The sequence below is a fragment of the Lithobates pipiens genome, unplaced genomic scaffold (assembly GCF_037356315.1).
Source record: "Lithobates pipiens isolate NorthernLeopardFrog02 unplaced genomic scaffold, aLitPip1_a1.2 Scaffold_59, whole genome shotgun sequence".
NCBI classification, from domain to species: Eukaryota; Metazoa; Chordata; class Amphibia; order Anura; family Ranidae; genus Lithobates; species Lithobates pipiens.
Genome location: NW_027507880.1, coordinates 3567593 through 3672353, shown reverse-complemented (window position 1 = coordinate 3672353; position 104761 = coordinate 3567593). Strand labels below are relative to the sequence as shown.

General features: G+C 45.6%; 1 protein-coding gene and 1 long non-coding RNA gene across 2 annotated transcripts; both read left to right on the top strand.

The window, feature by feature from the left end:
• Nucleotides 1-15037: 15037 nt before the first annotated feature.
• LOC143958190 (uncharacterized) lies at nt 15038-22345 on the top strand. Its single transcript, XR_013270100.1, has 3 exons — nt 15038-15094; nt 21413-21465; nt 22081-22345. It is a non-coding gene; the product is annotated as an uncharacterized LOC143958190 (long non-coding RNA).
• Nucleotides 22346-54843: 32498 nt separating this feature from the next.
• On the top strand, nt 54844-104437 carry LOC143958182 (cobalamin binding intrinsic factor-like). Its single transcript, XM_077467654.1, has 9 exons — nt 54844-55064; nt 55168-55356; nt 75086-75235; nt 78132-78284; nt 79827-79999; nt 87762-87945; nt 92971-93115; nt 93392-93510; nt 103828-104437. Exons 1-9 carry the CDS (start codon nt 54992-54994, stop codon nt 103887-103889), a joined length of 1248 nt encoding a protein of 415 aa, XP_077323780.1. The 5' UTR covers nt 54844-54991; the 3' UTR covers nt 103890-104437.
• Nucleotides 104438-104761: the final 324 nt, after the last annotated feature.

Sequence of the window (104761 nt, the reverse complement as noted above, 5' to 3'; positions counted from 1 at the left end):
TATTGCACCCCCGGCCCTTTTACCCCAAAATGGGTCCAAAATGACCAAAATCGCACCCCGACACTTTTATCCCAAAATGGATGCAAAATAACTAAAATCGCACCGACGGCCCTTTTATCCTGAAATGGGTCCAAAATGACAAAAAATAGCAACCCTGGCCCTTTAATGCTGAAATGGGTCAAAAATCACACAAAATTGCACCCCCGGCCCTTTTATCCATAAATGGGTCCAAAATGACACAAAATTGCATCCCCGGCCTTTTATCCTAAAATGGGTCCAAAATTACGAAAATTGCACCCCGCCCATTTTACCCCAAAATGGGTCCAAAATGACCAAAATTGCACCCCGACTGTTTTATCCTGAAATGGGTCCAAAATGACACAAAATCGCAACCCCGGCCCTTTAATGCTGAAATGGGTCCAAAATGACCAAAATTGCACCCCCGCCCATTTTACCCCAAAATGGGTCCAAAATGGCCAAAATTGCACCCCTGCCCATTTTACCCCAAAATGGGTCCAAAATGACCAAAATTGCACCCCCGGCCCTTTTATCCTGAAATGGGTCAAAAATCACACAAAATTGCACCCCCGGCCCTATTATCCTTAAATGGGTCCAAAATGACACAAAATTGCATCCCCGGCCCTATTATCCTTAAATGGGTCCAAAATGACACAAAATTGCACCCCCGGCCCTATTATCCTTAAATGGGTCCAAAATGACACAAAATTGCACCCCCGGCCCTATTATCCTTAAATAGGTCCAAAATGACACAAAATTGCATCCCCGGCCTTTTATCCTGAAATGGGTGCAAAATGACCCAAAATCGCAACCCCGGTCCTTTTATCCTGAAATGGGTGCAAAATGACCCAAAATCGCACCCCCCGCCCTTTTACCCCAAAATGGGTCCAAAATGACCAAAATCGCACCCCGACACTTTTATCCCAAAATGACCAAAATTGCACCCGGCCCTTTTATCCTGCAATGGGTCCACAATGAACAAAATTACACCCCCGGCACTTTTGTCCCAAAATGGGTCCAAAATGACCAAAATTGCACCCCCAGCCCTTTTATCCTGAAATAGGTCAAAAATGACCAAAATTGTTGCCCCGGCCCTTTTACCCCAAAATGGGTCCAAAATAACCAAATTTGCACCCCCGACCGTTTTATCCTGAAATGGGTCCAAAATGACAAAAAATCGCAACTCCGGCCCTTTAATGCTGAAATGGGTCCAAAATGACCAAAATTACACCCTCGCCCATTTTACCCCAAAATGGGTCCAAAATGACCAAAATTGCACCCCCGACCGTTTTATCCTGAAATGGGTCCAAAATGACAAAAAATCGCAACCCCAGCCCTTTAATACTGAAATGGGTCCAAAATGACCAAAATTGCACCCCCGGCCCTTTTACCCCAAAATGGGTCCAAAATGACACAAAATTGCATCCCCGGCCTTTTATCCTAAAATGGGTCCAAAATTACGAAAATTGCACCCCCCGCCCATTTTACCCCAAAATGGGTCCAAAATGACCAAAATTGCACCCCCGACTGTTTTATCCTGAAATGGGTCCAAAATGACACAAAATCGCAACCCCGGCCCTTTAATGCTGAAATGGGTCCAAAATGACCAAAATTGCACCCCCGCCCATTTTACCCCAAAATGGGTCCAAAATGACCAAAATTGCACCCCTGCCCATTTTACCCCAAAATGGGTCCAAAATGACCAAAATTGCACCCCTGCCCATTTTACCCCAAAATGGGTCCAAAATGACCAAAATTGCACCCCCGGCCCTTTTATCCTGAAATGGGTCAAAAATCACACAAAATTGCACCCCGGCCCTATTATCCTTAAATGGGTCCAAAATGACACAAAATTGCATCCCCGGCCTTTTATCCTGAAATGGGTGCAAAATGACCCAAAATCGCAACCCCGGTCCTTTTATCCTGAAATGGGTGCAAAATGACCCAAAACCGCACCCCCCGCCCTTTTACCCCAAAATGGGTCCAAAATGAACAAAATCGCACCCCGACACTTTTATCGCAAAATGACCAAAATTGCACCCCGGCCCTTTTATCCTGCAATGGGTCCACAATGAACAAAATTACACCCCCGTCACTTTTGTCCCAAAATGGGTCCAAAATGACCAAAATTGCACCCCCAGCCCTTTTATCCTGAAATAGGTCAAAAATGACCAAAATTGTTGCCCCGGCCCTTTTACCCCAAAATGGGTCCAAAATAACCAAAATTGCACCCCCGACCGTTTTATCCTGAAATGGGTCCAAAATGACAAAAAATCGCAACCCCGGCCCTTTAATGCTGAAATGGGTCCAAAATGACCAAAATTGCACCCTCGCCCATTTTACCCGAAAATGGGTCCAAAATGACCAAAATCGCACCCTGACACTTTTATCCCAAAATGGATGCAAAATAACTAAAATCGCACCGACTGCCCTTTTATCCTGAAATGGGTCCAAAATGACAAAAAATAGCAACCCTGGCCCTTTAATGCTGAAATGGGTCAAAAATCACACAAAATTGCACCCCCAGCCCTTTTATCCATAAATGGGTCCAAAATGACACAAAATTGCATCCCCGGCCTTTTATCCTAAAATGGGTCCAAAATTACGAAAATTGCACCCCCGCCCATTTTACCCCAAAATGGGTCCAAAATGACCAAAATTGCACCCCCGACTGTTTTATCCTGAAATGGGTCCAAAATGACACAAAATCGCAACCCCGGCCCTTTAATGCTGAAATGGGTCCAAAATGACCAAAATTGCACCCCCGCCCATTTTACCCCAAAATGGGTCCAAAATGACCAAAATTGCACCCCTGCCCATTTTACCCCAAAATGGGTCCAAAATGACCAAAATTGCACCCCCGGCCCTTTTATCCTGAAATGGGTCAAAAATCACACAAAATTGCACCCCCGGCCCTATTATCCTTAAATGGGTCCAAAATGACCAAAATTGTTCCCCCGGCCTTTTTACCCCAATATGTGTCCGAAATGACCAAAATTGCAACCCCGGTCCTTTTATCCTGAAATGGGTGCAAAATGACCCAAAATCGCACCCCCGCCCTTTTACCCCAAAATGGGTCCAAAATGACCAAAATCGCACCCCGACACTTTTATCCCAAAATGGATGCAAAATAACTAAAATCGCACCGACGGCCCCTTTATCCTGAAATGGGTCCAAAATTACCAAAATTGCACCCCGGCCCTTTTATCCCAAATTGGGTCCAAAAAAAGGCCAAAATTGCACCCCCGGCTCTTTTACCCCAAAATAGGTCCTAAATGACCAAAATTGCAACCCCGGTCCTTTTATCCTGAAATGGGTGCAAAATTACCCAAAATCGCACCCCCGGCACTTTTACCCCAAAATGGGTCCAAAATGACCAAAATCGCACCCCGACACTTTTATCCCAAAATGGATGAAAAATAACTAAAATCGCATTGACGGCCCTTTTATCCTGAAATGGGTCCAAAATGACAAAAAAACGCAACCCTGGCCATTTAATGCTGAAATGGGTGCAAAATGAACAAAATTGCACCCCCGCCCATTTTACCCCAAAATGGGTCCAAAATGACCAAAATTGCACCCCCGGCACTTTTATCCCAAAATGGGTCAAAAATTACCAAAATTGTTCCCCCGGCCCTTTAACCCCAAAATGGGTCCAAAATGACCAAAACTGCACTCCTGGCCCTTTTATCCTGAAATGGGTCCAAAATGACACAAAATCACAACCTCGGCCCTTTTACCCCAAAATGGGTCCAAAATGACCAAAATTGCACCCCCGCCCAATTTTACCCCAAAATGGGTCCAAAATGACCAAAATTGCACCTCTGGCCCTTTTATCCCGAAATGGGTCAAAAATCACACAAAATTGCACCCCGGCCCTTTTATCCTTAAATGGGTCCAAAATGACACAAAATTGCATTCTCGGCCTTTTTATCCTGAAATGGGTCCAAAATGACGAAAATTGCACCCCCGCTCATTTTACCCAAAATGGGTCCAAAATGACACAAAATCGCACCCCCCGCCCTTTTACGCCAAAATGGGTCCAAAATGACACAAAATCGAACCCCCGGCCCTTTTATGCTGAAATTGGTCCAAAATTACCAAAATTGCACCCCCACCCCTTTTATCCTGAAATGGGTTCAAAATGACCAAAATCACACCCCCGCCCCTTTTACCCCAAAATGGGTCCAAAATGAACAAAATTGCACCCCCGCCCCTTTTACCCCAAAATGGGTCCAAAATGAACAAAATTGCACCCCTGGCCCTTTTACCCTGAAATGGGTCCAAAATGACACAAAATCACAACCCCAGCCCTTTTATGCTGAAATGGGTCCAAAATGACCAAAATTGCACCCCCCGGCCCTTTTATCCCAAAATGGGTCCAAAATGACCAAAATTGCACCCCCGGCCCTTTTATCCCAAAATGGGTCCAAAATGACAAAAAATCGCAACCCTGCCCATTTCATGTTGAAATGGGTGCAAAATGAACAAAATTGCACCCCCGGCCCTTTTATCCTGCAATGGGTCCACAATGAACAAAATTGCACCCGGCACTTTTATCCCAAAATGGGTCCAAAATGACCAAAATTGCACCCCCAGCCCTTTTATCCCAAAATGGGTCCAAAATGACCAAAATTTCACCCCTGGCCCTTTTATCCTGAAATGGGTCCAAAATGACACAAAATCACAACCTCGGCCCTTTTACCCCAAATTGGGTCCAAAATGACCAAATTGCACCCCCAACCATTTTATCCTGAAATGGGTCCAAAATGACAAAAAATCGCAAACCCGGCCCTTTTATGCTGAAATGGGTCCAAAATGACCAAAATTGTTCCCCCGGCCCTTTTACTCCAAAATGAGTCCAAAATGACCAAAATTGCACCCCCGCCCATTTTACCCCAAAATGGGTCCAAAATGACCAAAATTGCACTCCTGCCCATTTTACCCCAAAATGGGTCCAAAATGACCAAAATTGCACCCCCGGCCCTTTTATCCTGCAATGGGTCCACAATGAACAAAATTGCACCCCGGCACTTTTATCCCAAAATGGGTCCAAAATGACCAAAATTGCACCCCCAGCCCTTTTATCCTGAAATGGGTCAAAAATGACCAAAATTGTTCCCCCGGCCCTTTTACCCCAAAATGGGTCCAAAATGACCAAAATTGCACCCCTGGCCCTTTTATCCTGAAATGGGTCCAAAATGACACAAAATCACAACCTAGGCATTTTACCCCAAAATGGGTCCAAAATGACCAAAATTGCACCCCCGACCATTTTATCCTTAAATGGGTCCAAAATGACAAAAAATCGCAAACCCGGCCCTTTTATGCTGAAATGGGTCCAAAATGACCAAAATTGTTCCCCCGGCCCTTTTACTCCAAAATGGGTCCAAAATGACCAAAATTGCACCCCCGCCCATTTTACCCCAAAATGGGTCCAAAATGACCAAAATTGCACTCCTGCCCATTTTACCCCAAAATGGGTCCAAAATGACCAAAATTGCACCCCCGGCCCTTTTATCCTGAAATGGGTCAAAAATCACACAAAATTGCACCCCGGCCCTTTTATCCATAAATGGGTCCAAAATGACACAAAATTGCATCCCCGGCCTTTTATCCTAAAATGGGTCCAAAATTACGAAAATTGCACCCCCGCCCATTTTACCCCAAAATGGGTCCAAAATGACCAAAATTGCACCCCCGGCCCTTTGACCCCAATATGTGTCCAAAATGACCAAAATCGCACCCCCCGGCTCTTTTACCCCAAAATGGGTCCAAAATGACCAAAATCGTACCCCGACACTTTTATCCCAAAATGGATGAAAATAACTAAAATCAGACCGACGGCCCTTTTATCCTGAAATAGGTCCAAAATGACCAAAATTGCACCCCCGGCCCTTCTACCCCAAAACTGGTCCAAAATGACCAAAATTGCACCCCCGGCCCTTTTATCCCAAAATGGCTCCAAAATGACCAAAATTGCACCCCCGGCCCTTTTACCCCAAAACTGGTCCAAAATGACCAAAATTGCACCCCGGGCACTTTTATCCCAAAATGGGTCCAAAATGACCAAAATTGTACCCCCAGCCCTTTTATCCTGAAATGGGTCAAAAATGACCAAAATTGTTCCCCTGGCCCTTTTACCCCAAAATGGGTCCAAAATGACCAAAATTGTACCCCCAGCCCTTTTATCCTGAAATGGGTCAAAAATGACCAAAATTGTTCCCCCGGCCCTTTTACCCCAAAATGGGTCCAAATGACCAAAATTGCACCCCTGGCCCTTTTATCCTGAAATGGGTCCAAAATGACACAAAATCACAACCTCGGCCCTTTTACCCCAAAATGGGTCCAAAATGACCAAAATTGCACCCCCGACCATTTTATCCTGAAATGGGTCCAAAATGACAAAAAAATCGCAAACCCGGCCCCTTTTATGCTGAAATGGGTCCATAATGACCAAAATTGTTCCCCCGGCCCTTTTACTCCAAAATGGGTCCAAAATGACCAAAATTGCACCCCCGCCCATTTTACCCCAAAATGGTTCCAAAATGACCAAAATTGCACTCCTGCCCATTTTACCCCAAAATGGGTCCAAAATGACCAAAATTGCACCCCAGGCCCTTTTATCCTGAAATGGGTCAAAAATCACACAAATTGCACCCCCGGCCCTTTTATCCATAAATGGGTCCAAAATGACACAAAATTCCATCCCCGGCCTTTTATCCTAAAATGGGTCCAAAATTACGAAAATTGCAGTCCAAAATGACCAAAATTGCACCCCCGGCCCTTTTACCCCAATATGTGTCCAAAATGACCAAAATCGCACCCCCCGGCTCTTTTACCCCAAAATGGGTCCAAAATGACCAAAATCGTACCCCGACACTTTTATCCCAAAATGGATGAAAATAACTAAAATCAGACCGACGGCCCTTTTATCCTGAAATGGGTCCAAAATGACCAAAATTGCACCCCCGGCCCTTTTACCTCAAAATGGGTCCAAAATGACCAAAATTGCACCCCCGACCCTTTTATCCTGAAATGGGTCCAAAATGACAAAAAATCACAACCCCGGCCCTTTAATGCTGAAATGGGTCCAAAATGACCAAAATTGCACCCCCGGCCGTTTTTACCCCAAAACTGGTCCAAAATGACCAAAATTGCACCCCTGCCCATTTTACCCCAAAATGGGTCCAAAATGACCAAAATTGCACCCCCGGCCCTTTTATCCTGAAATGGGTCAAAAATCACACAAAATTGCACCCCCGGCCCTATTATCCTTAAATGGGTCCAAAATGACACAAAATTGCACCCCCGGCACTTTTATCCCAAAATGGGTCCAAAATGACCAAAATTGCACCCCCAGCCCTTTTATCCTGAAATGGGTCAAAAATGACCAAAATTGTTCCCCCGGCCCTTTTATCCTTCAATGGGTCCACAATGAACAAAATTGCACCCCCGGCACTTTTATCCCAAAATGGGTCCAAAATGACCAAAATTGCACCCCCAGCCCTTTTATCCTGAAATGGGTCAAAAATGACCAAAATTGTTCCCCCAGGCCTTTTACCCCAATATGTGTCCAAAATGACCAAAATTGCAACCCCGGTCCTTTTATCCTGAAATGGGTGCAAAATGACCCAAAATCGCACCCCCGCCCCTTTTACCCCAAAATGGGTCCAAAATTACCAAAATCGCACCCCGACACTTTTATCCCAAAATCGATGCAAAATAACTAAAATCGCACCGACGGCCCCTTTATCCTGAAATGGGTCCAAAATGACCAAAATTGCACCCCGGCCCTTTTATCCCAAATTGGGTCCAAAAAAAGGCCAAAATTGCACCCCCGGCTCTTTTACCCCAAAATAGGTCCTAAATGACCAAAATTGCAACCCCGGTCCTTTTATCCTGAAATGGGTGCAAAATTACCCAAAATCGCACCCCCGGCACTTTTACCCCAAAATGGGTCCAAAATGACCAAAATCGCACCCCGACACTTTTATCCCAAAATGGATGCATAATAACTAAAATCGCATCGACGGCCCTTTTATCCTGAAATGGGTCCAAAATGACAAAAAAACGCAACCCTGGCCATTTAATGCTGAAATGGGTGCAAAATGAACAAAATTGCACCCCCGGCCCTTTTATCCTGCAATGGGTCCACAATGAACAAAATTGCACCCCCGGCACTTTTATCCCAAAATGGGTCAAAAATGACCAAAATTGTTCCCCCGGCCCTTTAACCCCAAAATGGGTCCAAAATGAACAAAACTGCACTCCTGGCCCTTTTATCCTGAAATGGGTCCAAAATGACACAAAATCACAACCTCGGCCCTTTTACCCCAAAATGGGTCCAAAATTGCACCCCCGACCGTTTTATCCTGAAATGGGTCCAAAATGACAAAAAGTCGCAACCCCGGCCCTTTTATGCTGAAATGGGTCCAAAATGACCAAAATTGTTCCCCCGGCCCTTTTACCCCAAATTGGGTCCATAATGACCAAAATTGAATTCCCGGCCCTTTTACCCCAAAATAGGTCCAAAATGACCAAAATTGCACCCCAGCCAATTTTACCCCAAATGGGTCCAAAATGACCAAAATTGCACCCCCGACCGTTTTATCCTGAAATGGGTCCAAAATGACACAAAATCGCAACCCCGCCCTTTAATGCTGAAATGGGTCCAAAATGACCAAAATTGCACCCCTGCCCATTTTACCCCAAAATAGGTCCAAAATGACCAAAATTGCACCCCCGACCGTTTTATCCTGAAATGGGTCCAAAATGACACAAAATCGCAACCCCGGCCCTTTAATGCTGAAATGGGTCCAAAATGACCAAAATTGCACCCCTGCCCATTTTACCCCAAAATGGGTCCAAAATGACCAAAATTGCACCCCCGGCCCTTTTATCCTGAAATGGGTCAAAAATCACACAAAATTGGCACCCCCGGCCCTTTAATCCTGAAATGGGTGCAAAATGACCCAAAATCGCAACCCCGGTCCTTTTATCCTGAAATGGGTGCAAAATTGACCCAAAATCGCACCCCCCGCCCTTTTACCCCAAAATGGGTCCAAAATGACCAAAATCGCACCCCGACACTTTTATCCCAAAATGGCTCCAAAATGACCAAAATTGCACCCCGGCCCTTTTATCCTGCAATGGGTCCACAATGAACAAAATTGCACCCCCGGCACTTTTATCCCAAAATGGGTCCAAAATGACCAAAATTGCACCCCCAGCCCTTTTATCCTGAAATAGGTCAAAAATGACCAAAATTGTTGCCCCGGCCCTTTTACCCCAAAATGGGTCCAAAATAACCAAAATTGCACCCCCGACCGTTTTATCCTGAAATGGGTCCAAAATGACAAAAAATCGCAACCCGGCCCTTTAATGCTGAAATGGGTCCAAAATGACCAAAATTGCACCCCCGCCCATTTTACCCCAAAATGGGTCCAAAATGACCAAAATTGCACCCCCGACCGTTTTATCCTGAAATGGGTCCAAAATGACAAAAAATCGCAACCCCAGCCCTTTAATGCTGAAATGGGTCCAAAATGACCAATATTGCACCCCCGGCCCTTTTACCCCAAAATGGGTCCAAAATGACCAAAATCGCACCCCGACACTTTTATCCCAAAATGGATGCAAAATAACTAAAATCGCACCGACGGCCCTTTTATCCTGAAATGGGTCCAAAATGACCAAAATTGCACCCCCAGCCCTTTAATGCTGAAATGGGTCCAAAATGACCAATATTGCACCCCCGGCCCTTTTACCCCAAAATGGGTCCAAAATGACCAAAATCGCACCCCGACACTTTTATCCCAAAATGGATGCAAAATAACTAAAATTGCACCGACGGCCCTTTTATCCTGAAATGGGTCCAAAATGACCAAAATTGCACCCCCGGCCCTTTTACCCAAATTGGATCCAAAATGACCAAAATTGCACCCCCGGCTCTTTTACACCAAAATAGGTCCTAAATGACCAAAATTGCAACCCCGGCCCTTTTACCCCAAAATGGGTCCAAAATGACCAAAATCGCACCCCGACACTTTTATCCCAAAATGGATGCAAAATAACTAAAATCGCACCGACGGCCCTTTTATCCTGAAATGGGTCTAAAATGACCAAAATTGCACCCCCGGCCCTTTACCCCAAAATGGATCCAAAATGACCAAAATTGCACCCCCGGCCCTTTTACCTCAAAATGGGTCCAAAATGACCAAAATTGCACCCCCGACCCTTTTATCCTGAAATGGGTCCAAAATGACAAAAAATCGCAACCCCGGCCCTTTCATGCTGAAATGGGTGCAACTGACCAAAATTGCACCCCCGGCCCTTTTACCCCAAAACTGGTCCAAAATGACCAAAATTGCACCCCCGGCCCTTTTACCCCCAAAACTGGTCCAAAATGACCAAAATTGCACCCCCGGCCCTTTTACCCCAAAACTGGTCCAAAATGACCAAAATTGCACCCCCCGGCCCTTTTATCCCAAAATGGGTCCAAAATGACCAAAATTGCACCCCCGGCCCTTTTATCTCAAAATGGGTCCAAAATGACAAAAAATCGCAACCCTGGCCATTTCATGCTGAAATGGGTGCAAAATGAACAAAATTGCACCCCCGGCCCTTTTATCCTTCAATGGGTCCACAATGAACAAAATTGCACCCCCGGCACTTTTATCCCAAAATGCGTCCAAAATGACCAAAATTGCACCCCCAGCCCTTTTATCCTGAAATGGGTCAAAAATGACCAAAATTGTTCCCCCGGCCCTTTTATCCTTCAATGGGTCCACAATGAACAAAATTGCACCCCCGGCACTTTTATCCCAAAATGGGTCCAAATGACCAAAATTGCACCCCCAGCCCTTTTATCCTGAAATGGGTCAAAATGACCAAAATTGTTCCCCCAGCCCTTTTACCCCAATATGTGTCCAAAATGACCAAAATTGCAACCCCGGTCCTTTTATCCTGAAATGGGTGCAAAATGACCCAAAATCGCACCCCCGCCCTTTTACCCCAAAATGGGTCCAAAATGACCAAAAATCGCACCCCGACACTTTTTTCCCAAAATGGATGCAAAATAACTAAAATCGCACCGACGGCCCCTTTATCCTGAAATGGGTCCAAAATGACAAAATTGCACCCCGGCCCTTTTATCCCAAATTGGGTCCAAAAAAAGGCCAAAATTGCACCCCCGGCTCTTTTACCCCAAAATAGGTCCTAAATGACCAAAATTGCAACCCGGTCCTTTTATCCTGAAATGGGTGCAAAATTACCCAAAATCGCACCCCCGGCACTTTTACCCCAAAATGGGTCCAAAATGACCAAAATCGCACCCCGACACTTTTATCCCAAAATGGATGCAAAATAACTAAAATCGCATCGACGCCCTTTTATCCTGAAATGGGTCCAAAATGACAAAAAAACGCAACCCTGGCCATTTAATGCTGAAATGGGTGCAAAATGAACAAAATTGCACCCCCGGCCCTTTTATCCTGCAATGGGTCCACAATGAACAAAATTGCACCCCCGGCACTTTTTATCCCAAAATGGGTCAAAAATGACCAAAATTGTTCCCCCGGCCCTTTAACCCCAAATGGGTCCAAAATGAACAAAACTGCACTCCTGGCCCTTTTATCCTGAAATGGGTCCAAAATGACACAAAATCACAACCTCGGCCCTTTTACCCCAAAATGGGTCAAAATGACCAAAATTGCACCCCCGACCGTTTTATCCTGAAATGGGTCCAAAATGACAAAAAGTCGCAACCCCGGCCCTTTATGCTGAAATGGGTCCAAAATGACCAAAATTGTTCCCCGGCCCTTTTACCCCAAATTGGGTCCATAATGACCAAAATGAATCCCGGCCCTTTTACCCCAAAATAGGTCCAAAATGACAAAAATTGCACCCCAGCCCATTTTACCCAAAATGGGTCCAAAATGACCAAATTGCACCCCCGGCCCTTTTATCCCGAAATGGGTCCAAAATCACACAAAATTCACCCCCCCGGTCCTTTTTATCCTTAAATGGGTCCAAAATGACAAAAATCGCAACCCCGGCCCTTTTATGCTGAAATGGGTCCAAAATGACCAAAATTGTTCCCCCGGCCCTTTTACCCCAAAATGGGTCCAAAATGACCAAAATTGCACCCCGCCCATTTTACCCCAAAATGAGTCCAAAATGACAAAAATTGCACCACGCCCATTTTACCCCAAAATGGGTCCAAAATGACCAAAATCGCATCCCCGTCACTTTTATCCCAAAATGGGTCCAAAATGACCAAAATCGCACCCCGGCCCCTTTACCCCAAAATGGGTCCAAAATGACACAAAATCGCACCCCCGGCCCTATTACGCCAAAATGGGTCCAAAATGACACAAAATCAAACCCCTGCCCTTTTATGCTGAAATTGGTCCAAAATGACCAAAATTGCACCCCCACCCCTTTTATCCTGAATGGGTTCAAAATGACCAAAATCACACCCCTGGCCCTTTTATCCCAAAATGGATCCAAAATGACACAAAATAGCACCCCCGGCCCTTTTATCCCAAAATGGATCCAAAATGACACAAAAATCGCACCCCCGGGCCTTTTAGCCCAAAAAGGGTCCATAATGACACAAAATTGCACCCGGCCCTTTTACCCCCAAAAAGGGTCTAAATTGACCAAAATAGCACCCCCGGCCCTTTTATCCCAAAAAGGGTCCAAAATGCTACAAAATCTCACCCCCGGCCCTTTTACCCCAAAAAGGGTCTAAAATGACCAAAATTGCACCCCCGGCCCTTTTACCCCAAAAAGGGTCCATAATGACCAAAATTGAACCCCCGGCCCTTTTACCCCAAAAAGGGTCCATAATGACCAAAATTGAACCCCCGGCCCTTTTATCCCAAAATGGGTCCAAAATGTTACAAAATCGCACCCCCGGCCCTTTTGCCCCACAAAGGGTCTAAATTGACCAAAATTGCACCCCAGGCCCCTTTATCCCGAAAAGGGTCCAAAATGCTACAAAATCGCACCCCCTGCCTTTTTACCCCAAAAGGGGTCTAAAATGACCAAAATTGCACCCCACGGGCCTTTTATTCTAAAATGTGCTGAGCTGAGTTCCCAAGTCTGTACACCTACTGTGTGCCCATTATGAGGGGTTTCCACCATCCCTGTGCTGAGTTCCCAGGTCTGTACACCTGTTGTGTGTCCATTATGAGGGGTTCTCACCATCCCTGTGCTGAGTTCCCGGGTCAGTGTACACCCGCTGCGCACATTATGAGAGGTTCCTACCATCCCTGTGCTGTGATGACTTCCTGGGTTTTTAACCTTTAGTTTTGTTAACTTTTCGTAATAATAATGAAAGTTTGTTATGCTGAATTTATCATTATGAGGGGTTCCCACCATCCCTGTGCTGAGTTCCCGGGTCTGTATACCTACTGTGTGCCCATTATGAGGGATTCCCACCATCCCTGTGCTGAGTTCCTGGGTCTGTACAACCGATGTGCCCATTATGAGGGGTTCCCACCATCCCTGTGCTTAGTACCCATTTCTGAGTGTACACCCGCTGTGCCCATTATGAGGGGTCCCACCATCCCTGTGCTGTGCTGACTTACTTTGATTGGTGAACAAAACACCAGTCATGTTTTTCTTCATTTGGATCCGAAATTCCGAAAAATTGGTTAACAAAATTTCGTATGAATTTCGTAAGCATAGAAATTCCCGATAGGGTTCCCACCATCCCTGTGCTGCCTTCCTGGGGTTTTAACTTTTTGGTTCATTAACTTTTCGTAACAATTATGAATTTTTTTATGATGAATTTATCATTATGAGGGGTTCCTGCCATCCCTGTATTGTGCTGACTTCCTGGGTTTTTAACTTTTAGGTTTGTTAACTTTTCGTTAATTACGAATTTTCGTTATGAATTTGGATCCGAAATTCGTAAATGAAATTTCATATTTCATATGAAATTCGTGAGCATAGAAATTCCCATAGGTTTCCCACCATCCCTGTGCGGAGTTCCCAGGTCTGTACACCTGTTGTGTGTCCATTATGAGGGGTTCCCACCATCCCTGTGCTGAGTTCCCGGGTCTGAGTGTACACCCGCTGTACCCATTATACGGGGTTCCCTCCATCCCTGTGCTGAGTTCCCGGGTCTGAGTGTACACCCACTGTACCCATTAGAAGGGGTTCCCACCATCCCTGTGCTGAGTTACCGGGTCTGAGTTTAAACCCGCTGTACCCATTATACGGGGTTCCCACCATCCCCGTGCTGAGTTCCCGGGTCTGAGTGTATACCCGCTGTACCCCTTAGAAGGGGTTCCCACCATCCCTGTGCTGAGTTCCAAGTTGCAAGTTCCTGTGCAAGTTTAATCCGAACGTCATGTGAATTCAGCATACTATCTGTATGGCTGAAATCGCATCGCATTTGACTTGTGCTGCAATCTCGCAGAGCACACTAATCTAAACCGCCACTTACTGCACCTGTGACAACCCCCCCCTTTTTTTCCCAATTCTGTAAACCACGAGCTTCGGTTCACACTGATGTGATGCGGGGAAAAGCACAAGATTTGCCATGTTTTCCAGCATCACATCGCACTGCATAGCAATGGCATGGTGTCCATGCGATCTGCTGTGGGTGTCAATGCTAGATTAACAACACCTGAAACAGATTGCAAAACATAGTGCTATTGCCATAATCGCATCGCACGGGTGTGTGTGAGCACCTATGCAATGCCATTCAAATTCGGAAACCAAAAGGGTTCTGCACCATTTTGTTGCGGATTCGATTTGAGCCATACATCGTATGGCTCAAATCACATCGGACAGACATCGCATGTGATGTACACAGGCCCGCTGTGCGAATCGCATGCAGTGTTTAGCATGCACCAGTGTGAACCCAGGCTCAAACAAACACCCTTTGACCTGTTTCATTGGGGTAATGCAAAAACATAAACTGGGAAATAAGGGGTTAAAGTTTGGGCTGTGTCAGCTGACCTTTTAAGGCTGATTACCCATAAATACCCTCACCTGTGCACAAGCCTGGCTTTTCACCTCCAGATGGAAAGCAACATGGCTGGCTGCCACATGCCTGGTAAGTAGAGCTTGGATGTCATTATGGTTGCAATGTTCATTTTGGAGCTGCAGTCTAAACTTTTTTTTTTTTCACTCCACTTTGTTTAAATGTCACAAACATGTTACAATCTTATTATGTAATCGCTTTTTGTTTATATTGTGGCATAACTAAATGTTTGTATTCAAACAGACAAGCCATTGCACTGCATAGATCAAACTTTCTCTGCCTTTTTAACTTCAGGGGATTGGCAGAACCCCCCCATTGTGAATTTGTGGGATGCATGCTCTCTGTGCCCTCCCACCACCATTGTGAATGTGGAATGCATGCTCTCTGTGCCCCACCACCCTCATTGTTAATGTGGCATGCATGCTCTCTGCCCACCACCACCCTAATTGTGTATTTGTGGGATGCATGCTCTCTGCGCCCCCTATTGTTTGTGGGATGCATGCTCTCTGCATGCCCCTCCACCACCCTCATTGTGAATGTGGGATGCATGCTCTCTGCATGCCCCTCCACCACCCTCATTGTGAATGTGGGATGCATGCTCTCTGCATGCCCCTCCACCACCCTCATTGTGAATGTGGGATGCATGCTCTCTGCATGCCCCTCCACCACCCTCATTGTGAATGTGGGATGCATGCTCTCTGTGCCCCCCCCCCCACCACCCTCATTGTGAATGTGGGATGCATGCTCTCTGCATGCCCCTCCACCACCCTCATTGTGAATGTGGGATGCATGCTCTCTGCATGCCCCTCCACCACCCTCATTGTGAATGTGGGATGCATGCTCTCTGCATGCCCCTCCACCACCCTCATTGTGAATGTGGGATGCATGCTCTCTGCATGCCTCTCCACCACCCTCATTGTGAATGTGGGATGCATGCTCTCTGCATGCCTCTCCACCACCCTCATTGTGAATGTGGGATGCATGCTCTCTGCATGCCCCTCCACCACCCTCATTGTGAATGTGGGATGCATGCTCTCTGCATGCCCCTCCACCACCCTCATTGTGAATGTGGGATGCATGCTCTCTGCATGCCCCTCCACCACCCTCATTGTGAATGTGGGATGCATGCTCTCTGCATGCCCCTCCACCACCCTCATTGTGAATGTGGGATGCATGCTCTCTGCATGCCCCTCCACCACCCTCATTGTGAATGTGGGATGCATGCTCTCTGCATGCCCCTCCACCACCCTCATTGTGAATGTGGGATGCATGCTCTCTGCATGCCCCTCCACCACCCTCATTGTGAATGTGGGATGCATGCTCTCTGCATGCCCCTCCACCACCCTCATTGTGAATGTGGGATGCATGCTCTCTGCATGCCCCTCCACCACCCTCATTGTGAATGTGGGATGCATGCTCTCTGCATGCCCCTCCACCACCCTCATTGTGAATGTGGGATGCATGCTCTCTGCATGCCCCTCCACCACCCTCATTGTGAATGTGGGATGCATGCTCTCTGCATGCCCCTCCACCACCCTCATTGTGAATGTGGGATGCATGCTCTCTGCATGCCCCTCCACCACCCTCATTGTGAATGTGGGATGCATGCTCTCTGCATGCCCCTCCACCACCCTCATTGTGAATGTGGGATGCATGCTCTCTGCATGCCCCTCCACCACCCTCATCGTGAATGTGGGATGCATGCTCTCTGCACCCCCCCAACACCACCCTCATTGTGAATGTGGGATGCATGCTCTGTGCCCCCCCCACTCTCATTGTGAATGTGGGATGCATGCTCTCTGCGCCCCCCCATTGTGAATTTGTGGGATGCATGCTCTCTGTGCCCCCCCACCACCACCCTCATTGTGAATTTGTGGGATGCATGGTCTCTGCGCCCCCCCACCCTCATTGTTAATGTGGGATGCATGCTCTCTGCGCCCCCCATTGTGAATTTGTGGGATGCATGCTCTCTGTGCCCCCCCACCACCACCCTCATTGTGAATTTGTGGGATGCATGCTCTCTACGCCCACCACCCTCATTGTGAAAATGTGTGATGCATGCTCTCTGTGCCCCACCACCCTCATTGTTAATGTGGCATGCATGCTCTCTGTGCCCACCATCACCCTAATTGTGTATTTGTGGGATGCATGCTCTCTGCGCCCCCCATTGTTTGTGGGATGCATGCTCTCTGCGCCCTCCACCACCCTCATTGTGAATGTGGGATGCATGCTCTCTGCATGCCCCTCCACCACCCTCATTGTGAATGTGGGATGCATGCTCTCTGCATGCCCCTCCACCACCCTCATTGTGAAAGTGGGATGCATGCTCTCTGCGCCCTCCCCCTCCACCACCCTCATTGTGAATTTGGGATGCATGCTCTCTGCGCCCCACCACCACCCTCATTGGGAATGTGGGATGCATGCTCTGTGCCCACCCTCATTGTGAATGTGGGATGCATGCTCTCTGCGCTCCCCATTGTGAATTTGTGGGATGCATGCTCTCTGCGCCCCTCCACCACCACCCTCATTGTGAATTTGTGGGATGCATGGTCTCTGCGCCCCCCACCCTCATTGTTAATGTGGGATGCATGCTCTTTGTGCCCCCCATTGTGAATTTGTGGGATGCATGCTCTGTGTCCCACCACCCTCATTGTTAATGTGGCATGCATGCTCTCTGCGCCCACCACCACCCTAATTGTGAATTTATGGGATGCATGCTCTCTGCGCCCACCACCACCCTAATTGTGAATTTGTGGGATGCATGCTCTCTGCACCCCCCATTGTGAATTTGTGGGATGCATGCTCTCTGCGTGCCCCCCACCACCCTCATTGTGAATGTGGGATGCATGCTCTCTGCGTGCCCCCCCACCACCCTCATTGTGAATGTGGGATGCATGCTCTGTGTGCCCCCCCCACCACCACCCTCATTGTGAATGTGGGATGCATGCTCTCTGTGCCTCACCACCCTCATTGTGAATGTGGGATGCATGCTCTGCGCCCCACCACCACCCTCATTGTGAATGTGGGATGCATGCTCTGCGCCCCACCACCACCCTCATTGTGAATGTGGGATGCATGCTCTGCGCCCCACCACCACCCTCATTGTTAATGTGGGATGCATGCTCTCTGCGCCCCCACCACCACCCTCATTGTGAATGTGGGATGCATGCTCTCTGCGCCCCCACCACCACCCTCATTGTGAATGTGGGATGCATGCTCTCTGCGCCCCCACCACCACCCTCATTGTGAATGTGGGATGCATGCTCTCTGCGCCCCCACCACCACCCTCATTGTGAATGTGGGATGCATGCTCTGCGCCCCCACCACCACCCTCATTGTGAATGTGGGATGCATGCTCTCTGCGCCCCACCACCACCCTCATTGTGAATGTGGGATGCATGCTCTCTGCGCCCTCACCACCACCCTCATTGTGAATGTGGGATGCATGCTCTCTGCGCCCTCACCACCACCCTCATTGTGAATGTGGGATGCATGCTCTCTGCGCCCTCACCACCACCCTCATTGTGAATGTGGGATGCATGCTCTCTGCGCCCCCACCACCACCCTCATTGTGAATGTGGGATGCATGCTCTCTGCGCCCCCACCACCACCCTCATTGTGAATGTGGGATGCATGCTCTCTGCGCCCCCACCACCACCCTCATTGTGAATGTGGGATGCATGCTCTCTGCGCCCCCACCACCACCCTCATTGTGAATGTGGGATGCATGCTCTCTGCGCCCCCACCACCACCCTCATTGTGAATGTGGGATGCATGCTCTCTGCGCCCCCACCACCACCCTCATTGTGAATGTGGGATGCATGCTCTCTGCGCCCCCACCACCACCCTCATTGTGAATGTGGGATGCATGCTCTCTGCGCCCCCACCACCACCCTCATTGTGAATGTGGGATGCATGCTCTCTGCGCCCCCACCACCACCCTCATTGTGAATGTGGGATGCATGCTCTCTGCGCCCCCACCACCACCCTCATTGTGAATGTGGGATGCATGCTCTCTGCGCCCCCCCACCATTGTGAATGTGGGATGCATGCTCTCTGCGCCCCCCCACCATTGTGAATGTGGGATGCATGCTCTCTGCGCCCACCACCACCACCCTCATTGTGAATGTGGGATGCATGCTCTCTGCGCCCACCACCACCATCATTGTGAATTTGTGGAATGCATGCTCGCCCCCCAGTTTTTTTTTTGTTTTTTGTTTTTATAGTCCTATGTTACACAGCAGGGCACATAGTGGGTCTGGATGGGGTGCAGAAACTGGCCAACCTTTCATGTTGCTAGTGGCTCATTTCTAGGACTATCTCTCATCCTAGCAACGAATTGGCCACTTAACATGAAAATATGACCATACTGCCGCCCTCCTGAGCCTCCTGGTGTAATGTTGAGTAAGCCATAGCAGAGTGAAGCAAAACATCTTCACTATGCTCCCAGTATGGAATTATCTAGGGTGGTTTTATTTGTGTGTTTTTGGGACTAGGCATAGGAAGCCATAGAGACTTCTATTGTGGTTTTCTCCTGAAAATTTCAGTTGCTTGGCTGTCCTACTAATATTCTTAACAAGTATGCAGAGACTTCTAGCCTTTCATGATCTGCCCACTTGAGGGTGACCTGAAACACATGAAGCCAGGCGTTGAGCAGAACAGCAGGTCAATTTTGGGTCGTCAGTGAGCCCCTTTCATTACTTTTTATAAACTTTATTAACCTTTTTTATATTTAACCTCAAACTTCTATCTTTTGTAGACATGTTGACATTAACAACTTGGTTTCTATTTGAAGCCTTGACCACTTCAAGTTGATGGCTGAACACTTCAAGCATGATGGAATCCCTTCTCTTGTCCTGCAGCATTTGTGGATGGCGGGTACTAAAACTCATTAAGGATGAAGGCCTAGCTCTGTTTGCTAGGTTTCACCAGAGTTCTGAGCTTTTGTTCTAACTCTTGGCTTGGGTTAGCCACACTGTGGACCCACAAATGAATTTAGGATACTAGTCTAGCTTGGTTTGCTAGGTTTCAGCAGGGTTCTGAGCTTTTGTTCTAACTCTTGGCTTGGGTTAGCCACACTGTGGACCCACAAATGAATTTAGGATACTAGTCTAGCTGGGTTTGCTAGGTTTCAGCAGGGTTATGAGCTTTTAATCATAACCCTTAGATGTTGGGGTCTAAGAGCAAAGTACTTGTTCAGTTGGAAGTCCCTGGGTAGAAATTTGCTCCTAGGTTGTGGGTTGAGCTTTGTTGGAGCAGGGCGGGGCACTGCAACACTGCTCCTTCAGACTCTGTTGGCCTCTTTAATCCACCTTTTGTGCTTACCTTGCAGGTTATCGGTTTCTAGGAGCTTCTTTCTGCCATAGACGGGGATAGATGGCTGAGCATTTATTTTACTCTAAAACCTTTTGGGGAAAGTCTCCAGAGAGCCCCTGCTCTCTGCAAGTAAAAGGGTCTGCTGTTCTGAGACTGTCTTGCCTTTCCTATTGTGAGCTATGATTGGGAAACTGGGCTGGTCGATGGGCTTCTCTGTAGCAGAGGGCTTGGAGACTGGGCCAGTCTCAGTCCTTGCTTGATTGAGGGCGATTGCCCAGCTCTTCATGAGGGTCAGTTCTAGGGCTGATTCAGTCTTCTTGCCCTCTGCTGCAGTGCGGCTTGGAAGTTGGTCTAGGGACTCAATCATAGCTCATGATGCGACTGGGGGAATTCTTTGACTGCACATTCTTTCTTCCTGGGAATACAGAGTGTTGATTTGGAATGCTCCATGGTGTTTCTTGGTTAAAGTGTGAGGGCACCATACTAGAGTCAACAAATACTTTGGACCAAGCCAACATCAATACTCTTATTCTTGGGTCAGACTTTTTGGTATTGTGTTAGACCTTTTCCCTTAAGGGCATAAGTGTTCTAACATGTGCCATTCCCATTTAACAAATAGGTTTAAATGGTTTGTCTTACTGTGAAGCACCACGAAGGCAGTTCAACAGATTGCACACTTTGTTCTCTGCGCACTTTGACCCCATGTGGAGTATTTTCTAGTAGATCCCTGAAGCTCATTCTAGTGGTGGTTGTATACAATGCCAGTGATTCCCCTTTGCTGGTCATTTTATGCCCACCCTGATGCAGTGAAGAATGCAAATTTTCTGTTGGTTGCAGGCTTTGGTCCCATTAGCGCAGCTATTTATTTAATCTGAGACACTGGAGCAGTTGAAGGGATTTTACAAATATTGGTTGATTCATTGCTGGTTCTTCAAGAGCCCAGCCAGGAATGGTTATTGTGGTTTTACAATGTCTGTCACATCCATGTGAGCCGGGCCTTGCTGTGGAGTTTGTTTACTTGTTTTAGAGGCCTTTTATCCTTTGTGTTTTTAACGGTATCTCCATTTCATTCAGATGGCTGACTGGGCAACACTGCTAGGTTGTGGCAAGACTGGTGTGGGAGATTGGTAAGCATCCATACATAATATTTCCAGGAAATCTTTGTAAAGGGTACAATGGTAAATTAAGGGTTTATCTTTTGATCTGTCCTTTAGACAATGCGCATAAGCTTAACAAAAGCATGGGGGGGGGGGCAGAGGGTTGGGTTTTTTGGCAAGTGTCTGGTCCATATGCTCTCTTCCATTCAGAATCTTTATAAATGGTCAATACTGGCTTTCTGCAAGTCATTTATGGAAACCCCATGGCTGGAAACGGATTGCATACAGACTATAGAAGGGCTAAGCCAACATTGGCACTATTCGATTTCCATCAGCATCTGGTAGAATTAACCTTTTTTACACTTTGCCTATCCTTGATAAGTTGATGGAGATGTCCAGGAACTGTTATGTTTAGGAGGGGTCTGAATATACACTGTACCAAAGTGGGGAGAGCATGTAGGAATTAAGAAAGTTGGGTGGCTTTTAAATATTACTGGTTCTCCTTCCTAAGCTATGCGATATTAATGGCAACATTTAACTAATTTAAAAGTAGGTGTAATGCAAATATGGCTGGAAATGTACTTTAAAGACAATGCTTGGAAATCTTTTGTCTCTAACACTATATCTTTCCTCTTTGTTTTTTAGCTGTTGTCTACAACTTTTGCTACTATACTTGGAGTGTTCGTTTGCAAGCAAGGCCGAGGTGAACTTCAATCATCCCAGAGACCTCATTTTATCACTTAATCTGATGTAGTTCCAAAACATCTGAAATGCAAAGGTTCCCAATCACTATTGGGCAGTAGCCTTTCTGATTGCTTAAAGGGCCAGCCTCTTCTGATTGCAATGTGAAATAAAAACAATTGTACATGGCTAAAGAATAAATGTTTACATGATTATTAAACATGAGAAATGTCGTCCATCCTTTACTATGTTTTAACTAGATGGGTAGTGTGCTTGTACTTCGATTAAATGGTTATTAAATCCTATAAAGACAATTGAGGGGGGAAAGGAACCACCTTTGCTTAACTTTTTAAAATGTACAACTTTAACATCAAGTTTTTTTCTTCTTACACTTTCATCAGACTTAACTGGTACAGAATGAGAGCATGCACATATTAAAACATCATTTTATTCCAGTTTGGTTAAAATTCACATTTGCAAGACCTTAAATTTTATATCAACTACCCTGCAGGATAACCTAACATACAATACATAGGCCAAGTATTCTCATGGCCTTGTGATGGTGGATCCCTTAAAGTCAATGTGTTTTGTCAATTAGCAAGACTGGTTAAAGCGGGATTCCACCCTAAAGTGGAACCTCCGCTGATCGGATCCCTCCCCCCCTCCGGTGTCACAATTGACACCTTTCAGGGGGGAGGGGGGTGGAGATAGCTGTCAAAGACAGGTATTTACACCCACTTCCGGGCATAGACTCCCGTGGGAGTCTACGCCATTTCCTGCCCTGCCGCGCTGTCTGCTGGGACACACACAGGTCCCAGTGACAGCGCAGAGATTTCCTATTGCGCTGCGCGACTCGCGCATGCGCAGTAGGGAACCGGGAAATGAAGCCGATTCGCTTCACTTCCTGATTCCCTCACCTAGAATGGTGGCGGCAGCAGCCGAGAGCCGATCGATCGGCCTCGGCTGCCGACATCGCTGGAACCCGGGACAGGTGAATGTCCATTTATTAAAAGTCAGCAGCTGTAGTATTTATAGCTGCTGGCTTTTAATATTTTATTTTATTTTTTTTTTTTTGGTGGAATCCCTCTTTAAGGATCATACAGGCAGGTAGCAAATCCTAATAAACCTCATAGGATCAATGTACAACCAGATGACATACAAATTCATGAATGTTCATTGACTACCTCATGTGCATCATTCTAAAAGGACTCACCAGTGCAGCCTGTTTCTGGTGTTGATGTGCAGTGAGATCACCGCTGTGGACAGATTACTGATCCATTGTACTGGGCCACTGATTGACCTTCGAATTGTGTGATTGCCGTCTACTCCGATGTCAGTGCTGCCAACCATTGTCTGATCACCACCATAGCAATACAATACCAGAGCTGCCACATCAGTCTCTAAACCCACCAGTGTGAGAAAGCAACAGTGTCCGATTTCTGCCACTTTACTCTCCCAATAGGGATGAGCTTGGCGTTCGACTCGAACACCGGCTGTTCGGCAAAGCTAGAACTCTGTGGGCTGTTCACACCAAATTCGTGTGGCACTCACGGCCCACAATGCACTGTGACCCTGCATGCTTGGCCAATCACAGCACTGGCAGCGAGGAGAGCCATGATCGGCCACAGGCAGGATGCCTATGGCCAATCGTATTTCAGGCTGTGTAGTACACGCCACACACTATAAGGCCGCCAGCGCGGCGGCATTGTGTAGTGTGTTGGCGTCTGCAGGAGTTAGTGGGTGTTCTCTGTATCTTCAACTCAGTATACACGTCCGTTATCCACCGATTTTTAGCGTTCTTGCTCTTCTGTAATTGAGCTTTCAGCCATCTACAGGAGTTTCTGGGTGTTGTCTGTGTGACCGGAGTACAGTATACACCTTTTATCCACCTATTTTGCTCTTCTCTAATTGAGCCATCTGCAGGAGTTGGTGTTGTGTGCCTCCAGCACAGTATATACCGATATCTACCCTTTAATTCCTGTTCTATAATAAAGGCATCTGCAGGAGTTAGTGGGTGTTGTGTGCCTCCAGCACAATATACACTAACCAATTGCTGGTTACCCATTTCCCTTCAGGCCTTTACCATGTCTGGAAGGCCAACAAGGAGAGGCAGACAGGCACGAGCCAATAAAAGAGGGCAAGGAGGCTCTGTCTCGAGACCACGAAATGGGTCCAAAATGGCACCCCCGGCCCTTTTACCCTGAAATGGGTCCACAATAACAAATTGCACCCCTGCCCTTTTATCCCGAGATGGCTCCAAAATGACACAATCGTAACCCCGGCTCTTTTACCCTGAAATGGGTCAAAAATGAACAAAATTGCACCCAGGCCATTTTACCCCAAAATGGGTCAAAAATGACAAATTGCACCCCCAGCCCTTTTATCCTGAAATTGTTCCAAAATGACCAATTGTACCCCCAGCCCTTTTATCCCAAAATGACATAAAATCGCAGCCCTGCCCTTTTATCCTGAAATGGGTCCCAAATGATACAAAATCGCACCCCCACCCTTTTATCTCGAGATGGCTCCAAAATTACACAAAATCACACCCCTGGCTTTTACCCTGAAATGGGTTCAAAATGACAAATTTGCCCCCCCGGCCCTTTTAAACCGAAATGGGTCCAAAATGACACAAAATCGCACCCCCGGCCCTTTTACCCCAAAATGGGTCCAAAAATCGCGCCCCCAGCCCTTTTACCCTGAAATGGGTCCAAAATGACCAAAATTGAACCTCCAGCCTTTTTAAACTGAAATGGGTCCAAAATAACCCAAAAATTGCATCCCCGGCCCTTTTCTCCTGAAATGGGGTCCAAAATGACAAAATTGCACCCCCGGTCCTTTTACCCCAAAATGACCAAAACTGCACCCCCGGCCCGACTTTTTACCCCAAAATGGGTCCAAAATGACACAATCGCACCCCCGGCCCTTTTCTACTGAAATGGGTAAAATATTACCAAAATTGCCCCCCCCCCTGGCCCTTTTATCCTTAAATGTGTGCAAAATGACACAAAATCACCCCCCCCCCCCGGCCCCTTTACCAAGAAATGGGTCCAAAATTGCACCCCCGGCCCTTTTACCCCGAAATTGGTCTAAAATTACCAAAATCGAAATGGTTCCAAAATTACAAAAATCGCACCCCGGCCCTTTTTTCCCTGAAATGGCTCCAAAATTACCAAAATTGCAGCCCTGGCCATTTTAGCCCAAAATAGGTCTAAAATAACCAAAATCGCACTGCTGGCCCTATTGGCCCGTATTGGGTCCAAAATGACCAAAATTGCTGCCGTGACCCCTTTACTAGGCAATGTGTCCAAAATTACCAAATTCATACCCCCCGGTTGTTTTAGCCCAAAATGGTGGACAAAAATCGCACCCCCAGCCCTTTTCTTCTGAAATGGGTCCAAAATTGCACCCCCAGCTCTTTTACCCCGAAATGGGTCCAAAATGACAAAAAATCGCACCCCTGGCCCCTTTATCCCAAAATGGGTCCAAAATGACGAATTGCACCCCCCGGCCTTTTTACCTTGAAATGGGTTCAAAATGGCACCCCCAGGCCCTTTTATCATGAAGTGGTTCCAAAATTGTCAAAATTTAACCCCTGGCCCCTTTAAACTGAAATGGGTCCAAAATGACACAAAATCGCACCCCTGGCCCTTTTACCACAAAATGGTTCCAAAATGGCCAAAATTGCAACCTCGTCACTTTTCTCCTGAAATGGGTCCAAAATGACACAAAATCGCACCTCGACCCTCTTATACCCCAAAATGGGTCAAAAATGACCAAAATTGCACCCCCGGCCCTTTTATCCAGAAATTGGTCTAAAATTACCAAAATCGAAACGTGGCCCTATTAGCCCGAAATGAGTCCAAAATGACAAAAATCGCACCCCAGCCCTTTTTTCCTGAAATGGCTCCAAAATTACCAAAATTGCACCCCCGGCCATTTTAGCCCAAAATGACCAAAGTTGCACCCCCTGCCCTTTTATCCTTAAATGGGTCCAAAATTATCCAAATCCTACCCCTGGCTCTTTTATTCCAAAATTGGTCCAAAATGACCAAAATCGCACTGCCGACCCTTTTAGCACGAAATGGGTCTAAAATGATTAACCACTTCAATAGCCGGCCATTGTCATATGATGACCACAGACGGGATCTCTCATCCTGGGTGGACGTCATATGACGGCCTCTGTATTGCCCCGCTCAGTGTACACCAACACACACTGATTACCCCCCCCCCCCCCCCCCCAATAAAGAGGACTTATCACCACCCATCAAAGTACCTGTCATCACCCATCACTAGGGATGAGCTTTGTGTTCGAGTCGAATGTACGTTCGACTCGAACATTGGCTGTTCGTCCGTTCGGCGAAATCCGAACATTTTAGTCCGTTCGCGTCAAATTCGTGTGCGATGGCACAGTGCATTGCTGGCTCATGATTGGCCAAGCATGCACTGTGACCCCGCATGCTTGGCCAATCGCAGCGCCAGCAGCGAGGAGAGCCATGATTGGCCACAGGCAGGATGCCTGTGGCCAATCATAGCTCAGGCTGTGTAGTGCACGCCCCACACTATATAAGGCCGCCATCGCGGCGGCCTCGTGTAGTGTGTTGGCGTCTGAAGCAGTGGGTGTTCTGTGTACCTTCAACACAGTACACACCGATCGTTTTCGGCCGATTTTCTATCTTGCTGTTGTGTAGTGGTTATTGTCTGTGTGCCCTGACCGCAGTATACACCGCTATATTCACCTCACCTATATAGCTAGTAGTAGTGATCTATCTTTTATAATAGAGCTTGCAGTCAGTAGTGTTAGGAGTGCGTGCTGAGTTAGAGTAGGATTTTGCAATATCAATCAATTGGATCGCTCTGCAAATGCTGTCTCATGTACCCCTTAAATGGACAAAGCCTACTTGATCTTTATGCGCAGCCACTGCGCCCATCAAGCGCAGCCACTGCGCCCATCAAGCGCAGCCACTGTGCCCATCAAGCCCAACCACTGTGTCTATCAAACGCAGCCACTGTGCTCATCAAGCGCAGCCACTGTGCCCATCAAATGCAGCCACTGTGCCATCAAACGCAAGCCACTGTGCCCATCAAATGCTGCCATTATGCCCATGAAACGCAGCCACTGTGCCCATCAAAGGCAGCTACTGTGCCCATCAAGAGCAGCCATTGTGCCAACTACCATACCTATCAATTGCTGCCAGTATGCCCATCAATTTCTGCCAGTGTACCCATCAATTGCCGCTCCTGTGCCCCATCAAATACTGCCAGTGTGCCCATCATTTGCCGCTGCAACTGTGCCCCATCAAATGCTGGCAGTGTGTATCACCCCGGCACTTGCCTGTCTCGCAGCGGGTCAGTGGCGGTGTCCTGCGTGCTCCTTGATGTCTTCTTCCGTCCTCTCTATCAGGCGTCCAATCACAGCGTCTGATGTTTCAGCCAATCAGGTGACAGATAACAGACCCGAGCACCTGATTGGCTGAGAGGTGGTTCAGTGTTAGCAAAGTGAATTCCTTCGCTTTGCTAACAAACAATTGAGTGATCAGCAAACGCACAGCATTGCACCCGCTGTTCACCTGTTTGGGTGCCTATTAGAGTCTACGGCTCTAATCAGGTGCTTCCAAAAAAAAAACATCACTATAATTCAGGTGCCCAGCGCCAGAAAAGGGGCCAGACACCTGAATAGGGGGTGTCAGCGGGAACTATAAATAGATTCATGCAAGGCATGAATCTATCTACGGTGATAGAGCGGTGACAGAAGAGAGGGGGCAGCGCTCCTGCGCCCTTTACGGACGCACTGCCACTGTATGTTATACTTTTCATTTAAAGCCCCTCTCAGAGATAAAATCCACACCCCTGCCTGTTGTAGCCACTTCCTATTGGATGGGCTATGGTAAAAAAAAGGTGGACGTCAGCAGAGAGGATTGGAGGAGACTGGTGGTCCCCTGGGTCGGTGGTACTCCTAACAGTGGGGATGTGGGATCTAGTTTGGGGATTTACGTGGGTATATCTGGCTTCACACAGTAAGGGGGAAAAGGCCTAATAGAAAAAGATAGTGGGTATTTAAGTCAAATAATGAAGAGATAGAGAAAACATTTTGGGAGCCCAATGGATCCAGCAAATTATGCATTCTAATTATTTTCCTATTGCATTCTTCTTTCTTTTCTCCAGTACCACTACATTAAACTCCCACTTAAATTAATATTTTATTGCTTCATAGGCAGAACAAATGTAATTTGTAATTATATGGCAGAGGTTGCAGTGTGGTGGCACCAGCAGTAGTGCCTAAGGCCAAATTTTTCTGCCCCTGTTTAACAGGGACATGTAATTACAATTCTTGATATAATATTTCACAGGAGGGCCCCTTCCTGTGCCCACCCAGAGTAACGGTGAGGACCACAACCACCAAAGGTCAATTTTTCTACCACTGTTCAACAATGGCATGTAATTACAATTCTTGATATAATCGTTCACAGCAGGGCGCTCCAGCGCCCACCAAGAGTCACTTTGAGGGCTTACAATGTTGTGGCAAAACCAACACCTTGTTCCGCCATTTCTGCAGAGCATATAGGGCAGGCCCCTACTTTCAAACATCCAACTTACAAACATCTCCTACTTGCAAACGGAAGGAGACAACAGCAAGTGAGATGAAAAAAGATGAACGACAAAACAAATTATACAGGGGTGATAACCCTTCCCTATGTTTTCCAAAACTTAAAAATAGTTTTTTTGACTGGAGCTACACTTTAAAAATGTACCAGTTGAAAATTACAAACAGATTCAACTTAACACAACAAACCTACACAGTCCCTGTCTTGTTTGCACCGCCTGTATACTGCTGTTCTTAGTATATAGGGCCTGGGGGCCACACGCATTTCCTTTTTTTAATATGGGTACAGGGTTCCCCTTAATATGCGTACAAGACCCAAATAGGCTGGTAATGGGCAGGGAGGGCTACCCATGCCATTTTTTCTCAATGATTTTCAACCATATTGCAGGAACCAGATATAACATTAAAACCGCAAGCAGTTTTAAATGATGTTATTTCCGTTTAATGTCATTTTGTGCAGGGACTGTTCTAAACACGGGAAACACGTGGCACTTCACAGGCATACTACAGACACCCCCCAGGCACCATATTTAAAGGAATATTTCACTTTTTTTTTTTCACTTTAATCGTCATTAAAATCAGTGCTCCCGCCAAAACGTCCGTTTTTAAAACTTTCTTTTGCATTGACCCATGTCCCCTGGGGCAGGAGTCAGGTCCCCAAACCCTTTTTAGGACAGTATCTTGCATATTAGCCGTTAAAATTAGCACTTTTCATTTCGAACGTTCGAGTCCCATAGACTTCAATGGGGTTCTAACGTTCGTTCGAATTTGGGGTCCGTTCGAAAGTTCTGGTGCGAACCGAACCGGGGGGTGTTCGGCTCATCCCTACCCATCACAGCCCATCTGAGTACCCGACTACCTGTCGGCCCATCTGAGTACCCGAGTACCTGTCACAGTCCATCTGAGTACCCGTCACCAGCCCGTCGGAGTACCCGAGTACCTGTCACCAGCCAGGGATGCTACGGTACATTTTTGTCAAGCACATCATTTGGGGCCCACGTGTATCTACCTGAGGTTCCTGCACCATCCATCCACTTCTTTAAGCACACTGTACAGTGGTCAGTCCACTGTCCACATCAATCTGAGAGAACAAGGGTTACATTTAGTATAAATAAGTATAAATTCTACAACCAAATTTACTCCTCCAGCTTGTGGTCTTGATGTTTGTTCCAAAGATTAGACATGAAAAATTATGCTAGCTGACCAAATATTCCAGTTCTCTATTTTGCCACAGGACAATACATCATCACAGATGTAAACAGAGAACATAATAGACCCAATTTCAGCAAAATTCATCATCACAGAAGTAAACTTATAGCATAACGACCTTCTTTGTTTTATCCCGGATAAACAGCCTCATGTACAATCTAAAAGAACAATGTGTAATAAGTTATTAAGCGTGCAAACAATTCTGACCTTTGTTATAAACGAACAGTCAGAGTGGATAAAATACATCCAAAAGACAAAGAGATCACTTAAAGTGGTTGTAAACCCTTTACAACCACTTTAATCTACAGGCAAGCCTATAGCTGCATTGGATATCTCCTAAACCTGTACGGTTTAGGAGATATCCCTATATTTGCATGTGCCGACGTCACGCGGCACATGCACACTTAAGCTAACTGAAGCAATGGCAGTACGTGCCGTAGCTTCGGTTGTACTGTGCAGTTCGCGGCAGCTCCCATGCGCATGCGCAGGAGTGACGTCATCGCGGCTCTGGACAGTCATGGCCAATGGAGTACTAAGCTGTCGGAAGCCTTTGAAGGAGCTCCCCAGTCTGGGGAGGTGACCTTGGGCCTGGGACTCGGGTGCAGAATGGAGTCCTTCAAGAACTCATGAAGGATCTGAACAGCACCTAGGTGTTAGAAACCATGAAATCAGGCCGAGACAGAAGTACAGTTAAATCACACTGGTTTAATAATAAAAGTAAAAGTAAAAAGAACAAACATAGTCGAAACATAGCCAAAGTTCAGTAACCGGAACAGATAGTCAGCCAAGCCAGAAGTCAGGGATCAATGTAGTGGAACAGCAAGGAGGACCTGGAGCCAGAAGGGATGTCAGCAAAGAAAGTCTTTGAATAGGATCGCAGGAGAAAGTTTCTGTGATGTTGACCAAGATGAAGGCAGAGCTCCTCTGGACTGGAGAGCTTAAGGGCTCCTTCACACGGACGTGTCCATGTACGGAGCCCGCTCTGCTCAATGGGGGATCGCTCCATTGATCCCCGCTGGACAGGCAGATGATAGGTCTGTCTCTGCCCCCTGTGGGAGGATCGGATGAAGACGGACCGTAGAGTTCGTCGTCACACGATCCGATCCGCAGATGGATGGAAAAATGGGTTTTTCCTCCGTCACACTTTTTCGGATAGGAGCAGGTTGGATGTCAGGGAACAGGTCACCACTGACATCCGTCCCTCCATAGACCTCTATGGAGTGTCCGTTCAGGTCCGCCTAAAAAACTGACAGGTGGACCTGAACGGATCGTCTGTCTGAAAGGGGCCTTAAGAGGCAGAACTGACGAGCAGGATATCATCAACAGCTGAGTAACTGTGGAGAGATGGGAGCTGGCAATTATCTGACAGCTGAGTGGCCAACTCAGAGAAGGAAGGACTAAGTCCAACCCTGACACTAGGACAGCTAACACTAAAGACTTCCTATTTCTATTTTTGCTACATTAAATGGGCCTGCGGTCCCTGCCTAAAAAGGGCAAGTTGCTTAGGCCTGTCAGGCCTAAACATGTGCTAGCTGTGCCTGAAAAGTAAGTGATGTGATGGAGAGAAGCAGTCTGCAAGCAAGTGATGTGCTGGAGGAGACTGGAGTAACCAGATATATATAGTTGTCCCAACTGATTGTTGTACAGTCAGTCAATTGTTCCCTTACATTCACATACAAATTCACATACACACACACATATACACTATATTACCAAACGTATTGGTATGCTTGTCTTTACACACACATTAACTTTGACATCCCAGTCTTAGTCCGTAGAGTTCAGTGTTGAGTTGGCCAACCCTTTGCAGCTATAACAGCTTCAACTCTTCTGGGAAAGTTGTCCACAAGGTTTAGGAGTGCGTTCATGGGAATGTTTGACCAATCTTTAAGAAGCGCATTTGTGAAGTTAAGCATTGCTGTTGGACAAGAAGGCCTGGCTTGCAGTCTTCACTCTAATTCATCCCAAAGGTGTTCTATCGGGTTGAGGTCAGGACTCTGTGCAGGCCGGTCAAGTTCCACCACCCCGAACTCGCTCATCCATGTCTTTATGGACCTTGCTTTGTGCACTGGTGTGCAGTCATGTTGGAACAGGAAGGGGCCATCCACAAATTGTTCCCACAAAGTCGAAAGCCTGAAATTGTCCAAAATGTCTTGGTATGCTGACCCTTAAAGGCCCGTACACATGGTCAGAAAATCTGAAGTTAAATATCATCCGATGAACACTCTGACAATTTTCTGATTGTTAGTATGCTGTTTTTGACAGCCGATTACGAATTTTCATCAGACAAAAATTGGATGTGCAAGTTCCAAAGTTTTTTGTCTGATGTGACCACAATGTCCGATTTTCTTTTCATTAGTACGGTTTTCTGCCAAAATAAAATCTGGAGAGCAAAACTAGGCATGCTCAGAAAGGAAAGAACAGATACAAAACAATTCAACACATTATGTCACTTCTGACATTGAATTCTGTCGTCAGAAAATTTTCTGGTGGTGAGTCCCCTCTTCACTTTCGTTTTGACACTAGCATCCAACAAAAAACTGATGAAAATGTGTCCAATAATCTGACCGTTTGCTTTAGAGTTCCCTTCACTGGAACCAAGGGGCAAATGCCAACCCCGGAAAAATAATCCCCCCTCCACTAAATTATTTGGACCAATGCACAAAGCAAGGTCCATAAAAACATGGATGAGGGAGTTTGGGGTGGAGGAACTTGACTGAACTGCACAGAGTCCTGACCTCACCCTGATAGAACACCTTTGGGATGAAATAGAGAAGAGACTGCAACCCAGGCCTTCTCGTCCAACATCAGTGCCTGACCACATGAATGCACTTCTGGGAGAATGGTCAAACATTCCCATAGACACACTTCTATAGCTTGTGGACAGCCTTCCCTGAAGAGTTGAAGCTGTTATAGCTGCAAAGGGTGGGCCAACTCAATATTGAACCCTACGGACTAAGACTGGGATGCCATTAAAGTTCATGTGCGTGTAAAGGCGGGTGTACCAATACTTTTGGTAATATAATGTGTGTGTGTATATATAAAATGGGAGAGCACAGAATCTGGTGCAGCTGTGATGGTAACCAGCATCTAGGTTTTATTGTTTAAGCTGAAGTTAGAAGCTGATTGGTTGATTGGCACAGCTGCACCAGATTCCGTATGCTCCACTTTTAGCAAATGCCGCCTATTGAATTAATGAATTTAGGTAAAACTAACAACTATACTGATCCAACCATAAAGATATTCCTAAGGTGCTACAAGTTGCAATATGAGATGACTGCCCCTAGGTGGCAACATCTTTTAAGTGTTTTCTTCATTCACAAAGTATCTATAAAACGATACTATTTCAGACATGCACAACGTATCTACTAAATAGAAACAATATTGTCAAAGGAATTTATATGATAAAAAAACAAAATACCTTCTTATTGTTAAATGGATATATTGTAGACATAAGGAACACTAATACAACTAGCATTTTTATTCTCCTAATAGCAGGATCATTAACCACTTGTTGACCGATGCACACCAATATACGTCGGCACAATGGCAGCGTTGGGCAAATGGGCGTACCTGTACGTCCCCTTTAAGAGCCGGGGGATAGCAGGTGCATGCACCGCCGGGTACAGCATGACCGTGCACACGGGACCGGTGGACTCTATGTCCACCAGTCTCCTGGCATTCGTGTCACGGAGCCTCAGAACGGGGATTGGCGAACGGTTTGACCTGTGCCAAATGTAAAAAATATGGTGTAGGGGCCCCCCAAAATCCATAGCATCTGGTATAGATTTTAAGAGGAACCCTGCACCAAAATAAAAAGGCGTAAGGGTCTCCCTCAAAATCCATACCAGACCCTTATCCGAGCATGCAACCTGGCAGGCCACAGGAAAAGGGGGGGTGATAGCACCCCCCTCCTGAACCGTACTAGGCCACATGCCCTCAACAAGGGTAGGGTGCTTTGGGGTAGCTGATGGGGACAAGGGCCTCATCCCCACAACCCTTGCCCAAAAATGACAAAAGACACAGCTTGGGGACAAGTCCTTTATTAAAAAAAAATAAAAATGTCCCACGATGTCCATTCATCTTCTTCTATCTCGCTGCGACGGACCGAAAAAGAAGAAAAAAAATCCGCAACTGATCCTCCTATGGGAGGCTCCCGCCGTGTGAAACTTCTTTGCTGATGACAATTCTTATATAACTGAAGACGGAGCCACCCGGTGGGTACCTGGGTGACCCCGCCTCCTCTGACTCCATGGGGATTTCCCTAGGTCCCTAGGTCACTGGGTGGCCCCGCCCTCAGTTATATAAGAACTGTCAAAGGCGATGAAGCATCACACGGCCTTCCATAGAGGAGGATTGGTTGCAGATTTATTTATTTTTTCAGACCGTCGCGGCGTGAAGAAGGTGAATGGACATCGTGGGGATTTTTTTATTTTTTAATAAAGGACTTGTCCCCCAGCTGTGTCTTTTCAGTTTTAACATTTTGACACTTTTTTGTGAAATGGTAGGGGTACATTTGTACCCCATTACCATTTCACACGGGGGGAGGCCAGGATCTGGGGGTCCCCTTGTTAAAGGGGGCTTCCAGATTCTAATAAGCCCCCTGCCCGCAGACCCCCACAACCACCAGGCAAGGGTTGTGGAGATGAGGCCCCTGTCCCCATCAACATGGTACAGTTCAAAAGGGGGGGGGTGCACTCTCATCCCTCCCTCTTTTCCTGCAGCTTGCCAGGTTGCATGCTCAAATAAGGGTCTGGTATGGATTTTTGGGGGGGACCCCTATGCCATCCTATGCATTAAGGTGAAAAAATGGCTGCCAGTGACCGGCCCCCCAGCCACCTCATTTTATTTACCTGAACCCCATAATTGCCATGCCGGAGACACACTGTCCTTCTCTGCACGGGGTCCCGACTCTTGATTGGATAGATTGATAGCAGCGCAGCCATTGGCTCCCGCTGTTGTCAATAAAATGCAATGACGTGGGGGACGAGTCCGGCATTCATGTCTATGGACGCAAATACTGGACTCGGGAGTGTGTCTGCAAGGTAACCCCCCCCCAGGAGAGCTCTTCTCCTAGGGGGTCATCTGATGTGGGGAGGAGCTGTGAGAGCAGCCGGGGGACCCCAGAAGAGGATGTTCGGGGCCACTCTGTGCAAAACGAGCTGCACAGTGGAGGTAAGTATGAAATGTTTGTCATTTTAATTTTTTTTTTAAAAACAAGCCTTTACAATCAATTTAAGTTCAAATAATGGCAGGGTGTTTCATTTAAAATTCAAGTAGGCCTTGCGCCCCAACTGCACCGGGACTTGGGTAAGCAGCCCTATACCCTCTTTCCCCTCCTTTACTCAACTGTACATTTTTGTAAATGCTGTATATGTCCTGACTATATTGTCAACTGAACTTGTGTCTATTTACAGGTGTATTTCCTGATGAAGCGGCTCACCCCGTGAAACTAGTCGAAGTACTATATATGACCAAGTCACCCTTGTTTTAATGCTATGTAGTTTGCATTAATACATTTTTGTCATTTTATGACTGTCTTTATGTCCTATTTACAATTTGTTCACACTGTACCGTGATAGTCATTTTGCTTCCTTGCCCCTGGTGAACCTTGGTTGGGCAACAGGTTCCCAAACCTCTATTCCACTCAATTTTGGATGATGGTACAATTTGTTGTTTTTAAATTTATGGTTATGATTTTTTGAGGCCATCCATTTTTCCTTAAATTCCAATATGATTCTTAGTTAACAGTAAATTTGAAATCTCTTATTAGTGGGAATTATATATACTAGTAAATGCTAAATATACAATGTGATTAAAAAAAAAAAAAAAACCTGATAAATTAACTTCTGGCATGTTCTAGATAAAAAGTAAGGCTGGCCATGCAATTACATACAATTTTCCTTTAGGCCTGACCTCATATTATATGGTAATTCATATTAATTGGTAAATCTAAACACTTTTAATCTGCATCAAATCAGGCCAGCCCTTGTACTACATAGTTGAAGGCAAATCTAAAGGAAATTGAATATGAAAATTGTATAATGTGTGGCAAGCTTAAGTTGTTGTCTGATGTTATAATCATATTTTTTACAGCTGGGTTCTCCAGTTTGACTTGTTTTTGCAGTTGCTTCAGAATTCATGTAATAAAATATGCGTAATGTAGGAGGACGGACGTGTTTTAGCACAGCTCCGCCGGGCCTATCTTTATCTGCTGCCATCCTCAGCTTCTAAATGCCCTACATACCAAAGAACTACCTCACCTTGTTCCTCACAGGGCTCCCCACCAGTTGGGCTGCTTTTGGAAGTCCTCATCCTCCCGTGCGCTGCAGGATTCCGCCCGTTTCGGCCGCTGGGGGGCCGCCTCGCCGAACGCCATTTTGCGGCCTACTAGGCCTCAAGAATCCCCGGACTTTCCTGCGGGACGTCCGGATCTGCCGCCGGATTGAACGCATCCCGCCGCCGCACCGCTACATCCGCTGCATGTGGGAACCTCCTGGGATCCTCAACTCTGCTTCCACCCGGCCTGGTGAGTCCCCCTGTGGGGATAACTGCTCTGATCCAAACTCTCAGCTGCCTGCTCCCCTCCAAGCCTCTCCTCCTTATCCCACATCCTCCAGACCCTGCTGACCCTGCTGGGATATCCCCACAGATCCCTAAGAACTGACCCATTGCCACCGGTATCCCACCCCACCAGGCACGCCTCATCACTAGCAGCTCTCTCCCAGCAAGGCCCTGGCTTCGGCCTATACTGGAGCATAGAGGCCATCTTGCTACACCCTGCTACACCTTGTTCTTCATAGCTCATAACTCCGCAGGGTGTGGGCCTTATTTCAAACTCAATCCATACTAACTCAGGGGCATGGCTAGCCCCTAATTGAGATGCCTGCCTGAGTCATTACCTCCATTCCATAGCGGGGAGACGAGCTACTCACAGCTATTGTACACCCCGAATAGGCATACCGCCTGGACTGAGACACACATCCGGACTCCGGGGCATGTCGAAGAAGCGACAGAAACCCCCTGCGCCGCACCGCCTCACTCATTATTACTCATCTGCCACCATGCAGGAGGCCCAAGATGGCGCCGGCTCCGGGAGCTCTCGCAGGTCCTCTCCCAGCCCTCAACGCTCCAATGGGAAACCCCATCCTCGTCATGCAGAAGAGGACACCATCACTCTCCAAGGGACTGAGATGGACACCCTCCCACCACCACCTATGCCGCTGGGCACACCTCACGCTGATAGAGGTAAGAGATTGGCCTCTTCCCCTGCACAATCCCCAGGCAAGGAACCTCACGCGAAGAAGCAGCTCTGGTCTGCAATTGTGGCAGGTGGACAGAATGCAGACCGAACCCCCTCTCTTGCGGCAGTCCCAGTATCAGATAACCCAGTTTCAGAAGCCACGTTAAAAACCATGCTGCTCACACTCCAAACTGATCTCCACAGAGAACTGCAATTCTCGTTGTCCCAGATTCACGACAGAGTGGATTGCCTGGAGGAGAGAACAGATACCATCGAGGAGACGTTGCAAGACTACTCCAAAGCTCACAATGAACTTTTGGATGCACATGACCATCCCTCCGCAGAAATCCACCGTTTAAAGTTAAAAATGGCGGACTTGGAAGATCGCGCTAGGCGCAATAATATCAAATTCAGAGGGGTTTCCGGAATCCGTTAAGCCACCGGACATTATTCCATACCTACAGCAACTATTTACCACACTGGTGCCTCATCTGAGCAACACTGACATTTTAATTGACCGGGCCCACAGAATTTCTAAACCCTCTCATCTGCCTGATGACGTCCCCAGAGACATTCTAGCGCGCATCCATTTTTTTCATATTAAGGAACAGATCCTTGCCACTACCAGATTATCAAAGTCTCTACCACCTCCCTACAACGATGTCAAACTGTTCACAGACCTCTCCCCGGCCACGATGGAACTTCGCAGAACTTTCTCTCCAGTCACATCCATCCTGCAACAAAAAAAGATCGCCTACAGGTGGGGCTTCCCCACGAAACTATTGGTGAGCTATCAGCAGCAAGTGATCCCCATCCTCAACCCCAAAGATGGCTATAAGAAATTAACCAATTGGGGTTTCCTCCCGCTACCCCCGAGAGACTCCCGCCGCACTAATGAGCATTTTTCTTCACTCCCTCCTGGAAAAGATACTACTTCACGAAGAGAGCGCGAAACCTGACTCCGCGGTACACTCCGGTCCGAACATGGATCTCCCCGTTATGGACGGACTGACTCTTGCAAGTATATTAATTTACTACTGTTTGCTTTAGTTTCTTTGAACTTGAACAACGTTACTGTTTGTTTGTTGGTGCACTCTTCCTCTTTACACCCCCCAAATTAGAGTGTGCTAGGCACACGAACAGATACCCGTATTCATACGGTTCACCCCCTTAACACCCTTGCTCTCTTGTTTTGTTTTGTGTTCATCCGGTTTTTTGTTTTCTGTTTTTTATTAGAGGTTTGCAAACCCTGTTTTCACAGCACACACTTGATACTTATTGTATTGCCTTCTCTTCACTTGTGTTCGCTACAGTAATCTCTTTCTGAGTCTTCCCTCTCCGTTGTCTCCCTATAGGCATGGCCCTCACGATCTCCACTATCAATGCCAAAGGCCTAAATTCCCCATTTAAGCGTAGCCTCCTCTGGAGAGAGGCGTCTAATCTCCGCTCTGACATCCTCTGTGTTCAAGAGACTCATTTCACACAAACTGATCCCCCCAAATGTTCTAACAGACGCTACCCTCACACCTTCTTTGCGAATGCTTCACGGAAACAGAGGGGGGTGATGATAGCTGTCAGCGCCTCGGTAGACTTTGAGCTACACCAATTTGAGAAGGATGCAGAGGGGAGATACATAATTCCATCGGCCACAGTCAATACCCGTCCTCTAACCATTGTAAATGTATATGTTCCTCATGTTGCACAAAAGAAATTTTTTACTACCCTTATGGCCAAACTAGCTCCGTACAGATCGTCACCATTAATAATATGCGGAGACTTTAACGGTCTCTCTGACCCCGCACTGGACTCAACTTCACACGCCAAGCATAGACCCTCTGCCCTAGCAGCTATGCTTGCCCGCGAAGACCTTTATGACTCATGGAGATGCATGCACGGCTCAGAGAGAGATTACACCTTTTTTCCCCCCCCCCATCAATCCTACTCCAGAATAGACCTGATTATCACAGATAAACATGTATTACAGTCAATTTCTGAATCAAGTATAGGACTTATCTCATGGTCCGACCACGCCCCTGTCACTATTAAACTAGCCCCGCTATCACAATCACCCAGGCACACTCTCTGGAGATTGAATTCATCCCTCCTTAATGATCCTAAACTTGCCTCCCAAATACATGCAGAACTCCTCTCCTATTTCCAATCCAATGACAATTCCGTTGATGACCACGCTGTCATCTGGAATGCCCATAAAGCCTGCCTACGCGGCCTTTTCATTAAGTTGGGTGCACAGCAAAAAAAGGCCCGTGCGGCCACCACGGCTACCTTGCTCCAACAGATTCGAACCTTGGAAGCCATAAACAAATCCTCCCCTTCGGACATGATCTCCGCTGACTTAAAAAACCTTAGGGCTAAACTTAGCGAACACCTCCACATGAAATTTGAATACTATATAAAACGCCTTAAGCTACAATCCTATTCCTCAGTGAACAAACCGACCGCATTTATGGCCAAACAGCTGAAGCGACAACTCACTCACAAAAAAATTTCCTTTCTGACAACCTCCAATAAAACACGTATTACTAATCCCCTCGATATTGCTAACGAATTTAGCAGCTTCTATCATGCTCTTTACAACCTCAACACCACTGACCCCTCCCCCCCACCTTCCCAAGCCGATATAGCTAATTTCCTAGCGTCTGTATCGCTCCCTACGATCACCCCTGAACAACTGGACTCCTTATCGGCCCCCTTCCTCCCAGAAGAAATCCATTCTCTCATTAAGAAGCTCCCCCTACATAAAGCCCCGGGCCCAGATGGCATTACCAACGAGTACTATAAGAAATATGCTGACATCATCGTACCCTATCTCTGCAAAACCTATAACCTATTTGCGAGCACTGGACAGATCCCCAAGGAATCCCTAGAAGCACTTGTAGTCACTATCCCTAAGCCAGGAAAACCTCCTGATAGCCCAGCGAACTACCATCCCATATCACTCCTCAACACAGACACCAAAATTTATGCCAAACTTCTAGCCCAGCGACTAGCCGTAATTCTCCCAGACCTAATACATCGTGACCAAGTGGGCTTCGTCCCGGGAAGGCAGACAGCAGATGGAACCAGACGATTTGTCGACCTGATTCAATGGGTCGAATGTAAGCGAACGCCTTCTCTCTTCCTCTCTCTGGACGCAGAGAAGGCGTTCGATCGAGTCTCCTGGCCCTATATGGAGGCAGTCCTCCGCAAGGTAGGGCTTTCAGGCTCCTTCCTGTCAGCCATTCTGGGACTCTATACGCACCCTAGTGCACGGGTGTGGACCTCGGGCATAATATCGAACCCTTTTCAAATCACCAATGGCACCCGCCAAGGATGCCCTTTGTCCCCATTGATATTTGCCCTGGTAATGGAACCCTTAGCGCAGACTATCAGACAAAACCCCCAAATTAAAGGCATCACGGTGGCAGACACAGAACATAAAATTGGCCTCTACGCCGATGATGTTATCATTGCCCTCACCGACCCACTTACCTCACTCTCTGAGATTCAACGCACGTTGGACTCCTTCAGCGCTGTATCAATGTACAAAGTTAACCATTCCAAATCTTTAATGCTGAATCTTGGCCTAGACCCACACACCGTGTCCCAGATTTCAACAATGACCTCTTTCATGTGGGCTACTAATTCTTTCCTCCCGTACTTAGGTATACAGCTGACATACCCCAGCTCCATTCTAGTGAGAACCAATCTTGAAACTCTACTGGGCAAACTTCACCGCCTAACCAAAGACCTACTGACTACACCGGCTTCCTGGGCAGGTAGAATTGCACAAACCAAAATGTATCTACTCCCCCACATTCTCTACTTTTTTCGCTCCATCCCCCTCCCGCCCCTACAAGCCCATCTTAAAAAGCTCCAAGGGATACTTAATGCTTTCATTTGGCAGCACAAACACCCCAGAATTAGAAATACTATCCTCCTGACACCCACTCGCTTTGGTGGCATGGGAGCCCCTAATCTCAAAGCATATTATCGAGCTGTCCTACTAGATCAACTCAAAACATGGTGGTCCTCAGACCTACAACCCACTTGGAAGCAAATAGAACTTGCTACCTTAATGACAGACCCAATTAATATTTTGACAGCTATCTGGTTGCGTTTTAAACCTTCTCGTTACCCACTTGACTCAATTAACGCATCCCTTAGAGTATGGCAAACATACTTTCAAAACACTGCTCATGTCTCCCTGACGCTTCTCCCACTGGTCCCCCTAGAAGCCCTCCAAGTATTCTCTCCCGATCTCCCCATAGGGGTCTGGGCCGCAGCTGGGATTACTAATCTGAAAACATTATTTTCTTCAGCAACTCCCCTATCCTTCTCCCAACTACAATGCATCTATCATGTCCCCTCCACAACATTCTTTTTATATCTCCGGATCAGGTCCATCCTAGCAAATCTTCCTCTTTCCGCCAAGAACTCACTCAAGGATCCCCTACTACAGTTTTTTGGGAATAAATCTCAAAAAAAGGGAGGCATTTCACTCATCTACAGAATACTCACCTCGCCAGACCCAGAAGTTGATCCCGCACGCACTGCATACTGGTCATCTAAACTGCAGCACGTAGTTCCCCCAGAAACTTGGCAGAAAGCTCTGAATGCTCCGGCACGCTTTTCTCACTGCATCTCACATTGGGAATCTCTGATGAAACTTTATCATGGTTGGTATTACACACCGACCAGACTGGCTAAAATTTTTCCCTCTTCCTCACCTAATTGTTGGAGGAACTGCGGTGACAGAGGTACATTACTGCATATCTGGTGGAGCTGCCCCTATATACAACCATTCTGGAAAAAAATTAAAAACCTAATACACCAGATTTGCAAAATAACTTTCCCGCTCTCTCCCACTGACTTACTACTAGGTCTATCCGTCCTCTCGTGGCCGCACCACCTGCACGCCCTACTGACCCACATCCTTATCGCCGCCCGACTAGCTATTGCAAAAAGTTGGAAATCGGTTCATTCCCCGACCCTGAAACAAGTTCTCATATTGCTGAATACCCATTTTGTATTCGAATACGCCTTTGCTAAAGCTAACCTCACAACCGATAAGTTCCTGTATGCCTGGAAACTTTGGATAGCAGACCCCAGGAGTAGCCCATTGCACTGAACATCCTGGGTATCATATCCAATTTATATCTGCTTCCTAAGCTTGATGTTACCCACAATCAAGAATATACCCAAAGTACCTATACTAGACCTACCCGTATATTTTTCTCTTGTCTGATTTTTCTCCCTCATTCAGTTTTTGCCTATACTATGTCCGCAAATCAAACTATGGTTATACCTGTTTTCATTTTTTTATATTTGTACTCTTATATGTCCTCACTCATCCCTTTTGCAAACCTCCCCTTCCTTCAAAACCGAGTATCCTGCTAGAATTTTGATATGTTACTGTGTTATACACCATGTCTGCATACCTGTATCTGTATGTACCCTACCTGTTTGACAAGTTTACTGCCAGGGTATGCCCATTTGGCTATGTATCTTTTTGCTGATTTTTCTTTTCATCTCATAATAAAAATTTACAGTTAAAAAAAAAAAAATATGCGTAATGTAGCAATGCATATTAATTTATTCATGTGCAACAAATATGGGTTTTACCAGAAAGTTAAATGGAATCCATTAGTCAGAAGAGATGACTCCATCAGCTGATAGTGACAGGTTTCTTTTTTCTTTGAAGTGATTTGTTGGAGAAACCCCTAAAAATGGAGAGGAAGGGTAAGGGAGATCAATGGCTTTAATGTATTAGGGGACTTCTTTATAATGTAGACCCAGAAGATCTTCTTTTTTCTGTTCTACTGATAGAGTCCAATCAGGGCTTCAGGTCTGGTATGGATTTTGAGGGGAACACCGCACCAACATTTTTTTTTTAAATGGCGTAGGGGCCCCCCCAAAATCCATACCAGACCCTTATCTGAGCACACAACATGGCAGGCTGCAGGAAAAGGGGGAGGGATGAGAGAGCACCCCCCTCCTAAACTGTACCAGGCCACATGCCCTCAGCATGAGGAGGATACTTTAGGCCCCCCCCCAAAACACCTTGTCCCCATGTTCATGGGAACAAGGGCCTTGTCCCCACAACCCTTGCCCGATGGTTGTGGGAGTCTGCGGGCGGGGGGCTTATAGGAATCTGGAAGCCCCTTTTAACAAGGGAACCCCCAGATCCCATCCCCCCCCCCATGTGAATGGGTATCGGGTACATTGTACCCTTACACATTCACCCAAAAAAGTGTCAAAAATAGTAAAAATGACAGTCGACAATTTGGGACAAGTCCTTTATTTAAAAAGAAAACTTTCTCAGGATGTCTATTCATCTTTGTTCACAGTATTTGATGACCCAAGAAAAAAATAAGAAAAAACTCTGCCTCCATGGGAGGCCCCTGCTGACTGAAGCCTCTTTGTGATGACAGCTGTTATGTAGATGAGGACGGGGCCACCTGGTGATGTAAATGAAGACCCCGCCCCTCTGATGCCACTTGACATCAGAGGGGGCGGGGTCACCCGTTTACATCACTGGGTGGCCCGGCCCTCGGCTATAGAACAGCTGTCAACAGCTTCAGTTGGCGGGAGCCTCCCATGGAGGTGGAGTTGTTGCTTTTTTATTTATTTTTTCGGTTCGTCAGGCTGCGTGATGGATGATGGATTTACATCGTCGGACATTTTTATTTTTATTTTTTTAATAGAGGATTTGTCTCAAACTGTCTACTGTAATTTTTACTATTTTTGACACTTTTTTTATTTGGTTAATGTGTAAGGTTACAATGTACCTGATACCCATTCACATAGGAGGGGGTTGGGATCTGGGGATCCCCTTGTTAAAGGGGGCTTCCAGATTCCAATAAGTTCCCTGCCCGCAGACCCTGACAACCATCTGGCAAGGGTTGTGGGGATGAGGCCCTTGTCCACATCAACATTGGGACAAGGTGTTTTGGGGGGACCCCAAAGCATCCTCCCCATGTTGTGGGCATGTGGCCTGCAACGGTTCAGGAGTGGGGCGCTCTCTCTCATCCACCCCCAGAGTCCCTATAAAAGGGAATTATTTAATACTTCACCAGTTCCCCAGGAACAAACAATACCTATAAAAAAATACATGTAAAAACATTCCTCCTCTCAATAGAGAGGTGGACCCTGTATGGGGTTTATATTAGGGATTAAGGGGTATTGTGGATTATGCTTTTTTGTATTCTTGCTGTTTATAGCCAATAAATATATGTAGTTTAACTCTTTAGGGCATGTGTTAGTATCATTTTTTTTTTAGTTTTTCTGTTTTGGGTAATATACTTTTTGATTACACCCCCCGCTATTAAGTCGGTGAGTACTACTTCTTGGATTGGAGGCAGGATTCCCTAGTTGCTTATATTTTGTCACCCAATGAGGAGACAGAGAACAGGGAGAGCAGTTGATCTTGTGCACATCGCTGGATCGAGATCGGGCTCGAGTAAATATTGGGGGAGCTGCGGGAGCAGTTGCATACTGAAGGTTTTTTTACCTTCATGCATTGAATTCAACCTTTAGAACCACAAGTCCAGCCTGTGCAATTCCCATGCCTCCATCCACAGATACAGAGGAGAAATGACTGTAAATGCAAAGGGACAACAAGTGAAAATAAGTGGAAAAATACTGATGCAACCATATGTAAGAACTGGTATAATGCAATATGTTAATGTAGCGCTACCTTTGGAGGGACTGCAGTAGATTACACAGGTTCTTTCTAAATCAAGCAGCCAGGCACACAGCAACAGTCCATCCACTATGGCTCAATAAAGAGTTTAGCAGTTCTTTTTTTAAGTTTATTTGCTAGTAAAACTTGGGAGGGGATCTAGGGTGATGCAGGATCCTCCAAAATGAAATCTATTGCTAGCAGAGGACAAGGCTCACTTAGCAGCAGCAGTACTAGAATAGGTAGACATAATGATCCACAGTTCATGAAACACAATGAGCATAAAGGTGGACTGGAATTGAATATGGTTAATGGCTGAGGTCCATAAATCAGCTTTAGCGCAGGTAAAGAGGCGCTACTCACAAGATCCTGGCTATAGTCAGTCCACAGGTGCAGCTTCCAACAAGGTAGTCCCCCACTCTTTTCAGCATACAGATCCATACCCAGAGGAGAAAAAAGTAGGGCTGTGAAAATTAAAGATTAATTCCTCAATTAATCGTTAATTTTTTTTGATCGATCAAAATTCTTTTGACCGGTACTCACCTCTCCTCCGGCTTCCAGGTCTTCAGGGAGTTCCGTCGCCCCTCCCCCAAGTACCTTCGTCTGCTAACGAAGGGAAGGGGGGAGGAGTCTGGTGACATTGAAGTTCTGATTGAACGTAACGCGTATGGGGAGGAGCTATGCATGACATCACCCGCTGCTGCCCTACGTAACTAACACAATTGTCAGCTTTACATGCTGTGTTTTTATCATCTTTATGTGAGTAGTTTGTGTTTGAACACAAAAATGTAATCTTGTACTTAAGCGGTGAGCACTTAGATCTTTTCTTTCTACTCATGACCTGTCGTCCTTGCTGAGATCTAAGGAGACGTGAGAGAAGTTTATGGTCTGTGTTAACCCTTTTGATACCCACTTGCATGACCACCTGTTTGCACAGGGGTCCATGCCATAAAGTGAGAGTGATTAGTTAGACCGAAGGTGGAGGGATTGTCACGCTACTGTGGAAAAAAAAATTACTTATGTCAGTGCTACAGTTTGAATTTAAAATGTATTTGTGTGAACTGTGAAGTCAAGTCATGGATTGTGGAAACTAACTAGTGTCGGGTGATTGTATATAGTATATACCACATTTACCACTGACTAATGCAGAGTTGCAATGCAAGGAGATCAGCTAAAAGTAGTTGGATCTGTATGCGCGTTATAATTAATCGAAATGATTCGATTAATCGATAAAAAAAGATTAATCAAACACAAAAGTTGTAATCAGTAACAGCCCTAGAAAAAAGACAATCTTCCTAGGGATCCAGACTATTTAACAGTAACCCAGCATCCATCTGGGCACACGAGATTGGCTAGGCCCTACTAAATATTAAGGCTGGGTATTTGAATTATCCCCCCTGAGCTCTAGAAGTTTCTTTAACCGCTTCAGCCCCGGAAGAATTGACCCCCTTCCTGACCAGAGGACTTTTTGTGATTCGGCACTGCATCGCTTTAACTGACAATTGCGCGGTCATGCGACGTGGCTCCCAAACAAAATTGACATTCTTTTTTTCCCACAAATAGAGCTTTCTTTTAGTGGTATTTAATCACCCCTGCGGTTTTTATTTTTTGCCCTATAAACAAAAAAAGAGTGACAATTTTGAAAAAAATTCATTATTTTTTACTTTTTGGTATAATAAATATCCCTCAAAAATATATAAAAAAAATATTTTTTTTTCCTCAGTTTAGGCCGATACGTATGCTTCTACATATTTTTGGTAAAAAAAATTGCAATAAGAGATTATTGATTGGTTTGCACAAAAGATATAGCGTTTACAAAATAGGGGATAGTTTTATGGCATTTTTATTAATAATTTCTTTTTTTTTTTAAATGGCGGCGATCAGTGATTTTTATCGTGACTGCGACATTATGCAGGCAGAACAAGGAGATGCTTGTTTACTTTAGCATTTCCCTGTTGTTCCTCTCTGTGAGGCGATCGTGGGTACCCCCGCGGCGATCGAGTCCGCGGGACCCACGACCCCGACTCACGGAGCTTCCCGCGGGCACGTGCGTGCAAGCCCCCGCCGCCTCTTAAAGGGCAACATACAGGAACGTGATTCTGCCTGTACATGCACTTCTTCCGACGTATATCGGCGTGAAGAAAGCGGTTAAAGCGGCAGAGGGAAGCAATCAAAGCCCCAGATTGTGAAGCCTTGAGCAGACCAAGCTAAACAATCCCTGCTCCTGTGATTACAGCAGTAGCCCAAAAACAGCACTTAATGGACAGTCTAACTAGGAGGGCACTATATTAAATGTTTTGTTTTTAGGTTCAGATAAAAAGCTATGAAAAGTTCAACTATTACAAATAATACATAAAATTTTAAAACATTTTTAAATACTTTTTTATTTTTAGGCTGACAAATGTTCAAAACTGTAAAAATAAAAGTGAATTAATTGTTATTAAAAAGTGTACCAAAAAAAAGCCTGTAATATGTTTATAAAAATTATTTAGGTATGCAAATTATTCAGAGTTATTGTTAAGTTAAGTCCGTCTATATTGATATGGGGACATGAGATACTGTGTTTCACCTGCCATTGTGTAATAAAATGACTCAATTCTTCCTTCTGGGAACTGTACGATGTTGTGCAATCTGAAATTCCTTCCCCATGTCTTTCTTCACTGACAAGAAGAAAGTTCCGGATTTCATCATCCTTTTCTGTTTACTTCATGACAGAACATTGTACTCATTAACAGCTGATTAGAAAGTTGATCAAAGAAGACATAGTCATTTTTTTATGGTTATTTATTTATTTTATCTTTATAGCAATAACTGGGCCGGACTTGGCTCCTCTCCTATACTGAACTTGCTTACTATGAATTCACTGTACACTGTGAGCTTCTCCCTGTGGGCTTTAGAATAGTCAGATACAGCCCACCTCTTTTCCTGGCTGGTGGACCTCCAGAATCATCTAGGCTTTTCCTTCTTAGTCTGAACATCCCCGATCTACACCCTCTTATTCTGGAACTGGATTACAGTTACCGGTATTTTATTTATGGAACTCCAGCATCTCAGGTGGACGTTAACTAAGGCAGTGTGCATGCAAATGTAATCTACCTAGGGACACCTACTCCTCCAGACTGACACCCACCCATAAAACCTGGTTTAAAAAAAAAAATTGTAATTAGCATATTGACAGAAACGGGAGGATTTCCTCTAGTGCTCAGGGCAAGGATGCAGATCTTTGTCCACCTCCCCTGCTCCTAAGGCATGCTGTATAATGGGTGTAACCAGGGGCGGACTGACCATTCGGGCACTCAGGTACTACCCGAGGGCCCCATGCCATCAAGGGGCCCCATCAGGGTTTCCAGCCTCAATAAAACCAGGGACAGTATGTAAAAATCTGTGTTTAAAAAAAAAATAATAATAATTATAGCTGCCCCGCCTCTCCAGTACCTTTTCAGTGTGTGTATGTGTATTCTGTGTGTGTATATTGTGTGTCTGTGTGTGTATACTGTATGTGTGTGTGTGTATACTGTGTGGCCCCATAATCTATTGCCTGGGGGCCCCATAATCTCCTATTGCCCGGGGGGCCTCATAATCTCCTATTGCCCGGGAGCCCCATGAGTTGTTAGTCCGCCCCTGGGTGTAACCACCTGTGCCTATTCTCTGTCCCTTTGCTTCAAGTGTCCATGGTTGGCATATGCACTGCACAGGTTTGGCCAATTGCTTGCATTCTAACAGATAAAAAAAATAGCTGCACATACACTGTGTGTTTCTGTGTCAGCTGTGGGTAGATGGGGGGGAAGAGAGGGCATTTTGGAGCACAGCATGACAGCAGTTGCTGACAGAACAGATATTAAGGTGTGGCTTGCTGATTACAAGCTACTGATTTGGAGTTGGCATGCGGTGAGGGGCACCCCCCACACTCCTGCACTCCTCCTGCCCACCCCTGTATGTTGATGAGGTGTAAGGAGAGGACGAGGGAGGGCAAAATAAAAGCAGATTAACTTTAGAATCAACACTATCTCTCACTGCAAGTTTATACGTCCCAAATCATTTTAGTTATCTAAAATTGAATGGGTTTAGTTAAATTGTAATGCATTATTTAAGTATTTCCCTGCAATATCCAAACTCATTATACACTCCTGGAGTAAAAAAAAAAAATTGAATATGTTATTTATAGTATTAATGTTTGAACAAACTACGGTCTGAGGAGGCCTTTATTGCTGCAGACCCAGGCCCGCAGACCCTGACAACCAACGGCCAGGGTTGTCGGGAAGAAGCCCTTGTCCATATCAACATGGGGACAGGTGCTTTGAGGTGGGGGGGACCGCAGGGCGCCCCCCTTCCCCAAAGCACCCACCTCCCCATGTTGAGGGCATGCGGCCTGCGTGCTCGGATAAGGGTCTGGTATGGACTTTGGGGGAGAGACTGATAAAGCAGTTAATGTAAATCTCTTTTTTTGTTTTTCTTTTTTTTTTTTTTTTATTGGGGGGTTTCTTTGAACATGAAGTGGTTAATTCATTTCATCTGGCTTGTGTAGTTTCACTTTGTCCATGCTCTGTGTTTTTCTCAATAGATATCCAAGTTATTTCTGTATGCTCTTTATCATGTACTTAGCAAAACAGCTGGATTAACAGCACACAAGTCTCATAGATTACTTATTGCCTGCCATCCCTCTTCAGACCAGGGGAGGATCCAGAGTCTAGTCTCAGGAGGGGCACTGCCAGAAAATACTTTTTTTGGGGGGCAATTTATCAGGGAAATGGCTGGTGTTGGCACCTCAATCATCCCGACACCATGGTTGTTATGGCGTCAGGATGATTGAAGCGCATTATCTCTATTATCACATTGTTATATAAAATGAAATAGTTCAATGCAGCATAATGCAGAATCAGTGGGAGACCCTGAGCATGTCACTTGCCACGTGGTCTGCCACCAGATGCCGATTGTCACTTGTCTGCCACCAGATGTGGATTGTCACTTGTCACGTTGCCTGCCACACGTTGCAGATTGTCACTTGCCATGTCGCCTGTCATCAAATGCAAATTGTCACTTGCCACATCACCTGTCACTCATTGCGAATTGTCACTTGCCACGTTGCCTGTCGCCAGATGCAGATTGTCACCTGCCACACGTTGCAGATTGTCACTTGCCATGTCACCTGCCACATGTTGTGGATTGTCCCCTGCCACACATCACGGATTGTCACTTGCCATGATGCCTGTCCCCAGATTCGGATTGTCACTTGCCACGTCACCTGCCACATGTTGCAGATTGTCACTTGCCACATCACCTGCCACATGTTGCAGATTGTCACTTGCCACGTCACCTGCCACACGTTGTGAATTGTCACATGCCACGTCTCCTGTCACCAGATGCGGATTGTCACTTGCCATGTCACCTGCCACATGTTGCAGATTCTCACCTGCCATGTGTTCCAGATTGTCACTTGCCACATCGCCTGCCCCCAGATGCGTATTGTCACTTGCCACATCACCTGCCACATGTTGCGGATAGTCACTTGCCACGTCACCTGCCACGTCACCTGCCACGTCACCTGCCACACATTGCGGATTATCACCTGACTCACGTTGTGAATTGTCACTTGCCTGCTACAATTGTCATTTGCTGTGTCACTTTCCTGCTAAGGTGGTCTCTTGCTGTGTCCCAGAGTCAGGCAGCAGATTACCAGTCAGGTAGCAGAGAGATGATGTAATCTATTTGCCCGTGGCTGCTTGCACAGTGAGGGTGGAACTGCAGGGATGCAGGGTGAGCGGTGAGAGATGTCATCTCTCTGCTCCCCTGCTCGCCGGCTCCCTGATTGGCAAGCAGCCCACTCACACACTGAGCCGCCCAGCTGCTCACCTGCTCTCTCACCCGCCCGCTCACCGACCGAGCTGTCCAGCCCACCCTCTCACCCATGGAGCCACCCGTCTGCTCACTAACCCGTATTCTCAGAGGGGGAAATTGCCCAGTTTCCCCCCCCCCGGATCCACCCCGCTTCAGACTTAAGCCTTGTACACATAATGTTGGCAGGGGATTGTCTATTGACAAAATGTTGTCCTGAAATCTGACCTATAGTACGCTCCTTTTTTACAATTGTTGTCCAACTTTCGGCCAACAAATGTTGGATGGTAGGCTAGGAAATTTTTGGCGGACAATGGTTTGTTGTCCGATTTTCGGATGGTCAGTATATGAGCCCATCACAAACACGCATGCTCAGATTTGATACTCACCAAACATGAAATTAGCAGAAGGGGCCCAAAGAGTGGCTCTCAAGAGATGAAATTCCTCATAGTAAGTCACTATGTTTGTGTTTGTTGCACGACAATTGTGTACCGTTAGTATGCAAGACAAGATCCTGGCACATGCCCTTTAGACAAAAATCAGATGCTTAGTTGGACAACAATCTCATTGCGTGTACGAGGCTTTAACCTGGAGTTCTCATAGCCAGTCCTCCTTGTTAACTACCTCCAATTCGGGCCTTTTATGACACTTTTTGTTCACATGTAACAATCAGTATCTTTTGCTAGAAACTTAATTAGAATCCCCAAAGATTATATATTATTTAAAGCAGAAGCCCTATAGAATAAATTGGTGAATTTTGCAATTTTTTATGTGGTATGGTATTTGCACAACGGTTTTTCAAACATAATATTTTGGGATAAAATACATTTTTGGAGTTGTAATGCAAAAAAACACAATATATAACCCAATTTTTTCATAAAATATAAAAGATGAAGTTACAACGAGTAAATAGATACCATACCTTAAAATTGCACATGCCCATGCAACAGTGGCAAACAATGTAAACTTACTATCCATAGGGGATGCTTTAAGAGCCTTTACAGATTACCACTTTAGATTTACAGAGGAGGTCTGGTGCTAGAATTACTGCCCAGGATCTGACATTTGTGGCGATAGCTGACATATGTGGGACGATCGCTGTTTGTGACCATGCAGTACCAGAACACGCAAGCACAGGAGAACAGGGGCACTTTGGGTTTTTTTTTTTTTTAATTATTCATTTATTTTATTTGTATTTTTACATGGTTGCTTTAATTTTACTTTTATTTCTGTAAATATGCTTGTGACAGCATTATCACTTTTATTGCTGTAAACATTCTTGTGACAGCAATAGGCACATGACATGTCCTTTTTATGGAGGAATTCCTCCTCTGCACTTAAAAAGATTCAAAACTCCAGGATCTGTGTGTTTGAATGCTTTAAATTTTTTAAAAATGGCGCTGATGGTTTCCAAGTAAATCAGAAGTGATGTCATCGCTTCCAGAGCCTGAGGGAGCCGTGGAAAGGTGGCAGGAGAGGGGGGACATCCGCTCTGATTGCTATTAGATATACGACCGCCAACTGTAAAAAACTATACTGGGGTAATAACCACCGAAAGTCCAGTGTAGAGATGGGCTGAACACACCCCCCAGTTCGGTTCGCACTAGAACTCTGGAACAGGAAGGCTTATATGCAAGTTATTGGCCATAAAAAGGGGTATGGGGGACCAGCTACTGCCCTGGGGTACATGTATCAATGCAATAGTTTTATTTTTTTCGTTTTTTTTAAAGATCGTTTTTACAGGCGCAGTGATTTTCATTATGCTTATAGTGAAACAATAAAAATGAAAAATTCATTTAAAAATAAAGCCTGGGGGTCCCCCTAGTCTCCCTGTAAAGTGGTGCATCTGTACTGTGTATAGAACCTGCTGCAGCATCACCGAACCCAAAAAGAAAAGAAAATCTTTGCACACAAGGAAGGATAACCACTGAATGCCTGCTTTGCAGATGGAAAGTTCTTAAATAAGGGGCAGGGCCACCTGGTGACATTGCCCCCTTGTGACATCACTGAAGGACGAATGCTGTGTCAGTGAGGTCACAAGTGTGCGGTGCCACCAGGTGGCCCCACCCCTTACCCATTTAAGAACTGTCAAACGGCAGAATGGGCATTCGGTGGTTAGATTTCATTGCAGGTGGAGCGTTTTTTTTTGGAGTCCAGCGTTGCGGCGGGCATCGTGATTGACAATGGATCTACATTGGGGGACATTTTTTTTATTATTTAATAAAGTAATTGTCAAACACTGCCTCCTATCTTTATTTTTGACACTTTTTTTGGTGATTGAGTAGCGGTACAATGTACCCTTATTCATTCATATAGGAGGGCCCCCTGCCCACAGATCCCCACAGCCACCCCACCCAGGGTTGTCGGGAAGAGGCCCTTGTCTGATCAACATGCAGCACACAGTGCATTGTGGGGCGTTTGGCAGGTGAATATCCCACCAAGCGCAATGCAAATTAAATTGTTGGTTGAACAGGCGAATTTCGCGCTGAACTTTTGCTCAGCTCAAACTGTTCACCCAACTCTAGTCCAGTGACATATGGGTATGTGGACAGGAAGTGGTTAAACTAGAACTAAAGGCAAAACTTTTTTTATGTTGCATAGAGTAATGGGGGGGGGGGGGGGGTTATAACCCCTGTCAGTTTTATTTTTTACATTTATTACTACTTTAATACTGCCTTTATTTTATTAATAACATGATCACCGGTTCCCAATTCGCTGTGACACAGCGGCCGGGTGGAAATGCTTAGCCCAAGCAGGGAAAAAAACATACATGTACATGCCTGCACATGCCAACCTGCTGCAGTTTATGTATTGTGTGTGGCTGGTTGGCAAGTGGTTTGAGTCAACCCTGTTGTCAGTGGAGGATTCTCCACTGACAGCAGAATGTAAGCAAAAGAGCTGCAATTAAAAAAGAAAAAAAAAAACAGCTTGGAGATCTAATTCATACCCCTATGGGGCCTGTCATTGGAGGATCTCCTGCTGACAGCAGGGATGGGTCATTGGTTGTTAAGATGCTGGGGAGTGCACTGTGGCTTGTATGGGAGGGTTGCAAGAAAAAAGCCACTCCTCAAGAAAGGCCACATGAGTCATGACTGAGCTTTGCCAAAACACACCTTGAAGATTTTGAGGCCACGTAGAAAAAGGTGTTCTGGTCAGATGAGGCTAAAATTTAACTATTTGGCCTCAACACCAAACGATATGTCTGGCAGAAATCCAACACAGCTCACCATACAAATAACACCATTCCTACAGTTAAGCATGGAGGTGGTAATATCCTGTTATGGAGGCGTTTCTCTGCACCAGAGGTTGGAGCACTTGTCAGGATAGAAGGAACTATGGATCGGGCAAAATGCCTTCAAAATTCTTGAGGAAAATCTGCTGCTCTCAGCCAAAAAGTTGTCAATGGGAAGAAGGTTTACCGTCCAACATGACAATGACCCATAGCACACAGCAAAAATGACCTCACAGTGGTTGGACGATAAAAAGGTCAATGTCCTTGCATGACTTAGTCAGTGAGACCTAACCCCCATTGAAAATTGGTGGTCACTTATTGGATGGGGGGGGGGTCAGAAAAACCCATTGGTGGTCTTAAATAGCAGAGGCGCCCATTGTGGTGTGTAATGTGAATATGGTGTGTCTAGGGATGGATCATCATGTTTGACAAACCCCGCAGAATGCCATATCACCAAAAAGATGCATTTTGTGGTTCACAAATGCCACTGCCTCCGTTTATAGTGATACACAAAGGTTTGCGGCTTCCTGGTTCCTGGTTCCTGGTTCTAAGTTATACCATAGCATGCTTGGAGTTCACTTCAAACTTTATTTATTTATTTATTTTATATATATATATATATATATATATATATAATTTTGAATTTTTTTTTTTGTATGGAATATATTTCCACATGAACACAGGTTGTCACCCAAAACTACAAACCAAATTTTTGACTTTCGATACAATTTAACCCTTTTCTTAACATCTTTCTATGAAAAGGATATGTACTCAAACTGAGTGTTAAAATGATTGCATGGAGTTCTGCTTTAAAGGTTAATAACTTCTCAGAATTTTTTATATAGATATTTTGCAATCAATTCTCCCTTCTCTAAAAGCTGACGGAGCCTAATCGTGCCTTGCACTGCGTAATCCTTCAGTGCTCTGTTGTCCATCACAGCTCTACATCTTGCTAAGGGAAGGTGAAATATGTAAACTGGGAGGTAGTTTGCTTTTTTTTAATCCCTGGATTGAAGCCAAAGACAATAACCGGTATATAAGACAGAACTTGTGCTTTTGTAAGACATTGTCAACATGGAGAACAAGCTTGGAGTATTCCTTGTGCTACTCAGCGTTACCTGTTTCTGCAAAGCTGTTAACACCTGTAGTGAGTATGAGAAGTATCAGAAGATGAAAAGTGACATGATGTGGCTTCCATTCTGATAAAAAAAAAAAAATCTAATGGATCTCCTTTTTTTTTTTTTTTGCAGATGTTCCAGACACCAAAAAGTCTTATGTCACCAGCCTGGCCATCAACATGGCTCGTAGCGTGGGGCCGTGTGTCCCCCCTGATCCCAGTGTTCTTCTGGCACTTAACCTGGGACAGGTCAAGGATCCTACAGCCCAAGACATCCTAATCGATCAGTTGAAAAATGATGCCGTGGATAGAGTGTCAAAAAGTAAGTAACTTTCATCTCTCCTTCCTTTAGCTGTCCATCAAGCTATGCAGTGGAATAACGTCCTTACAGGATGTCTCTAATTTACAAGCCGACCTTAGTGCTCTGTCTAATTGGGAAGCTAAGTGACAAATGTGGTTTAATGTTGATAAATGTATACTTAAGTTATGCACTTGGGGGGTTAGACTATGCATGCGTCGTACATACTAGGGGGAGTACAACTGGAGGGATCCATAGTGGAGAAGGATCTGGGGGTTTTGCTAGATCATAAGCTCAATAATAGCATGCAATGCCAAGCTGTGGTTTCCAAAGTGAGCAAAGTCCTTTCTTGTATTAAGAGAGGTATGGACTCCAGAGAGACATATCATTTTGCCCCTGTACAAATCATTAGTAAGACCTCATCTGGAATATGCAGTTCAGTTTTGGACGCAAAAAGAAAAAGGGGGCGCACCGACCTAGTGCATTACCACTGATAGAGCATTAAAAAATGCTCTATCAGTGGTAATGCACTAGGTCAGTGTGCCCCCCTTTTTCTTTTTGCTTCTTTTAGTTTCTGAATACCCATTATTCTGAGGGGGGCTGCAAGACGATAGACACTACCATGTGAAGCTGGTTACACCACACATTGAGGACCTTGACACCAGAGAGCAGGAGAAGTTTTTGCTTTTCTTCCTTGTGTTCAGTTTTGGACACCAGTACTCAAAAAGGATATCAGGGAACTGGAGAAAGTGCAGAGACTGGCAACCAAACTGATAAGAGGCATGAAAATGCTATGAGGAAAAATTAGAGGAACTGAATGTATTCTCTCTTGAGAAGATGAGATTAAGGGGGATATGATCATCATGTACAAATACATAAGTGGCCCATATAGTGTACTTGTTGTGTTATTCACTTTAAGGTCATCACAGAGGACAAGAGGGGCACTCTTTACGTCTAGAGAAAAAAAGGTTTTGCCTCCAAATACTGAAAGGTTTCTTCACAGTAAGAGCTGTGAAAATGTGTAATAGACTCCCTCCAGGGGGGGTTCTGGCCAGCTCAGTAGATTGCTTTAAAAAAAAAAATGGATTCTTTCCTAAATTTACATAATATAAGGAATATTTTCCCCTGCTGTAGCAAATTGGATAATGCTTTGCTGGGGTTTCTGCTCCTTCCTCTGGATCAACTGTGGGTGAAGGATTGTGTATGTGGGATTGTATAATTATTATTTTTTTTGGTTGAACTAGATGGACTTGTGTCTTTTTTCAACCTGACTAACTAACTATGTAACTGTGTATATTTTTTGTAGTACCAATGCCTCTTTCAGGCAATATTGTTATGGTTTGTTCTCTTCCCTTTCCCTCCAGTTCTCCTGCTGAATTTAGCCAAAATTGTCCACAGGGGGGCTAGAAGAAGGGATCAAAAAGTTATACCAACTTTGTAAATGTTGGTTTGGCACTGTCAATGTTCATCCTGCTGCCTTAGGCATTGGCCCACATGTGATATTATGGTCAATTTTTAATTGCGATCTCTGCTCTTTTTGGGTAAATCTCCCTTCACTTACTGTCCTAATAGAAGAAAAGACAAGGGCAAATCCTACTTTTTGTTGCTGGAACAGAACGTGAGTGGTACCCCTTCTCACATGACAGCAATTAGAAGGTGAGGGGTACGCCTTTCCACGCCTTCGATTTTATTGAAATCTTTATTGTAAGAATCTTTTGTAAAAAAAATCAATGGCAGATCTGTCCTGGGTTGTGTAAGAGGTGTTTGTATGAATCAGACACAGTCTTGCAATTACGGTATGTAGAAATGTTCTCTGCATTAACCTTTAGGGTTTTCCAGCCATACAGGAATTGTTACTATCAACAGACATTAGATGAAGATCCAATTTTACTTGGATTGAGAGAGGATGCACTCTCGGTAAGCGCCCCCCTGACCCAGCTATTTTTAGGAAAAATTATTGATCTACAATATATTTTCTTTGATTATTGCTATTGTTTACTCAAAGTAAAACCCAGAGTTTAGGGTGCATTTAGTGCTTAACCATGACTATTGTATACCAGATGTGTCTTACTTACTTATTGATACCATAACCTACTTTTAACTGCTACATCCCTCTTAACATAACCCCAGAAATTGAGGCCACACCAATCTGGAGTAAACATGGCCGTAGCAGCCAATTATCTTTATTTATAAAATATCAAATAATTAACATAACGGAATAACGTAGTAAGGCACTTCCTCCATTAAACTCCACCCGTTGGTCGATGCAGGACAACCCACCAATCATACCATCATACCCATTAACCACTTCCCGACCAGCGCACGACGATGTACGTCGACAGAATGGCACGGGCAGGCATATTGGCGTACATGTACGTCCAATATTCGTTGCCGCCGTGCCATCGGGAGCGCGCCGCCGGCGGTGCGCTCCCGCGCTGGTCGGGACCCACATGAGTCCGGTCGCGGGACCCGCGGACTCGATCGCCGCGGGCATCCCCGCGATCGTCTCACGGAGCGGCCGAATGGAGGAAATGCTGTATAAACAACATTTTTCCATTCTGCCTAGCAACTAGTGACGCTGATCTCTGCTCCATGTGATTGGAGCAGAGATCAGTGTACACTAAATGAAAGCCCAACCCCCCCACAGTTAGTAACACACCCCTAGGAACACTTAACCCCTACACTGCCACCCACTGGTTAACCCTTTCACTGCCAGTGTCATTTACACAGGAATCACTGCATTTATATAGCAGTGATTACTGTATAAATGACAATGGTCCCAAAAATGTGTCAAAAAAGGCCGATGGGTCCCCCACAATGTCGCAGTCACAATAAAAATCGCAGATCGCCGCCATTACTAGTAAAAAAAAAAATAATAAAAAATTATTAATAAAAATGCTATAAAACTATCCCTATTTTGTAAACGCTATAACTTTTGCGCAAACCAATCAATAATCGCTTATTGCGATTTTTTTTTACCAGAAATATGTAGAAGAATACGTATCGGCCTAAACTGAGGGAAAAAAATGTTTTTTTATATATTTTTGGGGGATATTTATTATTACAAAAAGTAAAAAATTATGCGTTTTTTTCAAAATTATCGCTCTATTTTTGTTTATAGCGCAAAAAATAAAAACCGCAGGGGTGATCAAATACCACCAAAAGAAAGCTCTATTTGTGGGAAAAAAAGGACGTTAATTTTGTTTGGGAGCCACGTCGCACGACCGCGCAATTGTCAGTTAAAGCGACGCAGTGCCGAATCGCAAAAAGTGGTCTGGTCTTTGACCAGCAAATTGGTCCGGTCTGAAAGTGGTTAACGGCACTGCGGAACCTAAAACTATAATAGGCCTCCAGCGGACATGCTGGATCAGAAGCAAAAACACTGCCCACAGTGCACCTGATAAACAACATCCGCTAAACTACTGTTAGCTGTACCACCACCCACGGGTACCATACCACGATAGGTCCCGAATTTCCATATCTGGGGTAAATCCTTCATCCGCACAGACCAACACCATGCCACTGCCACGATATCCCCTGCTCTGAAAATATAACCATTAATAACACAACAAACCCCCCAAAATAAGGGAGGGAGGGTGGGAAGCTCTCTCCTCCTGGCAGACTGAGCAGGGGAGGAACCACCCACTCTGCAGAACAACTCTGCTCCTCCCCTCTACCACCTTTCCCCCAATCCTGATCTGCCTTTTCCCCATACAGCCTTCCTACATCCACCCTGTTAACACTATCATGCCCACCCTTTGCTTATTTTTTCTCTCTTTTGCTCCGGGCTCTCTTGAACACTTGCCTGAAATAACCGTGGCATAAACAGCTATGATTGTTTTATGGAGAAAATTTATCTTAATGCCGCGTACACACGATCGGACTTTCCGGCGGACCAGAGTCCGTCGGACAATTCGATCGCATGTGGGCTCCAGCAGACTTTTTCAACCCCAAAGTCCGGCGGACCAAGAAATAAAACATGTTTTAAATCTTTCCGCCGAAAGTCCGCTGGACCCAGTTCTGTTGGGAAGTCCACTCATCTGTATGCTGGTCAGATGGACCAACTAGTACGCAACGGCAACTACCCGCACCTGCTCGCGAGAATGTTGCGCTAGTTCTTGGCTACAGGTTACTGTAAACCAGGCCTTTGGGATGGATTTTGTGGAGACCCCCACGCCGTTTTTCAGCGTAGGGGGTTACCCTTAAAATCTATACCAGGCGACGGGGCTCGCAAGGTGTCAATCTCGCCGATGAAAGTGGCGAGATTGACTTCCTTCTCTAGTCCTGTTGTACCTGGGCGGCACAGTGGTGTAGTGGTTAGCACTCTCACCTAGCAGTAAGAAGGTCGCTGGTTCAAATCCCAACCAGGACACTACCTGCCTGGAGTTTGCATGTTCTCCCTGTGCCTGCGTGGGTTTCCTCTGGGCACTCTGGTTTCCTCCCACAATCCAAAGACATGCAGGTAGGTTAATTGGCTTCTGTCCAAAATTGGCCCTACTATATTACGAAAAATCAATCAGCGCTGAACACAATAAATAAGTGAAATAGTGAAAAAATGCAGCTAGAATACTATAGGTCAAAATACCAAATCCCACATTACAAAGTAAAAAAGTAACAGTACAGCGCAAAATAAATAATGTAAATAAATAGATAAATAACACTCAATTAATATAGTGCATAAAAACACAAAAGTCCATAAGTGAAAAGAAAACAGGTGTAGTTGTCAGGAAGAATCCGCTTGTGCAGTGTGTCTTCAATCAACATAACAAGTGATGATGTGATCCCTTCACTAAGGAGCAAGATGGACTCTCACCTCAAATAATGGACCCCTGATATATCAGACAGGTCAAAAAACGCATGTTCCCATCATGGGTAAATCACAGCATTCAGTAGACATAACGGGAGTACTCCAAGAATAAATCCTTTTCCGTATCCGCAAATGAATATGATTCCATATAAAAACATAAAAAACAAATTTATTAAAACAGAAACAGTAGTAAGAAAGGTACACTCACATTCTGGTGCACTGATCTCCAGTGCTGAGTGCTGAGCATAAAAACAAATGCAACACAACGTCCATGCGCGAATCAGTGTAACAGCTTGCGGATGACGTCACGGCTTAGGTCACGTGGTCCGTACGCGTTGCGTCCCCGAAAGTAGGCAGGACTTCATCAGCGGCGACGGCGTGACGTCGGACAGCCGCTTTTAAGCTAGTACACTGATAATAAGCCAATGAGAGAGAGGATAGTGCGCAAGACAGTTACCCAGAGACACACGCATCAAGCGTGACTCCGGAAGCCAAATATACGCCTAATCAATTACAGGAAAGAGAGGAAATAATAAAACCAATATAACAGAGGAATGAGCATGATTTGTGCCTTTTCAGTAGCAATATACATACACTACACCTCCAGTTGCCCTCAAATGGAGCGTATAAATATAAGGGAGACCGAAACTAACTAAAAAAGTATATGGTGAATTACTAACAAACACAATCATGCAGTATTTAGCACTGAAGTGGGGACACATATATGTCTCTCAACTCATCAATGCAACCCTGCTGACATAAAATAAAATAAAACCACAAGGCCGCCGACGCCATCAACAAGCAACACTGATCCGTGCATGGGAAAAACAGTTTATACAAAAAATATGAAAAAGAAATATAAAAAAGAAGAAAGAAAAATAATAATAATAATAATACATAGTTAATAATCAAATGAAAAAATAAAAAATAAAAATAAATATAAAAATAAAAATAAAAAAATATATAAAAATAAAAAAAAATAAAAAGAATGTAAATAATAAATATATATATATATATATATATGGAATTAACAAAACTATCTATCCGAAATGAAGCAATTTAAATCAAAATCAACGTTCAAGCCACTCGGGGCGAGAACCCTTGTTTCATGAATCCAATGTGACTCACGTCTACTTAATTGGCGTATGAAGTTGCCTCCACGCCAATGTTTCGTAACCTTCTCTATCCCCCAGAAACTCAAACTTTTGGGATTTTGAGCGTGTACCAGTTTAAAATGACGAGACACATTGTGTGTCTTAAGACCCTTCTTGATATTATTCACATGCTCGCCTAACCTCACATGGAGGGGCCTGGACGTCCTACCAATATATTGGAGGCCACATCCACATTGTAGCATGTATACCACCCCTACCGTGGAGCAAGTGATAAGTTGATCGATCTTATACTCCCTATTGTTACTAGTGGCAATGAAAGATTTTCTCTTTTTTATGTTACATCTGGAATGTTTGCATGCTGTACACCTACCACACGCATAAAAGCCCGACAGAAAGGAAAAAAGCCTGCTGTCAGTTTGCACAGGAGGATCAATGACACTAGGGGCTATCTGATCACGTAACGAAGGAGCCTTTTTATATATGAAAGAGAGACGTGCAGGTAGGAGAGGTCCTAATACCCGGTCCTGTTTCAATATAAACCAGTTTTTAGCGACCAATTTTTCGAATTTCTTGTGCTGTACATTATAATCCAAGACCATTCTGAAGTTGACACCTCCACCTATTGGTTCTTTTACTCTATCTCCTAATAGAAGAGATCTATCCAACTGTTGGACTCGAGCTACTTCATGATCAAGGCCAGATCTATCATAGCCTTTTTCCTGGAATTTAGAGGATAAAATTTGAGCCTGAAGCGCAAAATCATCCACATTAGAACAGTTACGCCTCAATCTTACATACTGTCCTCTGGGGATGTTGCATAACCAAGACATATGGTGGCAACTCCCCAGAGGAATGTATGAATTGCGATTGGTTGGTTTGAAATAATTTTTTAATGACAAACCATCCTTGTCTTTACTAATCTCCAGGTCCAGGAACACCATTCGTTCCTGACTGATATTCCAGGACAACTGGATGTTCTTATCATTGGTATTCATAGTCCCAATAAACTTATCCAGATCAGCCCGGTCACCATCCCATATCATGATCAAGTCATCAATAAATCTTTTGTAGCAGATTAATTCATGGGGGCGGTTACGAAAGACAACATCCTCCTCCCAGTGGGCCATAAATAAATTGGCCACACTGGGAGCGAACTTAGCCCCCATGGCAACCCCCCTTGTTTGTAAATAAAACTGATGATTAAACCAAAAATAATTGCCCTACTATATGAATGGGGACGTTGGATTGTGGCTCCTTGAGGGTAGGGACCGATGTGAGTGTGCAATGTACAGGGATAGGGACAATTGTAGACACACACTCAGGTTGAACTGGATGGACTGGGGTCTTTATTCAACCATACTAACTATGAAACTATGAAACCTGGAGTCACGTTCAAAATGAACAGACTTTAGTCCATGTGTGGTCAAGTCCATTCATTTTGAAAGTCCATCGGTCCTCCGCCAAAAGTCCGATGGGAAGTCCGTCGGACCTAGTCTGCCAGAAAGTCCATTCGTGTGTGTGCAAGTCCACTCGTTCGGAAAGTCCGGCGGACCTCCGCTGCAAAGTCCAACGGATTGTCCACTGGACCAAGTCTGCCGGAAAGTCCGATCGTGTGTACGTGGCATTATTCTTAAAAACTTAAAATAATCTCATGGTGGGAATGCCTGCATTTGTTTCTGAAATGGGAATAAAAATATTAATTCAAATAATACATTCTGATTAAAATATGGACCTAATGAGAATAAATGTACCCAAAAAGCTGCCTCTACTGCCACATCCCCATTACATTTGTCTGACGGTGCTGTTGCTCCATGATAATTTTTACAACTATATATGCCTATTTGATTTCAATTGTTATCCTCACGGATACATGATAGAAGAGAGAGTCTCCAGTGTTCTCATGTACTATGTGTCTATTATGGCGTTCTCATGGAGTTATACACACATCAGTTTTTGGATATATTGTACGTTTTTTTTTTTTTACCCTCAGGTTCATAGTTTAGTCAGAATTATTTTATTATTAATAATAATAATGTTTTATTACTATTTTTTAATCCAATTGATTAACTGAAATGGTATGCTTTATTATCCACATTCTCACATTTGTCTGAGGTTCTTGTATAGTGATTATCTATTAAATGTTATCCCCACATACATTTTTATACTTCCAATATTATTGGCCATTGGGTATTGGGGATATTGTATTGATATTGGATTGATATGGAGATGTCTTTATGTCTTTTCTAGCCCTAAAGAAGGGGCATTCTTAGATCGCTGTTAAATACTTTTTGGATTGACCTGACTTTTATTGTTGTAAAGTTGTATCTGGACCTCTTGGCAGTGGTGTGGCGCTTCAATTTGCATTTTTGTTACAATGAATTTTCGGGGTTTATGAAGCACCTCTTCACCAGTAGTGATGGACGAACTTCCGACGGGACGTTTCGCGAACGCGAAACGCGAACGGACACAAACGTTCGCGAAAACGACCGTTCGCCGCGGGCTCCATTGACTTCAATGGGAGGCGAATTTCGCAAACCTTTAGGTCGAATTTGCGGCCACGGGGTAATTATTAGGGGGTAGCACGTAGTCCCACCACCTGGACAATAGCATAATACATGTATGAGGTGAATTTGGGATCGATAACTACAAGCATTTTTTTTTTATTTGGGAAATTGTTCTGACAATTCAGGACTATGGAGCTAATGAAGGCAATGGAGGAGAGGGAAGGTCAGGGACCAGGGTAGGCAAACAAGAGGGTGCAGGAGATACAGAGCACTGACAGCAGCACCGTAATACAGAGCACTGACATCAGCACCGTGACATACAGCGCTGACAGCAGCTCCGTGACATACAGCGCTGACAGCAGCTCCGTGACATACAGCGCTGACAGCAGCTCCGTGACATACAGCGCTGACAGCAGCTCCGTGACATACAGCGCTGACAGCAGCTCCGTGACATACAGCGCTGACAGCAGCACCGTGACATACAGCGCTGACAGCAGCTCCGTGACATACAGCGCTGACAGCAGCTCCGTGACATACAGCGCTGACAGCAGCTCCGTGACATACAGCACTGACAGCAGCTCCGTGACATACAGCGCTGACAGCAGCTCCGTGACATACAGCGCTGACAGCAGCACCGTGACATACAGCGCTGACAGCAGCTCCGTGACATACAGCGCTGACAGCAGCTCCGTGACATACAGCGCTGACAGCAGCTCCGTGACATACAGCGCTGACAGCAGCTCCGTGACATACAGCGCTGACAGCAGCTCCGTGACATACAGCGCTGACAGCAGCTCCGTGACATACAGCGCTGACAGCAGCTCCGTGACATACAGCGCTGACAGCAGCTCCGTGACATACAGCGCTGACAGCAGCTCCGTGACATACAGCGCTGACAGCAGCTCCGTGACATACAGCGCTGACAGCAGCACCGTAAGCAGCCCCAGGAGGAAGTCAGCACAGCACAGGGATGGTGTGATCCCCTCATAATAAGAACCCCCAGGAGGAAGTCAGCACAGCACAGGGATGGTGGGAGCCCCTCATAATAAGAACACCCAGGAGGAAGTCAGCACAGCACAGGGATGGTGGGAACCCCTCATAATAAGCAGCCCCAGTAGAAATATGACACCGCTCAACCTCTTCAAAGAGGAGGGTAGGGGCATATAGTACGGTGTGCTTTTTTGGGTCAGGGAAGTGAGCCAAATGAATTAAGAAGGTCTGTGTGCTTGATTCCAAAAATTGTTTATAGACATATACATGGTCTACTGATCACATGTGTTGAATTCCTCCGAGATCCATGCCTCATTCATTTTTAGAAATGTGAGGTAGTTAACACTGTGGTGAGCTAGGCGAGTACGCTTATCGGTCACAATCCCCCCTGCTGCGCTGAACGTCCTTTCGGACAGGACACTGGATGAGGGGCAAGCCAACAGTTCGATTGCAAATTGGGCAAGCTCTGGCCAGAGGTCAAGCCTGCCCACCCAGTAGTCTAGGGGTTCATCACTCCTCAGAGCGTCCACATCGGCCGTTAACCCAATGTAGTCGGACACCTGACGGTCTAGGCGTTCCCTGATGCTGGATCCGGATGACACCTGTCGATGGGTCGGCTGAAAGAATGACCTCATATCCGAAGTCACCAACACATCTTCAAACCGGCCTCTTCTTGCAGGCGCTGTTGGATTGGTACCCGCAAATCCTTCTCTGGGAGTGGGAATTGCTCCTCTGCCAGCGCACGCAAAAGCAGAATGCAGCATTTCTCGAAGCAAGGCCTGGAAGTGCTGCATTCTGACAGCCCTCTGCGACGGCGGTAACATTTCCGCCATTTTGTGTTTGTACCGGGGGTCTAAGTACGTTGCCACCCAGTACTGGTCCTTGACCCTCATGCTTTTTATACGGGGGTCCCTATTAAAACACTGGAGCATGAAGGCCCCCATTTGCACTAAAGTGGAAGCGGTGTGGTGGCCTGGCTCCTGCTCATCATCCAGGATAATGTCGTCCTCTTCATTCTCCTCTCCCCATCCTCGCACAACAGGGATCCCAGAAAGGTTTAAAGCATGCTCTTCTTGCTCCTGCTCATCCGCCCCGGCACCATCCTCCTCTGACTCCTCATCAGACTCCTGTTGTTGACTTGTCTCAGATAGAGTAGCCCCCCCTGGGAATTCATCCAGCATTGCGACTTCCTCATCTTCCCGCTCCTGCTCCTCCACAGCCTGATCAATGACACGACGCAATGCACGCTCCAGAAAGAAGGCATAAGGTACCATGTCACTGATGGCGCCATGGCTGCGACTGACCAGTTTGGTGATCTCCTCAAATGGCCGCAGAAGTCTGCATGTGTCGCGCATGAGCAGCCACTGGCGCGGTGAAAAAAAACCCAGCTCCCCAGAACCGTTTCTTTCGCAGAGTTCATACAGGTAGACGTTAACTGCACGTTTCTGCTGGAGCAGCCTATCAAGCATATAGAAGGTTGAGTTCCATCGCGTCGGGCAATCGCAAATAAGACGTCTGACCGGCAGATGGTGTCGCCGCTGAATGTCAGCAAGGCGAGCCATGGCCGTGTAAGATCTTCTGAAATGGGCCGAGATTTTCCTTGCCTGCCGCAAGATGTCCTGGACCCCAGGGTATTTGACAAGGAATCGCTGCACGACCAAGTTTAAGACGTGTGCCATGCACGGCACGTGCGTGATTTTGCCCTGTTTCAATGCGCTAAGCAGATTGGCACCGTTGTCACACACCACTTTACCAACTGTCAAATTGAGCGGTGTTAGCCACTCATCTGCCTGTGAACGCAAAGCTGAAAGGAGTGCCGGGCCAGTGTGGCTCTTTGCTTCCAGGCACAACAGACGCAGCACGGCATGGCAACGTCTCACCTGGCATGTGGAATAGGTTCTGGGGAGCTTGGGCGGTGCAGTGGAAGAGACGCTAGCAGCGGAAAAGGAGGAGGCAGCTGAGGAGGAGAGGGAGGAGGATGGAGTAGGAGGAGGAGAAGAAGAGTCAGGCCTGCATGCAATCCGTGGCGGTAAAACCAAATCTACACGGGTGCCACGGGTTACATGCTTGACGGCCGTCAGAAGGTTCACCCAGTGGGCAGTAAAACTGATATACCTTCCCTGCCCGTGTTTGCTAGACCACGTGTCTGTGGTCAGATGTATCTTGGCACCGACACTGTGTGCCAGAGATACATTCACTTGCCGCTGAACATGGCCATATAGCTCTGGGATGCCCTTCTCTGAGAAATACTTCCTTCCTGGGACCTTCCATTGTGGTGTTCCAATGGCCACAAATTTGCGAAAGGCCTCCGAGTCCACCAGTTTATATGGCAGTAGTTGGCGGGCTATGAGTTCTGACAAGCCAGCCGCCAACCGTTGGGCAAGAGGGTTATCCGGCGTCATCATTTTTTTACGCTCAAACATTAGGCCCACGGAAGCCTGCCTTTTTGCAGAAAAATGTGAGCTTGGCGTGATGGAAGGTGGAGTGGAGGACAATTGTGAGGAGAGAGGAGAAGGAGAAGTAGAAGACGAGGCTGGACGGTGAGAGCCTGCAGTGTGGCTTTGTGTGTTCCGTTGCTCCCACTGGGCTCGGTGATGGCTGCTCATGTGCCTTCTTAAGGCGGTCGTCCCTAGGTGAGTATTGGGCTTACCGCGACTAACGCGTTGACTGCAAAGATTGCAGATGGCAACGCTATTGTCAGCAGCGGACACGTTAAAAAAAGCCCACACTGCGGAGCCATGTGCCGGTGTCCTGGGAGCGCCAGATGTGACCGTACATGGTCGATGACTCGCTCCTGATACATTTGCAGTCTGCTTTGTCCCTGCTGTGCAATGTAAGTCATTGCTGCTTCTCCTCCCTATCTGCTGGTCCATATCTCCCTCTGAACTCCCCTCCTCTTCCTCTCTTGTGGGCACCCACGTGACATCACTAGACACGTCATCATCAACGTCACCTTCCCCACCGCTATAAGTAGAGTAGGCAGCAACACCGGGGACCAACCTCCTCCTTGGGCTGATCTGGGTACTGGCGTCAGACTGCTGAGTAGCGCTTGTTGCTACCTCCTCTTCCTGATCCAATACCAAGAGTGGCTGCGCATCAGAAATGTCCTCTTGATATGGATCGGAAAATAATTCCAGTGACTCAAGCGGAAGGTATGTGGTGGTGGTGGTGGTGGTCGTGTTGTTGGTGGTAGTGTCTTTGGGGGTGCACATAGCAGAGAGTGAAGAAGAGGGTGCAGATCGAGAGGATGAGGAGGGTGCAGAAGAGTAAGGCTGAGCGAGCCACTCAACCAAGTCTGGTGCATCCTTTAAAGTAATTGAACGCACCTTCTGCAACTTCCCACTTTGGCTCAAGCCTGTTGCTCCTGCCCTACCCCTACCACCCCTGCGGAAGGGCCTGCCTCTTCCTCTGCATGTCATTTTTTAAATGACCCTGTGACAAAACTCTTAGTCCCTATACCGCTGAAGGACTGCTGCAGTATAGGTGAGCGGTCAGCAGTGGTGCACGTCAACCCTATCTATTGTGGACCTATAGCGGTCCTTACAGAACAGCAGACTGTACCGCACTCAAGCCTATGTACCGTAGCACCCTATACCAAGTTACCAGTCCTTATAAGAACTTTTGTGGACCAAGCAGGTTGTGTATTAGTGTTTAGCAGACTGTACGTCAGTCCCTATACCGCTGAAGGACTGCTGCAGTATAGGGCAGCGGTCAGCAGTGGTGCACGTCAACCCTATCTATTGTGGACCGATAGCGGTCCTTACAGAACAGCAGACTGTACCGCACTCAAGCCTATGTACCGTAGCACCCTATACCAAGTTACCAGTCCTTATAAGAACTTTTGTGGACCAAGCAGGTTGTGTATTAGTGTTTAGCAGACTGTACGTCAGTCCCTATACCGCTGAAGGACTGCTGCAGTATAGGGCAGCGGTCAGCAGTGGTGCACGTCAACCCTATCTATTGTGGACCGATAGCGGTCCTTACAGAACAGCAGACTGTACCGCACTCAAGCCTATGTACCGTAGCACCCTATACCAAGTTACCAGTCCTTATAAGAACTTTTGTGGAACAAGCAGGTTGTGTGTTAGTGATTAGCAGACTGTACGTCAGTCCCTATACCGCTGAAGGACTGCTGCAGTATAGGTGAGCGGTCAGCAGTGGTGCACGTCAACCCTATCTATTGTGGACCGATAGCGGTCCTTACAGAACAGCAGACTGTACCGCACTCAAGCCTATGTACCGTAGCACCCTATACCAAGTTACCAGTCCTTATAAGAACTTTTGTGGAACAAGCAGGTTGTGTGTTAGTGATTAGCAGACTGTACGTCAGTCCCTATACCGCTGAAGGACTGCTGCAGTATAGGGCAGCGGTCAGCAGTGGTGCACGTCAACCCTATCTATTGTGGACCGATAGCGGTCCTTACAGAACAGCAGACTGTACCGCACTCAAGCCTATGTACCGTAGCACCCTATACCAAGTTACCAGTCCTTATAAGAACTTTTGTGGAACAAGCAGGTTGTGTGTTAGTGATTAGCAGACTGTACGTCAGTCCCTATACCGCTGAAGGACTGCTGCAGTATAGGTGAGCGGTCAGCAGTGGTGCACGTCAACCCTATCTATTGTGGACCGATAGCGGTCCTTACAGAACAGCAGACTGTACCGCACTCAAGCCTATGTACCGTAGCACCCTATACCAAGTTACCAGTCCTTATAAGAACTTTTGTGGACCAAGCAGGTTGTGTATTAGTGTTTAGCAGACTGTACGTCAGTCCCTATACCGCTGAAGGACTGCTGCAGTATAGGGCAGCGGTCAGCAGTGGTGCACGTCAACCCTATCTATTGTGGACCGATAGCGGTCCTTACAGAACAGCAGACTGTACCGCACTCAAGCCTATGTACCGTAGCACCCTATACCAAGTTACCAGTCCTTATAAGAACTTTTGTGGACCAAGCAGGTTGTGTATTAGTGTTTAGCAGACTGTACGTCAGTCCCTATACCGCTGAAGGACTGCTGCAGTATAGGGCAGCGGTCAGCAGTGGTGCACGTCAACCCTATCTATTGTGGACCGATAGCGGTCCTTACAGAACAGCAGACTGTACCGCACTCAAGCCTATGTACCGTAGCACCCTATACCAAGTTACCAGTCCTTATAAGAACTTTTGTGGACCAAGCAGGTTGTGTATTAGTGTTTAGCAGACTGTACGTCAGTCCCTATACCGCTGAAGGACTGCTGCAGTATAGGGCAGCGGTCAGCAGTGGTGCACGTCAACCCTATCTATTGTGGACCGATAGCGGTCCTTACAGAACAGCAGACTGTACCGCACTCAAGCCTATGTACCGTAGCACCCTATACCAAGTTACCAGTCCTTATAAGAACTTTTGTGGAACAAGCAGGTTGTGTGTTAGTGATTAGCAGACTGTACGTCAGTCCCTATACCGCTGAAGGACTGCTGCAGTATAGGTGAGCGGTCAGCAGTGGTGCACGTCAACCCTATCTATTGTGGACCGATAGCGGTCCTTACAGAACAGCAGACTGTACCGCACTCAAGCCTATGTACCGTAGCACCCTATACCAAGTTACCAGTCCTTATAAGAACTTTTGTGGACCAAGCAGGTTGTGTATTAGTGTTTAGCAGACTGTACGTCAGTCCCTATACCGCTGAAGGACTGCTGCAGTATAGGGCAGCGGTCAGCAGTGGTGCACGTCAACCCTATCTATTGTGGACCGATAGCGGTCCTTACAGAACAGCAGACTGTACCGCACTCAAGCCTATGTACCGTAGCACCCTATACCAAGTTACCAGTCCTTATAAGAACTTTTGTGGACCAAGCAGGTTGTGTGTTAGTGTTTAGCAGACTGTACGTCAGTCCCTATACCGCTGAAGGACTGCTGCAGTATAGGGCAGCGGTCAGCAGTGGTGCACGTCAACCCTATCTATTGTGGACCGATAGCGGTCCTTACAGAACAGCAGACTGTACCGCACTCAAGCCTATGTACCGTAGCACCCTATACCAAGTTACCAGTCCTTATAAGAACTTTTGTGGAACAAGCAGGTTGTGTGTTAGTGATTAGCAGACTGTACGTCAGTCCCTATACCGCTGAAGGACTGCTGCAGTATAGGTGAGCGGTCAGCAGTGGTGCACGTCAACCCTATCTATTGTGGACCGATAGCGGTCCTTACAGAACAGCAGACTGTACCGCACTCAAGCCTATGTACCGTAGCACCCTATACCAAGTTACCAGTCCTTATAAGAACTTTTGTGGACCAAGCAGGTTGTGTATTAGTGTTTAGCAGACTGTACGTCAGTCCCTATACCGCTGAAGGACTGCTGCAGTATAGGGCAGCGGTCAGCAGTGGTGCACGTCAACCCTATCTATTGTGGACCGATAGCGGTCCTTACAGAACAGCAGACTGTACCGCACTCAAGCCTATGTACCGTAGCACCCTATACCAAGTTACCAGTCCTTATAAGAACTTTTGTGGACCAAGCAGGTTGTGTATTAGTGTTTAGCAGACTGTACGTCAGTCCCTATACCGCTGAAGGACTGCTGCAGTATAGGGCAGCGGTCAGCAGTGGTGCACGTCAACCCTATCTATTGTGGACCGATAGCGGTCCTTACAGAACAGCAGACTGTACCGCACTCAAGCCTATGTACCGTAGCACCCTATACCAAGTTACCAGTCCTTATAAGAACTTTTGTGGAACAAGCAGGTTGTGTGTTAGTGATTAGCAGACTGTACGTCAGTCCCTATACCGCTGAAGGACTGCTGCAGTATAGGGCAGCGGTCAGCAGTGGTGCACGTCAACCCTATCTATTGTGGACCGATAGCGGTCCTTACAGAACAGCAGACTGTACCGCACTCAAGCCTATGTACCGTAGCACCCTATACCAAGTTACCAGTCCTTATAAGAACTTTTGTGGAACAAGTGAGTTGTGAATGTTTAGCAGACTGCAGCAGAAGGGCAGCAGTCAAGTATAATATCCTTTCTATATTTGGAAGAAAGAATATTATACATGTACAAGCCTATTACTGTACCACTGATACCAGTCCTGAAAAGAACCTTTGTGGAACTAATAATAACAGCAAGTCTTTAAAATTACCCTCACTGCCTGACAACACTGCTTCCTTCCTGTCCCTATACAAATTGGCAAAAAAAGAGAACGATTAGTGGTTACTGGAACAGCTCTTTTGTGGACCTTGATAGTAACAGCTAATGATGATGATGATGATGATGATGATGAAAGACTAATCTGGCTGTCCCTGTAGCATACACCGTCCTTTCCCTTTCTCTAAACTAACAAAAGACACTCAGGCTGCTGCAAGAATCAGCAGCACAGCAAACCTATCAACACCTAACACCTATACCAGTCCTGAAAAGAACTTTTGTGTACCAAATAGCTAGTGGTTTATCTCTCCCTACTCCACACAGGAACCTGTCCCTATCTTAACAGAAGAAAGAATGTAAAATGGCCACCGGATCGGGTGTATTTATAGGTTAGGGGGAATGTACAAGTGTCCATGTGCTGTCATGTCTCAATTGGCTGTCCTGTATCACATGATAAACGTGTCACCAAAGGTTAAAGTTCTTGTATACATTAAACACGTAAGTCCGCCGCGGCGAACGACGGAAAAAGGCGTTCGAACGTGCGGACCGCGAATGTCGGAAATTCGCCGCGAAACGACCGCCGGGCGAACCGTTCGGCCATCACTATTCACCAGTGCTCAAAGCACTTTAACCACATATATTCTTCTACATATTTTGAGGGGAAAAAATTGCAATAAACGTATATTGTTTGGTTTGAGCAAACATTTTAGAGTCTACAAAATAAGTAATAGATTTATGACATTTTTATTATTATTATTTTTTACTAGTAATGGCGGCGATCTGCGATTTTTAGTGGGACTGCGACATTGTGGCGGACAGATCGTACACTTTTAACACATTTTTGGGACCATTGACATTTATACAGTGATCAGTGTTATAAAAATGCACTGATTACTGTGTAAGTTTCAACAAGCGAGAATTTGGGACTTTAAATGAGACCGAAGTCTCCATCCCTATGCATACATAAAAAGAGAAGGTTGGGACTTTGAATGAGGTGGGCTAATGAGACCAGAGGATCCAACACCATTATATCAAACCATTTATTAATGAACAGTGGCATAATGACACTGACACAGTAATGATCCAAGTAGAGTTAATTATAAGGTATTATAAATATACATCTGTGGTACTTTTTACATATAGTAGCCAACCCCCAGATGGTACAGGGCAACAAATCCATAGAAGGTGAAACACCCATATAGAATGCACATTGTCACACAATAGACAGTTAAAAGTCTGTTGGTATATATCCCTAATAAGATAAATACAGATAGGGTGCATAGCGTAAGCCCGACGCATTTCATGTACCAAGACACTCTTCAGGGGCAATTAGCACCAACATATGCCAGGAAAATATGAACTCCATGTTGTGGGGTACAGACTTTTTCGTGCAGCACTGTCCACTACTGGGTTAGATATTGTTGGTCACTCATAGAAAATGGCTGTGCACTGACGCTCCCCATCCAACCTGATGGAGTTTAAGAGAACCTGCAAAGAAACATTTGAGAAACTGCCCAAAAATAGGGGCGCAAGCTTATAACATCATACTCAAAAAGACTTGAGGCTGTAGTTGGTGCCAAAGGTGCTTCTACAAAGTAGTGACCAAAGGCTGTGAATACTTATGTTCAAAAATTCATGAGATCAGGCACATGGAGTTTATGCTGGACAGCAATTCTGGCAAAATATGCAGCAGTAGCTGCTGGGTGGCAATGATAATCTTTGATGCCTGGGCACAAGTTTGTGATGCACTGTGGGGATGCTATCCTCAGAGTTGAGCCAGCTCTGCAAACAAAGTAGGAAGGAAGGAGGAAGCGCCACCTAAGTGCAGTATCACAGGGGGTTTAATAAAACAACGGTTAAACATACTTACAACAAGTAAGATAAAGGAAGGCTTATTGTAAACTGGCTTGTCTACTGACTGGTCACATCAAATGCGCCCGAGCGTTCCAGGCATTCCAGGCATGGCCTTCCTACACACCACAGGAACTTTCTACCACCTCCACTGCTTCCCAGGGAACCTCAACCCGGCGGACCATGCAGGAGTAAGGACTCACCAGTTTACGATAGGCCTTCCTTTACCTCACTTGTTGTGTTTATAACCGTTGTTTTTATTAAACCCCCTGTGATGCCGCACTTAAGTGGCACTTCCCTCTTCCTTCCTTCATGTGTGAATACTTATGTACATGTGATTATTTTTGTTTCTTATTTTTTATTTTTAATACATTTTCAAATATTTCAAACAAACTTCTTTCCCATTGTCATTATGGGGTATTGTTTGAGTTATTGAATTTTGAGGAAAATAATGAATTTAACCCATTTTGGAATAAGGCTGTAACATTTTAGAGTAGAGAATGGCTAAAACACCTGATCGCTTTTCATCTTTTGTTTTGTACACATCTTTGAGGACAAAAGATGTTAGTTAGATTAGTGTCACCAGAAAAATGGAAGATTTCCCCTTACCTCTTCTTTTGGTGCACAATAAGTCCCATCACCGCAACAAATGTTCCTATTGAAAGATTTCCTTCACTTCCTGTTCTGGTGATAACCTTAAAATGCAACCATCTCTTTTAGCCCAAGTGACAATGGTCACTAGGATGAATCTTCCCAATTGGCAGCTATCTAAAACTTATGCCGGCCATACACGGTTCGAATTTCGAAAGAATTTTCTTTCGAAAATCGTATCTAAGAATTTTCGTATGAATTTCGCACCATTAGTGGGCTGCAGCAACAGCCGATTTTCGTGCGGAAATAAAATTTGAGGAATCGGACATGTTGGAAATTTTTAGAAAAACGAACGATTTTCTGATCAATGATGGGAGAATCGTGCGAGAAACGTAAGAAAATGTACGGAGATAAAAGAAAATGTACGGAGATAAAAGAAAATGTACGGAGAGAAAAGAAGATTCCCAGCCAAGAAAATTCTTTTCTGTAGCAACATGAGGTGAAATTGAAGGCTTGGTCGGCCGAATTTCGAAAATCAATGGTGGCATCATCGGATCACAAAAAAAACGAATTTTCTGATTTTGAAAAGAAAATTCGTTCGAAATTCGACCGTGTATGGCCTGCATAACAGAATTTGTTTTGTTGTCCTCTTTACCTATCTGGGAAAAATGACTGGAGAGTGGATCTTATCCTTCGTATTATTCTGGTCACATGGCCAGTTGTCCAGTCTTTGGTTGGTTGTCTTCTGGGTGATTCATTTTGGCCTTCTCTCTTTCTCTGTAGATGCGTCCTTTACCTCAGGGAAAGTGGCCCTTTATGTTCTGGCTCTTCGCTCTTCGTGTGTTGATCCCAGCAACATCTCTGTCCAAAAAGGAAGCATTAACCTTGTCCAGCTTCTGGAGAACAAGACTCGTGAAGAGCTGCGTGCTTTTGGTAAGTTCTAAAAACAAGCTCTGGTCAAAAAGAAACTTTAACAGTGTTAAAAAAAGAATGTATACTGTTACTGTATTTATCTGCACTTTCATTTTAGGAGGGAAGTTTCAGGAAAAAAATGTAGATTTTAAATAAAGAAATAAGGGTCAGAGCCCATCAATGCATCCTCGCCATTGCCCATCTACAGCCGCACCAATGCCCATCTTCAGGCTGATCAATGCCATCTGCAGCCTCACAATTGCGCATCAATGCAGCTGGATCAATGCCCATCTGCAGCCTCACAATTTCCCATCAATGCCCATCTGCAGCCTCACAATTGCCCACCAATGCAGCCTGATCAATGCAAATCTACAGCCTCACCATTGTCCATCTGCAGCCTGATCAATGCCCATCTACAGCCTTACAATTGCCAATCATTGTATCCTGATCAATGCCATCTGCCTCCTCACAATTGCCCATCAATGCAGCTTGATCAATGCCCACCTGCAGCATCACAATTGCCCATTATTGCAGCCTGATCAATGCCCATCTGCAGCCTCAAATCAGACTACTGCTGCCTCGGAGGGGCATGATGATGAGTGCCATCAGATCACATACAGGGAGAATCTCCTGTGGCCTCTATAATACAGTCCCGCCTTCCGGAGCAATTGCTCGGTCATGCAGCACTGTACCCAAATTAAATTAATATATTTTTTTCACAAAAATAGAGCTTTCTTTTGGTGGTATTTGATCACTCCTGGGTTTTTTTTATATAAACAAAACGAGACCAAAAATTAAAAAAAAAAACATTATTTTTCACTTTCTGTTATAAAACACATCCGATAACATCTAATTTCTTCATACATTTAGGCCAAAATGTATTCTGCTACATTTTGTTAAAGAAAATCCCAATAAATGTATAATTAATTATGGGGTCTATATATATATATACTAGAATTTATGCAGCTATAGCCGCTATACTAGTAATTGTGGTGTGACTGTGATAATGTGGCGGGCAATCTGGCACTAATAGACCCTAACTAACACTTCATCACTAGTGACACTGATACGGTGATTGGTGATAATACAGTACATTGTACCAATGAAACTTGCTGGAAAGGGGTTAACATCAAGGGGAAATCAAGGGGTTAACCATGTTCCTAACAAGTGTAATGTGTGCTGCTTTTGCTCCCAGCCTTGATTGCTTTTTCTCCCTGAACCCACAATTGACTTCAGGGAGAAAAAAACACCAGATCGCAGTCTATGTACAGAGTTCTATGTGTTTGTAAACACAGAACTCTGTGTGTGATTGACCACAACCGATAAGCAGATATAGAGCCAAAATCACTTCCTGAAACCTGCTAACAAATCGTACGGGTCAGAAGGGGACACGCTCGCGCACGCCCAAAAACCTGGAAACATGCAGTGACATATGGGTAAATTGCCTAGACCAGTGATTCTCAACCAGGGTTCCTCCAGAGGTTGCCAGGGGTTCCTCCAGCATTAGGCCATTTCTGCTTCTCAGATAAGTTCCCACTCACACCATTGATCTTTTTAGCTATCTGTAAGGAGGTAATTCTTCCCAATGACCACAAGTGTAAGGACCATTCTTCCTACTGACCATCACACTAATGTATCATGAGTTGTAGAATTCTAATTGTTAGCAGGGGTTCCTCAAGACCGGAGAACTATTTCAAGGGTTCCTCTGTGTTCCGCTGTGGGAGCGGTTCGGTGAGAGTCCAGGCACCTGGCGGATCCAGACTCCCAGAGTTGGTATGACACGGTGCCTGGACTGATCTGTGTGATGTCAGCAGAGACCGGACTTCAGACTGCTCTCTGCTGAAAACAGGTCACAGGAGTGCAAAACATATTGCACTCCTGTGACCCCTAGGGGAAGCCCAGCCAAACAAGCTTAGGCTGGACTTCTCCTTTAAGAGCACCAAATATCAATTTTGTCTGCTGCTTCTTTCTTCTTCTATCAATCTTAATCACTTCTGATAGGTTTTCCTGACACCAAGAAAAAAATGGTGATGGGGAGGGACTGACAGCCTCTGTTCTGTTCCTGTATGGGGGGGGGGGGTATCCCTTCTCTCCAATCAGTTGTCAGAGTTCTCCTCACTGAGCTCTGCAGAGGTTGACTTCAGCACTCCACCCCCTTTTTTTCTGAACTCTCAGACAAACGTTATAATTCAGAATATTGAACAGAAGAGAAGGCTGCAGATAGATGGGTACAACTTATGTAGGAGGATTTGTTTCATCTCTGTGTATCACCTGTGGCCAGTCACTTCACTGGGTTATATGTAAGGGTTTACATTCACTTTACAGTGTCAATCAGCGATAGCCAACTTGGTGTCAGGGAGCATCTGCTATGATGTCTGAGTAGCTATCCAACAGTGCTCAACATGTCCTTTGTCATGTATTTAATGTTTATCTGTTCACATATAGCAAATGTATACTTTTTTTGTTTTACTAATTTTTTTTTTACAACAGTATTTTGAAAAGATATAAAATTCACGAAAATCATTATAGTTTGCATTTCATTAAAAAAACAACTCCACGGCTAGAGATGGGGGAACAGTGGAAGGGTATTAAAGTCTAATATAGGCAGCCAAAACTGAGGCTTGCATTGCTGTACTTGGTTCCATAAATAGTGATGGCTTTAATGCAAATTAAAAATATCATGTTTAAAGTATGCCTCTTTTGGGGAAAAGTTTTAGGGCCTCTGTAGGATTCTTTTTGCTTTCCCAACTGGAAAGATTCCCTTTTTCTTTTCACGCTGTTGAGAATAACCCAAGAAATTATCTCAAATTTCATATTTTGCCCCCTCTTTAAAGATGTGATTTGTAACTAATTCGATCTTGTGGTATTGATTATGAGTTTGTTAGAGTGTATGAATAATCACCGATTCTTATTACAGGAAATGGGTCATCTCCAAAAGCATCCGTAATAACCACCTGGTACCAGGTAGGTCTGGACCTTCTCGGTCTCTGCACCATGTCCAGCCCTTATACTAGTACGGCAGCACACATTGTGGCCAAGCACACTACACCAGAGGTGTGTGGTAATGTAGGTGAGTATATGAACTGGACCTATGGTCAGATTTCTGCAATATCAAACACACCCAGTTAATAATATTTAACTAACATCAATGTATTTTTACAAAATTCTATTAATTATGCAAAGCCTGGCAGTGTACGCTAAGACCCCTTTCGTACCACATGGCCCCTAGCGTGGGCGGCAAAACCCCGCTATTCTTAGCGGTCGTTTTACCGCCGGATTTGCAGCGCATTTCGGCCGCTAGCGGGTCGCTTTTACCCCTCTGCTAGCGGCCGAGAAAGGGTTAAAACCGCCAGCAATACGCCGCAATAGCTGTGTTTTTCTGGCGGTATTACAGCACTGCCCCATTGATTTCAATGGGGAGCAGTGGTGGAGGAGCGGTAAACACACCGCTCCTTCACCGCTCCAAAGAAGATGCTGGCAGGACTTTTCCTTGACGTCCTGCCAGCTCACCGCTGTAGTGTTAAAGCCCTTGGGCTTTCACACTACAGACAATGGTGCAGCTTTTTTAGGGCGGATTGCAGGCGCTATTTCTAACGCTATAGCGCATGCAAAACGCCCTGGTGTGAAAGGGGTCTAAATCTTGCAGTGCGCAGGTCCCAACCAGGACCGGGACAAGGGGTGGGCAGGAGGGGAGGCTGCCCCTGGCGCAATGGTTTATTGCAGGGGTAGGGGGCACCCTGACCCTAACCTTAAGGGAAGGGGGGGCGCAATTTGGTGTCTTTGCCCTGGGCACTGGATCACCTTGTCCCAGCACTGGTCCCAACTCCAGTCGCATCGCACACGTGTCAATTGAAATACATGCTGCTGGAACAGCCTGTGCATGAATGACAACCTATTTTTTTGTGTAAGCACTGGTGGCTCCAGCAACATTATTTTCAATTGATGCTTGCATACTGCAGCTGAGTTGGTACCAGTGCACTGCGGGATTTAGGCTATGGTGCCATGTTCCTGGGTAAGATGCAGGGGTTGCCTACCATAGGGAAGGTAACAGAAGGACACTATTGGGGCTATTTACTAAAGCTGGAGAGTTTTAACTGTAGGGGGATGGGACTGTCTAGGAGGGGAGAGAGATCGGTGTTCACACATAGTATGAACACACGATCTATCTCTACTCCTCTGAAAGAACCAGGATCTGTGTGTCTCGGTCATGAGCGATCACAGGTGACTGGCAGTCATCACGCCCGCTGGGCACTCGCATCGGCTTCGGGCACACGCTGCGGGCATGCACGCCTCTGACGGTGCACGTGCACCCCTAGTGGCCAAAAGTCGAAGCGACGTAAAGTAACATTGTTTCGCCCAGCCGTGCCATTCTGCCGCAGAAAAACTGCAGGCGGCTGGTCGGCAAGCGGTTAAATGACATGTGAACTCATTTCTAAGGTAATATTCAGAGGGTAAGACAGCTTTTTTTTAAATTTAAAATATGCCTAATTCCATTGTTAAAAAAATATTTTGCAGTCCCAACTGGGAAAGTGTACCGGAAGATGACAAATGTGTTATTTATCTAACGTCAAAGGTTTTCATTATTGCCTTAACCAAACCTCTGCCTTCACAGACACAGCAGCCGTAGTAGTGATGGGGTTGGTTTGTGTGCTCGGCATGGAAAATGTCCCTAAAAATACACTTACAGAAGTGAGGAAAACTCTGTCTGGTCTCCTGAATTATATTTTACAGAATCAAAAAGATGGACTCATCGGAAATGCTTACAGCACGGGCCTAGCTGGACAGGTATGAACAGTACACTTGTATGTTTAGGATGAGGTGTATAGAAGTGTATAAAAAAATAAAAAATAAAACCAAAATGTAATATATTGTTGCTCACCAGTTCTCAGCTGTGCTGGCTGCTTTGGTTTTCCCTTTTTCAGGTTTTTTTATTATTTTATCTGGTGATCCTTCCAGTAACAGTAACATACTGCTTGGCTCAGGGTGACAAAACTCAAGCATTGTACTGTATTCATGTAGGAGCTGTGTTGTCATCCAAAGACAGGACTACAGAACATGTCCCCATGCCCTCATCTCCATAACATAGAAGAGATGTATTTTTGTAGTCCACACTGTTTAACTACTTCCCACCTGGCCAATGTACACATAAGGCCGGGTGGGCGCTCTCTCCTTCTGAATGGACGTTCAGGAACGTCCTTCAGAAGGAGGGGGGTTGCGCACGCGCGTGTGCCCACGCAGCGGCGCGATCCCAATGAGCTTGTGTCACCAGGACACAGCGCATCTCCGATCGTCAGGAGGGCTCTGTGATTGGCCCTCCTGATCACATGACGGCCGTGTCCAATCCCAGCCATCATGTGATGTAAACACAGAGACGGTTGACGGCAATCAGCTCTCCTCTCCTCACACTGAAGTTGTCACTGAGGAGAGCGGATCGCTGCAGACGGCTGGTGATTAGTGAGTATGAGCTGTTTTTTACAGCTTTTTACTCACTGATCACCAACCCAGTGTAAAACACACAGTGTAAACACACTTGTCCCCAAAACACACATGTCCCCAACATATGTCCCACTAAAATCACATGTCCCAGTGATTATCTATACACATATGTCCGTGATCACCTGCGCACATCTGTACATGATAATTTGCGTACATATGTCCGTGATCACACAAACCAATTATTATACACTTAACGGAATTTTTTTTACCAAAAACATGTAGCAGAATACATTTTGGCTTAAATTTATGACAAAATTAGGTTTTATTGGATTCCTTTTAAAATAGAAAGAAGAAAATATTGTTTTTTTTCCTAAGGGCCGGTTCACACAGCGAGGCGAGGCGAGGCGACACGGCTCGCCTCGCCTCGCTCCCGCAAGTCGCCCCCATTCAGTACTATGGAACCGTTCTGAGAGGAGCGACTCGAGTCGCTCCGACTCAGAAAAAAGGTTCCTGTACTACTTCGGGGCGACTTCGGGGGCGACTTGCATTGACTTCTATACAGAAGTCCTCTGCAAGTCGCCGCTGAGCTCCCCGCAGGTCGCGGCGAGGTAAGTCGGAGACGCCTCGCCGCGCCTCGCTGTGTGAACCGGCCCTTAATTTATGCTCTTTTTTATAACGCAAAAAAATAAAAAACGGAGTCGTGAATAAATACCACCAAAATAAAGCTCTATTTGTGTGAACAAAATGATAAAAATTTCATTTGGGTACAGCGTAGCATGACCGCGCAATTGTCATTGAAAGTGCGAGAGCACTGAGAGCTGAAAAATGGTCTGGGAAGGAAGGGGGTGAAAGTGCCCAGTATTGAGGTGGTTTTGCGATACGGCACTGCGTCGCTTTAACTTAATTTTAATGTGTCCAACCAAAATTTATATCCTTTTTTTCCCATAAATAGAGCTTTCTTTTGGTGGTATTTTATCAACTCTGTGATTTTTATTTTTTGCGATATAAACAAAAAAAGAGCGATAAATAAAAAAAAAAAAACTTTTTTTACTTTCTGCTATAAAACATTTACAAAAAAAATGTAAAAAAAAAACACATTTATTCATCAGGTTAGGCTGATATGTATTCTGCTACATATTTTTGGTAAAAAATCCCAATAAACATTTATTGATTGGTTTGCACAAAAGTTATAGCATCTACAAACTAGGGGATATATTTATGCCATTTTAATTTTATTTTTTACTAGTAATGGTGGCGATCAGTGATTTTTAGCGGGACTGCGACATTGTGGCAGAAAGATCAGACACCTAACTGACATTTTTGACACTTTTTTGAGAATCAGTGACATTATTACAGTAATCAGTGCTAAAAATATGCATTGTTATTGTACTAATGACACTGACAGGGGAGGGTTTAACATCAGGGGTGATAAAGGAGTTAAATGTGTTCCCTTCAGGTGTTTTCTAACTGTATGGGGGACTGTATGACTAGGGAAACACACAGATACATCTTCCTGCTTAGGAGAAAGAAAGGTTCTGTGTGATCTGTCCTGTGAGAACAGGCAGATCCCCATTCTGTCACTGCGGGGAAGGATCGCGGGTGGCCAGCAGACATTGAGTCTGCCGGACCCCTGATTGGCTCCCCCGCTGGCCAAAGGAACCTTTTATAGTGTTGGGTGGGACTATGAGCACTGAGCCATGATTGGACAAAGTCATCATTTTGTGCAATCAGGGCTCGGACAGTGCTCTGTGCTCTAACCAGCGGTCAGGTGCAAGGCTTCATCCAATTAGGGCCCTAGAATCCCACCAAGCACCCCTCAAATTAGGATGTTCACTGAACGGGCAACATAGGCAGCACTGATTGGAAGCACTGGCACTGATTGGCAGCACTGGCACTGATAGGTAGCATTTAGTGGCACTGATTGGCAGCACTGATGGGGACTAATTGGCAGCACTGATGGTTAGCACTGATGGACACTGATAGGTGGCACTCTTGGGCAGGGTTGGCACTGGCAGGTGGCACTAAATTGGCACTGGCTGTTGACACTGATTAGCACTGGCAGGTGGCAATGATTGGCAATGGCAGGTGGCACTGATTGGGACTGACAAAGGAGAGGGAGTTTCAAACTAAGGTCGATATTGACGCTTAGTGAAACTGTGTGTGACACTGTCATGTAATGTAACTTCATGCAGAGAGAAACCAGCTGTCAAAATTAAGCGTTGATGTCGGGGTGGGCGGGATCCAGCCTCTATCAAACTCCAGCCAATGGGATGGGATCTGGGCAGGCCGCTACGTATATGTGGTCCCGCCCCCTTTCTTAAACAGCCCAATCATTGGCTGGTGTTTGATAGCTGCTGGGTTACGCCCACCCCGGGTCCTGCCCACCCCAACATATGCTGAATAATGACAGCTGGTCTCTCTCTGATGTCAAGGGGTGGGCAGGACCCATGGTGGGTGAGACCCAGCAGCTATCAAACAACAGCCAATCATTGGGCTGCTTAAGAAAGTGGACGGGCCACATACACATAGCGGCCTACCCAGATCCCATCCCATTGGCTGGTGTTCAATAGCTGCTGGGTCCCTCCCACCCCAACATCACTGCTCAATTTTGACAGCTCTCTCTGCTTTCAGTTACATTACATGACAGTGTCACACACTCAGCGATCTTACAAGCAGGGCGATCTGCTCAGTGTAAAACTGTCTCACAGGCAGCAGGGGCTGCACACTCATTGAAAGCAGCCTTTCACAGCATTTCCACAGGCCGCCCCTCTTAAAATGCTGCCTGGGACAATGTCCCACTGGGTCCCATGGTAGGGCCAGCCCTGCATGTTACACCCATATATAGGGGGTAATATGTTCAGAATACACACCATCTCTCCCCAATACCCCACTCCCTGTGACAGCGGGTGGGGGATCTTCTCCCCACATCCGCTGTCACAATTAAACAATTAAAACAACGCTGCCATGCGGGTCTGCACCCACACAGCCATGCCATTTATTCACACTTTCCTGTGACAAATATACAGGTACAGTCAGCCATTGTGCCTGATAGCTTGTAGTTCTCAACAAACTTCGGGGCACTGGTGAGTGCTTTTGTAGTTCATTGATCTTCCTGCTCATAACTGCCTGCCCGACAGCTATCCTGAGAGTCTGCAGAAGCCTGACATTGCACCCATAATCAGTAGATCCCAGGTGCAATGCTCTGCAGGCTCCTTAGAAAAAAAATAAAATAAATGCACATTTGTTTACCTGCAAAAAGTGCATTTGTTTATTAATTTTGTTTTCAAAAAGTAAACTTCCCCTTTAAGCGACTTTACTATTTCTTTATTATTACTAGTCTTCCCAACATGTCCTCCTGATGACGCATAATGTGAAACACGTAGAAGAATAGGACTCCACCATCATCCCATGTGTGCAATTGAAATTATCTGTACTGTAATACCTAACAAACCATTGAGGTCTGCATTTTGTTAGTCTACTCTGGGAGTAGATTGGTGGTAAGCCAAATGGGAAGGATGCTTGATAAAATAATAACTATATGTATATGTGCTTGAATGTCATATTTTTATTCATACAGTTTTTGTTAAAATATAAACAACCCATTTAATAAATTTTTTTGTTGTTTTTGATTACATTGTGGCACCTTTTAAATGTACCGAGATTGTTTAATTCCCTTAATTTGTGCATATGACATTGGGGAAGTGGTGCAAACCCATCAATTCTAGTTTTATACATTAAACAGCAAGTGTAAACAAGATACAGGACAGTTCTGAATTTCTGACAGATACAAAAAATGCAAATATATCAAGCACGGCGCTGTCACATCCTATCCAGTTCCTCCAGAATACTTCTAAACAATATATATGTTTGTTACATCCACTCCGGGTGTTGCTGCTCTTACTAAGGTCCACTGGGTGGCAGACAATCCTAAAAAGTACAAGAGCGAGAAAGAGCGCACACCAGCCCTAGTGCATTAACGTTTATTTGACTTAGTAAAAAATTAAAAAAGCCAAGTATATCACTCACAAACAGCCGATTAACCACTTGCTTACTGGGCACTTAAACCCCCCTCAGTCCCAGACCAATTTTCAGCTTTCAGCGCTGATGCACTTTGAATGACAATTGCGCGGTCATACAACACTGTACCCAAATGAAATTTTTATCATTTTTTTCCCACAAATAGAGCTTTCTTTTGGTGGTATTTAGTTACAGCTCGGAGTTTTATTTTTTGCTAAACAAACAAAAAAAGATGCAAAAAATAAAAAAATAAAAATCATGTTTTAATAGTTTGTTATAAAATTTTGCAAACGGGTCATTTTTCTCCTTCATTGAAGTGCGCTGATTAGGTCGCACTGATAGGCTGCATTGGTGGGCACTGATGGGCTGCATTGGTGGGCACTGATGGGCTGCATTGGTGGGCACTGATAGGCTGCACTGGTGGGCACTGATAGGCATAGTTAAGGCGGCACTAATAGGCACAGATAAGGCGGCACCGATGGGCACAGATAAGGCGGCACTGATGGGCAAAGATGGGCACAGATAAGATGGCACGGATGGGTGGCACGGATAAGTGGCACGGATGGGTGGCACGGATGGGCACTGATAGGTACCACAGATAGATGGGACTGATGGGCACTGATAGGTGGCACTGATAGGTGGCTCTGATAGGTGGCACTGCTGGGCACTGATGGGCGGCACTGCTGGGCACTGATGGGCGGCACTGGGGTGCAGCACCTTTGAGGCAGATTGTGGGCACTGTGGGTGGCACTGTGGGTGGCACTGTGGGGTGGCACTGTGGGTGGCACTGTGGGTGGCACTGTGGGCACTATGGGCACTGACGGGGGGCACTGACGGGGGGCACTTACTTTTATTCAGGATGGCACTGCGGGAGGCAGGTGGGCACTGGCAGGTGGCCCCTTGTATTGCTGGCCATGATCGGGACTGATGTCCCGATCACGGCCGCCGGTGATCGGCTTTTTTTTTTTCTCCTCGCGCTATCAGCGCGAGGAGGAATAATAGCCGATTACCGGCTCCGTTCTATCACATGATCAGCTGTCATTGGCTGACAGCTGATCACGTGATAAGGGGTCGGGATCGACCCCTTGCACGGATCGGTGATCAGGCGAGTCTCATGGACTCGCCGATCACAGAGCGCGCCGCGCGCGCCCCTCAGGGGGCGCGCAGGCCGCTCGTACACGGGACGACGTCAATAGACGTAGTCCCGGAAATGTAGGTCCGCGCTAATGCCGTCATTTGGCAATAGCGCGGATCCCAAGTGGTTAAGTAGTTGCATTAACAATTGAAGCCTCCACGGCTGCCGTGGAGGCTTCAATTGTTAATGCAACTACTTAATCGGCTGTTTGTGAGTGATATACTTGGCTTTTTTAATTTTTTACTAAGTCAAACAAACGTTAATGCACTAGGGCTGGTGTGCGCTCTTTCTCGCTCTTGTACTTTTCTGAATTTCTGACAGAATCAAATGATATATTAGGCTTTGCTCTAATATAGTGAAGTGGACTCAAGGAGTAGGGTGAACGTATTTTAAAAAGTTTTCACACAGTAAACAGCCATGGCCAAAAGTTTTGCGCTTAACACAATTCATTTTCACAAAGTCTGCTGTTTCAGGGTTTTTAGATATTTTTGTCAGATGTTACTAAGGTATACTGAAGTATATTTATAAGCATTTTACAATTCTTAAAAGCTTTTATTGACAATTACATTATAAAGTTTAGGCAGAGTCAATATTTGCAGTTCTATATCAAGACCTCTGTAATTTGCACTGGCGTGCTGTCAATTAAAATTTGTGATATATTTATTTATTTATTTTCACCCGCCTTTTGAGGACTGGCCACAAGTTTACAATGGCATTAAGGTCTGGGGAGTTTCCTGACCATGGACCCAAAATTTCAATGTTTTGTTCCCCAAGCCGCTTAGTTATCACTTTTGACTTATGGCAAGGTGCTCCATCATGTTGGAAAAGGCATTGTTCATCACCAAACTGATCTTGGATGGTTGGGAGAAGTTGCTCTCGGAGGATGTTTTTGTACCATTCTTTACTCATGGTTGTGTTCTTAGGCAAAACTGAGTGAGCTCACTTCTTTGGCTGAGAAGCAACCCCACACATGAATGGTCCCAGGATGCTTTACTTTTGATACAGGACTAATGGTAGCGCTCACCTTTTCTTCTCCAGACAAGGTTTTTTCCGGATGCCCCAAACAATCAGATAGCGGATTCATCAGAGAAAATGACTTTACCCCAGTCCTCAGCAGTCCAATCCCCGTACCTTTTGAAGAATATCAGTCTGTCCCTGATGTTCTTCCTGGAGAGAGGTGGCTTCTTTGCTGCCCTTCTGGACACCAGGCCAGCCTTCTAAAAGTCCTCAGGTATGGACCTGTTGGCTACATGATAATACTACGGCAACTGATGCAGTAACCAATTCCTAGATTAACACTATATATCTTGTCTGTTATTATATTGATCCAACTACTCTTATGTTGCATTATCCTGTTGGTACCAATTTGAGCACAGATTCTCCTGAACTGAACCTCTCCCCACATTGGGGTTATAGTATAAGTTTGTTTGTTTATGTCGTATGTTGTGCCCTGTTGCGGTATGTTGCTGCATCAGAAACTGCCCCTGCGTTGGCAAAGGTTTGGCCCCTGCATGGGCTATTTAAACATAGAAACATTTAATAAAAAAGATTTTGCAAGGAAAAGTCTTCTCCTCAGATGCACTCACACCTGCCTGCTGCCATTCCTGAGTAACCGCTGCACTGGTGGTGCCCCAATCCCACATATGAACCAACTGTAGGAGACGATCTTGGCGCTTGCTGGACTTTTTTGGGTACCCTGACGCCTTCTTCACAAATGCAGTGTAAATGTTTTTATGGTATTAAGTTCATTTTCATGGCAAAGAGCAACTTTGCATATACCCCAGCATGTTATGAAGAGTGATCAGATGAATTGCAAATTCCATCATAAAAACTGAGGCAGCAAACTTTGTGAAAATTAATATTTGTGTCATTCTCAAAACTTTTGGCCACGGTTGTAGATATAGCAGTGCTTGCTCTTAGTTTTAAATCATGTGTCTCCTGTGTTTTTTTTATTTTTAGGCTTTGATGGCTGCAGAGAAGTATTTTTCAGTAAACTGGGATTGTTCTGTAATAATACAAAAAGTGCTTGACCTAATACCCAAGAAGACATTCTCCTTGCCCATCGCTGCTGCCCAGGTGCTGCCTTTCCTGTGGGGTACAAGCTATGTCTCTGTGAAGTGTCTGCCATGTCCAGAAAATAATGGTAATTCATTTATTTCATTTAGTAATACAAAGCACTGAATCACATACATCAAATCCTAAAGTAGTGTTCTTCATGGAATCCAAAACAATAAAAAAGTACCCCTTGAATGCCCCCAAATTAGTCAGACCAGTATGTGCATAGACGGGCGCGAGACAGACCATATCGGTTTGTCAGGCTCTAGCAGACTTTAATAAAATGGTGGCCGTCTGCACACAGACCCCAACTCCCTGTTGTATAAATGTAAATGAGATGGGTAAAAATTTGGCTTCAGCTCCTGTTCTCTACCTGTAGAGAACGACACGTTTCCCCATTTTGGGCTTAATCATAAAAAAAAGAAAAGAAAAATGGGGGGTGAAACAGATCTGAGAAGTTTACTAGAGGTTGAGAACAGGAGCTGAAGCCATATTTTACCCATCTCATTCATATTTATGCCACCAGGAGTTGGTGTCTGTGTGCAAAGAGCAACCATTTTGTTGAATTCTCCATGAAATGCTACACATTTTCACTGCATCACTTTTCACCATTAGGTGATGCCATTAGTTTTTTTTAACCAATGTCTTCTATCGTATAATTTTTTTATAAAAATGGCTACAAAAATATACATTGAGAAGTTAATGAGACTCTATTAATTTACTTTAGTGGGTTGGCACATAGTTCCTGGTGCTTGGTCCTTTAATGGTAACTTTTGTTTTGTGGGTACCATGTCAGGGCATGCTTAGTTTAAATGGTATGGGCACAAAGCATGAGTTTTTAGCAATATAATGCAAAAGGCCAGATAGGGACCTGCAGTTGGGTGGCAGCGGCTGCTTCTACAGTTGTCGCCAGATCAAGAAGTAAGAGGAAATATTCCAATAGGTACACTTGCTCCAATTTAAACTGGTAGTTTAAAGTAGTAGTAAACCACTGGCGATTTTATTTTTATTTTTTTGCATCATATACTAGCACATTATGTCACAGGGCGACCAGTTTTCCTTCCGGGTTGGCGGGCTCCTCTGCATGAGTGACCAGAGCCGGATTGGCGTTGCTCCCGTGCATGCACGCGAGAGTTGCTGTGTACAGCACAGGACTTTGATGGAACGACCCGGGTGATGTCACTGGCTGCATGTACAGTAAATATCTCCTAAACTGCACTTGTTTAGGAGATATTTATAGTACTTATAGGTAAGCCTTATAGTGCATGGATAGGAGTTTACTCCCACTTTAGGGAAATACTCTTTAATTCGGACAACTTTCCTCTCTTATGAAGAAAATGGCTACGCTCCAATGACGTAGCCAAAGCTCAGCAGCTTTATTGAAAGACCGCATACACTACATCCCACATCCTGGGTCCGCTTCTCTAATACGTTTCACCCATCTGGGCTTAGATATGGGGCAGACAAGGGGATGGATGTATATATACACCACATTAATATTCAATTAGACAATGGTTAGAAACTTTTAAATGGACAAAACATCCTTTAATGCTGATTTATGGACATTGGTTTATAATGTTGATATTAAACCGTGATAAGAATAGCAATTTATTTTTCACCATTAATAAATATAATAATAAGAGGCATAACTATTTCACATTTCAAATATCCAATCAAATTCAGTAGGTTTTTACCCCCCATAAATTATGATAGTAGGTTTAGTGACATTTTACAATTGTTGATTTAAAGCAGTGGTCTCCAAACTACGGCCCTGGGGCCGGATGTGGACATTTGCTTGCCTCTTTCTGGCCCTTCAGGGACTATTCCATCCACAACTGACACCAATGATGGGGCACCATTCCTCCCACTGACACCAATGATGGGGCACTATTCCACCCACTGATACCAATGATGGGACACCATTCCTCCCACTAATACCAATGATGGAACGCCATTCCTCCCACTGAAACAAATGATGGGGCACAATTCCTTCCACTGACATCAATGATTTGACACTATTACTCCCACTGATACCAATGATGGGACACTATTCCTCCCACTGACACCAATGATGGAGCACCATTCCTCCCACTGATACCAATGATGGGGCACCCTTCCTCCCACTGATACCAATGATGGGGCACTATTCCCCCCACTGATACCAATGATGGGGCACTATTCCTTCTACTGACACCAATGATGGGACACTATTCATCCAACTGATACCAATGATGGGGCACTATTCCTTCTACTGACACCAATGATGGGACACTATTCTTCCAACTGATTCCAATGATGGGACACTATTCCTACCACTGATACCAATGATGGGGCACTATTCCTCCCACTGATTCCAATGATGGGACACTATTCCTACCACTGATACCAATGATGGGGCACTATTCCTCCCACTAATACCAATGATGGAGTGCCATTCCTCCCACTGACACCAATGATGGGGCACAATTCCTTCCACTGACATCAATGATGGGGCACCCTTCCTCCCACTGATACCAATGATGGGACACTATTCCTCTCCTACTGATACCAATGATGGGGCACCATTCCTCCCAATGACACCAATGATGGGACACTATTCCTTCCACTGATACCAACAATGGGACACTATTGCTCCCACTAAAACCAATGGTGGGGCATGCATTGATTTGGCATCTGAGGCTGGGGCATTTTCTACTCCTACTGGCCACAATCCGGCCCTCCTAAGCTCTAAAGGACAGTAAACTGGCCCTTTGTCTAGAAAGTTTGGAGACCCCTGATTTAAAGGATCAGTCCACCTAAAGCTCATTTCATTTCCCATTAGAATGCACTAACACTGCTGGATTTTATATTGATTTTAGAATATTTAGAATGTAACAGATGAAGCTAAAAGTGGTCAGCAATAACCAAAACTCCCAGGTGGACAGGAACTGAGCTGAGAATTATGACAGGGAGATGTTACTTTTGGAGTACCCAAGACCTAAGCCAGCAGCTGACGGCTTTAAAAAGCGGTTTTGTACAGAAAATTGCAAGTTCATCTTATTCAAATGGCTTTGGAACATAGATGCAGTTATGACCATTGAAATAAAATAATATGCAGTATTTACCTTTTTATTTTTAATGTTTATGCCGACTTCCGGGCTCTCCTCCCGTTGGAGTAGGCGTGTTTATCGGCTTCGCAATGGTCCCTGGGAACTTTTTTTGCTATTTCCCAGGAATCAGTGGGGGACACAGTCATGCCGAAATCTCGTGAGATTTTGGAAGGAGGACGCCGGTCACGTGACGAGGGCATGTCCGAAATTGCCATTTTGAAAGTGGGCAGGCAGCTCTATCTGCCATTACCACTATAGCACACGAGGCAAGAGGAAGGAAAACAAAGAGGACACTCAATGAGCATGTGCGAGATGGAGCGGTGGATGCTGGGAGCTCAGCATCATCGCATCCAGGAAGTAAATGCCTGTGGGCTTCAAACGCCCACAGTGAAAATGGAAACCGCCGGACTGCTTTTTTAAAAGTTTTCCTTAGCAATGAAATCGTCACGCCGGGGGTTAAAAAGACGCCGATCGTGACTGCAAAGACACCATAGGAATCGCCCACCAGTGACACAGGTTAAAAAGAAAAAAAAAAGGCAGCGGAATCCCGCTTTAATTACCACCACTTCTAGGTGGATTGGCCCTTTAACCCTTTCGCTGCCAGAGCCTTTTTTGTGTTCTTTTTTGCACACGTGATTAAAAAATAATTTTAGGCCTGAAGGTTACACAAAACCCCAAACATTATATATTTTCTGAAAGCAGACATGCTAGAGAATAAAAAAAAACAGTAGTTTATGTCACATGATATTACCGCAAAGGTCTAGGAAATGTAATATTTCATTAAAGACACACTACCATGAATTTTAGGGCGAACAAATACAATATATTACCCACATTTTGGGTAAAATATAAATGACGATGTTGCGCTGAGTAAATATATATACCCAACATGCCAAACCCATTTTGTGTCAGAGAAATGGTCAAACTTCAGTACCCTATATTTTCTTTAGGTGACGGTTCAAAGGCCTCCTCTAGGTATCAGTTTAGTGTTACAGAGGAGGTTTGGTGCTAGAATTATTGCTCTCACTCCGGCGTACACGGCGATATGTAACCTGTGTATCGCAATTGACGTTTTCACATGTAGGTGCCCGACGCATTCGTTTATGTTTGTGCGTGTGGGGGTGGGGGAGCCTCAAAATAATTTTTGGGGGGGGGGGATTTTATGTGCTTGAGTGTAACTATATTTTTTTTATAAAAAAAAATTTTTTACTTAAGTTTTTACTTCGTTTTACCTCTTTTTTAGTTTTTACTTTTTTTTCATCACATAGGGGACTGTTTTTTTTTTGGTGACAGGTTCTCTTTATTGAGATATGCAGGGTTTAAAAGTATTTCACTGAATGTTTTGCAATGCAGATCGCATTGCAAAACATCCTAAAAGTGAGCAGGGTCTGAAAGTATTTCACAAAATGTTTTGAAATGCATATCGCATTGCAAAACATCCTAAAAGCGAGCAGGGTCTGAAAGTATTTCACGAAATGTTTTGAAATGCATATTGCATTGTAAAACATCCTAAAAGTGAGCCAAAGACACCGAGAACGTGACCCGGAAGTGGCGTCAGAGACATCACTTTCCGGGTTACTGCAAGAAGGGGAGGAGAGTGGATGTGTATCTGATTTTCTCCTTCCCCGCTAATGGAGCAGCACCCTCCATGACTGTCCTGGGCCCGCCAATTGGCAAGCGGAGCCCGGTAAGCATGGTGGGAGCACATGAGCTTGGGAGCGCCCGTATTGAGGTGTGTGAGAGCACTCGGGTGGCAGCGGCGCCGCCCAAACGCTCTCATCTGACAGGCAGAAGGCTGCCTGTCAGTTTCACACACAATCCCGGTGTCTGACTGTAGCCATGACGTACGGACCTGGCAGCAAAAAGGATTAAGGTACTTTAGGAATTTTTAACAATTTCCATTAAAACTAGGAACTAAATAAACTGTATTGGAGAGGTACAACACAAACATTGGCATTCCTTATTAAGTTGTGTGTTCTCATCATCTGTATTTATAACCTGTTTTGTCTTCCATCTTTATGCAGCTCAGTTTATCTCAGTGGAATACACGATTGTGAATAACATAATAGGAGAACATTTTCTTTATTCTACTACCGTATTAGTGAAAGAAGGATCCACTTTACTGCAGGTCATGCAAAAGGCTGCTGAACTAGATCCTAATAAATTCAGGTGAGAACTTCTAGCCTAACGATGACAAAAACTATTTATTATTTGCTGTTTGGAGTTTAAGCGATACTATAACCGGATGCCAAATCAGCTAAATTACCAGACCGAGAGTAGCTGTAATTTGAAGTATAATAAACTGATGCAAAACACGGTCATAGTAAGAGTCTTTTGAATACCTTCTGTTATATGACAACTTTACTGTGCTTTAACTTAACTATATATTTAAAAAAGTGTTGTATCCCTGAACACTTAACTTTTATCTGCCTTGTTATGCCTCAGCTTCGAGTCACAAAATTCCACTTGGGGAGCTTACATCACGTCCATTAACCACCTTGCCGGAAACACCAATGATAAGACATACTGGCAGTTCCTTAGAGATAGCACACCACTGGAAGTAGGTGAGTAGTCTGTAGACTTAGGCATGTCATTCCTTATTATGTGTCTGAGTAGAAATGCAGATTAAACTATACATAAAAACAGGATCCAGCCCAGGACATGTGAGTACTCCAACACTATACAAATTCAAAGGGGTATTGACTCACCTAAAAATGTTAAAGGTGGTGTCCGGGGAACTAAAAAGCTATGCACAATAACAAACAGGGATCAGAAGATCCACAAGCGTTTAGTAGTTCCACAATAAGATGAACAGCAGTCTCACTCACAAAAAACTTTATTAATATCAAAACTTCATGCATAGATAGAAAACACAGAATGTTCTCCACCACTCACCATTAAAAACAAATGACAACATTGTGTTTTCTATTTATGTATGAAATTTTTTTGGGTAAGACTCAGTGGCAGCTGGTGAAGTTTTTGACTCCCCCACTTGATGAAAATGGGCATGTTTCAGTGAAATAGTGGGCGTGGCTCTAAGGTGGTGTGGTTAGCATTTGAGAAGAACGAGGGATGGAGGGAGAGGGAGGGGGATGAAGAGAGAGGGAGGGAGAGGGAGGGAGGGACAGCAGGCCCAGATCCTCCATAAAAATAGAAATGTGTGTATTCCAGAAAATTTAACAATCAGCAGATAAAGATATTCCAAACACCTGGCATTAGCACTTCAATCATCCCAGCACCATGGTTGTTATGGTGTCTGGTTGATTGAAGCACAATACTTCTATTATTACAGTGTAAAATAAAATGAACTCATTCAACTCACCATAATGCAGAATCTGTGGGAGCCCTGAGCGTGTCATTTGCCATGTCGCCTGCCACCAGATGCCATCAGGTTCCCCCAGCAGAGTCCCTCCTTATATCTGTGTCCCTGCCAGCGGATTCCCTCCTTACATCTGTGTGCCCGCCAGCGGATTCCCTCCTTACATCTGTTTTCCCCGTCAGTGGAGTCCCTCCTTACATCTGTGTCCCCGGCAGTGGAGTCCCTCCTTACATCTGTTTTCCCCGTCAGTGGAGTCCCTTGTTACATCTGTGTCCCCGGAAGTGGAGTCCCTCCTTACATCTGTGTCCCCAGCGGAGTTGACTTATTCTAGTATGCCAAGAGAGAGAGATTCTCAGATTTTACCAAAAGGTCTGTGTGCAGCAATCTATATTTTTTGCACACTTTTTAATGTAAAATTAAATACAGCATTATTACTAAGTAAATTATCACAAAATATAAAACACCATGAAAGTGGCTGATATATAAAAGACACGTTTCACATTACTACAAAGCTAGAAAAAAAAGCAGACTATCGAAATTTAAAAATGACAAGCAATGCAGTTTTAGAAATGTGAGTAACATGGCAGCAGACAGAACCCATGGATCTTTGCCCTTTAATTCTCTCTGTGGAAACTGGCTATAAAACATTACACAGCTCAGCTATATTATTAACAGTTAGCAGTTCCTGCATAAAGCACAGACTTCACCTGTACACAACAGACAGAAATGGCATCCATTACAACAGAGGTACATGTGTTTTCTCCATACCAGGTATCAGTGGCGGCCCATCCATTCCTTCCTAGTTTTCTCCATGTGCTCATCAGTGGAGAGGGGCCTACCCTCTCCACTAAACACAAGGGGATTAGTCCTCACAGCAGCCATCTTTTTGTAGCCCGCTGGAAGTGACTTTGTTCTCACACTGAGAACAAAGCACCCGGCCGGGCAGATGCTGGTCAGCGTGATCGATTGCACCGCAAAGCATCTCCAAACCCCGCCAATGAAGCGCCGCGTCTGCAATCTCATGATTGCATTGACATGGCACTTCCCATAGTGCACTGTGTCCAGCACCCGAACACAGTGCACTTAGTTGAAGTACATTTTTTTTTCTTAAAGGGGCAGTTAAAAAAAAAAAAAATATATATATATATATATATATATATATATATATATATATATAATATAATTTTTTAGCTGTCATGTTAGCCCCTGTACACACGGTCGGACATTCTGCCAACCAAATCCGTCGGATTTTGTCCGTCGGATCTTGTCCGAAACTGTTGCATACACACGGGCGGACTAAGTTGTCGAAAAATCCGATCATTAAGAACGTGATGACGTAATTTCGTTACGATGGGACTACGTTCAGGCTAGTAGCCAATAGCTTTGATGTAGGAATTTGATCTGAGCATGCGTGGCACTTGGTCCGATCAAGATTCTCTACACATGATCGGAGTATGTCCGATCAAACCAGTTGGTCGGAAAATATTTCCAACAAGTTGGAAAATTGGGTCCGACGGATATTCCGGCGGAATCAGTCCCATGCATACCACACACAGTCGGATTATCCGACAACACGGTCCGATAGGACACATTCCGACGGATTCTCCGACCGTGTGTACAAGGGCTTATGGTGATTCATCCTCTTTATTTGTCCTGTTTACTGTTATCATTGAAAGTGAACGAAAAAGAAAATCTTACATTTTGGGTAGTCCCCAGAAAAGTAATAGTGGTGAAATCTTCCAATGGGGTCAGTTTTGGTGACCTGGGGATCCCCATGAAATTCCATTAATTTGCAGGGATTTCCTCCTGCTGCCTGTTTTGGCTATTGGACAGGAAGTGAAGGTAAATCCCCCATTGGGACAAAGATGGCAAAAAACAGAAACCTGTATCAGGTTTACGAAAGGGACTTTTGGAAAGGCACCACTATGACAAATATATAAAAAATACAAATATAGTTTATATTAAATACAATCTTAAAGGGTTTGTAAACCTTCCTGGTTTTTAACCTCAATGCCACTATGTGCAAAACGAGCTGCACAGTGGAGGTAAGTATGATATGTTTGTTATTTTAAACAAAAAAAACAAACCCTTACAATCCCTTTAAGACAATAAAAAAATACATGCAACAGTGAATGCAAATTTTTCACAGAATAATAGGACTTTCTTCATAACAAGAAATAGCTCTAGATCCCAAAAAGAGTCGTGGGTATCCCTACGTGTTTCGACTCCAGGTTCTTCGTCTAGGGGTTCTCAACAGCAACAGATTGGACAACAGTCTAAAAAATATAAACAGTAATACGTGTCATAAACACATAAATGCACATAACTTGTATATAGGAAAACATATCAAGTAAGGCAACTTACTACATATGGCACAGAATGCATGCATGCAAGAGCACCAGGACTAGGGATGACTCCGAACGCAAATCCGACTCGAACATCGCGTGTTCGCCTGCTCACGGAATAGCAAACCATTTTTGGTGTTCGCGGAAAATTCGAAAGCCGTCGAACACTCTTTATAAGTCTATGGGAGAAATAAAAAGTGCTAATTTTAAAGGCTTATATGCATGGTATTGTCCTAAAAAGTGTTTGGGGACCTGGGTCCTGCCCCAGGGGACATGTATCAATGCAAAAAAAAGTTTTAAAAACAGCTGTTTTTTGGGAGTAGAGATGGACGAACTTCTGACGGAACGTTTCGCTAATGCGAACCGCGAACATGGCCAAAAGTTTGCGAACCGCAAAGTTCACGGTGGGCCCCATTGACTTCAATGGCAGGCAACCTTTAAAAACCTACAGGTCATATTTTCAGCCACAAAATACTTACTAGCTGTGCACACATAGTCCCACCACATGGACACTGACATAACAAAAGTATGAAGTGAATCTGGGATCGACAACTACAAGCATTCTTTTTTTTATCTGTGAAATTTTGACAATTCAGGACTCAGGAGCTCATGAAGGCAATGGAGGAGAGGAAAGGTCAGGGTAGGCTATGAAGAGGGTGCAGGAGATGATCACCAGCACCGTGATATAGAGCACTGACACCAGCACCGTGAGAGCACTGACACCAGCACCGTGAGAGCACTGACACCAGCACCATGAGAGCACTGACACCACCACCGTGATAGAGTGCACTGACACCAGCACCGTGATAGAGTGCACTGACACCAGCACCGTGATAGAGTGCACTGACACCAGCACCGTGATAGAGTGCACTGACACCAGCACCGTGATAGAGTGCACTGACACCAGCACCGTGATAGAGTGCACTGACACCAGCACCGTGATAGAGTGCACTGACACCAGCAATGTGATAGAGAGCACTGACACCAGCACCCTATATATTGTACACCTATACCAGTCCTTAAAAGAACCTTTGTGGACCTAGTAGTAATAGCTAGCTAGTGATTAAACTGACTGTCCCTGCTCCACACAGCATCCTGTCCCTACACTGACAAAAGACAGCTGCAATCACCAGCACAGCAATGCACCAGCACCCTATATATTGTACACCTATACCAGTCCTTAAAAGGACCTTTGTGGACCTAGTAGCTAGTGATTTGCAGACTGTCCCTCAGTCCCTACACTGATAAAGGACTGCTGCAGAATAGGGCAGTAATCTCAGCACAGCCCTGCACCAGCACCCTATATATTGTACACCTATACCAGTCCTTAAAAGGGCCTTTGTGGACCTAGTAGCTAGTGATTTGCAAACTGTCCCTCAGTCCCTACACTGATAAAAGACAGCTGCAGAATCAGGCAGCAGTCTGCAGCAGTGCACCACAACCCTATATATTGTACACCTATACCAGTCCTTAAAAGGACCTTTGTGGACCTGGTAGCTAGTGATTTACAGACTGTCCCTCAGTCCCTACACTGATAAAAGACAGCTGCAGAATCGGGCAGCAGTCAGCAGCAGTGCACCAGCACCCTATATACTGTACACCTATACCAGTCCTTAAAAGGACCTTTGTGGACCTAATAGTAATAGCTAGCTAGTGAATAAACTAATTGTCCCTGCTGCACACAGCGTCCTGTCCCTACACTGACAAAAGACAGGCTGCTGCAATCACCAGCACAGCAGTGCACTGAACCCTATATACTGTACTACACCTATACCAGTCCTTAAAAGGACTTTTGTGGACCTAATAGCTAGCGATTTGTGTCACTAAAGTCTCTCCCTGCTCCACACAGCATCCTGTCCCTAAACTGACATAAGACAGAATGTAAAATGGCCGCCAGATCAGGTCTATTTATAAGGTAGGGGGAATGTCCAATTGTCCATGTGCTGAAATGTCTCAATTGGCTGTCCTGTACCCTATGATGGATGTGTCATCATGGGTCAAAGTTCTTTCACACTGTAAACACATATGTCCGCCGGGCGAACAGCGGCAATAGTTAGGCAATCGGGCGAATCGCGAACATGCAAAATTCGCCGCAAACTGACCGCCGAGCGAACAGTTCGGCAATCCCTATTTGGGAGCAGTGATTTTAATAATGCTTAAAGTGAAACAATAAAAGTGTAATATTCCTTTTAAATTTCTATAGTATGTATATAGTATGCCTGTAAATTGGCACATGTGTTTAGAACAGTCTGAGAGCAAAATTACATTTCTAAAGGAAAATAAATAATTTAAAAGTACTAGTGCTAGCGGCTATAATGAATTGTCGGTCCCGGCAATATACATAAAAGTTCATTGATAAAAACGGCATGTGATTCCCCCCAGGCCCTTCAGGTCTGGTATGGATATTAAAGGGAACCCTGCGCCATTTTTTTTTTTAAATGGCGTGGGGTCCCCTCCAAAAATCCATACCAGACCCTTATCTGAGCACGCAACCTGGCAGGCCGCAGGAAAAGAGGGGGGAATGAGAGAGCTCCCCTCCATTTGAACCATACCAGACCACATGCCCTAAACATTGGGAGGGTGCTTTGGGGTAGTCCCCCAAAGCACCTTATCTCCATGTTGATGGGGAGAAGGGCCTCATCCCCACAACCCTTGCCCAGTGGTTGTGGGGGTCTGCAGGCGGGGGGCTTATCGGAATCTGGAAGCCACCTTAAACAAGGAGACCTCCAGATCCTGGCCCCCCCTGTGTGAAATGGTAAGGGGGTACAAATGTACCAATACCATTTCACAAAAGATTTGTGAAAATTGGTAAAAAAAAAGACAATACACGCCCTGGGACAAGTCCTTTATTTAAAAAATGTAAAAATAAAACTGTCACACAAAGGCCGCGTACACACGCGCGGACTGTTTGCCCAACCTTGACTGTTTGCCCAACCTTGTTTGTCAAACAGTTTCGGCAAACAGTCCGCTCAAAATTTGCATGAGCGGACTTGCCCACACACGAGCGGACTGTTTCAGCGAACTGTTTGCCAAACAGTTCGCTCAACTTTTGAAATGAACGGACTCGCCCACGTAAGGAGGAGGCAAATCCGCCCATTTCGAGCGCGTGTACAGGTAGGCGGGGCCCGCGAAGGAGACGTCGCGGGCTCCGCCGCCTGGAATGGGCTTAAAGGGGAACCCCAACGCCGAAAAAAATCGGCGTGGGGGTTCCCCCAAAGTCCACACCAGACCCTTGTCCGAGCACGCTACCCGGCAGGCCAGGAAAGGGGGGCGAGCGAGCGCGCCCCCCTCCAGAGCCGTACCAGGCCGCGTGCCCTCAACATGGGGGGTGCCTTGGGGAAGGGGGGGCCGCGCGGCCCCCCCACCCCAAAGCACCTTGTCCCCATGTTGATGAGGACAAGGGCCTCTTCCCGACAACCCTGGCCGTTGGTTGTCGGGGTCTGCGGGCGGGGGGCTTATCGGAATCCGGGAGCCCCCTTTAAGAAGGGGGCCCCCGGATACCGGCCCCCCACCCTATGTGAATGAGTATGGGGTACAATGTACCCCTACCCATTCACCTGTGAAATAAAGTACAAAAAAAAACACAACACAGGGAAAAAATATTTTATTGCACAGCTCCGGGGGTCTTCCGTCTTCGGGGGTCTTCTCGCCGGACTCCTCCGCTATCTGTGTGTAGCTCTTTTGCTAGCGGAGGAGTCCGGCTTTCTTCCTCCCCGCCGCCGGCCTCTTCTCCCGACTTCGGGGGTCTTGTCCCCCTCTTCGGTTCTTCTGCCGGGCCACCGCGCCTTCTTGTAGCTCTTTTACAGGCGGTGGCCCGGTCTTCTGTCGCCGCTGTCGTCGTCGCCGCCGCCGCCTTCCGTTCTTGTTCTTCTTCTTGTTCTTCTTCTTCTTCTCCTGGAGATGTTGACTCGACGAGCTCTCCGGCCGGAATGCCAGGGACACGCTCCGCTGCCACTTATATAGTGACAATGGGGCGGTGTCACATGGTATATGTCACATGGGTTGGTCACATGGTGACCCCGCCCCCTTACGATGTCATAGTCCCCATGTGACATCAACCCATGTGACCAACCCATGTGACATATACCATGTGACACCGCCCCATTGTCACTATATAAGTGACCGCACAGCGCGGCTCTGGCATTCCGGCCGGAGAGCTCGTCGAGTCAACATCTCCAGGAGAAGAAGAAGAAGAACAAGAAGAAGAACAAGAACGGAAGGCGGCGGCGGCGGCGACGACAGCGGCGACAGAAGACCGGGCCACCGCCTGTAAAAGAGCTACAAGAAGGCGCGGTGGCCCGGCAGAAGAACCGAAGGCGGCGACAGAAGAACGGAAGGCAGCGGCGACAGAAGACCGGGCCACCGCCTGTAAAAGAGCTACAAGAAGGCGCGGTGGCCCGGCAGAAGAACCGAAGAGGGGGACAAGACCCCCGAAGTCGGGAGAAGAGGCCGGCGGCGGGGAGGATGAAAGCCGGGCTCCTCCGCTAGTAAAAGAGCTACACACAGATAGCGGAGGAGTCCGGCGAGAAGACCCCCGAAGACGGAAGACCCCCGGAGCTGTGCAATAAAATATTTTTTCCCTGTGTTGTGTTTTTTTTTGTACTTTATTTCACAGGTGAATGGGTAGGGGTACATTGTACCCCATACTCATTCACATAGGGTGGGGGGCCGGTATCCGGGGGCCCCCTTCTTAAAGGGGGCTCCCGGATTCCGATAAGCCCCCGCCCGCAGACCCCGACAACCAACGGCCAGGGTTGTCGGGAAGAGGCCCTTGTCCTCATCAACATGGGGACAAGGTGCTTTGGGGTGGGGGGGCCGCGCGGCCCCCCCTTCCCCAAGGCACCCCCCATGTTGAGGGCACGCGGCCTGGTACGGCTCAGGAGGGGGGGCGCGCTCGCTCGCCCCCCTTTCCTGGCCTGCCGGGTAGCGTGCTCGGACAAGGGTCTGGTGTGGACTTTGGGGGGACCCCCACGCCGATTTTTTTCGGCGTTGGGGTTCCCCTTTAAGCCCATTCCAGGCGGCAGAGCCCGCGACGTCTCCTTCGCGGGCCCCGCCTACCTGTACACGCGCTCGAAATGGGCGGACTTTCCGAGCGGGAACAGTTTGCTCATTTCGAAAGTAGCCTACACACGGGCGGACTGTTCGCTCAAACACAGTTTCAGCGGACAGTTTTTCGGAATTTCCGAAAGACTTTGTCCGTCCAACTGTCCGCTGAAACTGTCCGCTGAAAGCCCACACACGGGCGGACTGTCCGCCCAAACACTGTTCAGCGGACAAGGTTGGGCGAACAGTCCGCCCATGTGTACGCGGCCAAAGTCTCCTATTCTTCGCTCCAACGCACCGAAAAGAAGCAGCAAGCCGCCTACAATCTGCCTCCATGGGAGGCATCCGCCATAATGACCGGCCTCTCAGGTGACAGTTCTTTTATAACTGAGGGGGGGGCCACACAATGACATCGCCGGGTCACCCCGCCCCCCTCTGATGCACAGGGACATCCATATGGCTTTCCTGTAGCGTCAGAGGGGGCAGAGTCACTCGGTTAAGTAACCGCCCCCTCTGACGCTATGGGAAAGCCATAGGGATGTCCCCGTGCGTCAGAGGGGGCGAGGCCACCCGGTTACATAACCAAATGACCCTGCCCCCTCTGATGCTATGGGAAAGCCATAGGGATGTCCCTGTGCGGAGTCACCCGGTGATGTCATCGTGTGGCCCTGCCCTCAGTTATAAAAGAACTGTCACCTGAGAGGCCGTCATTACGGCAGGTGCCTCCCATGTAGGCAGATCGTAGGCAGCTTGCAGCTTTTTTTTTTTGGGAGGGTGCTACCCCAAAGCACCCTCCAAATGTTTAGGGCAGATGGCCTGGTATGGTTCAGGAGGGGGGCGCTCTCTCACCCCCCCCTCTTATCCTGTGGCCTGCCAGGTTGCATGCTCGGATAAGGGTCTGGTATGGATTTTTGGCACGGGGTTCTCCTTAAAATTCATACCAGACCTGAAGGGTCTGGTATGGATTTTGAGGGGGGACCCCCACGCTATTTTAAAAAAAAATTGGCGCGGGGTTCCCCTTAATATCCATACCAGACCTGAAGGGCCTGGTATGGAATTTGGGGGGACCTCCATGCATTTTTTTATTTTAGTTCGGGGTTCCCCTGTAGGGGAATCCCATGCCAGTTTTATCAATGAACTTTTATGTGTATTGCTGGGACCGACAATTCATTATAGTCGCTAGCGCAGGTCCTTGTAAATTACTTTTTTTCCTTTTAGAAATGTAATTTTGCTCTTGGACTGTTCTAAACACGGGAAACATGCGCCACTTTACAGGCATACTATAGACACCCCTCAGGTACGAAATTTAAAGGAATATTACACTTTTATTGTTTCACTTTAAGCATTATTAAAATCACTGCTCCTGAAAAAATTACAGTTTTTAAAACTTTTTTTTGCATTGATACATGTCCCTTGGGGCAGGACCCAGGTCCCCAAACACTTTTTAAGACAATAACTTGCATATAAGCCTTTACCATTAGCACTTTTGATTTTTCATGTTCGTGTCCCATAGACTTTAATGGTGCTTGCGCGTTCAAACAAATTTTTGGCCTGTTCGCATGTTCTACTGCAAACCGAACAGGGGGGTGTTCGGCCTATCCCTAACCAGGACCCCTCCAAAGCCTCCACAAGTATAAAAGTCTGACTGAGAGATATCTCCCCCATTATCCATACAAAGAACCAGATCAAAAAAGGGAGTGTTTGTATGCTGCCATGGATTGGCACCAGGAAGAGAAAATTACTGTAAGATTTGATACAAGATTCCATTTTCCTGATGCCAAAATGGCAGCATACATAAGATAAATAATGAGCTAAACACAGATTGCTCATTCTTCAAACTCAATAGGGCTTAGTCAACCAGCCTGTATACTGGATCTGTGGATGAAAAGTAGCCTTATCCTATGCTCCTCCTGGTCCATGCTTACATAGTCACAGCTGCATTTAATGCAATAGGGCTCATTGAGTAGTCCACAGCTTATTGAATGGAGATTTAAGGAAGGAGCAGAACCGGGAGACTTCTAGTGATGAGGCCATGTGACTCCAAGTGGGCAGTAGAGGAGTGGGGACAGATCAATATAAGTCTTGGGATGGGGGGGGGGGGGTACTATTGTCCTTTAAAGTTTAAGTTATGAATGTGTAAGCTTACTTTACAATGTTCTCTTTTGCCTTTCTAGGTGTCAGTAGCTACATACCCAAGAAAAATGACCATATCACCGCCATCTTCAGCACATACTGATTATATTGGCCTTTTAGCATATATCTCCATGTATATCTGGGCAGCTGGCTTAACAACTTTAAAGAAGGACTAAACTCTCTCAATCAGCTATTTTTTATTGCTTATGCTGCTAACATTAAATAGATAGGAAGGTATATTATATTTACTTGTTTTAGACTGTTTTTTACAGATCTTCAGTTGCTTCCTGGTTTCAGGCCTAGGCAAATTATGTCATACATCCCAGTAGTCTTCATGGGCATTTTTATTCTTTATTTGGAGAAGTGGAGAAGGGGCTTTCTGAGCTAAGCACCCTCCTGCCTGCATGACTGAGCTAAGGGCAGATGGATTCCAGGAAGTAAATGCTAAATGAATCATCTGCCCTTACTCAAGATGGCCACAACTAGAAATGCTAGGGAAGTGTTTTTCAAAATGTTTTCTCAACAAAATAAAGCTTGGAGACATGGGTGGATAAGATTGCTTTGAAAATTAAACATGCATTAAATAGTGTTTTAGTTTGTGGTGCTCAGATAGTCGTGTTCTACTTCTTCAATAAACAAGAAGAAACTTTACTTTTCTTGTAGTTGCATTTACTGAGTGTGTTCTTTATGTTGTGAAACTGCAATACATACAAAACCGATGAGAAATGTTAAAACTGAATACAAATTCTCCATACTGGGAGCATTACATACAATGAACAATTATAGATTACTAACACTGAACCGAGTGGGAAAACATGCTCACTGCAGAATCTTAAAGTACGATGAAAGGTTCTTTATAACATATTTTTTTTTTTTTTACTTACCTGCTCTGTGTAATGGTTTTTGCACCGAGCAGCCCCGATCCTTCTCTTATCAGGTCTCCTGTCTGCGTGCCTGGGTCCTCCCCTTTGACCA

What these genes read in the sequence shown, in the direction of transcription:
- LOC143958182 (XM_077467654.1), top strand. Translation starts at nt 54,992, where the DNA reads ATGGAGAACAAGCTTGGAGTATTCCTTGTGCTACTCAGCGTTACCTGT. An exon ending in TGAAGAGCTGCGTGCTTTTG is followed by an intron (nt 75,236 to 78,131) that starts GTAAGTTCTAAA and finishes TTCTTATTACAG; the next exon opens with GAAATGGGTCATCTCCAAAA. An exon ending in TAGCACACCACTGGAAGTAG is followed by an intron (nt 93,511 to 103,827) that starts GTGAGTAGTCTG and finishes TTGCCTTTCTAG; the next exon opens with GTGTCAGTAGCTACATACCC.